The sequence below is a fragment of the Prionailurus bengalensis genome, chromosome B2 (genome assembly GCF_016509475.1).
Source record: "Prionailurus bengalensis isolate Pbe53 chromosome B2, Fcat_Pben_1.1_paternal_pri, whole genome shotgun sequence".
NCBI classification, from domain to species: domain Eukaryota; kingdom Metazoa; phylum Chordata; class Mammalia; order Carnivora; family Felidae; genus Prionailurus; species Prionailurus bengalensis.
This window is the reverse complement of record NC_057349.1, coordinates 86,607,995-86,716,395: the sequence shown is the minus strand read 5'-3', so window position 1 is coordinate 86,716,395 and position 108,401 is coordinate 86,607,995. Positions and strand designations below refer to the sequence as shown.

General features: G+C 36.3%; 1 protein-coding gene and 1 long non-coding RNA gene across 3 annotated transcripts; one reads left to right on the top strand and one right to left on the bottom strand.

Moving 5' to 3' along the window:
* Positions 1-2,632: 2,632 nt before the first annotated feature.
* On the bottom strand, positions 2,633-36,211 carry UFL1 (UFM1 specific ligase 1). Its single transcript, XM_043591965.1, has 19 exons — positions 35,992-36,211; positions 34,555-34,700; positions 33,455-33,483; positions 32,487-32,584; positions 31,673-31,787; positions 29,748-29,878; positions 23,114-23,172; positions 20,918-21,064; positions 19,421-19,596; positions 17,808-17,987; positions 15,487-15,607; positions 13,168-13,284; positions 9,811-9,928; positions 8,248-8,414; positions 8,036-8,166; positions 6,375-6,455; positions 6,001-6,086; positions 5,283-5,463; positions 2,633-4,654 (listed from the first exon to the last, which is right to left on the bottom strand). The coding sequence occupies exons 1-19, from the start codon at positions 36,066-36,068 to the stop codon at positions 4,436-4,438; spliced, it is 2,379 nt and encodes a 792-aa protein (XP_043447900.1). The 5' UTR covers positions 36,069-36,211; the 3' UTR covers positions 2,633-4,435.
* A 92-nt stretch (positions 36,212-36,303) lies between these two features.
* On the top strand, positions 36,304-62,702 carry LOC122489778. Of its 2 annotated transcripts, none has more exons than XR_006299001.1 (3): positions 36,304-36,607; positions 36,722-36,838; positions 62,619-62,702. It is a non-coding gene; the product is annotated as an uncharacterized LOC122489778 (long non-coding RNA). The 2 variants fall into 2 exon arrangements; XR_006299000.1 differs by lacking the exon at positions 62,619-62,702 and adding an exon at positions 38,637-39,428.
* Positions 62,703-108,401: the final 45,699 nt, after the last annotated feature.

The window sequence follows — 108,401 nt, the reverse complement described above, 5'->3', positions numbered from 1 at the left end:
GTACATATCAAGTCCACATTTTACTTTTCAGACAGGAGAGACATTGATTTCATAAATAATAGTAATTTTAAAGGATTTTGATATGTTCTCAAACTACTCAGACTGCCTTTCAGAATGGGCAGTCTTTCTAAAAGACAAATCTAATTACCTTATTTTCCTAGTTAACCTTGTAAAACTCCCCGTTTTCAGGATGATGGCTAAACTTTTTCACTTAGTGTACATATAAGGTAGTTCATGATCTCCCTCTGGTCTCTCCAGCTTCAGCTTACAATGCTTCCCCAGACCATTTTTCACATTTCTCATACTTAGGGTTTCCCAAATGTCTCATTATTTCATATTAGTTCATGTCTTAGTGCTTCCCGATTTCCTCCTCTCTCTCAGAAATGCCTGATTTCACTGGGCTTGTCCTACTTTTCTGTCAGGACTCAGTTCTGTCAGGACTTTTCTGTCAGGACTCAGGAGGTCATCTCCAGTCTGTTCAGTTCCCCTCCCCGCTGTGCAAGACAGTGGACTTTCATTTCTTCCCCCATAGCATCCTCTGCTCGTTGATTCTTGCCATCTCCTTGAAACAAGGTGTATTTATTTTTCATACAAAAGAAGGAAATGTTGCCATTTGCAACAACGTGGATGTAACTAGAGTGTATTATGCTAAGTCAGAGTGTATTTTTAAGATTTACATTTGTATTCCTAGTTCTTCGTAGTCATACAGGATCCAGGAGATTGTTGAGCTCAGGATTGAAATTCACCATGTCTCCCCTTTCTTCATCGCACCACAACACAATCTCTTTCCTCCTGCTCTGTAAACACACATCCACGATGTGGATTAGTTGTAGTACTAATCACTGAAGAGAAATAGAGGTGCAAATAGAGGCAAACCTGGTAAAACAAATAATAAAACACTGGGAACTTATAAAAATTTAATACATATTCAAAGTAGTTATTCCTTCTTTTTTGGTGATGTAAATTGAATAAACACTTTTTATTTCTGTGTTTCTGTGTATTCTGTTTCTGAAAGCCTGAAAGTCAAGGTTTCTTTGTTAGATGGTTTGGAACAAATTTTTCCCAGGTTCTATTTAATTTTTTGTTCAGTGTTGTCTTCAAAGTAGAGCAACTTGTGTGAATCTAGGCGATTTTAATGGCCACTTTAATGTGGTCCTAGATTTCTGTTGAAAATGTGCATCTGAGTTTATGTATGTTTTTCCTTCATCTCCCATATATACTGGGGTAAAGGCTTCATTGGTCTTAAAGAAAGCAAACCTTCCATGGTCTCCAACCTCTACCCAACTAACATGTTAATTCTTGATAGAAAAAAAGGTCCCATTGGCCCTGGGATGAGTAGCATTTCTGGGGGAAGCAATGAACTCTTTGTTCTCAATCCATACACTGCAGGGATGAAGTTTTGGTGTGATGGTGGGGTGGTCTGGAGCCAAAGGCCAAAGAAAGACATCTTTGTGCAAAGGTGATTAATTAAAGCACAGGGCAGGACCCGTAGGCAGAAAGAGCTGCATGGAGTCATGATGGGTAACTCCTTATATACCCTCAGGTTGCGAGAGGATCAAGGATATAGTATGTCTCTAAGGAATTTTGGAAGCAAGGTTTCCAGTACCTTGAGGGGCTAGCTGTTGCTAAGGAAACATTTATTACCATTTAATAAAACCTTAGTTATAAGAGCCTTTAGATGTATACTGAAGGGCCATAAGCTTGGAGTATGATTGCCAGCATATATCTTGGGGCAGTTAAGATAAAGGAAGTAAACTTACAGGATCCTGGGGGTTGGGATAATGTTAAGCTAAGGTTCTCCTTTTGCCCTAAAGTGTCATCCTTGAGACAGCTGAGCTCCTAGAAGGAGGTCACTCTGCCTGTTTTAAGGACTTGTCAATTGGTTGTAGGCAGTAAGGGGATTTAATTTTTCATTTGCCTTAGATTCCCACATTACCATGGCAAGCACTTAAACTCTTTTCCTTTGTTCTTGGGTAGCCAGAAGTGTCCAAGGAATATCACTCATATTCAACCGGGGGGGGGGGGGCGGTGCCAGCTTGCATTTTGCCCTACGCTTGCCCCATGCTCCCTTTTCACGAACACTGTTGCACTCTGACCTCATCTTTGGTGCTTTATGGGCTGACTAAAACACACTCCCTAAAAAGTTCAAGATGGTTCTATATTCAAATTAAGCAACTTATACATTTATTCTGATTTCATATCAGTATCTTTTCTGAAAATTCACTGATTTTGATAAGATAGGCCATGGTTCACTGAATCATTCTGATGGCTAGAAGTGGGTTTCCCTTGACTCTTCAGAAACATGTGGTCTGGAGAATGGGGCACACGAACACATTATTCAGAAAGCTCTATTGTATCTGCAATAGTAGGAAGTGGCAGATAAGAGTGTAGCTGTACATTTGCTGACATGTAGCTAACCGAAGATGATTTACTCAGGTAAAATGGTTCATGACTGGCAAACTTTCATGGAATGAGACACTGAGGACTATCGAACTATTTTTGTGCAAGAAAATATAATAAAATCTTTAAATATATTCAGAAAAAGAATTTTAAAATGTGAATACGTTACATGTAACATATGCATTAATCCTAGTAGTAATTAAAATAATGGAAGCTCCAAAGTACCACAAAATTTAACAGAAATAGGCAACTTTATTTTTAATAACACTCTTAAATCTTCCCATCAAGATCATAGTAGATAACCATTTAAGAATTTTTATTTATCAGTGAGATTAGATTTTTACATACAAAATCAGCTATACCACTTTGTTTTCAAAAACAATAAAAATTGTTCTTATTTACTGTGAAAAATACGAACCATTTTGATAAATGAAAAAAAATTAATGTGATCAAGACAATCGTTTTCTTTTTATTTGCTTGGTCGTCTCTCCTATTTTTATTCCTACAAATTAGGAAGGCCAGAATGATTTTATTTGCTTCATTGTTTATGACCTAGTTTGAATCAAATGTGGATTACTCTGGTATCTGCTGAAACATAAATGATAAGTTCTTAAAGACTGGATAAAACCTTAAGTTTGGTTTTTAACATTTTGAAAGCTGAATAAAAAAAACTACCTGGAGTTTGTGGTCACAGAGGATTTGTCATTTTCTTCCTTTGCCCATATGAAAATACATTAATAGAAAATTACCAGTGGAAAAACATTTTTAAATTTAGGTTACATTCCTATCAACTTTAATAAGAATGTTTAGTTAGCAATTGTATCAATTTCTTTCACTCAATATTAACACTCTGTCTGAATTAGAGTAGAGGTAGACTGATATTTGTATTCAAACATTTTGAAACAGGAAGTTTTAAATGCCATATGAGGAATTATATAAAATAGTACTTTTTTAATATTTGAAATTTAACTTACTATTATATTCAAAATAAGTTTCTTTTTGATAATAATAAATTGTTGCTTAAGACTCATTTGCTTGAAATTATTACACCAAGGAACTATTTTAGTTACTTTTTAACTACTACTAGTCTTTAGAAAACAAGAATACCTATTTTCTTACATGGATTTCCATTTTTGGAAAAAAAAAAGTTTCAATGATTTCAATGCACTTATAGATCCTCCTACAACAAAGCATTAGGAGTCAGAGTGACTACTGATATAAAAAATAACACTTAGAAATGCAAATTGGGTTAAAGAAAAAATACTTGTATTACATTTTTAGTTATTCTAATGTGATTTATATCTATTAAGAAGTAATTTTTATTTTTTCTCTCACTCTTGTTAGCATCTTGTTTTAGAATAGAATAGCCCATAGCAATAAATGGGCCCCTCTGGTGTTTTTCTGCAGCTGTAAAGGCATCCCTGAAACTGTCAACCACATAAAAGTTCACTCCTGTGGGGGCAATGGGAGGCCCTCTATCTGCCAGAAATAAAAGCAGGGGCTTAGTAATAAAAAGTTCTTCTGCAAATTTCTGTATTTTAGGTTTGAAGCATTGTCTATTAATTTTAAAATACACGATTTTTATTGTTGACACCAAGGGTTTTTTTTTTTTTTTCCTTTTTAAAAAACACATGGCCACATTTTAAGTTTCCACCTAATATGGGTATATATATAATAATGTCACTTGAAATCTAACAACACAACGAATGAGTCCTTTTCTAGAGATGAAAGATATCAAAATTTATTCATTTAGCATCTGAAAATAAAATAAAACTGAAATGGTTAATTTTTAGAATTATATTGTGAAAAAGAAATCTTCCATGGTTGAACCCAATTTATAAAAATTCACATTTTTATAAGGTTTACATTGAATACAACACTATTGTTTAGACTGAATTGCGTGTGTGTGGGTGTATGCATGGGGGCATTACTGGGAGGAACTGAGGACTGTGAAATGAACACTTTGTGGTTAACCACTCACCATATTAAACTTTGGGAAAAATGTATACTATATGATAAAAGTAAATTAAGATCATTACTCTTCTGTCATAGATGACTTCCTGGATTTGAGAACAAGGTCTTTAATGGATGAAGAAAGTTCTTGAAGCTCTTTACGAGTAGTATTGGTGATATCTTCTTGTTCTTTGTCTAATTCATCACTCAAAGGATCATCTCCCTGGCCAGTCTTCTTATTTTGACTAACTAAATGCTTTACAACTAAACCTTGATACTTTACCAAAAGAGTATGCTGATCCTGTGAAAAGAGAAAGGAGAAGAAAAGTTAACAAACATTAATTTTCTGTGGAACAAGCATGATTTGTTCAACAACACCCATCTTTATAAATCAGTATAATGATCTTAAGTAGAAAACTGAATCAAGCAAGGTCCTTGCTGGCAAGTTGACAGGTTAGGGGTGATAAAACATGAATACAGATCATTTTAATGTAAACCGACTTGGCTAGGTTCTATCACCAGACATTTAGTCAAAGTTACGTGGAAGTTCAAAGAAGCCCAATTACTTTTAGCTGAGAAGTTTCTCAGAAGAATCTGTGCAGGGTAAGACTTTTTGAACTGGTCCTTGAACAACAGGTTAAATTTACATAAGCTGAATTGGAAGACTGGACATTATTACATCTTTTTTGAAAGCTTAAATTTCCAAATTCAGAATATTTTTTTTAACTATAGATCCTGTAGGATCCCAAAAGATTCTTGAGCTATGCTGAGTTTTTAAAATCAATCTTCTATCACTGTTCACATTCTTGAACGGGAAATCATATTAACATGTTTTGTGTCTTACTGTTTATGATGTTTCAAACCTATCCATTCAAAACCTTCAGAATCTAAAAGCTTTAAAAGTTTCGAGTGCACTGACAAGATGATACCTCTGGAATTTTACTACTGAGAAAGGCGATGATCTGTGGGACACATCTTCCAGGTGCATGGAGCATGCTGTGGGTTGAGAACTGAAACAGAAGGACTGATGTGAGGTGCAGAATAAGAGCAGGGTCTTCTGTGACTTTTAGCTGTTCAGCCAGTGCTTGTCGATGCTGGAACAATATCTGCCTAAACAAAAATAAAATCACAAAACACATTATCATATTTTCACCAGCTCTCACCAATTTCACTTCTTCCCTTCTGTATTCATTTTTAGCTTCTCTAGTTTAGTAATCTACCTCCATAAACATCTTAAGGGATATTTTAAATAGGAAATATAGACACACTTGACCCTAAATGGTATGGATAAACTAATATGCTAGAGAATGATACAGAAAACTAGATAGCAGGGATACTCAAGGTATACTTTTTATTTTAAGTTGTTGGGAATCAGACAGAAGTGCACTAATGCACATAAGCTTTCTATAGCAGGTCTCGAAGCCAACATAAAGTTCTCAGGCTTGATCTACTAGGGGATTAGGGAACCTTGCTACCCTATCAAAATGGGTCAGAGAGGGAGACCTATGTATTGAATACACTTAAAGGTATGCAGCCATTTGGATACAAGAGTTCTCTGTGCAAGATCCACATAGTCACCAACTTCAGACATGAAATATCACACATCTAAGAATCTGTTAATAAAGTAGATTAATTGAATGTTGTTACCTTTCCCTTTTTTTGTCTCCCCTTTTCACCATAATATCACAAGCCTCTGCTGCAGAATCCAGACAAGAAAGAAAGTCTTCTATGCTCTGAAAAGGTATTTAATGCCATAATTTACTTTTATTAACAGGTTTCCTAAAGAAATACAGTCATTTAATACTGTTCTATAATATTACACCCTAAATACAATTTTTAAAAAGGTCATTTTGTTATTAAACTTGACATTGTGATTTAGGACTAATGAGGATAAAATGTCCCCAGCCTGTTCTCCCCCTTCACCTCCCAAAGAGATTTAGTTTACAATTATTCTTATAAAAATGTACTCAAAGGTCATAAATTCTAGCCCCATTATCTAAACAGAATCCAACTTTACTTACTTTTTCATTCAGAGAGCTATGTAGTTTTGTGAGAGCTACTTTGGTTTCTTCTGATAATTTACTTAAAATTTTTTTTCTTACCTATAAGGGGAAAAAAATTCTTTTGGGATTGTGGCTTTAACATGTGGTGGATATAAGATCAAACAAAACAAAACAAAGTATATTTGTTGCTATAATAGAATACTGAATAGAATTTATCTTTGTTTTTGAGTTTTAGCTCTCGAACTAGGGATAAAAACATGCCAAAAGCATTCTAGTATCTGAAAGCTAGCTAACAACCAGTCAGCCAATGAAGCTAGATATAGCTCTGCTCCTCCCTTCTGGCCCAGCAATGTAAGAGGAAGATGGGGCAGGGGAGTGGCAGGGGGTGGGCCGAGGGAGGAGGGAGAGAGAACCATTTACCTTGTGGGTAAAAGAGAATTTGGGGCAAGGGGCTACTCCCTCTCTTTTTCATTGGGGTGGGAAGAATGTTCTTCCTAATGCCAAGTGAAGGGGGTCTCTCTCTTGAATAAAGTTTAAGAATGCCTATAAACTAGAGAACTTGCTCTATGGATGGACAGTTGTTATGCTATTTGGTGTGTGGTCTTTTCAGCACCCCGTCCACACAGATGTGTCTCAAGGAATCTGGTGGCATTCTTGACCCATCTGATGGCCCTACCTAGTATGAAATTTCTGGTGGAGGCCTACTGGAATGGCTTGGCCAGTAGGCCTCGAAAGTTACAGTGAGTCTTGGAAGACTAGGGCAACCTACTGACTCCCCGTCACATGGCACACTAAATCCTTCCATAGCCCCCAAAGGGCACAGGACAGGACCCCATGTATTTCTCACAGCAGAAGTTGGCACAGAGGCTACCTGAACTGCCCAAACATCTGGAGATTCACTGTCAAGCCAAAGGAGGAAGGGGGACAGTACTTTGCTGGGGTAGACAGGAGAAATAACCTGTTTGGAAGTTTAGGGGGTGGTCCTTGCCATGAGAGGGAGTCACATGCTAAAAAAACATCCCCCAAACAACCTATGCCATCTATGTGGCAATGGCCACATCACGAGAGACCACAGCATTGGACCTAGGTCATAATCAGTGATATGCAGTCATTCTTATGAGGCACTTTTTGCCTCTTTCATTTTTTCTAAATCTCAAACATTAAGTGGCTCAGAGAAGAAGGACAGAGAAGAAGTAGAGGAGGAGAGTTAGGGACAGATCACACTTCCTTCTCTAGGCAACTAGGAGCCACTGCCCTACCTTACATTTCAAGAAGGGAAGAAAATAACTTTGAATTTAGTTTGAGATTAGAATTTTAACAAATAAATTACAATTTATTTAAATATTGAACAGAGATGGTGCCAGTAAGTGAAAATGACTGCAGAGTATGCAATCAGGCCATAGCACTGTTAAGGGATTTGCAACTCAGCAGGAGAAAGGGATGTGACACCATAATAATTAGGAAAAAATAAAAGTGTTGATTCTAAAGTAATTAACCATCATTACTTTCAAAAGACCGGTTATATTACCAATTTGAACTAAAAATCTGATGGATGTTTTCCCCAAAAACCCTTTCTTATATTTTACTCTCCTTTAGACTATTCCTGGTGTGAGAAAATAAAGCATGCTTTTATTTCAAAACTAAACACATCAAGGATGGCAAACAAATCACTATCATACTTCATTTGTGATGGTTGCAGGATCGTCTACTGCCATCATTAAATCCGAAGCTAAGAAGTTGAAAATGAGGTTAGTGATATCAGTACACACTGTCTTCAGCAAATGCTTTGTAAGAGTAGCTTGCGTATCATCTGGAAAATAAAGGTATTTTATTAAAATGAATGTCCAAGAACAATTATGAGAATCAATGAAAAAAACAGCACCAAGTATACCTGTGAAGAACTTCACCCCCTTTTCAAAAAGGCGAATGTTATTATACAGGTTTGAAACCTCTTCTTGCAAGTCCTTGATAGTGCGCTTTCGACCAGTTCCAGAGGCAGAAGAAGTTGAAGACATGAACACTGAACGCACCACCTCGAGGTAAGTTTTATTAAGAGGTCTGTGCACAAGATAAATATATTTAGTTTATTAAAAAGTACTGGATTTATGCATGTAATAAATTTTGCTTCTATGGAAATAGGCCTTAAGGGAAGACCTCTATATTTTTTAAACAAACAAGATTAATTTGGAGACTAGTTCCCAAGAATTTGTCCTCTAAGCCTAGGACTTATCACTTAAATGCATTTACTTTTCTCAGTCTTACAGTACTCAAAATTATTGCACTAAAGACAGTAAGAATAGCAGTAACAGAAGTTTCAATTCAAATTCAAATTCAATTCAAAGTAGTTTTTAAAAGTTAATTTGGAGAATAGACTATAAATCTGTTTCCCATCCTTGGGAATAATAAATTCTCAATTTCTAAAGTACTATAAAAGATAACACATTAAAAACTTTATGCTCAACAACTCAGAATAGATTATTTTATTTTTATAAAAAAATTTTTTTAATGGTTATTTTTGAGAGAGAGACAGAATATGAGCAGGGGAGGGGCAGAGAGAAGGAGAGGAAGGCACAGAATCTGAAGCAGGTTCCAGGCTCTGAGCTGTCAGCACAGAGCCTGACATGGAGCTTGAACTCATGAACCATGAGTTCAATTCATGAGTTCATGAGTTGGACGCTCAACTGACTGAGCCACTCAGGCACCCCCAGAAAAGATTTTTTAAAAAGTAATGGCAAATGATTAGAAGTAACTACTCCATCTTTTTACATATGAAAAATATGATTATTTAATATATTCATGTACAAAAACATTCAGTGAAATGAAAAAATCTCACTACAAAAGCTATATTCTAAATTCAATGTTAGATGCACTGGGCTCCTGGACTGCATTTATAGCTTACACACTGGAACTACCTTGAGGGAAAATCACGTTAGTTAGTAATGGTCAAGTTATACACAATGTTTTTCACTTCCGTAAAATAAATTTAGCTTGGCTCAATTACAAGCTAGTGCTGTCTAAATTTATTCTCTTTGAAGACAGTTTGTTACTTTATTTCTCCCCTTTTTTAAAAGTGCACTGTTTACTCTCTGTCTAGTCCAGATAGAAAATGGTCTTTTCTTTCTTTTAGATGTTCCTTTTCACGCTATGTTAGAGAGCAGCCAGCTATTATGTTGGTGTTTTTCTCCCAACTAGTACTGTAACATCAGTGAATGAGGATGCCTCCACACTCTCGCCTTTTCTTTCCTATATTGCCTTCCCCAGAGCACTTACATGTTTGTTGAATTGAACAGCCTCTACAGGCAAACAAAATCTGCAATTTGGTGGCTAGATTAAATTCTAAGCTTTGAAAAGAAAAGACCTAGAGTATATGTTTTCTATGATCTTGGTAAAAATTTTATTTAAAACCTCTGAATATCTATCATAAAACAGAAAAAAAATATGTTTTTATACTTACTTTATTAAGTACTCGGCAAGTTCAGAAATAAACTCCTCAGGGGCATCTTGTACGTGTTTTCTTAAAAAATCTTCAATCTCATCCTGGAACATAAAAGTGATCTCTGGCTTCTTCTTTCCTATAGTAGAAATGAGGAATGTGAAAAACAACAAAACCATAAAGCAACCTAAAAGCAAATAAGGTTCAACATATTTAATAAGATGGTAATTCATTCACTTCATACCACAAAGACTGATATTGCCAATGTCAAATAGCAATAACCAATGAAAATAATTTTAAAAATAAGGGATAGTGGCATCTCTTTTGAGTAATAATTTCCTAACTTCATTTTGTGACTGTTTTCTGAGTCAATCAGAAAATCATAAAGATGTTTTCTCCCCAGTCTAACTTGGATGGTACAAATAGTTGAAAATCAAGGAAAAAAATCTTTTAAGAAAAGATAACTTCGCTGTTGAACAATATATAATGAGCAGAATTTCTGTCTTTATAAAAATGAATAGGCACTAAAAATCAAACATCCTTGTAAGTTACACAGGATCTTCAGGAAAAGTCTTTATAATCATGTGAACTACAACTCTGGTAGAATTAAGCTAAAAATTGTCTTTGGGAAAGGCACAGATGAAAAGAATCCTTGTAATTTTACACTCATAATTTATTCTTCTTCTTACAAAAATAATTCCATACCAAGGAAAGCTTGTATGCAGCTAGTGTAATGGAAATAATTGTTAACTGTGCATGCCTACTCACCGACTTGGAGAAGTACAGGTTGCAGACAAAAGAAAGCTAACAATATTTCCGTTATTAATTGTAAAAATATAAAAGTGATTATTTCCAGCTAAATTTGGTTATTGTAAAATCTTAGAAATAAAAATAAAAAATAATAAAATAAATAAATAATAGCTCAAAAATCAATCTTCACTATGCATCAAGATCTAAGTAGTTGACATTATAGCTTTAGAACAGATACACCCATTAGAAGAGATAGACTATCCTTTCTTTTTGTGATTTGCTATCCACTCCTGATCTTCCACATCAAATAGTTTCTGCTTTGTTTGCTTTCTGCATGCATGTTATAAGTTATTACATTATATTTCCATATAGTAATCTTTCACACTGAGTTGATGCTGTATTTTAGCTGAGAACCTGATTCCATCCCCCATTGCGAGATTATAACACAACCCCTTTTCAAAAGCACTGAAATTATATTTTTTTAGGTAGAATGGTTTTTCTACCTTTATAGCCCCTCTCTATAACCTGTGCACAAAAGAAGTAACACATGCCTCACTTAATAATTACTTAAGGCTACAGATAATAGAAAAATATTTTATTAAATATCCCTTCTCTCCCACCCCTAGTACATCTGGGGAATAGAGAAATTCATTTACTAATGAAAAATTAAAACCCACATAGGTCAGTCTTAATACTACTTAAAATAGGAACAGGCTACTAGTTTCTATGAAGATAGGTTTTTTAAAAAGTCTTTTAAATGTTTATATTAGAGAGAGAGAGAGAGAGAGAGAGAGAGAACAAATACAAGTTGGGCAAGGGCAGAGAGAGAGACGGAGACAGAATCTGAAGCAGGCTCCAGGCTCTGAGCTGTGAGCACAGAGCATGATGCGGGGCTCGAACCCACGAGCCATGAGATCATGACCTGAGCTGAGGTCGGATGCTTAACCGACCGAGCCACCCAGGCGCTCCTTTATGAAGACAGTTTTAATTAATATTGTTTTATGCATGCTGAGAACAGTAGCTATTTTTATCTATCTTAGAATACTTTAAAGATAGATCTTAAGCAAATACATTATCACTAGTAGTGGCACACTAATAACTGAAGCCCATGTCAACTGATTTCTATGCCTCCTGGCTCTAGCCCATACAAAATGAGCTCTGTGGAAGAAGTAAAATAAAAATTTCAGATTATTATCATTTCAATGTTTTTTCTGTGTTTACTGGGGAAAAGGAAGAGGGAGGTATCACAGTTGCATTAAGTAAATTTATTTACAACACAAACATAGAAGAATCATAACTTTACTTAGAAAAACTAACATGTCTCTTGCTAACTTAACAATACTGAATAATAACAAGTCTTGGAAAAGGAAGATGCATATACTAATTCTCTTCCTTAAATAGAAGCAACCAATCACTTAAGTGTTACCATAAAACTTAAACATCATAATATTAGTGTTTCCTACTTGAATATGCAGAAATCCACTTTTGTAAAATATTATAATTTGTTTTTCATGGCAGCGGGAAACCATAAAAGTGACTATGCAAGCCGCAACTGTGCAAGGTGTTCTTAATAAACAATGGGAAAATTTGATTGTTCTGTGACCCTTTAAAAAATGTTTGTGAAAACATTAGAAGTTCTGCTGGTTATGAATATAAAGGGAAATGAAAAAGAAAACTAATAATTTAGCATACTATAATTTAGCTCATTAGAAACCCTGAGCATGAAAGTGTTTGATTTCTTTGTAAAAAACTTATCAAAAATAATCTCAATGGTGCTTGCTTCTTCTCATCCTGTGACTTATATTCCAGAGCAAGCATTTTTCTGTGGCTTGGCAAGTTGTCATACTCCTTTTTTAACTCCGGATCAGCTTACGGCATTTTATCCTTTGCCCTTTCAATGTTGTGAAACATCTCGTGAGAATTCCTTTATTGGAGGTTTTCTGCCAACCTCACCCCCTCTAAAACATTTTCATCCTTTTTGTCATGATCACTTTCCCCATTTACGTCATTTAAGTGCGCTTCTACCAAGCTCCTCAGGCTGCATACTTGGTTCTTGAACAGGGCAATACCAACGTTCCCACAGTCAGCTACTTCTTCCCTAACTCCATTTATTCCTGATTCATATTTTATTTCCAATGTTATCACTTTTTATTTCTTTGCTGCATTTTTGTCTGTGTTGGCCGGTTCCCTTTTGATTATCCATTTTTTAAAATGTATGGATTCATCACTGGGAGACAAGGAAGCAACACAACTACGTGGGGTGTTGTCTGAGCATAAAGTGAGGAAGAGAGGCACAGAGATCCATCACTGATAAACTCTGAAATCAGTGATGTGACTATCACAGCTCATGATGTACCTGGGTTATTTATGTGCTCATCTGTGGACTGAGGAGCCAGCAGCAAATTCGTACTTTATGCGATTACTCACAGCTGATACACGCTGGTAACTCAAAACATGAACCATGTTGCTGGGGGGCTGGTGTCATCAACTAAACTGTGTAACTGAAATCTGTGTCCACAGAAACTATGCAAAGCGAGGACTTCTTGTATAAGCGTATACATGTAACAGTACGCATCGTAAGAAAATGTTTAAAATCATGCACAAAGGAAGAGTAATAAAGCTACATACCAGTATGAGATGACTCATCATCACTATCCTCTTCTTTTCTTCCTTTCTTCTTGATTTTTTTAATTTTGTACTCTCTGGCATTGCCACCACCACCTCCTCTCACACTTCCACTGCCCTCTGGTGGAAGAGGATACTCATTAGTCTTCCCTAACTGAATTACCATTTTTAGAATGATGACACTACATTGTCATATTTAACTTTACAGCAGAACAAGAAAAGCCAAGTAATTAACTTTTAGGTGCTACTTAAGGTTGGAGTTTCTTTATTATGAAGTTTTGTAATTCAGTCAATAAAAAATTAATAAAGTACGAAATCTGTTGAACTTGAGCAATTCAGAGAGCTTACCTGCTCTAAATACAGTCTCTTCTTCCTTCTCCAAAGACATCTTTTTCTGTAATTTGTCTGGCTTTTTCTTGACCAAACCCATTCTTTTACCTCTTCTTCTACCTTCCCCAAAAGAAATGTGCCCTCATTTGTTCATTTCTGTTACCACAGCCTCATTAATATCTCCATTACAGTATTTCACAAATTTAATTACCCTTGGTTTTTTCTTCTTGGTTGAAAGATTATTACTCATGTTTATAGGAGACATCCTGAGTCTTCCACCACTGAACGAGACAATGAACTCCTTCAGATAGGAAGCATGTCTCACTAATGTTTGTATCCTTGGGGTTAAAGCAATGCTTGACACATTAACAGGTGCTTGATAAATTTTGACCATGAATATTAAATTGGGTAAGTGGAAAAACAGAGTTATCCATCACCCATTGGCCAATACAAATTATGAGACAAACCAAAACACTGTAAATAAAAGTAATCTTAGTGAGGTATTTCTCTACCATTACATATTTACGTTTAATGTATTTATTCAACAAAATAGAATACTTTCTAATAATGGGATTGAAATACTGAAAAATATTTAAAATGTTTCTTCATAAAAGATTCATTTTTCAATAAAGTAAAATGACATATAAACTACAGATCTTTTTCTAAATCCTAAGTACAATTCCTTTAAATTTCATCAAGTCCTCTAATTGTAAGTTCTATTATTTTCCCTTGCTTTTGGGATAGAAAAATATAATTTTCGAAACACAAGTCTAAGGTGAATGTAATTTTTACATTTGGTAATAAATTTCTTATTAGGGAAGACTTATATATTTGACATTGTTCCATGCACTATACCTAAACCATTACAACAGGATAGTACTATCACTGAGATGAAGATCAGATAACTCTGAATTTTTAGAAGGAAATAAAACAGACTAGCTATTCTGACATAAGTACAATTAACTGATTAAGGTAAATTTATAAGTATATCTTCAAATAATATGATAAAATATGCATGGCTGTGATACTACTATGATTTATGGGAGTAATTTACTTGTCTATTTCCCCCAGAAGAATACAGAGAAATTTCAAAGTATCAAATTGAAAGATTTTGTAGTAAAAGGTTTTTGAAAAGAAACAATCTCAAAGAAATAGAAGTGAGTTCTCACAAATAAAAATTGAAGTTTTTATAACACATCTTCATTATAGTTGGTATTTATTAATGAAACATGTTGAATACCTAATTTCATTAACCTTGATACAGTGCTAGTAAAATTATTTCTACTATATAAAGTATAGAAAATACATGTGCACCTAGAATAATTTCCATTGGCTTTTAATTAAAAAAAATGAAAGAAATAGTATCTCCTTGGGAAATTTATTCATTCAATATTTTATGAGCACCAAAAATACACCAACAAGTGTTCTAAAGACTAGGGAAACAACAATATATGAGATGGACAAGGCTTCCAAACAATAAAACGCATTACAGTGATAAAAGTGATGCAAAAAAACCAGGAGATAATATGATGGAGAGTGACCATGTCTACTATTCCAGGTGGTTAGGGAGGCCTCTCTGAGGAACTGACATTTGAAGTGGAGTTCTGAATGATGAGAAATCAGTTCCCTGATTAGGGAGAGAACATTCAGGTGGAAGGAAGAGCTAGTGGTAACCACAAACTTGCCAAATTTTGAGATTCAAGAAAAAAGGCTACCGGGGTAGAACATAAAGGGTGAGGGAGTGAACAATGGAAGATGGCCAGGTCATGAAAATCATTTAGTTCTGACAAAATAAGAAAGAATAAGTAATCACTAATATTTCCATTTTCATCATCAAAATTTAATTCATTAGCAAAAGATTTGGTTAATATTAGCAGTTAAAGGTAAATCAACCAAATAAAAGAGCTTTCAAAGGGTCTAATAAATGCAGAGTTCACTGTAACTTGTAAAAAACTCATCTTTGAATCTTCTTGATTAATAATAATTTATTACCTGTTGCTTTTCTCCTTCGTTCATCTTTTTTATCCTTTTTACTTGTGTTAATGCTTTCTAAAATGGAGACTTGTTTCAGATCTTCTTCAGTGATTAAATGAACAGGATTATTTTTCATTTCCTGAAATAAAACATGCTTTTCTTGGTAAGCAAAAATATATGGTATTACCAAAAACATAAAAGTTATTTATATAGTCAATCATTATTACTCATCCTGATTATTCTTGTTTGATTTCATTGCTAAGAACTATAGAGCTCTGTCCAACAGCTGACACTCTGAGGTGGTCCCTCCTTGCCAAAGATCAGTCTCTTCCCTTGCAGTTCCTGGCTCTTTGAATGTGTCATCAGCTAATGAGAAATCCTATCTGGTTACTGAAGAATTGATCTCATAACATCAGATGCAATTTGGCTTGTTCAGCCGATTTGGCTTTTTAATTTTTATTTATTAAAAAAAAATTTTTTTTACATTTATTTATTTTTGAGAAACAGAGTGAGACAAAGCACGAGTGGGGGAGGGGCAGAGAGAGGAGGAGACACAGAATCCAAAGCAGTCCAGGCTATCAGCACAGAGCCTGATGCGGGGCTCAAACCCACAAACTGTGAGATCATGACCTGAGCTGAAGTCAGACGCTCAATCGACTGAGCTACCCAGGCACCCCGCTTTTTTATTTTTTTAACCAATGCTTCATAGGTGGCCCTTGCTCTTTTTCTTTTTGAGGCTCCCAACTCCAATGCCACTTGGATACCTAAGTTTACTACAAAGATTAACAAAATCTACACTCCCAACCCTAACATAATGACCATGTATGAGTTGCACATTTAGTCATTTAAACTGTTTTTTCCTCTGGACTCATTCTTTACCTCTGATTTTTTAAAAAATATGTTCAGAATAATGAACTATTTATTTCCAAGTTCAGAAACTGTTTTTCATTATGGGACAGGGCTCTAAATTTGTAGCGACAAAAGTACATTTATTTTCATGTGAAAAATGGTATTTCCCTTTTGGTTTCCTGAAGAAAAATGTTTAGGATGTTACAGTTCAAACAACAGAATCACCTTTTTTTCCTGAAGTTATTTTTGTAGTTGGCAGGAGGAGCAGGAAGAAAGAAAAATTGATGACCATGTTTTTATTTTAATAAAAGATCATAAATAATAATGTAGCCATCTAGCAACTGGTAGCTAATATATACCAGAAATTTTGTATACATCCCTCCTTTATTTACATTTATCTTTAAGAAATGAACCACCATCATCCTTTTTTTTGAAGATATGGAAGCAGAAGGTCTATTTGTCCAAAGTCAAACAGAGAGTAAACAAGTTGAGATTGGAATTCAGGTTTACTGTTGTCAATCCTATGTACTTTTACTCTTCAATGCTGCTTTATTAGCGGGCAAGTCATAGAAAATTATCGTTTTTTTAAAACTACTGGGGTGCCTGGGTGGCTCAGTCGGTTAAATGTCCAACTTCGGCTCAGGTTATGATCTCACGGTTTGTGAGTTCGAGCCCCACGTTGGGCTCTGTGCTGACAGCTCAGAGCCTGCAGCCTGCTTCGGATTCTGTGTCTCCCTCTCTCTCTGCCCTCTCCCACTCATTCTCTCTCTCTCTCTCTCGCAAAAATAAATAAACATTAAAAAAATTAAAACTATTAAAGAGCTTAAAAGGAATACAGATGAATACAAATTATTTATATATTTAATAAGCTCTCATGAATTTATTAACAGTCTAAGATAAATGGGCTTGTTCTACCTGTCCGTGAGCAGGCTTTATAAGTTGATGGTATTGCTAACTAGAAACACGACCTGAATATTCGTTAAAGCAGACCTGGCAGGACCTCTGCTGCTTGACAGCACTTGCTCTGAAGAACTAATCAATTTTGATAGCAACAATTTCTTTCCTCAGTAAGTTACCCCATTTGTGCATCCTGAATAGGTAAAATTAATAAGGCTCTGCTAGATTTAGTAAATATATAGTGTAGTGATTGATGGATACACTGTATACTTGTGCATTTAATCCACAGATAACGTTTTTGTGGATTTTAACGTTGGATCAATACCCTTAGGTGACTTAATTGTGAAGTGTATGATTTAGATGATTTCAATTTATAAAATCAGCTCCCTAAGTTCCAACATACGTGTCCTGATGGGAATGAAGAAGGGGAAAACAAATCGAGGAGAAGAGATAAAAAGGAGTAATACATTAAAGGGAAATGAACAGTGTTCATTCCTGGGTATATACTGCTTACCCCATTTTTCAGAAGATGTCAGATGAGTCTAATGTGAAAGTACCATTAAGATTAGCAGGGGAAAGGAAATCTGGCATACCTTTTCAGCTTTTTGGTGCATCAGTTCACTGAACAGTTCTGTGCAGTTATTTATGAATTTTTCGCTGACTACAACAGTGTCGCTAAAGACTACAGCTGAAGCCTGCTTGCTGAATGCTCTCATCACCTGTTGAAGCAACATTGCAGCATCTTCGACTGATAAAGAACTGGGTAACAGAGGCTAGAAGAAGAAAAAGAATGAAAACAAATATAAATATAATATCATACATATAAACCATTTGTTACTTATATGCTCTCCCTAGGTGACTTCAAGTCCAGTGGCCTTCAGAACCATCTCTATGCTGATAACCTCCCAAATTATATTTCTGCTTTCATCATCCCTCTGAGCTCTGGAGGTCTATGTCCTACAACTTCCCTAACCTCTCCGCTCATAGGTCTAATAGGCATCTCAAATTTCACATATCCAGAACAACACTGATTGCAGCTGCCACCCCTAGACTCCCAGCTCCTATCCACCTTTCTCCATCATCTCCCCCTCTCAATTAATGGTACTGTTCTCCACTCAGGTGATCAGGCCCCAAACTTTTTTTTTTTTAAATTTTTTCAATGTTTATTCATTTTTGGGACAGAGAGAGACAGAGCATGAACAGGGGAGGGGCAGAGAGAGAGGGAGACACAGAATCGGAAACAGGCTCCAGGCTCCGAGCCATCAGCCCAGAGCCTGACGCGGGGCTCGAACTCACGGACCGCGAGATCGTGACCCGGCCGAAGTCGGAGGCTTAACCGACTGCGCCACCCAGGCGCCCCTGGGCCCCAAACTTTCATGTCACACTCAGTTCCTCTCATAAACCCGCAAACAATTCACCATCAAGTCCTGATACCTTTACCTCCAAAACAGGTTTCTTCTTAGCTCTTTGATGGTCTAAAATTATCATTTTCATTAACTATCTCCCTCTAGGAAACTTTTCTGGACACCACATTCCCAGCAGGTAAAATGGTTTCTGGTACATAAATAGTACTTACTAAAATCTTTTGAATGAATAAACAAACACTTATATCTGGAATCTTTGGAAACTTGTATATTCAAAACAAGGAATTTTCTGCTTTATAAAGAGAATCTGGGCGCTGACGAGTAAATAATGGATTGGCCTCATTTCTTTCTCTTCACCCACTCTTATCTTTTCGGCATAATGAAGGCAGGTCAATACTAAACACTGAAGTAAAACAGTATCAGGGCTAAAGCAGCTCATGTTAATACATGAGCAAAGGCTAATGAATGGATAAAGGATACAACAAATGCTACATTAATGCCTGATGCCAGTAAAGCTGTAAATGTTTAGATAAGACTGTGAGAAATCTCAACAATTTCTGTATGGCAAGACTGATATGAGTGTCATATTGTTTGCTTGTTTGTTTTGAGATTTATGGAATTCTGGATGTTGTCTATCCATATATAAAAGGTCATTCTACCTCAAAAGCTATAAAGTCTTTAAGCAAGATTGAGGTAGTTTTTGCTATAACAATGATTGCTAGAATTTGGCTATAAAGCCAAGACTACTATTATGTATCCTAATACTTAAAATGGCCACATACTAGTGAATATCAGTTGTCCCTGGTTTAAAGAAAAATTAACAAGAAAATGATAAAACGTACTGCAATATCAACCCATGTTCCAGAGCTGATGGCTTCCTCTACTGATGCTTCCACTTGATCTACAAGTCCTTGACCAACACAAGCTGCTTTCAAAAACAAGAGCTGTGTAGTCTTGTATCTTTTCTTTATGTAGCTCACAGCATCTGGGATTCCAAGTCTGGACAAAGCATCAAATTCTAGATATAAATCACAAATAGAATTAGAAAAGAATTCATTGGAATATAACTGTCATTCACACCTTTTAGAAATCTTAGAACGAATTAAGTTCTTCCAACACCTATTCTTTGTGAATGCACTATATTCTATTTTTCTTTTTTTTCAAGAATAAAGCATAGAAATGTACCACAGCCTATTCCCTGGTTAGGCTACCTTCCCAAATTTTTATTACTAAATGTATCTGTAGAAAAATTAGTTCAAATACTTCCTCCATCCCAGCTATGTCACTCCCTCTCCAACTGAGGGGTCAAAAGGAAACATGAGAACTACAGAGCAATAAAGTAGAAATGGGGCTTAAGAGAAATGTAATAATTTAAGTTAAGAAACAAAAAAGCAATTTATTTTGCTTATTATAGTAACTAAAGGAATCAGACAATTTAGGACAAAGTAATTCTCTATTCTAAACTAGTAAGGGATTTAGCATATAAAACAAAAGTTAAAAAAAAAAACAACTTCAGTTTACAGCCATTAAAGTTATTGGAGATAGCTACTGTTCTCTTTATCCCCAAATAATCATATTTCAGTAAATTAATTATAACGAAGTTCCAACCCAAGTTCCTGGTTGAAGAAACAAAAGTACATTATAGAAAGCCAAGAAAACATAAGTGCAGCCTAGTATTCTAGCATACATTTAAATCGCTTGAACATTAATGTCATAGGTTTATCACTGAGAAAGGAACTGAACTCTTACATGATTTGAGTTGGACTATGAAACTGATCAAACTAACTGAGCAACACCTATCTATATATAAGTGAGCTACATATTTATGTATGTGTGTGTGTGTATGAGTGTGTGTAATATGTATGTGTATATATATTTGCTAACTGTTTTAATGACTAAATTCAATCTACTTTACCCAAATGACAGAACCCTAGAAACAGAATTAAGAATAATTTCAGGTTTTCTGAAGGAGTGGATGTCTAATAAAAATGAACACTGTAAAGTTGATAGCCAATAAGCCAAGCTGATAGCCAAGATTATGTAATTAAACAACTGGGCAACTTCATAAAATATACTTGAAGGTGTAACAGTATTATATCACTGGAACATTGGGAGCAATCAATACAAGCTTTTGGCCTTTCTATGTTATAACTGTTCAATAACTATGAAATTAAACTCAATTCCAAAATCAACAAAAACCTGCGTGTGACTACTTTTATATTCAAAGAAAAACTTTATAATTTGCTGGAAACAGTAAAGTGTGTACTCCCAGGACTAATACAATACTAAGAATGTATGTAGTATTAGTTTTAGTTTCAAAGGAAAAAAGAAACAGTTACCTAGATAGCCATTCTGCCTGAAAAAGGAATCCACCCAAGTACTCTGTGTTCTGGAGTAAATGTCAGGAACAAACACCGCCTTATCCTGTCTCCCACCAACCACAGTACCTCGTAAACGTCCACTATTAACAAGTTCCTCAAGCACAGCTTAACAAAACCAAACAGATAGAAATAAATCAGAGCAGGTATAAATGTCAACAAGTAAAATACTATTTCACAAGTTAGTTACTCTTACCTTAAAAAAAAGCAACTTAAAGTTTAAATTGCATAAATGAAGACATTATATTTTAGACAAAACTTTCCTGTCATTTATAAGAATATACTGAGGTCATAAATTCAGGACATTCTGGCAGCTAGCTAAAGGTGCTAAACTTGAACTAGTTAATACTAACATTGAATTTTTTAGTTAGAGTAATTTTGGGGAAAAATCATGCTATTATTTATCTTATGATATGTTTGAGAGTGGATGACTAAATGCTTTGAGAATAATTAATATGCAATCACTGGTGTTACTAAGTTTAATTTTCTCATATTTAGAAAACTCAGGATACATGGATCACATTAGAATAAACTCTGTGAAATAAAGTCATGACAATTTTTATAAATTATTACATTTCGACCGTTTAAATTGAAGCAACACCTGTAGAAGTATAATGCCATGGTTAAGAGGATCAATCTGGATCTAAACACCCTAAGTCTAAACCTCAACTGTCACTTACTGACAAAAACCATGCAAGTCATTTAGTTATGCCTCAATTTTCTCAGCCATGAAACAGGGATATAATAACAGGCTCATGGAGTTATTGTATTCAAATTAAGTGTTTAGAACAGTAGCTGGCATATAATAACTACTCAGTAAATGTCAACTAAATATCATCACAAACACCACTGTCATCAATCATCATCATCATCAAAGGACTGATGCCAGTCTGAGAACTGGATAGCACTGCCATTAACATAAAATAGATGCTTTTTATTTAAACGAGAATATTTAACTAAACATGTTGTTAAAATATCAAAATCCCCTGAAAAAAACAAGCAGATAAGGAGTTACTTCTAAGTGAATCAGCAAGCACAGTCAAAAGGTGTCTGGCAAAGAAATGTTTATGAAAATTAGCCTTTCCCAGAAATAAAAATTAGTTTACATATGAATTTCAGGACTGCAATGCTGAGTAAATTAGGGTACATTAGAAAAGTAGATTTTTTCAACAGACTGCACACATAATTTTAAATTCTGTGACTATACAACACAAATGTGTGTTAAAGACCAAAGTCAGCAAGTTAGCAATTATTATTTGAAGAACTATACATGATAATGAAACCCCACCAATCTCCAATTAGTAGATTCCAATATATGTTATATTTTAAATTTCTCTTAAAATATTTAACTCCATATGCTGAAAAATATAGTGAATGAAAATTATGTTTTGGTTTTATATATGAATTTCTTTTCCATTCTTCATTTTAATTCTTCTATTTGCACAGATACCTGAGCTGAAAGATTATGTCATTGTTTTTAAAAATTATTCCAGCAAAGCTTTAAAAACACCCCTTCTGATAAGAGCTTCACAAACACACACATAATACAGGTAATGAACCAAGACTATTTTGGAGATATTACAATGCTGTCTGAATGCTAAAAATATATTTTTATTGGTATTATTGTCTTTGTAAAAATTTTTTACTTTTTATTTTAAAAATCATTCATTCATTCATTCATTCATTCATTTTTTGGTAAGTTCTATGCCCAATGTGGGGCTTGAACTCATGACCCTGAGATCAAGAGTCACATGTTCTAATGACTAAGGCAGCCTGGCACCTCTATAAAAATTTTTTAGACAAATATTATTTACTTTCATGTTAGAAAATATAGTAAAAATCTGTAAGAAACAAAGTGAAAATTATTCTTAATCCTACAATTTTAAATCTCTATGAATGTATATGCGTAGCAGTATTCTACACACACACACACTTTTTTTTTTTCATTTCACTCCTCTGGAGGTAAGCCAACACTAAATGTTTGATGGATATAACAGATAGATAGGTACATGAAAATTGGTATATTTCAACTAGAAATATTTCAGTTATGTAAGTTTTAACATTAGTGGAAGTAAAAATATGAAAAATTAGTTAAGTTTTACAATAATAGTCTAATAAGCAGCTAATTAAGTGACATATAATTTAAAGTAAACTCACAGTAAAGCAGCTGCTCTTGAAATCCATATTTTGAAATGAGAGAATTCACTGCTGTAGGCCTTTACGAAAAGAAAAAGAACTTCTTACTCATTATACAGTTACACATATTTATGAATTAAAAAAATAACTAGGATAACGAGTTTATGAATAACACCAATTAATATAATTTTTTTTTAATGTTTATTTATTTTTGAGACAGAGAGACAGAGGATGAGCAGGGGAGAGGCAGAGAGAGAGGGAGACACAGAATCCAAAGCAGGCTTCAGTTTCCAAGCTGTCAGCACCGAGCCTGACGCAGGACTTGAACTCATGAACCATGAAATCATGACCTAAGCTGAAGTCAGATGCTTAGCCAACTGAGCCACCCAGGCACCCCAAACACCGATTAATGTGAAAGACAAAAATAACACCACATTTTACATCCTTAATCAGAATTACACTACTGAAGTTCCAGGGGGAACTGATCTGTTTCCACAATTCAGGATCAATTTACTTCCTTACCAACTTTCCACCTCTGATTTAGTGATACTTGATCTGCCTTTACTTTGTTTTCTTCATTCTATTCTTTCTCTCTGGGAGGCTCTTTCCCCACCTGGGAATAGTCAAGTGAATGTTACAGGATTCTGCTTTTGAAGAAAAATGAAATCTTGTATGTAATAAAAGGAATTTGGAATGAAATACTCCTAGATTAGGTGGATGACTAGGAGGGATCCACTTAAAATGTTCCTTTTTGCTTATCACTATTTTCTATAATGACTACATATGTCTTTTTAAAGAAAAAAAACATTTAATGAGGTATAATTTACGTATCATAAATCCCATCAATTTTACACAATTAAGTCATTTTAATAAAGTTGAGGAACAATCACTAATAGTTCTCGAGTCTTAAAATGTTTCCATCACCCAAAAAGTTTCATTATAGATATCTGTAGTTAATTACTGCTTTCACCCCTAGTCTTAGAGAAACTGATCTGCTTTTGGCCTCTATAAATTTGCCTCTGTAGAAATTTCACATAGATGGAATCTATATGTGGTCTTTTATGTCTGGTTTCTTTCACTGAGCATGGTTTTGAGGTTTGTACATTATGGAGCATGAATCAGTATTCATTCCTTTTTAATGATGAATAGCATTCCACTGTATGGAGATACCACATTTTGTTTATCCATCCATCAGTTGATGGACATTTGGATTACTTCCAGTTTGGGGCTATTATGAATAATGCCACTATGAACATTTGTGTTCATGTCTTTGTGTGGACATATCTCTTCATTTCTTTTGGGTAGATCCCTGGGAGTCCTTTTCTTTTATAGTAATTATCTTTTAAATAAGGGAAAATATAAAGAAAATGACCTAGACTTTCTTTTTCTGACTTTATATATTTTCCCTGTTTAAGTCAATTAAGCCTGTGTTCTGGTTTGGGTTTAGTCTATGTTTTTATTTTTATGCATATAATTAAGAGACTTTTAAGTTATTCCAAGTAACTCAATCATCTATTGTTGATTATTCAAGATGTTATAAATTTTCTCTATGACAAACTGGGAGAGCAAAAACATTTGTCTGAATATTGAATTGATATTTAAAACCCCTATGCTTGGGAATTTTTGACTAAATCATTATTTTTACCAAATTCTTATGTAGGTTAATTTGTTTTTCATTAAATTGCTTTACCCTACTTTTTCAGCTAAATTATCTAGAATCCCTAAACCAATTAGGTCCATTTAGGTGCTCAGTGAAGTTTGCTCTCCTCTGTTTATAATCATTACAACTTTCTCATGTTTTGTTTTTTTGTGTGTCTTCTGTTCCCTTCCACCTGAACACATCCCTACAAAAATGTAGAGGGCTCCTGGAAGGACTTTATCTTAAAATTTCTGGGCTCATAACATATTGTGGGTGTTCAGTAAATGTTTAATCGAATTTCACATAATTGCTAGCTTTTTTTTGTACACTAAAACTTAGCTGTTGAATTTCTATTTCAATTTGGAATACAATGTAGTTTGGTATACCTACATATCTCGCTCTTATAATTATTTCCTACTCTTCTTTCTGGCTATCTATAACAACAACAAAAACCTTTTTTAAATCAGAGATGGAGGTGTTTTCTCTGAAGTTAGACCAGGAAAGTGGGGTAGTTCCTTATATTTGAGAGACAAATATGACAATATGGTACCTTAAGTGGAACTATCTGGAAGCCACAGAGCCTAGCAACATCTTTTAAGGCTCAGAATTTATTTTTCTCTCATGGTTTGATAATGCCTCTACACAGAGAAACTCAGGGCTAGTATGAGTCAGAAAAAATATTATTTGCTGAACCTGATGATAACTACACTCACCACAATACTTAGCCAAAGAAAAAAGATGTTTGTCAGTAAGAAAATACAATTTTAGTATTTTCAAAAGTGTTTAGTTATTTATTTGAGAGAGAAAGAGAGCATGCACATGCACACAAGCAGGGGAGGGCAGAGAGAGAGAGAGAGAGAGAGAGGGAGAGGGAGAGGGAGGGAGAGAGGGAGAGAGAGAGGGAGAGAGGGAGAGAGAGAGAGAGAGCGCATCCCAAGGAGGCTCTGTGTTGTTAGCATACCTCCCTCCCACAGCTTGGGTCTTGATCTCACAAATCACAAGGTCATGACCCTGAGGTGAAATCAAGAGTCAGATACTTAACCAACTGAGCTACCCAGGTGTCCCTATATTTTTAATTTTTTAATTTTCTGACCAAGTAATATATATAAAGAGCACAAAAGTTACAAAACTGAAGCCCCCTCCATTTTTATCACTCAGCTACCCAGTTCTTTTCCCAGAAACAACTACTGTTACCAGTTTCTTGTATTAGGAGGGTGATTTGGTGCAAGCTGTCATAGCCTGTATGGAGAAAGGAGAGCATCCACATAAGGAAGAGAGGTGTAGCAGCAGTGGGAGCTCAATCACATAAAGAGGAATTAATTAAATAAGTAAACATATCTGACCCTTGAACAATGTGGATTTGATCAGCATGGGTCCATCTTATACATGATTTTATATATATATACACACACACATATATATGACAGTACTATAAGTGTATTTTCTCTTATGATTTTCTTAATATTTTGCTTTCTCTAGCTTACTTCACCATAAGAATATGGTATATAATACATAAAACATACAAAAGATGCATTACTCAACTATTTGTCATTGCATTGGTACGGTTTCTGGTAAACAGTAGGCTGTTAATAGTTAAGTTTTTGGGGGGGGGGTCAAAAGTTATTTGCAGATTTTCAACTGCAATGTGGGTGGGGGGTAGATGCCCCTAACGTCTGCATTGTTCAAGGATCGACTGTATATTAAGAATAATGGGAGCTACATTTCTCATGGTCAAAGAAGGGAGTTGCAAATATGGAAAAGGAGACAACTAGAACAAAACTAATGGAGGTTTGGAAGGGAACTGGGAATATCAGTGTGAACTCATGGTTTTTGATAAACATATAGATATAGAGAGGGGTGTATACACATGTGCATGTGCATCCCTTAACTTGTCTGCTGAGAGGGCTTGGGAGCAGTGACAAACAAACAGCAATAAGCAATTTAGTGTCCAGATCTTGGTCTGTAAATAGTACACTAAAAAGACCTAGGGTTCTTTGGGGAAATGGCTGATTCCAGGGATGGGACAAGGAAAATATGAACTGAGCTTTTCTGTTGTACCAGAAAGAAATGCTCCAAGAATGATGGAGACATATTAAAGGACACAGAGTACAGCCTGAAGCATGGGCCAATAGCTAAATCAGACCCCATTAAAAAATATCTAAGTAATGATAATTATAAATTTTAATCCAATGAATAAAACAGGGAGCCAGGAGTCCATAGTGATTTATAGAAATAAATAAACTGAAAGTTTGATAAAAAAGAGGATCACTTACCTGATCTCAAACTGCCCTCCCCAAAAATACTTAATTATAAGGGAAAAACAACTATTTTTATGAAAAGCCTAACAGATATCTGCTTATTAAGAAGTTATAATGTACATCATCAGTAACTACAAAATCTATACTGTTTACCACCTGATAGGATTCAATGACAAGAACACACAATTACTTCAGTTACACTCCTGTCAAAGATGCATAACCTGAATATCAGAATGAAAAAATAGCAAACAAAACTGAAAATTTTACAAAATAAGTGGCCTGTGGTCTTCAAATTGTCAAGGTCACCAAAGTAAAAAAAAAGACCAAGTAAGTGTTCCAGATTGAAGGTGACTAAGGAGACATGACAATCAAATGCAATGTGTGATTCTGAACTGGATCCTTCACTATAAAGGATATTATTGAAAAACTGGTTAAACATGAATGAGATCCAAGGAGAGGATGGTAGTAATGTACCAATGTCAATATTTTGATGTTTGTATTACAGTTATGCGATTGTACAGGACAATGCCCTTATTTTAGGACACACAGACTAGAGTATTTGTGGTGTTGGGACACTCTGTCAGGAACTTCCTGTCAAACAGGACAGAAAAAAAAGGTTCTCTTGTAATTTTTCTGTAATTGTGAGATGATTAAAAAAAAAATGGTTGCATTAAATTGCAAGCTCTGTCCTCTAACCTAGTCTTTTATACCAGTGCCTTAAATGTATTAAGTACTCAAAAAATGCTGTAATTTGCTGAATGACAAAAATAAATCACTGTGACTGCCATGTAAAAAAAAAATGTGCTGGAAGGTAATGAGAGAAGAAGGGAGACTGATTAGAAAGCTACTAAAATAGTCCAGTTAAAAAAATGGACTAAAGTGGGGGGAATGGTCATAGATAGGAAAGTATATAAATATTTAGAATACAGAATTCAAAAGCCTTTGTGTTCTGAAAAAGGGGGCGATGAACAAAGGATGATGTAAAGGAGGACTCCCAGGTTTGTGGCAAAACCAACTGATAATAACATTTACTAGTAAAATGGAAACAAAAGTGGAAGAATAAATTCAGGTGGTGTGGGGTGGGGTAGCTCAGTGATAGTGAGTTATTTTAAATATGCTGAATTAGAGGGACTTCTAAAATATTTCAATACAGATGTGGGGTGGGTAATAGAAGTCTGAAATTTAAAAGAAAGGTAGGGCACCTGGGTGGCTCTGTAGGTTAAGCATCCAACTCTTGATTTTGACTCAGGTCATGATCTCATGGCTAGTGAGTTCAAGCCCAATGCTACTCTGATAGTGCGGAGCCTGCTTGGGATTCTGTCTCTCCCTTTCTCTCTGCCCCTCCCACACACAGACTCTCTCTCTCTCTCTCTCTCTCTCTCTCAAAATGAATAAATAACTTAAAAACAGAAAGGTAAAGTCACCTAGGAAGACAGTGATGGACTAAGAAGAAAACATGGCCTGAAACAAAACTTTAAAGGGTAGAGAAAGGAGAAAGAGACAGAAAAACATGCCATATAAGGCACAACCAAAGGAGTAAGAAGAAAGCAGTAAAGTGCAGTATTAAAACGACAACAACAAAAGGAATGACAACATTTCAAGAAAGAAAGAAGGAAGAGGTAACTGGAATTAAATGGTGCTGCAAAATCAAGTAAAACAAGGGCAGAAAGTATCCACTAGAGTTCATGACATTGACATTATTGCTTTGTAAGTTGGTAGAAGCCAGATGGACGAGTTGAGAAGTGACAGAGGTAAGAAAATCGAGATAGTAAATGTAGACATCAACTCTTGAGAAGGTTCACTTTATGGAAACAAACAAAACAAGATGGTAGATGAAGTAGAACATGGGGTTGAGAGAGGTTTGACTGTTTTAAAATGGGAGAAATCTGGACATATTTAAATACTGATGGGATCCAAAAACCACTGAGATACAGTTAATGACACAGGAGAGAGGAGATAGTTAAGAATGTAGGTTTTCTTAATTCTATATTAGAGTGTCACTCAGGCTCCAAACATTTCAGAAATTCTCACTTTAGAAAAGTTAAAGTGATTTTGAAATTAACACGGTTATTCATTTGAGTTGTAGAATGTTAAATATTTAGTAAAAAGGGTTCTAAAATCATCTAGCTCCATCTGAGGCTCGAAGGACTTACTTATGTGACTGACTTATCTGCTGCAGCTCACATGGTTATTATGCAATAGAATGAGGACTTCTTACTTTAAACCGCAAGCTCTTTCCGTATCCCAGGATGACTCTATATACTGATTTGGGTATTCTGCAGACCTGCATCTGGGGTCATGAGGATGATTAAGGTAGGGAGTGGGAGGAGATGTGGGTTGAAGAGAGTTTGGCTACATTCTGGGGCTCTGGAATCTTCATTCCCAGAAGCTACCTACCCTTCTATATGTCTAAAATCCTAGAGTCCTGAATGAAATTTTAATTAAAAAAAAAAAAAAAAAGCAAAAAGAAAAGAAAAAAAACCTGATAGAACAGAAAAAGCAAACCATGATCAATGAAATATAAAAATACACATAATTTATTATTATTATTATTTACTTTGAAAGAGAGAATACGAGCAGGGAAGGGGCAGAGAGAGAGAATCCGAAGCAGGTTCCATGCTGTCAGCACAGAGCCCACCGTGGGGTTCAAACTCATGAACCATGAGATCATGATCTGAGCTGAAGTCAAAACTTGGATGCTTAAACCAACTAAGCCACCCGGGTGCCCCAAAATACACATACTTTAAAACAGGCTTACCGGGTAATAGCACTGAACAGTCCACGGATGCGTGCTTTATGTCGAGCTACAAAAGCTTCAGTAAATATTACTCCTCTGTTATCAAGATCAATGTGTCCATTAATAATTCTACCTAGTCGCTGCGTTAGTGCCTGAGGGTAAAATGCGAATTTTTATTAATTTGAAAGAACAAAATTCTAAATATACATTTGTATAGCCTTATTAAAGGTACAATGCATGCTGTTGTTGTATTAACCACATGGTTGAGAAATTTCAACAAGCACAAATTTATAGGATGTATAAGCTAAAATGAAGATTTAGGATCTAGGAAACTTCAAAATCTCACAGCAGGGCAAAGAACCGAATGAGTCAAATAGATATGTTAAAAGGCTTAGCTACATGGTAAGAAGGGCTTTTTCTAATGTAAAATAAAATTGAATGATTAACCAATTTTTCTAGATATAGGCAGCCTGAAACATAGACAGTAAGACATATACAGGGGTCTTGAAGACTCTATCTGGAGCTGAGTAAAATAAATGAGTATTCACTGAGTAAAATAAATGTTATTCCAAGATTCTGAAACCTAGGGAAACGTAATAACTAAAAAGTTACCTTCTCTGACGCAATTATCAATAAGTTACTTGTGCCCAGAGATCTATACTAGCAGACATGATTTCCTGGTAACCCCAAGAGAGTATTTCTCCATAGCTACATTATGACTGGGGTCAGGTACATCTGAAATAAGTCTGGACATATTTTACATCCCAAGATAAGTTAAAACTACTCAAGGCAGCCTGGCTGATAGTTTTTTGGTATAAAAAAATGCATTTCGGGGCGCCTGGGTCCGACTTCAGCCAGGTCACGATCTCGCGGTCCGTGAGTTCGAGCCCCGCGTCAGGCTCTGGGCTGATGGCTCAGAGCCTGGAGCCTGCTTCCGATTCTGTGTCTCCCTCTCTCTCTGCCCCTCCCCCGTTCATGCTGTCTCTGTCTTAAAAAAATAAATAAACGTTGAAAAAAAAATTTAAAAAAAAATGCATTTCAAACCATTTCTTAATGACTTTTTAGAATACTGCCTGTAATATTCAGAAAAACTAGAACTGAAAAATGTTGAGAAACCATATGTATTTCCAAAATGTGTCAACAGCACAGTTTTATATGAAATCATTTGGGGCTGTTCTGATATCTTTAAACAGTGTTCTAAAAATTTATTTTTTGACTTTCTGTGATCAACATATATTTGCTCACTTAAAATAGAACTTACGCTCCTGATATGCTCTGTAAAACAGATCTGTATTCAAATTGTATTTTAGATGCAATTATAGGAAGTCACTCTCTTAAAATGGGTTAGTAAATCTGTTTGTATTATAAATTAATCTCATGCAATTATGATTTGGTAAATTTTTGTAAGTTGGATTTTCTTAAAGAGATATATACCTAAAAAGAGATTTGGCTTTTCCCTTATTTATTCCAGTAAATACAAAACAAAACCATCATTTATTGAGTACCTCCATTGTGCCAGACATCTCACTGATACACCATATATATAACCTTATTGAAGTCTATGAAAAAGACAATTATTCCCATTTTAAAGATACGGAAATTCAAGTACAAAAGAGGTGAAATAATTTTCCTAACATTGAATAACTAAACAGTGGCATAAGCAGAATAAAATCAAAGTCTGTTTAACTCCAAAGCACATGCACTTTCCAGGATACAAAATGAATGTCTATAATTCTAAAATGGCAAACTATTTTAAGAACAAAGAAATAATCATTTCTAAATGGTCTGTCTCATCAGAGCCATCAATTATTGGAAGCATCCCCAAAATATACAACTACATCAATAAACACTTGCAAAAAGTTAATGGTACGAAAGTCTAGTTTTTTTTCTTCCAATTAAAATTCTTTACTTATCTGAAAAGACACTAGGCTATTAAGAAAAAGTACCTGTGTCAGAAAGTTTCCAGGAAGATCATAGGTCTTACATAGTTCTGATATGGTGACCTGACCACTTTCTTGCAATTTATCATTTACCTCTTCTGCTAACCGATCCAAATAGTTGCTAATAGTTAAAGAAAAAAAAATTACAATTATTTTCCTCTTTTATGTGCAATAAGGTATGCTCACAAAATAATGAATAAGGTACGTTTAGGTAAACATAAGTCATTATTCATATTCTGAAAATTATTTTTCTTATCAATGTAATTAATGTAAGGTTAACCAAATGATAAATGCTGGGATTTTTTTAACTATGTAAATTCTGCATTTTTCATTAATATTTTTGGAACAAATTTGCTTTCGGAATTAAGATCATAGAGGAAAGATTGTAAGAATTACATTTATGCTGCTTTAATAGAAAAAAAAAATCAAAGTTTTTATTATTCCCAAGTACTCCATACAATTAAGCACTTACTTTTTTTTCTTTGAGAAAGAGAAAGAGAGTGAGTGGGAGAGGGATAGAGGGAGAGGCAGAGAGAGAATCTTAAGCAGGTTCCATGCTCAGCACGGAGCTGAGGCAAGGCTCAAATTCATGACCTGGATATTGTGACCTGAGCCAAAAATGAAGAGTGGGACGCTTAACCGACTGAGCCACCCTGGTGCCCCAAGCACTTACAATTTAAATATAATGATCCTAAAAATGAAAATCAGCACTTGAGTTCTAAATAAAATGCCAAACTGGTCACAATTGTTCTAAATTTAAACACTATGGAAAAAAAAAAAAAAAGAAACACAAAAAAGTGCTCCTAAATATTGTACTTACTCATCTATCAGTTGTCCCAGAACTAGCTGAACATGCTTTTCTGATTTTACAATGTCACCAATTCTACTTTCAATATGAGTCAGATCCACATTAATTACCTGGAAAAAAAATGAAATTCTATTAGTGATAAGTTCATATTGTTTCTTAAGTTTGAAACTATGTATTAGAACATTTTTTTCTATGACTTTTATTTTTATTTTTTTACTTTATTTATTTTAAGAGATAGTGTGAGGGGGATAGGGGCAAAGAGAGGGAGAGAGAGAATTCCAAGCAGGCTCTGCACTGTCTGCACAGAACCTGACGTGGGGCTCGAACCCATGATTGGTGAGGTCATGACCTGAGCTGAAACCAAGAATCGACAGAGCCACCCAGGTGCCCCAACCTATCTTTTTAAAAACTTACTTTCTCTTAGATGAATTTCAAATTAATTTGAAATACTTTCAAAAGTCTCAGTCAAATAAAAATTAGAGGTTTATTGCTTATTTACTTTCATTTCTGAACAACTACATTTTCACTTGTTAGCAAAGTTTGCATTAAGAAACTGTATTGTCATACAATAGGCAGGATTTGCACAAGATTTTCCAGCTTCTTGGATATAGTGTAACTTGTTGATGACATGTGCTCTTATATTTTATAAAAATATCTTCTTTTTAAAATATTTCTTTACTCCTTCCATATACTAAAGTAAACATGAATATTATTTTTCTCCCTAAATACTTAAACCCTGTTACAATGAAAAATCATAACTATGAGTTTACTTGGTAAAGAAAAAGCAAATAACTAAGAAAGAAGAACTTACTAAATCAATTCAGTATGTCAGAACTTATTAAATTAATTAAATATATTAGTGTGGGATATAAAACTATTTCTTCACAGATATACAAAATAAGATACCAGTATTAGTGAATTCTTAAGTCATAGTATCAAAAAATTGAGAAAGGAAAAAAATTTATAAATTAAAAATGTACCTGTTGTAGATCAACAATGTTTACTCGACCTTTAAAGAAAAGACATTCATTGACTTTAATTCATGTGTAAGTATACACCAGACAAAAACTGTAAATTTCAATAGATTTACATCTTGGACAGTTGAAGTCCCCTGTCTTCAAAGCACATAAAGCTACAATAATTACCGTTTTCAAATGCAAACCACTAGCTGAATACATCCTCATGGCTGAAGGCACAGGCAATAATTTATTTTTGAAGTTTCATTTGTCACATTAGGCCAATAACGAACATCAATTGATTGATACACAATTTGGCCAGATCTATGGATTTAAGATGGACTTCCCTGGCAGAATTTATCTATTGTACCAAAGTGATACTGACAATTAAATTCGGATGAACTCATTTAAAAAAATTTTGGAATGAGTAGATTTCCATGTATTGGCAAAAAAAGTCTGTCAAGTATTCCAAATTATAGCTAATATTTTATTAGCAATATGGAGGAAGATGAACCAACACCAAGGGTATATCTGATAACATCTAATGAAGAGCTGTTTTCATAGTTGCTTATATTTTCATCAAAGTGTTCAAATTTGCTCAGTAGTTTGTTCAAATTAAAAAAAAGAAAAAAAACTTTTTTATATGCTTATAATTGCATTTCCCATGATATATAGGTATAGCACCATATCGTTTCCTAATCTGCAAATACTTAAAGGTAAGTTTTTTTAAAAAAAGTGGCAGTATAGCTCTGATTTTCAACAATCTATAATCCTTCAAAATCTCTGTTCTCATTTCATAATTACCACCTGATAACAGACAGCTAAGTACCCTCCCAGCGTCATGCAATAAATTCATGAACTGTGAATAGGAACAGTTATTAATTCACACACAGAACACATAACTCAAAATAATAAAAGATGCTATTTTGTAAAGTGACGATATTTGACTTCATTTAAATTATATGATCATCTTTACCTGAAGCTATTAAAAACATTAACGCTGATTTCCATATTAACAATTGAGAAGAGTGTCCCACATCCTCCAAATAATTTATTAGTTATGTTTTATAAGTTTTTTCCCTCTTCCAAATAACCAGAAGAAAAAAAACTAAGGAATTACTTACCTCCTCGGACATGTAGCTCATCTCTCATTTCTTTACTAATTTGGGCTGGAGTAATATATTCCTTCCCATCAAGTGTGTGAACTACATCTAGCTGTTTCTGAGCAATCAATTTATTCACAATCTCAATGCAGTTCCTTTCTGACAACCTGAGGAAAACAAGAAGTTTTAAAATGCACTTGATACATTTGGTGCTTAACAAACTTAACAATGTATGAACTTTTAAAAAAAGTTTGGGTAAAGAGTCACTAAGATCTACATTACAAAATCTGTATCTTTGATTAGTATAACCATACTGATTCAATGTGTTAAAACACATACACACACACACACACACACACACACACACACACGCGCGCGCGCGCGCGCGCACACACACCTTTTGGGAGTAAGCAGGTTTACATAAACTTAAATCATGTACCTAACTGGTACAAACCATTCTATTACAGAATTTCAAGTCTGCTCTCTCCTACAGGCCTGCTTGTACCCTTCAAATCTGAATAGAAAAGTTAGCACATATAATTTAGGTAGCACATATAAATTAGGTAGCCCTACTTTTACTTCAATTCCCAGTTTAAGTTCAGTAAAAAAACCAAAACCAAACAAACCGGAATTTTCTTTAAGTGTATAATTGCCTACTACTATTGGTCTGTAGGCAGGGGATATGGCCTAGGAAAACCATGACTGCAACTGTTATCCAAGCTCTTAAGTATGTGCCCTAGTTTGCCCTCAGTACTACAAAATACAGTATTAAGGGATTAAGGTCTTCAAGCCCCATTGGGAACAAAAACATCGAAGTAAGAGATAGTCAATGGATAAAAAAGAATTCTATCAACATTGTTTATGTGTTCTGTAATATTAAAAAGCAGAGTTAGGGTGCCCAGGACACAATCCCGCCGAGGTTGGTGGGTTTGCAAGAAATGTCAGTGTCCGGGAGTTCTTAAAAATGACGGATGGGACCATGGGTCTGGCCTGGCACACTCTCCTGGTGGACAAAAAAGGCAAAATGTTTAAAGGGTCAACACGGCATTTACAAAGTACTGCATTTTGTTGTTGCCTCTCCCTTCCAGCTCATTCTAGGTCAGGAAGTGCATAATAATCAATGATGCCATAGGGGGTTGGGTAAATAAGGATCTGAGGGACACTCTTAAGACAGTGAGAAAACAGCTTCAGCCATCAAGAGGGCGGGGCGCGCCTGCACTTGTGGCTAGGGCATGGCTGGGGGCGGGGGATGGTCCGGGGCGTAGTAGCTTTCGGGTTTCAAAGCTGGAAACTATACTTGGAACTGCAATCCAGGCTCGGGGAGGAAGGTGAGGGCGAAATCGGTGACACACCCTGGGAAGGTGAGGGGTCCAGAGCCAGGGATCTGCGGCCTCAGACCTCGGCGTGACTACCCAGGGGCTATTTTGGATTCTGCAACGAAAAGGGAGGGTCAGGCACCTCTGTGTGGCCTCGGCGAACTGCGCCCGCTGAAAGTCAGCCGCCAACCGCCTGATCTCCTCCCAGGCGTCCGCCATCCCGGCCCTACTCGCAGAGGTTCCGAAGAACTGCCGACACGTCAGCCTAAAGGAAGCGGGAGCCGAGGCGGAACGGGCCGCGCGGAGGGACAAGAGACTCCTCCCCCGACGCAGATACCGAACGCGCGCGCCCCGCTCCGGCAGGGACGGGCCGGAACAGCCTCAGCCCCGCCCACCTCACGTGGCGGGGAACGTCCTGGTTGTTGTGAGGCGGAAGGGCCTTGTTTGGGAGCCAGGTGGCTAGGTTCCTGGAATACTGCAGGCGGGACGCAGTGGGGCTCAAGTTAGTAAAGTGTTACTTTAGGTTTTTGTATTGTCAATAGTGTTTCAGAGCAGTGTTGATCAAATTAACTACTTTTATTTTTCTTGTACCCTTCATTTGTTTTTGGGGGAGGAAAGGGAGAGGAGATGTGCCTGTGCCTGCGATTAGTATCTCTTCGCTCGCTATTAAGGAGCAGTCCGTAGTGAATTATGTTAATTTTTATATGGACACAGAGCAATTGTACCTTTTGGGTGACAAATGGGAGACAGTACTGAAGGTAGGTACTCTATTTTTTTGCACAAAGATGACGAATTTGGGTACCGTTAAAGGTTGGGAATTGTTTCCTGTTATTCTAGATTTAGAACGTCATTCTTTCCCGTTTCTCCTACAGGGAATATTGGCTCTATCAAGTAATGAAATAGGAACATATGATAACATGCATATATAGCTACCGATGAAGCAAAGGGCACCTTTATTTTGCTTTACTCTGCATTGAAATCAGTAAAAGGTGGGTATTTACTCTGAGGTAATTTACTCTGAAGTACTCATTCTCTGTCAGATACCATGGATTACATTGGTTGGTAAGGCAGATATGATCTTGCCATAAACAACTTATAAGTCTAATGAAGCAGATTTTTTTAGTACTTAATATAAACTGTAAAAAGTAGAACAATAGGGAAAATATAGCATACCATGTGATCACTTGGCATCCAAACTTGTTACTTACTATATAGGACTCTGTCAGCCTGGAGTCTACTTTTTGGCAGCATCAGCTGCTGCACACCACATGTGGATTGTGGCCTAGACACACCAAACCCTTTCAGTATCTTTTCTGGAATGCCTGTCCTATTCCTCACTGCACCATGCCCCCATTTATTTTGTAACTTATTTTTCCATGATGTCCCAGATTAAATAAAACTCTTCAATGAAGCCTTTTTTTAATTCCTACAATTATTGTAGGAATTATATATATGGTGTCTAGTAGCTAAATGCTATTATAGTCTCTAATAACAAGCAAAACTACATTGCAATTTTTACTTACTACGTCTCTAAGTCTGAGCTCCTCGGTGCTCCTTAGCATTAGTATGACATCGGGTACATAGTACCCTGGTATACTCCATATAGGTTGAATGAACAAGTCAGTGTAACTTTTTTGGTGCAGCATTTTACTTTGGTATAGTAATAACATTTACATTTATTCGTAAAAAGGAATAATTCCTAAAAAAGGAATAATTACTGATTGTATTTCTTAGATCCTAGAGTAAAATGGTAGCCACTAGGAAGATGAAGCTATTTAAAGTTAATTAAAATTAAATAAAATTATACCAACAATGAACAAGTGGAATTTGAAATTGAAAACACAATACAACTAGCATGCCCAAAATTACATTGGCACCCCCCAAAATGAAATACTTAGGCATAAATTTAGCAAAATATGTACAAGATCTATATGAAGAAAACGACAAACTTTGATGAGTGAAATCAAAGAAGAACTAAATACATGTAAAGGTATTCCATGTTCATGGATAGGAAAACTCCAGGAAATCTTATATTTTCAAGATGTTAGTTCTCTTTAACTTGATCTATGATTCAATACAATCCCAATCAATTTCCCAACAAATTGTTGGGTGGATATTAACAGTCTTATTGTGAAGTTTATATAAAGAAGCAAAATACCCAGAATAGCCAACACAATATGGAAGAACAAAGTTGGAGGACTGACACTACTGGACTTTAAGACTTTCTATGAAACTACACTAATCAAGATAATGTGGTATTTGTCAAAGAATAGACAAATACATCAATGGAATAGAATAGAGAGTCCAGAGATAGACCAATATAAATATAGTCAATTAATTTTTGAGAAAGGAACAAAAGAAATACAATGGAGAAAATACAATCTTTTTGACAAATGTTACTGGAATAATTGGATAGTCACACACACACACACACACACACACACAAATGACTATAGATGCAAAACTTAAAGCCTTCATAAAAATTACATTTGGAGTGGTCTGCCTGCGTGGCTCAGTGGGTTGAGTGTCCAACTTGTGATTTCAGCTCAGGTCATGATCTGAGGGTCATGGGATTGAGCCCCGCATCAGGCTCCACACTGAGCACAGAGCCTGCTTGAAATCCTATCTCTCTCCCTCTGCTCCTCTCCCCTGCTTGTGTTTGCACTCTCTCTCTCAAAAAGAAAATTACATTTGGATCATAAATCTAAAAGTAAAATGCTACTATAAAGCCCATAGAGATAACAGGAGAAAATTTAGATGACTTTGGATATATCACTGACTTTACAGATACGATACCAAAGGCACAACACATGAAAGCAAGAACTGATAAGCTGGACTTGATTAAAATTGAGAACTGGTCTGCTAAAGTCAAAGTCAAGAGAATGGAAGACAAGATATAAACTGGGAGAAAATCTTTGCAAAAGACATTTCTGATAAAGGACTGCTATCAAAATATACGAAGAAGTCTTAAAACTCAAAAGTAAGAAAACAAGGAGCCCAATTAAAAAATGGGCCAAAGACCTTAACAGGCATCTCACCAAAGAAGATGTATAGATGGCAGAGCCACCTATAAAAGGATGCTCTGTATCATGTCATCAAAGAAACACACATTGAAATAAGATATCACTACACAACTATCAGAATGACCAAAATATGGAATATTGACAATACTAAATGCTGATGAAGATGTGAAGCAATAGGAACTCATATTTGTTGCTAGTGGGAATGCAAAAAGGTACAGCCACTTTGAAAGTTTGGTGCTTTCTTACAAAATATAAAAATACTCTTACTCTATAATTGGACACTTGCACTCCTTAGTATTTACCCAAAGAAGTTGAAAACTTATGTCCACATAAAAACCTACACACAGATATTTAAGGCATCATTATTCATAATTGCCAAAACTTGGAAGCAGCTAAGATTTCCTTCAGTAGGTGAATGGATAAATGAACTTAGAAATAAGAGCTTCATTCCTCTAAAAAAAACCTTTCTAACAGCTTGTGTCTACAGACTTAAGTCAAATTTTTGACACGTATATTATGTGGGAAGGACTCATGGTCCTTCACTACACTAGGTACATGATTGAGAAACCATCCTCAGATTCATTTTAAATTCAAAGGCTAATAAAATACATCCAGGCAATGGAATATTATTCAGCACTAAAATGAAATGGGCTATCAAGTCCTGAAAAGACATGGAGGAACCTTAGGTGCATACTGCTAAGTAAAAGAAGCCAATCTGAAAAGGCTACATACTGTGTGGTTCCAACTATATGACATTATGAAAAGGCAAGACTGTAAAGGCACTAAAAAGACCATTGATTGTCAGGGGTTGGGGAAGGTGGAGGGATGAATAGGCAGAGCCTGGAGGATTTTTAGGGCAGGGAAAACACTATGATATAATGATGGACGTGTGTTGTTATCATACATTTGTCCACACCAATAGGATGTAGGACACCAAGAGTGAGCCATAATATAAACAATTAACTTTGAGTTATTATGATGTATTAATGTAAGTTCATCATTTATAACAAATGTTCCACTTTGGTGAGGGGATTTTGATAATGGAGAGGCTACATATGTGTGGGTGCAGAGAATCTAGGGGACATCTTTATACCTTCCTTGCAATTTTCTTATGAACCTAAAACTGCCCTTAAAAAACAGTTTAAAACTTTAAATAAAATATAAAAGTTAGTCCTTCATTCACAATAGCCACTTTTCAAATGTGCAATAGCCATATGTGGCTCATGGCTATCTTATGGAACAGTATAGAAAACCATTTTCATCTTCAACAAGAGCTCTATTGGACAGTCCTGGTTTCAATCTTTGATAAAGGCACACATTTGTTCACTCTGAAATCATGAGACTCAAAACAACTATCTGCACCTAACAACTATACCTTAACTGCAGTATCAGTTATTTTGAATGGGGAATAAGAATGAAAGGGGACTATTTCAATGTTGGCTAACATCATGATAAACAGTAGAGGAGCTTTAAGTAATCTAATGTATGAATAGGATAATAGTAAACAGTACAAGTGGCTACTGAATAAGAGATGAAAGATTCCTCTTAAGAACAAACTGTATGTAGACTTGGAAAATAGAGCTTCATTCCTCTAAAAAAAACCTTTCTAACAGCTTGTGTCTACAGACTTAAGTCAAATTTTTGACACGTATATTATGTGGGAAGGACTCATGGTCCTTCACTACACTAGGTACATGATTGAGAAACCATCCTCAGATTCATTTTAAATTCAAAGGCTAATAAAATATTCTAACATTTGTAATGTGGATTGATGGTTTCTTTGATGATATGAGATGTGATCCTGTAAAATTCCTCCAAGGTAAACCATACTTTTAATAAAATTTGAAGACTTTTTCTTTGTTTACTAGAAAATAAAACAATAAAATGTGAAGTACTTTTTCCAACTCAACTAGGAAAATAAACCCAAGCAACTGCAAAATGTGTATTCTTAACCAAGTCATTGCAGAGAAATTACAAAGACATTGTGTTAATATTGTCACTGATATTACCTTATTGTAGTTAGGGATTTAACAAGCACCTTGATACCACCATCAAAAATGGCAGTTCAATCTTATACATAGAAAGCATCAATACCTTTGGAAGCTACTATGATTTATGGGTGAAAGAAAAGCCAAAAGTTCAGAAAAAAGAATATGAAATTGAAGAACTGGAAATAAGGGAAGCAAAGAAGGTATAGAGGGTGGAATAGTTAACAATACCTCTATGGGGTCAAAGAGAATGAAAATAAATGCAAACCCGTTGACTATTAGAGCAAAGAGGTTATGACTTTTAAGAGGGGATTTTTTTTTCCTGCTATGATAGCAATGGAAGTTAGATTGTAGGATACCTCAGGAACAAATGTGAATAATGGGAGCAAGAAAAAAGAACTGATCAAGTATTAAATGAATAGAAGATAAGTCAGTGAAAAGAGAGATTACAATAATGTTCAAGAGGTAGGCAGCAATTATGCAGGGACCATAGAATCACAGCGTATTAGGGCAGGAAAGCCTCTTCAGATCATTCATGCTAGTATCCACCCACAGTAATAATTTCTCTGCAAGGCCCTGGCAGATTATGTACTTTTTGTGTGACCACTTGAAGTGATAAAGTATTCCCTTCTTTGCAAAGTAGGTTAATTCATTTTGGGACAGATTTAACAGAAATTCCTTCCCTATACTAAAGCAAGATCTATTTCTTTGTAACTTCCGTATTCTTTCCTTGAGTCAGCAGAATGACTGTAATATATCTTTCCCATGACCACTCTCCAGATATTAAGTATGTCCCTCCTGTTTTCTTTCTCCAAGTTTAGCATCTAAGATCCTTCATTAGATCTCCTGAAAGAATTTCCAGACCTCTAGATATCCTGGCCATCTTCTCTTATTGAACTCTAGTTCGCCAGTATTAGCTTTTGAAAGTGATGCCCAGAGGAATTTAGTATTTTACACACAGTCTGAATAGAGCAGGTGACAGATTAATTTCCCTAGATATTATACTTCTGTTAATTGGACTCTTGGCTTAAATTGAGCTGGTAATGAACTGTATCTAAATTGCTATCAAACTAGGTTTAGTCAACTCTGTATCTGAAAAAATTGAATTTAATTTGATAAATTTCACCTTGTTAGCTTTGACCCATTCATTCATTTATTATTTCAACAAATAGTATTTGAGATCTACTATATGCCAGTGTTTTACCATGGGTGTACCAAGAAGAGCAAACTGTTCTAACTAGTTGAAATTCTTTCCAAAATTAAATGTCCTTCAACATTGTTATTTCTGCCATCACCTGCCATCTATAAGTTTTTAAAATATAATTAAGTTTTTTCATTCTAGTTAATAGCAAAATTGATTAAGAGAGAAACAAGGATATAGTCTGTGATAAGTTGGTGACACTGGTATGTTAGGATTCTAGATTCAAAAAATTTTAGAGCTAGAGGGAACTTTAGGGACATCTGAAAGTCTGATTCATTAGTTTTATAGAGTTAACACATACCTTTGAATATGATTGTCTTAAATACCATATTTCCCCTTTTGTTTAGGGGAAGATGGTGGAATGCCAACTTGTTTATGGAATTCCAGAATTGAAATTTATCAGTCTTGGAAAAACTTTTCAAGACTTACTCTTAAAGAACTCTTGCTGTTCCATTAGTAATCACCATTTTCTTTATCAAAATCCTACAAAGCTATTTAATAACTTATTTTAGAATATTTTTTTGCTTTCCTATATTTTTCTTTTTATTCTCCTTCCAAAATGAGATTTAAAATTCTTTTTGATATTTGTAGGTTTTGTTGGATGGGGGAGCAAGTTTTTGTTCATTGTGACCCTTCATCTTTATCAGTAAAGCAATAACTGGCATCCCTTCTGCTTCACATCACTTTATCATTGGTACATAACCTTTGTAGTCTGGCCTATGGAGTCAAATGCATGTACTTTATAAACTATGAAATTACTTATCTATTTATGCTCCCCTTACTCCTCGCTAGTGTTGTGACTATATTGTCAGAATTTCATTTTAGAGCCACATTTTTGTGAAAGTTGTTCTGCAAATATATATATTTATTCCCAAAAACACTAAGTAGTCTTTTGTTTCCAAGGGAACAAATTCTATATTAGTCTTTTCTGGTTTTGTTCCCCCCCTCTCCCACCATTTCTTCACAGTGCTCTATTTAGAGCCAGACGTATTAGCTCCAGGCATCAGTTGCTTTCCTGAGTACACTTCTCCACGGTATAACTGCCAGGCAAAATGACAAAAAGTCCAATTTGGAAAGGAACAAGTTAGTGTTCTTGTCAGTGCTTGGACATTGTTCTCAAAGAAGCTAAAATTCTTCTATTTTATCAACAAAATATTATGTAAAGGACTATATTGGCAGTTTGTATCACTGCTAAGGTACTGGTGTGTAGAATGGTATGTAGAGTTAATAGTCATAGGGACACATTCTAAAGAAATGCATAGTATCTGTGTTTCCTCCCAAACAAAAAGTCACACTGGCTCAAATCTCCAGGAATGATTTGTGTCTTTCTTCTTCTTCTTGGTACCTTTTCACCACTTTCACCTACTTCACCCACGTCTAACACCTAACCTCTGGCAACTGACAAGTGTGTTGTCTGTATCTATGAGTTTGTTTTATTTTAGATTCCACATGTATGTGAAATAACATAGGATGTGTCTTTCTCTGTCTGATATCTTTCTTCTTTATCTCTTGCTCCTTCTCCTCTCTCAATTTTCTCCTCCTCCTCTTCTTCCTCCATGTATTAATTATTAGTTATACCAACAAGATATATGTTGTAAAGAGATTGAAGACTTTATAGTAGCAGCAGTGATAACATCTGGAAGTTGTGAAGAGCCACAGCTGGTATACCTAATATTCACCCTTTTAAATTCCATTCTGAGATTGTTTCAGAAAGTAAGTTCTGGTCAAGCTCCTAAAGGTACTCCAATCAAGAGTAGTTGGTAAAAATGTCTTCAGATATATAGATGCACAGTGTATGTTATTACAAATCTTTACGGCAATTCTTGTGTTCTCTTAAATTGATTTGTTTCTTTGAATCTTAAAATCTGTGCTCATGTTTTAAGCAGATTGACTGTGTTTATGAGACAAATACTATTGCTGATATCTGTTATTAATCATCATAGTAACTATATCCCTGTGTAAGTTTTACATGGATTAAACACTTAATGTCTTCCTTATATCTGTTTGACCGTAGCAATTCCAGTTGATTTCATTTGGTCAGCAAATACACAGCACATAAGCTAACACTCTTCCTTTTAGGACCTAGAGTAGACCACTAATCAATTACAGCATTTGTCTTGCTAAGCCTGGAAATGCCTCAGAATCCTTCTCAAACAATGTTCCAGCCAACTGCTAACAATATATTAAAGTTGGCACTTGCTATGAAATATATTCCCCATTCCAGAGCAAGGCCATACTTCTGAGAAATATCCTAATGTAAAAAGACCTCTGGGCAGTAGCATCAGAAATATAAGGATCACCAGTGAAGTATGTCAGATACTTCTCTGAATGAGGAATTGTACCAGGAGAATCAGATATAGATCCTAATTTCTCAAGAGCCAGGAATTGACAGAAGAGAATTCTGTTTTAGACTTAGAGTAAATGTTGCATGGAAACAAAAACAGAAAACATACTTTGGGGGTATATCTATAGATCTCTAAATTGTCTATCTGTGTGGCCACCACTCAGATTCCCCTTATTCTACTGAGTAGTTTTTTGTATTGCACAATGGTGCTTAATTGTGATGTCATACATGTTTCCTGGAGCTAATGATCCAGGAGGTAGTGAAAGGGGACACATATGTTTTTAGTTTTATTTTTCCACAACATACAGGAAGGAGCTTCTTAAAAGTGGGAGTTCATTCTTTCCCTAGTGGTTCTTACTGTTTGGTTTCAGGAAACTTTTGTGGTCTTAAACATTTTGAGGATCTCTCAAAGAGCTTATGTATATGGCTTATATCTATTTATTGTGTTAAAATGGAAATAAATTAAAATAGTTATGAACAATGACTGCAGTAAAATGAGTGTTAATGTAAATAATATATATTTTTTGTGAAATTAATCTTGTAGAACAAAAAATTTAGTGAGACGAGTGGATTTGCTTTAGGTTTTCCCAAGTCTTTTTAACATTTGGCTTGTCAAAAGAAATTTCAGAGAATTTCACTTGATATATTTTATTGAGAGAGAAACAAACTATTCATAAGCTGGGAGACTTCAAAACTAAAACTGGTGGAAGCATGGCTTTCAGTAGTTACAGCTCAGTTTATAAAGCATGAATGAGGAAGTGCATTGTTTTGTGATTTGTTACTAGAAGCTTACATTCCTTTTATGGTAGTAGCACTCTATATGCTGATTTGTTTGCATATCTTCTTACTTGGTTGGCTAGGAAGCTGTAAAGTCATGCTTATTTGAAGGAAATGTAAGTTTTATTTAAGGTTAGAGTTGGCATTTCAGGGAAATCAGGGCAGTTTTAAACTTTGGTTATGTGACTATAAATGTTTGGTCGCAGGGGTATATTCAGATTGTGCCCTTCATTTTGGATTCTTTTTAACAGGGTCAATAGAAACTTTTTCCGTGTGTTACGATATCACACATCATGTAATTGCTGGAAAACTTCACTGTATGCCAATGAAAAAAAATAAGCGTGAAAAAGACAAATAATGATGTAATACCACTTTGACAATAGTTTGACATCATAACCTCTGAAAGATTTTAGGGACACCAGAAGTTCCTTACTGACACTTTCAGAACTGATGCTTCAACCTTTTCTGTGATGACTGCTGACTTGATGTAGAATGAATGTATCAAGTCTCCTGCTAGGGCTGTCCTTGGCATTGCATCATTTAAAAGAATCAGGCCTGTGGAAACACTATAATCAGCCAAGATAATTCATTCAACTTAATATTTATTAAAGACATTTTCACAACTTTTACAATATTTGCATTCATAATTTAGAGAAAGTGTACCCCTAAATACAAGCAAAAATAGAGAGTTAAGATCTGGGGAAAAATAATGGGGTTTTCAGGCTACATAGCTCTGTAAAGTTGGCTCATTCATTTATTCAATGCTTATTTATTGAACACCTATTCTGGGCAGAGGGGATACATAAATGGCTAAGACAGCTCTAGTTGTTACCTTCATCTGAGCTCATAGTCTGGTTGTATAACTTGCACCCCAAATATGGCTTTTAAGCAAAACAAAAACAAAAATGAAACAAACAAATATGTCAATTACAGGATTATCACCAAAAGGTAAAGAGGGACCCTCAGGGAAACCAAAGATTTTTGGAGATGTACTAAATAGTTTGCCTACAGTAAATGCCACAATGGACTTTTTAAAGCTGTTTGTTCATAGCCTCCATTGACGAAAGCTGAGGACGAGAACAACATGCAACTCAGAGTATCACAGAAACTGCTTTCTTTGAAACAAGCATTATCATCCATTTGTTGTCAGTCTTATAAGATGGTGACTCTAAAATGAAATTACTTTTAGGGGCTCCTGGGTGGCTCAGTCAGTTGGGCGTCCGACTTCGGCTCAGGTCATGATCTCGCGGTCCGTGATTTCGAGTCCCGCATCGGGCTCTGGGCTGACAGCTCAGAGCCTGGAGCCTGTTTTGGATTCTGTGTCTCCCTCTCTCTTTGACCCTCCCCTGCTCATGCTCTGTCTCTCTCTGTCTCAAAAATAAATAAATGTTTAAAAAAAATTAAAAAAACATAAAATGAAATTAGTTTTGTTTTTTAGATCCATATTTTCATAGTACAGCCTCTACTGGTCCATTAGACCTGTAGTAGTGCTGCCTACCAAAAATTAGTCCCAAGGTTCTACCTTATAGCAAGGGGACCAAGAAATGTGGAGAAACCCAGACTATTTGATGGGAAGTAAATGTCTGATAGAGCTGGAACTGTATTATACAGCTGAGGGAGTATTTCTTTAGATGGAAGGTTTTTTGTTTTTGTTTTTTCTAGAATGGGAAAGAATGGTCTGTGTTATGGAGTGAATTGTATTCCACCCCCCCCCCCCCACCAATTTATATGTGGAAGTCCTAATCCCAGAACCTCAGAATGTGACTGTATTTGGAGATAGAGTTTTAAAAGAGGTAACTACAGTACAGTGAATTCATTAGGGTGGGCCTTAATCCAATATGACTGGAGTCCTTATAAGGAAGAAAATTAGGACACAGAAATGTATGGAGGGAAGATCATATGAGAAGAGAGAGAAGACAACCATCTACAAGCCAAGGAGAGAAGCCTTAGAAACCAAGTGTGCCCATACTTTGATCTTAGATTTCTGGCTTCTGGAATTGTGGGAAAGTAAATTTCTGTTGTTGAAGCCACCCATTCTGTGGTACTTTGTTATGGCAGCTCTAGAAAACTAACAGTATGAGTATATGATGAAGAGAAGAACTATTGAAGGAGAAGTAATTAAAGATAGGAGAGTAAGGGAGAAGGAGGCAGAAGGATTTTCTGGAGAAAATCCCCAGAGTGACAGAAAACTATGTGGTAAAATCCAGATAGATGGTATGTAGTGATTTGAAAAATAGCACCAAAGATATCCATGTCAATTTCCTGGAAACTATGATAATTACTTTATATGACAAAAGATGTGATAAAGTTAAGTCTCTCTCTCTCTTTTTCTTTTTTAATTGGCAGGGGAGGGACAGAAATACATCAGGGGAGAGAGACATTCTCTTCATTGAGTATGGAGCCCGATGCTGGGCTCGATCCCATGACCCTGGGATCCCATGACCCTGGGCTCCCATGACCCTAGGATCATTGAGTCAAAATCAAGAGTTAGATGCTTAACTGACTGAGTCACCCAGGCACCTCTAAAGTTAAGTCTCTTGAGAGGAACAGTTTATCTTGAATTATCTGAGTGTGTCCTACCATAATCATGTGTGTCCTTATAAGAGAGGCAGAGAGAATTTTGAGACACATACACAGAAAGGGAGAAGGTAATGGGATATAACCTCAAGCTCAAGAATGCCTTAGCCACCAGAAGCTGGATGAGGAAAGAATACATTTCTTATGTTTTAAGCCACCAAGTTTGTGGTAATTTCTTACAGCAGCCAGAGAAAACTAATAAAGATGGGCTAAGGAAAATGTCTTCCTTTTAGACATGAAGTATAAAAGTAGGGATGTTTATACATTAATTATCTTGGAGGTGGTGAAGTAATTAAGACTATCCATTTTTAAAAATTTTTTAAGTTTATTTATTTATTTTGAGAGAGAGAGAGAGAGAGAGAGAGAGAGAGAGAGAGAGAGAGAGAGAGAATGCAAACAGGGAAGGAGCAGAGGGAGAGGGAGAGAGGGAGAATCCTGAGCAGGCTCTGCACCATCAGCCGAGAGCCCAACACGAAGCTTGAACTCACCAATTGAGGGATCATGACCTAAGCTGAAATCAAGAGTCAGATGTTTAATTGACTGAGCCACGCAGGCATCCTAAGACTGCCCATTTTGTAAGCAATAATGCCTCACAAGATTTTATGATGTTTTTATTTGGTAGAGACCCCAGACTTTAGACTGAACCCCAAATATAATAGAAAGCATTCAGATGTTTAAAAATCTTTTACCAACAAACAGTAAAGCTTATTTTGCTTCATGAAGTACTTATAGATTAAAAAAATCAGACAGTAAATACAGGTTCAGTAATGAAATACCCACCTCCTCAAGATATGCATGTTTCATAAGTAAGAAATTTCCAATTGCTTTTCTTGAGGTCAAAACAACATTCATAGCAAGATTGCTTCTTTGAAATTCTATAATAGTACAGTGTTCTAGGTTGTGATATACTGCAACATAGCAAAGTCTAATGGATTTTCCTCACGAAAATCTATAAAAATTGCTATGATTGAACACTGCTTCAGAACTTGGTAAATACATTGTTTATCTAAAATCTCGTATGTGTTATCATACTTATTCTGGCAGGTGGGGGGAAATTTGGGTGAATGTTTGTTGTTAGCAGAAGGATGAATTAGTTTTGCACCTATGAGTTGGCATCCCACAAAACCCATTCACAAAATAGTTGCTTACTGGAGTTTTTTATCATTATGGCTGAGAAAGAGAGGCACATCTGTGCTCCTTGCAATATGAGACATTCATCTTTCAAGCAAATATACGTGCCAGAAGAGATTAGGATATGAGCAAAAAGATTCAGTAAGTGGTTCTATTTGAGACCATGATTCCAACATTAGAGGCAAAATTGAGATTCAACCCTATAGCTGTATCGTGAAAAGCCACAATAACCATATGGAGGCTTCACACATTTTACTTCTGTTTGAGTAATTTGGTAGAGAAAACAACATGAAAAAGAAACATGTTTAGAAGTCCTTAAAGTATTACTAATTATTTATTTAGCTTGTTTCAGAAATTTGATATGTTACCTTAAACAAATATGAAATTCTCTAAGCATACAGCATAAAGTCATGTTCTAAACCCAAGTGTTTTTTCTTCCTAAGGACATTTGTTCAACAACACACAAATGAAACAATGGAAAGGGACACTGTGTGTGTGTGCGCACATGCTGGGGAGAGGCTAGAAGGTGCAGAAAACCCAACCACTGGGGGCATCTTCTAGCATTTCTTGAACCCCAGAGATTTTTTTTTTTGAGTTGAAGTTTTCTTTCTTTTTTTAAATTTAAATTCAAGTTAGTTAACATAGAGTACAGTCTTGGCTTCAGGAGTAGGACCTAGTAATTCATCTCTTACATATGACACTCAGTGCTCATCCCAAAAAGTGCCCTTCTTAATGCCCATCACCCATTTAACCCATAACTTCCCTTCCCTCCAGCAACCATCCATTTACTCTCTGTATTTAAGCGTCTCTTATGGTTTGTCTCCCTCTCTGTTTTTATCTTATTTTTCCTTCCCTTCCCCTATGTTCATCTGTTGTGTTTCTCAAATTCCACAAATGAATGAACTCTAAAGATTCTTGGCCTCTAATCTCTGACTCTAATCCTTCACCTGTTTCAATTCTCTTTACGAACAACAGCAACCTGTTTTATAAGTTTCCTGGGTTTAGTGACAAAGTCATTCATTTTTGTACCCACATATGTATATAGCACGGTGCCTTGAGGTAAAATACTAAATTGTCCTATGTTGATTATTACAATAGTCACTTATCTGTTTTGCTGATTTCAGTTTACATTTCTACAACATATTTATATTAAAAACATAATTATATTAAAAGTGTAGTTCAGGCCACACGTGCTTTTAAAAACACTTAATGGCTCTGATTTCATCAAAGTAATGAAGTACATACAGACGCCTAAAAATCTCCTGAAATAACCCTACACAATCTGTCCCAACTTACTGTCCCAGCGGTATCCTGATATCCTCAGCACCCTTAATGAAGGCTGGGATTCACCAACATGCCACATTGTTGTCCTTCTCAAAACCCACAGGATTACTGCAGATCTCTGAATATTTGCACCCAATAGTTTGTCTTTTTGAAAGATCCTTTCCTCTCTTTATCCCTGGCAATGTAATTTTCTCCTTCCTCTCTTCTCTAATATCCTTGATCTGCCCTCTTCTTGAATAATATAAGTACCTTAGAAAGCTTTAATTTTTTCCACATATAATTTTTAAACTTTATTCCATTATTTTATTCTTCACATTAGTCAAAGGTATAACACTTGGTTTTCTTCTGAGTTTCACCTTTCATATGTTCCTTCTTTCTTGTTTCAAATTCCTTCATTATGAAGTAGATCCATTTGTAATACTTTCTGCAAATAGCTATTGGTAGTAAAACTGTTATAGTCTTTATTTGTTCATCAGAAAATCCCATTAGATCTTCAAAATGGCTGCAGAATCTGACCACTTTTACAACTTGGACCACCATCATTCTAGTCTTCTTCAAACAGGTGATGGGAACAGCTTGCTACCTGATCACACTGCTTCTGCTCCTCCTCTCAGTAAATATTGCTAATTACCTCCCAAAGATCCATTCTCTTCTCTTTTGTTAAAACTCGTATCCTATTATAGTAGAATGACATAGTAATGAGCTAAAAATGACAATTCCTCACCTCTCTTGCAAATGAAGTGGTTGAGGGGATGTCAGAATTGTCTCTGGGTAAAGCCTTGAGGAAAGCTCTCTTTTGAAGGAGCTGATAAATCTGGGAAGAACACTCATTTCCTATTGCCTCTTCCTGCATTTTAATGCTTGTCATGTGAAAGTGGTAGCAAGAATTTCAGCAGCCACTGAGTCTAAAGTAAATCCAGGAGGATTACTGAGACTTTGGTACTGATATCTTTGAGGAATAGAGTCTATACTAGCAATCTCCTAATTGATACAATTTAAGACTAATGCCCACATAGCAGCTAGAGGAATATTTTGAAAATGTTGGTTTGTAAGAGAAAACATAAAGAAATGTTTTGCATTTTTGGAGTAGCCAAAATTTTTTTTATACATTACCCCTAAAAATACTAACTAAAAAGGAAAAACGTGACATGAAATATATTAAAAACTTTCACCAAAAGATCACAATAGATATTAAAGATGCAGAGTGGTAGAAAATATTTTTTGACATATATATCTGACACAGACTTTATATGCAAGAAATATAAAGGACTTCTACAAACAAGTAAGAAAAATACTACAATCTAACAGGAAAATGAGCAAAAGGCCTGATAGGTGCCTCACAAAAGAAAGTATCTAAATTACCATTAAACATTTGAAATGTGCAACTTCATTAATTAGAAGGGAAATTAAATGAAAACTAAATATAATTAAAACTAAGATAATGAAATAACAATATACATCCCCCAGAACAGCTAAAACTAAGAAGAATGACAGTATCAAGTATTGAAACATAGCTGGTGGATGTGTAAGTAGATACAATTTAGAAGAGCTGATTGGCTTATCTACTAATCCTTATCATACTTAATAGCTTATACACCAACAATTTCGCTCCAAGGTAAAATCCAGGAGACATTAATATATATTGTGGTAAGCTGAATAGTGCCCCCATAATGATGGCCACATCTTAATCCTCAGAACATGTGTTACCTTGTATGATAAAGGCAGGTGTGATTAAGTTAAGGCTATTGAGATGAAGAGACTATCCTTGATTACCTGAGTAGGCCTGATGTAATTGCAAGGGTCCTTATAAAAGGGTTGCAGGAGGACTTAGGGAGAGAGAGAGCAAGGAGTGGAGTGATGATGTTATAAGTCAATGAATGCCAGCAGCCTCCGAAAGCTAAAGGGGCAAGGCATAGAATTCCCCTTGAGACTCCAGAAGGAACTAGACCTGCTGACATCTTTATTTTTTCCCATGCACTTCATTTCAGACTTCTGAAGTATGAGAGCAGGGACTTTATTTTCATTAATACTACGTTGCCATGTCTAGATAATGTAAGTGCCCAATAACAATTGTTGGAAAAAAATATGTGAATGAATGAATGCAAATGTTTTTATTTCATTCTTTTTGATAGATAAATTATCATGGTATATAATTGTAGGTTGACCGTTATTTCCTTCAGCATGTTGAAGAGGCTTCTGGCTTCTCCTTATTTTTCAGTTCTTTCCTTTGTAACTTCAACTGGATGTTCTATCCTCTCTGTCTCTAAACTTCATTGTATCCATCTCTTTGTTTCCTTATGCTGTTCTCTGGGTAGTTTGCTTAATTCTATATCAAGTTGGTGAATCCTTTCTGTTTAACTCGTCTATGTAAAGTGCATACGTTGTAAGGCTAAATCTCAATGAATCATTACAAAATAAACATACCAAACATACCCTGTAACTACCACGTAGGTCAGTAAGTTTTGTCAGTACCCAGAAGCCTCCTGTCCTGATCAGGGTTACATTCTTTTAATTTTTCCATTATAGAATTTTAGGATGACAGTTAGTTTCTTTTGGCCCTTTAAAAAATACAATTTATTCTGCCCCTCCCCCGTTCATGCTCTGTCTCTCTCTATCCCAAAAATAAATAAACATTGAAAAAAAATTAAAAAAAAAAAACAATTTATTGTGTTCTGGCTGCTATTGCTTTTATTGAGAAGTCAATGATGAGTTTTATTATGGATCCCATCAACCTAGTCTGTTTGCCTTTCTTGTAACCAATTTTATGATTTTGTTGTTTTTCTTTGTTTTTCATTGATTTTACTATGATGTGCTTATGTGTAGCTTTCTTTGTATTTATCACTTTTGGGTTTTCTAATGCTACCTGAATCTATGGCTTGATCTCTTTTGTAAGTTTTTAAAAATCCATAGCCATACTCTCTTCAACTATTTTTCTGTCCCATTTTTCTCTCTTCTTTTTCTGAGACTTCGGTTACACATCTGTTCAAACTTTTGCTGTATCCCTTTTGAATCTCCTTTGTAATTTTCTTTATTTTCCTTCCTTTTGTTTCTTTACTTAATTCTGTACATTTTCTTCTACATATTTTCCAGGTGACTTATTCTTTTTTTATCTGTGACTAATTTACTATAAGCCCATATATTGAGTTATTAATATTCAGTCATTACATTTTTCATATCTAGAATTTTCATTTGATTCTTTTTTTCATTATTATTTATTTTTATTTTTAAATCTACATCCAAGTTAGTTAGCATATAGTGCAATAAAGATTTCAGGAGTAGAATTGAGTGATTCATCCCTATGTATAACACCCAGTGCTCATTTCAACAAGTGTCTGTTCATCTGTTTTGTATCTTAAATTCCACATATGAGTGAAGTCATATGATATTTTTATTTCTCTGACTTATTTTGCTTAGTATAATATCCTCTAGTTTCATCCACATTGTTGCAAATGGCAAGATTTCATTCTTTTTGATTACCAAGTAATACTCCATTGTATGTATGTGTATATACACATACATACATATATACATACCACATCTTCTTTATCTATTTATCTGTCAATGGACATTTGGGTTATTTCCATACTTTGGCTATTGTTGATATTGCTACTATAAACATTGGGGTGAATGTATCCCTTTGTCACAGCATACCAGTATCCTTTGGATAGATACCTAGTAGTGCAATTGCTGGGTCCTAGGGTAATTCTAGTTTTCATCTTTTGGGGACCCTCCATACTATTTTCCAGAGTGGCTGTACCAGTTTGCATTCCCACCAGCAATGCAAAAGAGTTCCCCTTTCTCTGCATCCTCGCCAACATCTGTTGATGCCTGAGTTGTTAATGTTAGCCATTCTGACTGGTGTGAGGTGGTATCTCATGGTGGTTTTGATTTGTATTTCCCTGATGATGAGTGATGTTGAGCATTTTTTCATTTGTCTGTTAGCCATCTGGATGTCTTCTTTGCAAAAGCATCTATTCATGCTTTTGCCCATTTCTTCACTGGATTATTTGCTTTTTGGGTGTTGGGTTTGATAAGTTCTTTATACATTTTGGAAACTAACCCTTTACCTGATATGTCACTTGAAAATATCTTCTCCCATTCCATTGGTTGTCTTTTAGTTTTGCTGATGGTTTCCTTCACTGTGCAGAAGCTTTTTATCTTGATGTCCCAATAGTTAATTTTTGCTTTTGTTTCCCTTGCCCCTGGAGACCTGTTGAGTAAGAAGTTGCTGTGGCTGAGGTCAAAGAGGTTTTTGTGTACTTTCTTCTCTAGGATTTTGATGGCTTCCTGTATTTAATTTTAGGTCCTTTATCCATTTTTTAACTTTAATTTTATTTTTTTGTTTTTTACTTTTGACAGAGAGAGACAGAAGTGTGAATGGGGGAGGGGACGAGAGAGAGGGAGACAGAGAATCTGAAGCAGGCTCCAGGCTCTGAGCTGTCAGTACAGACACAGGGCTTGAACTCATTGACTATAAGATCATGACCTAAGCCGAAGTCGGGCGCTTAACCTACTGAGCCACCCAGGCACCCCCTATTCATTTTGAGTTTATTTTTGTGTATGGTGTAAGAAAGTGGTCCAGGTTCATTCTCCTGCATGTCGCTGTCCAGTTTCCCCAACACCATTTGCTGAAGATACTGTTTTTATTCCATTGGATATTCTTTTTTTTTTAATTTTTTTAAATGTTTATTGATTTTTGAGACAGAGAGAGAGCATGAACAGGGGAGGGTCAGAGAGAGAGGGAGACGCAGAATCTGAAACAGTCTCCAGGCTCTGAGCTGTCAGCACAGAGCCTGATGTGGGGCTTGAACCCACGAACCGCGAGATCATGACCTGAGCCGAAGTCGGACGCTTAACCGACTGAGCCACCCAGGTTTCCCCCCATTGTATATTCTTTTTTGCTTTGTCAAAGATTAGTTGGCCATACGTTTGTGTGTCCATTTCTGTGTTCTCTATGGTGTTACATTGATCTGACTGTGTGTTCTTGTGCCAGTACCATACTGTCGTGACGATTACAGCTTTGTAATACATCTTGAAGGCCAGGATTTTCATGGCTTCAGCTTTGCTTTTCTTTATTTATTTTTTAGATTTTTTTTAATGTTTATTTATTTTTGAGACAGAGAGAGACAGAGCATGAGTGGGGGAAGGGCAGAGAAAGAGGGAGACACAGAATCTAAAGCAGGCTCCAGGCTGAGCTGTGAGATCATGACCTGAGCCGAAGTTGGACACTTAACCAACTGAGCCACCCAGGCGCCCCTGGTTTTCTTTTTCAGAATTGCTTTTACTATTGGAGATATTTTCTGGTTCCATACAAGTTAGAGGATAGTTTCTTCTAGCTCTGTGAAGAATGCTGGTGTTATCTTGATAGGGATTGCATTAAATACGTAGATTGCTTTGGGTAGCATTGACATTTTAACAATATTTGTTCTTCTAATCCATGAGCATGGAATCTTTTTCCATTTTTTGGTGTCTTCTTCAATTTCTTTCATAAGCTTTCTATAGTTTTCAGTGTATAGATTTTTCACCTCTTTGGTTAGATTTATTCCTAGGTATTTTATGGTTTTTGATACATTTATAAATGGGATAGATTCCTTGATTTCTCTTTCTGTTGCTTCATTATTGGTGTATAAGAATGCAACCTATTTCTGTGCATTGATTTTATATGCTGTGACTTTGCTGAATTCCTGGATCAGTTCTAGCAGTATTTTGGTGGGATATTTTGGGTTTTCCATATAGAGTATCATGTTGTCTACGAAGAGTGAAAGTTTGACTTCTTCCTTGCTGATTTGAATGCCTTTTATTTCTTTGTGTTTTCTGAGTGCTAAGGCTAAGACTTCCAATACTATCAGTATTGGATTGAATATCAGTGAATATTCACTTGAATATTAGTGTCAAGAGTAGACATCCCTGCCATGTTCCTGAACTTAGGGGGAAAACACTCAATTTTCCCTATTGATGATGATATTAGCAGTGGATTACTCATATATGGCTTTTATGATCTTGAGGTATGATCTTTCTATCCCTACTTTCTTGAGTGTTTTTATCAAGAAAGGATGCTGTATTTTGTTGGATGCTTTCTTTGCATCCATTGAGAAGATCATATAGTTCTTGTCCTTCCTTTAACTAATGTGACGTATCACATTGATTGATTTGCGGATATTGAACCAGCCCTGCATCCCAGGTGTAAATCCCAATTGGTCATGGTGAATAATTTTTTTAATGTGTTGTTGGATCTGGTTGGCTAATATCTTGTTGAGGATTTTTGCATCCATGTTTATAAGGGAATTTGGTCTGTAGTTTTCCTTTTTAGTGGGGTCTTTGGTTTTGGAATCAAGATAACACTGGCCTCATAGAATGAGTTTGGAAGTTTTCCTTCCATTTCTATGTTTTGAAATAGCTTCAAAAGAATAGGTGTTAACTATTCTTTAGACATTTGATAGAATTCCTGTGGAAAGCTATCCTGCCCTGGACTCCTGTTTTTGGGGGAGGTTTTTTATTATTAATTCAATTGCTTTACTTGTTATGGATCTGTTCAAATATTCTATTTCTTCCTGTTTCAGTTTTGATAGTGTATATGTTTCTAGGAATTTGTCCATTTCTTCCAGATTGCCCAATTTATTGGCATACAATTGCTCATAATATTCCCTTATTGTTGTTTGTATTTCTGCTGTGTTGGTTGTGATCTCTCCTCTTTCATTCTTGATTTTATTTATTTGGGTCCTTTCCTTTTTCTTTTTGATCAAACTGGCTAGTGGTTTATTGATTTTGTTAATTCTTTCAAAGAAGCAGCTTTTGGTTTCATTGATCTGTTCTACTATTTTTTTTCCTTCAGTAGCATTGATTTCCACTCTAATCTTTATTATTTTCTGTCTTCTGCTGTTTTTGGGTTTTATTTGTTGTTCTTTTTCCAGTTCTTGAAGGTGTAAGGTTAGGTTGTATATCTGAGACCTTTCTTCCTTCTATAGGAAAGCCTGGATTGCTATATACTTCCCTCTTATGACCACCTTTACTGCATCCCAGAGGTTTTGGGCTGTGATATTCTCATTTTCATTGGTGTCCATGTGCTTTTTAATTTCCTCTTCAACTTCTTAGTTAACCTATCCATTCTTTAGTAGGATGTTCTTTAGTCTCCAAGTATTTGTTGCCTTTCCAGATTTTTCTTGTGGTTGATTTTGAGTTTCGTAGCATTGTGGTCTGAAAATATGCATGGTGTGATCTCGATCTTTTTGTACTTGCTGAGGGCTGATTTGTGTCCCAGTATGTAATCTATTCTGGAGAATGTTCCACATACACTTGAGAAGAATGTGCAGTCTGCTGCTTTAGGATGAAATGTCCTGAATGTATCTGTTAAGTCCTTCCAGTCCAGTGTGTCATTTAAAGCCATTGTTTCCTTGTTGATATTCTGTTTAGATGATCTGTCCATTGCTGGAGGTGAGATTCTTTATGTTTGTGATTAATTGATTTATATATTTAGGTTCTTTCATGTTGGGGGCATAAACGTTTACAATTGTTACATCTTCTTGGTGGATAGACCCCTTAATTATGATATAATGCTCTTCTTCATCTCTTGTTACAGTCTTTACTTTAAAATCTAGATTGTCTCATATATGTATGGCTACTCCATCTTTCTTTTCTTGACCATTAGCATGATAGATTGTTCTCCATCCCCTTACTTTCAATCTGAAGTTGTCTTTAGGTCTAAAATGGATTTCTTGCAAACAGCATATAGATGGATCTTGTTTTCTTATCCATTTTGTTACCCTATGTATTTTGATTGGACAGTTTAGTCCATTGACATTGTCATTTAGAACAAGAACTGAAAGATATGAATTTTTTTGCCATTATGTTGCCTGTAGAGCTGGAGTTTCTGGTGATGTTTCTCTGGTCCTTCCTAATTTTTGTTGCTTTTGTTCTTTTTTTGTTTTGTTTCATCTTTTCTCCCCTCAGAGAGTCCCCCTTAAAATTTCTTGCAGGGCTGATTTAGTGATTATGAACTCCTTTAATTTTGTTTGTCTGGGAAACTTTTAATCTCTCCTTCTATTTTGAATGACAGCCTTGCTGGATAAAGAATTCTTGGCTGCATATTTTTCTGATTCAACACATTGAATATCCTGCCACTCCTTTCTGGTGTGCCAAGTTTCTGTGGATGGGTCTGCTGTGAACCTGATCTTTCTTCCCTCATAAGTTAAGGACTTTTTTTCCCTTGCTGCTTTCATAATTCTTTCCTTGTCTGTGTATTTTGTGAATTTGACTGTGATATGCCTTGTTGATGATCAGTTTTTGTTGAATCTGACTGGTGTTCTCTGTGCTTCCTGGATTTTGATGTTTGTGTCTTTCCCCAGGTTAGTAAAGTTTTCTGCTATGATTTGCTCACGTAACCTTCTACCCCTTTTTCTCTCTCTTCATCTTTTGGTACCCTTATGATTCAGATGTTGTTCCTTTTGAATGAGTCACTGAGTTCTCTAATTCTTATGTCATGCTCTGTTGCCTTAGTTTCCCTCTTTTTTTTCCTGCTTCATTATTCTCCCTAAGTTTGTTTTCTATATTGTTGATTCGCTGCTATGCTTCATCCATCCTTGTTGCTGTGGCATCCATTAGAGATTGCTTCTCAGTTACTGCATTTTTAATTTCATCCTGACTAGATTTTACTTCTTTTATGTCCACAGATTTTACTTCTTTTATGTCCATAGCTTTTTTTAAACCCCAGCTATGATTCTTGTTGTCATGACTCTAAATTCTGGTTCAGACATCTTGCTTATATCTGTGTTGATTAAGTCCCTGGCTGTCATTTCTTTCTGTTCTTTCTTTTTGGGTGAATTTGTGCCAAGTTCTGTGTTTCAGCTTATGCAGATTGTTTTGTTAGTCCTCACATCAATTTTCTTGGTGTGCAAAATGCTTTGGTGCTGATCTAGCTGCATTTCAGGGATGAAAGAAGCGGAGAATTTCCATGCTGCTCTGCCATCTTGACCCTGCCCTGTTAATCCTCTCTATAGTTCTAGTTTAATGTGATTTCATTTGATTCTTTTTTATAATTTCTACTTATCTGCCAATATTATCAATTTTATATTTTATTTCCTTAAAAATATTAAAATCCGTTTCCAATAATTCTGTTATTTGGATTTTGGGTTTGTTGGTTTCTGTTACCTGTTTTTATCTTTGTTGTGATCATGTTGTCTTGTCTCCCTGTATCTTGTTTATTTTTTTAATGTAAACAGCACATTTAACCCGATGCAATACGGCTAATTTAGGGTATGATGATGTTATTTTCCATCAGAGAGGATTCATATTTTCTTCTGGTATATGGCTACAAATTCCAGATCATCTTTTTTTTTTTTTCAGATCATCTTAATTCAATAACAGTTTGTGATGATTCTTATCTGGGAGCCAGTGCTTATTAAAAGCCTGTCTTTTAATGATGGACTCACATTCCTAGGGTGTATTTCTGTGTGGACCCAAACCCAAGTCCAGGGTGTTTGCCATGACCCGTATTTTGAGTATGCAGTGAACTCCAGTTCTTGTCCCTTGATACCATGAATCTGTTCAAAATCCTACTAAGTTCCTGATTTTTTCAGATGCTTCTTCTGGTATAAGCATGTACGTTAAGCAAAAGTGACCCCAGATACAAAGCTCTTCTGTCTTCTTAATTTTATCCCCTAGATCTTGGTCTTCTAATTTATCCTTGCCTCTTTAAATTTCAAATGGAATCAAGTAGATTAAAAAAATATTTTGCCAGCTTTAATAGTTATTCTTAGCATGAGGGTTGATCTGTTTTAATTTGCTATAATTACCAGAAATGAAAGTCAGGAGGAATTACTAGCCTTTTCAATTATATAAGTTCTATTTTATTCTTTCTAAAGTTTGCCTGTCCTTTTCTTTTTTTTTTTTCTTTTTTTTTTTTTCTTTTTTTTTTTTCCTTTTTTTTTTTTTTTTTTTTTTAACGTTTTATTTTTGGGACAGAGAGAGACAGAGCATGAACGGGGGAGGGGCAGAGAGAGAGGGAGACACAGAATCGGAAACAGGCTCCAGGCTCTGAGCCATCAGCCCAGAGCCTGACGTGGGGCTCGAACTCACGGACCGCGAGATCGTGACCTGGCTGAAGTCGGACGCTTAACCGACTGCGCCACCCAGGCGCCCCTGCCTGTCCTTTTCTATAGAGACTTCTTTTGGTATGCCGTAGATTCCTTTTATATATCTTTTATTTTTATTCTAAATACAGTTATCTTATAGTGTCTACTCAGTAACTACATTATTGGAGGATATAATTTGTTCTTTATTGTGGGTTTTTAAAAAAGAGAGCTCTGGGTTTGCCTGCTAGATTTATCTCTTAATGGCTGTATGACCTTAGGCAGTTTGCCTAAATTTTTAAGGCTAATTTTCTTTCATCTTTTTGAAATGGAAATTGTGTTAAATATAATTCTCATAGTTGGTTCTGCAAGGTCGATTTTTGTTTTTGTCTGTTTGGTTAATATAAAGGGAATAAAATTGGGACTAAATTAAAGTTATAAGTTATAAATAAGTTATAAATGTTTTATTTTGTAGGTATAGAAAACTTGTTACTTTGGATCTTCCTGTAATCACAGTGATTCAGTCTGACATTACCTTGATGGATAGGACTTTAATCTTACTGCTAGAGAAACTTGGGAATTTTTGCTTCTAGAGCTATGGAGAGCTCTACTACAAAATGTGCTAGATGTAGTTTAAAACCTTTTAAGGTTTATAAGGGAATTCCTCATTGTCCAAAAATAAAGAAAAAGCAGGAATCTAGTGGGGTAAGCCAATACTGGATTTGTGGCCTCATAAAGGTATTTTCTGATAAAAGAGGCTTGTGTTTTCGTGGCTAATACCTTGTTCCTGTGCAGTGATTCCAGTAGTCAGTTCCTTCAAATGGATATTTTCTTGGTAAAAAAGACAATCTAGAAAAAAAAAATCTTACCATCAGCAAAGATATGTGACAAGGTCATTTGTTCATTCTTGGTTCCGGCAAGGGAGGGCAAAAGAGAACAAATTTCTTAAGAATTCCTGAATACAACACTGACCTCTTGTGGAATTGTTACTCAGATTTATGTAATCCCAATCCTAGAAATTAGAATAATGTGGTCATGGGTATCTGGCAGAAACAAATAAAACTATTCTCCAGAAAAGTCTGCATTTAATTCTGATCCCATCATTATTTCCATAGATTTAGACTAACTGAATTTACAGTTCAGAATTAGAAAACATTTAAGAAACAAGCCATTGTGAGTGAGAATCCATATGAACAACAACAGAATCTGAAATTGGGTAGAGCATCAGTGGGAGTTTTTGTTTTGTTTCATTTCATTTTTTTGTTAAGATGGGCTAGACTTAATTATGTTTATAGGTCAATATCAAAAACAGATTTAGATGGAAGAGTCAGGGTAAATAAACCAGAAGAATAGAGAAAAGTTGGAGGAAGAGGGCCCATTCATCCCCTGAGGAAAGGAAGCTGAGGTTGAAATATGAATTAAGCAGGGAGAAGACCTTGACTGATTTGTGTCTCAATTTTATCAATGTAATAGGAAAGCTGAAAGAGGTGAGATTGAGTATGGGAATTGGAAACTTGAGGACATGGGTAAAAGTTTAGATTTTGCAAAGAGGAGAGGAAGATGAACAAGAGGACTAATAATGATCAGTGTTGAGTGCCTGGATGTGCACATAAGAATTTGAGCTATTTTCATCTTATGAAGTGTGGCATTTTCTGTCAGGTATGGGAAGATGGAGAAGCTGTAAAAAACAGTTACAACCAAAGGCATATTAAGAACAAGGGCAAATGACTAATTCTTGCATCAAGAAAAATATGAAATTCTATTTAATATTTTTATTTTAAGAAGAAAGGGATTATGTTTAGGAGCTTTGAGAGATTTTGTTGCAGTTGAAGTGATTACAAATTTTAAAGTTTTTATGCTAGAAAGAGTAAACATTAGCTATTCAGAAAATTTATTTACACGAACAAATACTGGACAAATAACTCTTACTGAATTTCTTTACTTTTTACCTGATTATATTGGTTGCCAAACATTCTAAATAGTGTTTTCTCTTTCTCTAAATGTGTATTGCAAAGCATGGAACAAAAAAGTCAACCTTAAAACTTTTAAACTATATTCAGAAACCGGTTAGACACTATGCATGTTAAATTTGAAACCTTGACAGCCAAAGAACAAGTGCATGTATGAATTTTAAGTGATTTCCTACATCATTATTTCAATGCTACTGGAATCATTCACTGTGTTAGGTGTTCTAATCATTTATTGATTTTCTGGTAACTAGCATGGCAGCAGCAACAAAACCTCATACACTTCTGTCTAGAATTACTGCTGTACCATAGCACCTGCTGTGAGGAAAATTAAGTATAGATGAGAGATCCTTGTTGATTTAACTCCCAGCAGGTTCCACATGAAAAAAAAAAAACCCAAAACTTTGTTCCAGGACATCCTGAAATAAGAGAAGAATAAGGAGAAATGAGGGGATCTGAAACAATAAAAGGTAAAACGAATTGAAAAAGTAAACAAGGTAAGACATAATTTTTAAGAATTGTGAAATTCAGGGGCTCCTGGGTGGCTCAATCAGTTAAGCATCTGACTCTTGGTTTCGGCTCAGGTCATGATGTCACAGTTCGTGAATTGCATTCCTGCTCTGTGCTGTCAGTGCTGTGCCTGCTTGGGATTCTCCCTCTCTCTCCCTCTCTGTCTGGCCCTCCCCTGCTTGTACTCTCTCTCTCTCTCTCTCTCAAAATAAATAGTAAATAAACTTAAAAAAATAAAAATGAAATTCAGAGGCCAAGAAGAAAGGGCATCCCCAATAATGGTTTGGTGAGAGAGCTAGGCTTGGGAACTGCCCATTGTCAAAGGAAGTTGGAGTTGGTCTGATTCCAGTGCTCTTGGCATCTCACACAGCTCTTTGGCAAGAGAGTCTCCTCTGGAGGCTGCTAACCACTTAGTATCCCTCAGAGGGAGTTTATGAAGAACATTAGGTAAGATAGAGCCTTGTTTAACTTAGTTTCTATATTCAGTTTTGCTACTAAGAATTTCATAAATTGCCAATATTTTCTTTTTGTTATTTTAACATCGTGATGTTTGTTCAGAAAGACAGTGAGAATTAGAATGAGATATATTTTAGGCCTGACTAAAATATGATCAGGGCCTAGAAACATCTCTCCAGACATCTCATTATTTTGACTTAGCCTAGGAAGCTCAAGAAAACTGTTTCCACACCACCCAGTTGTTATATGCTACTCCCTTGATAGCACGCTGCTTCAGTCCATCTAACTCCCTGATTCTGTTTCTGCCTTGAGAAAAGAAGGCATCTAATGTGGAGTAACCGAAAATCAAAAGAAACACGCTCACAGAACATATGGCTAAAAGAAGTAAGTTTTTTATTTATGGATGTGACAAAAGTAATAGCATCTGTAAAATAATACAAATAAAATTTATTATTTGTATTAATACAAATTTATGAAATATAAAAATTATTTTTTTGTAATAATACAATAAAATAGTGGTATAAAATAAAACTAGAGAGTCCAAGAGAAATCCTATCAGTGTTTAAACTTCAAATCATAAGGCCCTAATGCTTTATTTTATAGGAAATCCCCTCAGATCTTCATCCAGAGGCTACCTGATTATCTACTTTTTTCCATTTGCAAATGGTATATGGAATAGGTTGGTCTAGATAATCCTGAGAAATCCACTAACCTGCAAACTCCATGAGGGCAGAAACCATATTTACCTTATTCAATTTTGGATTTCTAGTGCCTAGCATATGCCTACCACATAGTAGCAGCACGATAAATATTTGTTGAATTAATGAATAAATGAAAATTAGTTAGGGTGATCAAGAAATCTAGATCTTTTGTATTACCCAGATGTGTGATATATCCTGAGAGACATGAAAAATCTCAATTGTGATGCTAACAGTTTTGTCTTTTGGAAATAATTGTAATGGAAAATATTTCACCTTTTTTTCCCCAATCTGTTAACTTTGTGTTGAATGACCTAAAATGTGGAATTTATAACTGAGAATATTGGCAACTAGTTAGATTGGAAACAAACTATATTCAAAATAGTCACCTCCATGTGGAAAACTGATACCATTTTTTAAGCTTCTATATATGTATATTTTTAATGTGTCTTACTTGTCTAAAACAGACTTTATCAAATTTAACTCTAAGTTTTGATGCATACAACCTAAATATTGTCTCAGCTAAGAAACTTTTGACCAAAGTAACAAGCTACTTCTTGCCTTAATTCAGCATAAGGAAGCTGGTGTTTCTGAACTCCAGACTAATCCCATGATAGCAATAGTCCTTGAGTAGTGTAGATTCCTTTTGCTTCTATTTCTGAAAAAAGATAATGAATAGAAAGACAGCTGTAAACAATAGAAATCTATTCTCTTACAGTGTGGTTTAAAATGAATTCTAAAACTTGTCAGAATATTATTATTTGTATGTGTTATAATCAAGGATGTGTGCCAGGGAATAATCCTTTCACCTAGAATGAGAGAGCTAACCATAAAATATGTTGATTAAGAGCACAGACCCTGGAGCCGGACTAAGGTGCTTAAACCCTGCTATACCACTTAGCAGCTATGTGAATTTAAAATGGTGGTAGTAATATTACCTATGTAAGAGGGTTTTTGGGAAAATCAAGAGTTAATATGAAGTTCCTAGAAAGTATCTGGAATATCATTAGTGCTAGATAAGTGTTTAGTCTCCTATCCTTTCTGATAAAGTAACATGGAGAACTTTAATCATCCTTTGGAGAAACCTATGTGAAAGGGAAGAATGACATGTAACCAGGTTAACATTAATTACATCAACAGGTTGGCTGTATTCTTTGTGCGTTTGGGCAGTCATTTTACTACTGGTTCTGTCCTAAGCTGACTTTGTTTTGGTGGACCTGGAAGAGATTTAGGGAATTCTTTGGAGATCAAATTCCTCAGCGTGGCTCTCGCTCTTGGCTTAGACTAATGTACTATATTTGATCAGTAACCCCCTTAAATAGAGCAGTCAGTCCCCAGGAGCTTAGATGTCCATCTCCAACTTCTTTGCTGAGGCCTGTTTTTCCTTGTAGGTGACAATTTTGGACAGGACCAAAGACAACTCCCAAGCTTGTTCTCTCTAATAGGTGGACACATCTTCCCACATGCACCTTTTATGCACACTAACCCCAAAGTGGTAAGCAGCACCTCTTCTTCTCTCCAAAGCATCCTGCCAGTGTGCTCTTGCCCTCTATAGTTCCTGGGCAGGAGTCAGTAACCAGTCCACATGGTCCTCCTAATGCTGGAGTACATATCAAGTTCTCTGACTGCTCTTCCTGAAGATCCTCTGTAGCCCTCTTTGCTCACAGCATCCCAGTGGCTCTCCCCACAAGAACCCTAAATCTTTTCTCCGATCTCACTGTTTAACCCTTAATACTCTCAGTGTAGGCTTTAGAATTGTCTAATTTTTGACAACGTCACTTTGAAATGTTTAAGTTCTACTGGATGCAGTCCTTCATCTCATTTTAATAGCTAGTGTTCATCCTATCTTGGTATTTCAGTTAAAATTTCCCATTTTGTCCCTTTTTAGAAGCAAAACTTGGTTCTTTGAGGACATTAATGGTAGAGATTTTTTTAAAAGTTTTTTTTTTTTAATCTAAATTTTGTTCCCTGGAAGTTTCTTCTTGCCAGGTGTGTTGTTCTCTGTCCTTCATCCTGGGACCTTTCCTCAATAGACTGGTGGTCCCTGACTGCTCACATTTCAGAGTGAGATACAGAGAGGTGACAGAAAGCCCTCTCCACATGTGTGTAGTTTGAAGTATCAACTGGTGGGTTTCTCTGTAGCATAATCCAGCTGGACAGTTTCATTGAAGAGTACAAGTCATAAAGGATCTGTTAGGTCTTTCCTTTAGGGATGGTCACCCCAAGGAGGAAATCCTCCAATCTCTTGCTTTTGAGTTGTGGATTATTGAACCTGGATTTCCAGTTTTCTCCAAGCCAAGAAGTGAAGGGTATTAGGGTTTCACCCTTTATAATGTAGTACTTGACTAACACAATCTGTGGAATCAGCTCTATCATCTTTGTGGAAATGACATTTAGGTGAGAACCTGAAGGTTAAGTCAGGTGATTTATACGGGGAGTAGAAAAATTACTGGTTTAGTAGTGGTTGTAGCATATCTGAAATCCCTGAGCAGGTGTTTAAAGATTTGAGGTGTTACCAAAACCCAATGGGCAAATAGAGCAGGTAAGATGGAGTAGAAGAGATAGACAGAGGGGCAGATTGTATAAATTGTTAAAGGACATAGTTATAATTCTGGATTGATTCTAGGTGTAATGAGAAGCCATACAAAGATGTTAAAGAGAGTGGCATGATTGATTTTAGGTTTCTAATAAAATAACTCTGGCTGCTGCCAGGAGAATATATTTGAACAGTACAAAATTGTGAGTCAAAGAAGAGTTAAAGGCCCTTGGGAACTAGAGGCTCTTGCTGTAATTCAGACTGATGACTTGAAAATGAATGCCAAGAGGGAATTCTAATCCCAGGAGTTGCAGAGGACTGGACTGATCCTTCCACAGATAATAATTATAATACACATACATGTGTCTATGCATACGTGTGTTTGTGTATATAGAATTTAAAAGCATTGAAAAATGACCAGAAGCAGGCAGAACTTAGGACTTAACCCTAAAAGGAGACATCCATACACACTGGGCAAAATTCACATTTATATAATTTATTTTTAACACAAGCTACACTGAAACAGAAAGCCAGAATTCTACTGGTTTGAGAAATGCGAGGTTGGAGTTCCAGGATGTCAGAGTGACTGAAAATGTAGAAGAACCTCCTGCAAAGAAGGAATTTATAGAGAGGGAGACCAAAAATATGAAGATGAACTCTCTTCAAATCCTTGGCTAACTTCTGAACTATGTATGCATGGGGGAGAGGCCATGAAGTCCATTAAAAGTAATAGCTGAAAGGATGGAAAACTGAATAGAAATTTTAGATGCTTTTCAAAGCAGAGAAGTCAGAATTTGGAATTTAGTCCTTTCAAATTAGGGAACTTGGTAAACTCTATGCGTTTTCCACCCACCCACCCACCCTCACAAAGCATAACACTAAGCCTCCACAAATTTTAGGTGATCATCCAGGAATTTAACTCCTTTCCAGAACAAAACCCAACATTTTTCTAGAGAAGCTAATAGATTCCAGCATTTCTACAATGAAACACAATATCTGATATACAATACAAATTTCCAGACATGCTGAGAAACAACAAAAAAAGTTACCCATAATCAAGACAAAAAAAGCAAATGAATCAGATATGAAAATTAGCATACAAAGACTTTAAACTTGATTTTATAAATATGTTAAATGACCTGAGGGAAACAATAGTTCTAAAGAGTGAACAGATCAGAAATCTCGGTAAATATTAGTTCACAACCTAGGGAGTTCCCAGGGTAAAATTCAAAACTGGCCCTCATACACATAAGGCAAGGAGAGACCAAATAAAAAGGCAGACCACTGCCGGTTGGTAGATGGCAGTTTTAATAAGCAAAGGAACTTGGATATGAGGCTTGTCTTGGGTGTCCGCAGGATGAGTAGATCTGCATATACACCCACCAGAATCTAAAGCTTACATAGAAGGCTTAATGGAGTTCAATTGTATCAGCTTTTTACATGAGGGTAAAAAAAATTCAGATAAATGAAAGCTGAGAGAACTAGTTTTCATTAGGTCTGTACTTCTTAAAAAAGTTTATTTATTATATATTTATTTATTCATTCATTCATTCATTCATTCATTTACTTATTTATTTTGAGAGAGTGTGAGCAGAGAGAGAAAGAGAGTCCCAGATAGTTTCAACAATGCATTTATCTTCATGCCTGTGTCCTTGAAAGAACTCCTAGAATAGGAACAGTGGGTAGAATGTACATTTCAAGTAAGGGAAGGGAATAACCAGCCTCTGATTGCCTGGGTCCAGCTCACAAGTCAATCATAGGTTATGTCCTTTTGATGACTTCCTGTAATAGTAAAGAATGAAAATCTATAAAAAAAGCTAGAAATTTTAGAATTGAAAAGTACAGTTTCTGAAATGATCAAAATCATGGGATGGGCTTAACAGCAAATTAGAGGCAGCAGAAGAGAGACAGTAACTAGAGGACAGGTCAATAAAAATTATCCGATCTGGAGAAGAGAAGGAAAACCAAGACTGGAGAAAGAATTAACACAGCTCCAGTGGCCTATTGGATGATATCAAGTGATCTAACATATGACTAATTTGAATTTCAGAAAAAAAAGGAAACAATGAGGAAGAAAAATATTTCAAGAAACAACAGCTCAAATTAAGTGAAAAAACATCATCTGACATGTCCAGAAAGCTCAGCATATTCTAAAAAGGATAACTACAAAGAGGAACCACACTTTAGGCACATCATAGTCAAAGTGTTGGAGATAAAACATGGATTTTAATCACATATCATACATAGGAACTCTGAGATATGAATGTTAGCTGCCTTTTCCTTAGAAATATCGGAAGATAATAGAATGGCATCTTCAAGATATTGAAAGAAAAATAAAATAATTGTTGAGCTAGGTTCTATATCCAGTGAAAATGCCCTTAAAACATGAGGGTAAAAAAAATTCAGATAAAGGAAAGCTGAGAGAAATAGTTTTCATTAGGCCTATACTTTTTTAAAAAGTTTATTTATTTATTATTAATTAATTAATTAATTAATTCATTCATTCATTTACTTATTTATTTTGAGAGACAGCATGTGAACACAGAGAGAAAGAGAGAGTCCCAAGCCTGACACAGGACTCAAACTGTGAGCTGAAATCAAGAGTTGGATGCTTAGCCAACTGAGCCACCCAGGTACCGCAGGCCTGTACTTTCAAGAAATATAAAAGGTTGTTCTTCATGCCAGAAAGAAGTAATACCTGATGAAAATCAGATGTACTGTAAAGAAGGGCACAACAAATGGCAAATATGTAGTAAAAATAAAATATTGCTTTTTTTTCTACTCCTATTTTCTGCATAAGATTACTGATGGAGGTTAAGGCATTTATAACACAAGTAAGCTATATAAAAACAATAACAAAAGGATAGGAAGTAGTTAAATAGAATTTTACTGTCACAAGATTGTTAATTGTACATGAGTTAATATATACCATTAAGTCTAAGTAATCTCTAGGATAACCACCCAAAATTATACAAACAGGTATAGCTAAAAAGTTGATAGACAAATTAAAACAAAATCCTGAAAATTATTTGGTTCACCCCTCCTTTCCCCCAAGAAAATCAGGAAAGGAGGAGCTGAGAATCAAAAAACAAGACAAATAGAAACCAAGCAGCAAAGCAGTATACTTAAAACAACCACATCATAACAGCATTAAATTTAAATGGTCCAGCAGACCAATCCAAAGGCGGAGTTGATGACAGGAGAGATGGAATTGAAGGATGAAACAGTGATATGCTGGTAGTAGATTCTATCTAATGTTGTTCAGTAGAAGGTGTGTATTGTGAAAACTATCTGATATAAAGTGATATTGCTTTATTTTATATGTTAAAACTTTTACAGATTTATCGAGCCTAACTTTAGAGCCACAAACAGAATTCACTATAGTTAATGGTTTACCTCCTTCCTTCCCTGCATCCGCTGGAGACAAAAGTACCCACCCAGGTACTAAATTATCTCTTTCTTTTGGATGTTTACAGTCTGGAAGGCATTGAAATACCTAAAGAATAATAAAACAGGAGAACTGGGGCTGATACACCCGTGGTTATTTCTTTCCAGAGTTATTACTTTCCTTTATATGATCCAGCACAATGTAGTATGTATCTATTTTTAATGATACCCAGGGGATAAGATTCCTCTTGGCAACTTAGAGCAATGCTTAGCAGGTTTCTCTGGAAAGGAATGTTTTATATGTACCATGAATCCCTTGTGTTTCTCTTTGAGTTTATTTGAATAAATTAAGAATTTGTTGAACACCTGCTATGTGCAGTACAGTGAGGAATGACAATTAAAGGCAAAATCAATATTAAAAAGTGTCTTGATTCTTACTAAATTTAAATATATGTGTGGAGAGAGATACATAAATATTCAAGTAGTTAATTAAAATCTAAACATTAATGCCAAACATTAATTGAATGGCAAAGACAATAAATGCAATACAAGTCCCTAGGAAGTATAGACAACTGTGAGATGGGCTGGTTAGGAACAGCTTCAGGGAGAACCTGAGACTTTCTATGGCTCTGAAATCAAATGTAGGGTTCAGACTGATAGGGAAAAGGATGAGAGCTCATTTTAGGAGAAGAAAATTGAAAGATGCTGTGCGCTAGTGGATCTGCATGTTGTGCTTGAAAACAAAGAGCCAGCAAGCCCAGCTACAGCAGAGGGTTTGAGTGGCCATGCACCACGGTCTAAGATGGCAAAGGCAGGCTGGGCAGAACTCATGGGAGGCAGTGGATGCAGGTTAAGTTATTTTGACCATCACCAGGAAGTCACTGGCTGTGGTTGAGAAGAAATGTAACATGGTGGAAACAGTATGAAACTTAACCTTGTAAAGAGTTGCCTGGATTAGTGGCAAGAAGATTCCTCTTATTTTGACTTTAGTATAGTCTGAGAAAGATTTGAGTAAAGCAGAGTTAGATGTGAGAAAACAATAAGCACGTTTACTATAGTGCACCTTTATAAAGCAAATACGAAAATGCTAATATTGTTAGTTGTGGAATCGTTTCAATGAGAACATTACATATTGTTGAGTGTCTGTGAATTTTTGCCAAAGAAAATTTGTGTGACCTTAGTTATGATCTTTTAGTGATCATATAGTGATCTTCTAATAGCCTAGAACTCAATTTAGACGAACTGCCCTGGGTCCCCAGGAGAAGGGCTCAGAATTTAAAAGTCTGTCACTGGTGTGACTTTATTAGCTCTCCTTTGTTCACGGGGCATAAGCTTTCTACAGAGATGTAATTTTTTTTTACTAATAAGAATGAATTAATAATTCCTCCATAGAGGCTTTCATTCTGCATTTCATTTTGGTTTCAGGCTTATTTCAACCTTCTTTGTGATAAAGTGGAGGCACATTTTTATCTTTACTTGTTTGCTATGAAATAACATAGGTACCAAAATATCTACAGCACCTGTATAGAATATGAAAACTTTGGAGTGCTAATTGGCAATATGGTACATCACCAGATAAGCACTTCAGGTGGAACTCTTAAAAAGAAATAGCAAAAGCTCTTTTCCTCTACTTTTCTTGATAAAAGCTTTATTTATTACAAAAAGCTGGAGCTTGGGGTTGTAGGCTGAATTGGGAAGGAATTGGAGAAGATAGTTTAAAGTGAAAAAAACACTTTAGAGAAAAATTTATTCTTTTGAGCTTTTCTTGTGATATTGTATCATCTGCACCCATGAGTCTAGTAGGCATCATAGTTGGTGAATTTTTCTAGGAATTATCCTCTGCCTGCTTATGTCACCTTTGTGTATCAAGAAAGCTATAGATATCAAAGGAGGCCCTGGCAACAGTATGGAATAGGACTCTGCAATTTGATGACATAACGATACTACCTGTTAGATCATTTCAGGGAAAAATTTGATAATAATTAGGCTGGATATGATTTATATAGTGCTATTATGGGTGAAAACATTAGAAACCATTTAATTCTGATTTCTTTTCATTTTTGGCTTTTATATATTGTTTTGGATTATATGTGTTATTAAATTTGGTAAATGCAGAGATCATTTAATGTTATCCAGAATTCTACAAACTTGATGCAATTTGGGTTCATTATAGATGGTCAGAATTACTGAATTAAATGAATGAATCATTGTGTGCTTCAAAATAATTTTATATGTAGAACAAAGCTTAGTAATTTTTAAGACATAGCTTTTGAATTCTTCTGGTCTTAACATAAAACCTAGCTTTAGATGAACCATTGAAAAAAATCAGGGAAAATTTTCTTGCAAAAAGTATCCTGCTTGTTAGAATCTGGACAAATCCTTGGCCAGGCCATTTCCACCATGGTTAAATTCTAGGATAATTATTCTCAACAAACCTTTAGGGAGTGTGGAGAGGATAGCCATTCAGAGATGAAATAGGGTTATTTTGTCCTCAATCCTCTTGTTCTGGGATTTCACATGAATAAATTTTAAATTTCCATGAAATAGAAGCTTCCCACTTATAGATATGAAGGATGGATATGCAATTATTCACATATTGGCTTTTATCTGCATCTCTCAAAGGTTTAGAGATGTCTTACCTTAGCATGACTCTATTTCTGACTATTTTTGCTTGCATTTGTGAATGTTTGTGTGTGTGTAGGTTTCTGATCTCAGGAATGCTTTGCTGTGCTCCTTTATTTTTTCTTTTTTGCAATTTCACATGGCTTATGAATCCTTTTCTAACATATTTTGTCTATTTATTTGAAGTAGAATTTTAACAAAAGGCATTCAAAGGCATTACTTATAAAAGATATTATAAAGTAGCTTCAAATACTCAATTTAGTATGGAGTTTGCTAAGGAACCAAAACCTGCTTTGTATTCTCTTCAAAAGAGTAGAGTTGCCTTGGGGCACCTGGTTGGCTCAGTAGGTTGAGCGGCTGACTTTGGCTCAGGTCATGATCTCACGGTTTGTGAGTTCAAGCCCCACAAGGGGCTCTGTGCTGACAGTTCAGAGCCTGGAGCCTGCTTCAGATTCTGTCTCATTCTCTCTCTGCCCCTCTCCCACTTGTGCTCTCTCAAAAATAAATAAATGCAAAAAACCAAAACAAAACAGGAGTGGAGTAGTCCCCAGTTTGCCTGCAGCAGAGCAAAATAATGATAAGGTAGGGAGGAAAAATTAGAGGCATATCTCAGTACTTACATTTTTCTTGTCCTTGATCTAGCCTTCCAGAGCAAATGTGATACAGTATTATTATGATGCCTGTTCCTAATTGAAATCTATAGCTTTATTGTGATTGCATTTAGACACATGCAGTCAAGTCCTATCCTATAAACTGATGGTTACCAGAGGAGAGGTGGGGGGGGGGGTGTGAAAAAGATGATAGGGTTCAAGGAGTGCACTTTTGATGAGCTCTGGGTGATGTATGGAATTATTGAATCACTCTAGTGTATGCTTGAAACTAATATAACACTGAATGTTAACTAACTAGAATTAAAATAAAAACTTAAAAAAATCCTATCCTATTATAACATGGAGATCCAAGTTTATATTTCATCTCTGAATGCATTACATACTGTATGAGAGTTCAGCCACTAAATAATTGGGGGGGGTGGTAGCAATCATGCCATTTCTTGAGGATAATTGGGAGATTGGATTGCCACTTGGTCCACTGTCTAAGGAAAGGAATGCCAACTTTGATTCATTTTAGATTTCCAGATATCTGTTGGACTGTAGCTAGAACACTGTTTGAGAGTTAAAATTCTTTATATTTTTTCCTAAATTTGACACCTTTCTATCAAATGACCTGAAAATATCTCTGGTATCTCCATGACTTTGCTTCATTCCATTCTCATTGCTGGCTGGACAGTTGCAGGTGATTGTGGAATGATTCTACTCCTGAAGTTTGTAGATGAATGCAAAGAGGATCAATGTAGGGGCACCTGGGTGGCTCAGTCGGTTAAGCATCTGACTTTGTCTCAGGTCAGGATCTCACAGTTTGTGAATTCAAGCCCCACATAGGGCTCTGTGCCGACAGCTCAGCCTAGGGCTCTGTGCCGACAGCTCAGCCTGGAGTCTGCTTCAGATTCTGTGTCTCCCTCTCTCTCTGCTCCTCTCCTGCTCATGCTCTGTCTCTCTCTCTTAAAAAGAAATGAAGATTAAAATAAAATAAAAAAAAAACAGATGAAAGTATAGGGAGGGGTTAATGATGAAAACCGTAAAAAAAAAAAAAAATGAAAAGAAACAAAAGAACAAAAAGTTGGCCCAACAAGAATCAAAGATGGTGACAGTTTATGGAAGTGTCATGTCAGCGAGAGAGATTTGAAGACTGGAAAGGAGGCATTGGTTACGTATTAATGGAGGATGTGGGGAACTTCCGTATATTTATGGCTGGACTTTTTCCCTTTTGCATAATGGATAGTATTAGCAAAACATTCTTTCTTGTGGGATGGAAGTAACAATTTTCTTTGATTTTCTTCTGATCCTCATGAAATTTCTAATTATAACGGCAAAACTTAACTAGCTGCTTATGTCCTATGCTGTAATGTGTAATTTTAATCCCTGAACTCTAAAAATGGTTTACCCAAAGGTGTGTGCACATATATAGAGAGAGACAGCCTTGCAGAGAGGTACAGAAAAGCCTGTAGCTGAGGCTTTAGGAAATACCTGCTGCATACGCCCTCTGGTCGCCGTTCTCCTGAAGTGTACGGTTTATCAGGGCACAGCAGGTGGGACTGGGAGACCCACACGTGGGTGGTAGGCCAGGAAGGAAGAAGTTCTAACTCTTGTATATTCCTCCTCTGTTCTAAGAGACTATTCCCGTCACGAAAATAAAGGTAGTATATTGCCTGTGAGGGACAACTGGTTTAAAAATATTACTTATAAAGGATGCTATTTATTTCTAATTTAAATTACTTTCCCCCTTTTCTTGATCCTACTTAAATAAAATAGGTAAGTAATCAACTTACACTATAGAGTTTTTAAATGGCTTTTAGAATGCATGGCCAAGTTCTATTTTCGTGGCCTTTCAAGATCACTGCCTTGGTTATCATTATGAAATAGCTGTCTCTAGATGGCAGCATTTCAAGCCTTTATAGTACATATTTTAAAATGTACAAAAGAGGTGGCTAGTGATGATTTGGGGGAACTGCCTAGTTTGCTGAGAAAAATCAAGGACTTGTTCAAATTTTAGGACATGTTTGACATTAATTGAAAGCAAACTGGTAGGAAAATAACTGCCCATGGAATAAAATAAGACTGTGTTTTTGTTCACAGCTGGGCTTCCTAAGGATCCTCAGTGTGATTCTCCCTCCACCACACTGTCTAGAGCTTTGGTGGAAAGAGGACCCTCTCCAGCCATCCTTCTCAGAGTGTGTGAGTACAAAGAGAATATTCTGCTGCGCCATCTGTATGGCTCCCTCACCAGTTTAGCAAAGGGGAGGAACTAGGACCTGACCCTGGTTGCGTGCCCAGGACACTATCAGATTGGATGTCTATTATTACAGCTAACATTTATTGTCTGTCTATTGTGTGCCAGCTTCAATCTATTTACTTTATGTATGCTTGTAGATTTATTCCTCATAATAGCTCCAACAGGTAGGCACTGCTCTATTCCACTTTGCAAACGAATACTAAGGCACAGAGAGAGTAAGTGACCTTGTCTAAGGTATCACAGCTAGAAAAATGGCAGAACAGAGGTTTGAACTCAGCCATCACGCTCCAGAGATTTTGCATGGATCTACCATGCTTGACTGTATAGTTCTAGCTGGGGAAAAGGCCTGGGGAGAGTGAGAAAAGCACAGCAGCAGGTATGGTGTCACTTTTATTGAGCTTAAGGAAGAAATATCACTTCTTTATGCTCAAGGCTCTGCAGGGTATTCTTCTGAAGGTTTTGCATCTACTTTCTGACCTGGTACTTCAATTCAATTCAGCATACATTTATCGAGTGCCTCTTTATGATCTAGGAATCATGTAAGGTGCTAGGGACAGGAAAGCAGATAAGATATAGACAAAATTATACATTAAATCTTAGAAAGGTATTCTTTATTTTATAAATGTCTTCTAATGGCAGTTCTTTGCTGATGTCCTTGAAGTAGTGGAATGACACAGTGAGAATGCAAAGCTCCAGATACATGCTTGTTTCTTAGTAGAAATCAACCTCCCTTTTTGTTCACCTCTCAAATTATTCCGTGAAGTACCACGGAAGATGTCCATATCAGATGAATCTGATTAATAGTGTCCTGTCTGGCTATCAGTAGCAAGCCATGGTTGCCTGAAGCTGTCTATTAACCTGATGGCTCCAGGTGAGTGTCTCAGACCACAAACATGCAATGACTTTAATGGAAGAAAATGAATCAACTCTTTTTTTCCATCTCTGTGTTTTCGATCATTTTTGTTTTGACTCCTGACTTCCCCTTGATCTCTAAAATAGCAAATAGCATGTAGGAAAATCTATCATCTGTTAAACAATCATGCAAAGAATGACATGGCAATACTGCCTCTTTTACATGAAGGGCATCATCTGACATACTTACTACCACCCAAACTCATGAATTACTTAAAATAAATGTATGGAAACCTCATCCTTAACCTTAAGCAATTGAACTTCTTGATTCTGATTATTTTCTACAAGTGACTTTGAGAGTTAATTACAAATTATAAAATGTGAAAAGAAGATGCTGAGCTTCACAAATACGTTTACAAGAAGGACATCAAAATACTTTTTGTCTCTAGTATCTATGGGGTAAGTAGCAAATTTAGAGGTAGAGATGACTTGGGACCATACTATTGGTATCACTCCACTTATTTCATGATAATAAGAGCAATAATCCATAGTTATTGCACCAGGCCCTATGCTGGGTACTTAAAGTGTATCATCTCATTTAATACTCCCAAACGTCCGTTTTCACATAAGAAAACAGGCTCACAGAGGTTACTTTTCCAAGGTCACATAGCTACTTGTGGCAGAGTGGGGCTACCAACCTGGGAGATTTGTCTAAGTCTATTCTTAGAGTTACCTTTCCATACTCTCTAACAAAGTCATTTTAGTTATTGACTTTAGTGAGTGCCCACTTGTTCAGCATATCAGAGCTGAAAGCCATTCCTGACTCCCTGAATTTTTGCAGATTTATTGTGAGAAATACATTCATCCCCTAATTATATATGCTTACTGCTTTAGACACCTTCATTTTACAACTTGTCATAGTCATTATTTTACCTTCACTGGTGTTGTGGGTTTCATCAGTGCCAGTATTAGTTACCTATCGATGAAACAAATGACTCCAAAACTTTGTGGCTCAATGCAACAATCATCACTTATTATTTCTCATGGCTTCTGAGGGTCAGGAATTCAGATAGAGTACGACAGGGATGAATTGTTTCTGCTCCATAATGTCTGAAGCCTAAGCTGGGGCTGGAATCATCTGGAGGCTTGCTCACTCTAGAGTCTGACAGTTGATGCTGGCTGTCAGCCAAGGGCCCAGCAGGGGCTTTTGTTGGAGCATCCATACATAGCCTTTCCATCAGTCCTGGGCTTTCTCACGTGATGGCTGGCTTCAAGAGAAATGATCTCAAGACAACACCAATGTAAAAGCTGAATTACCTTTGTTTTTTCTTTTTGAGTGTGTGTGTGTGTGTGTGTGTGTGTGTGTGTGTGTGTGTATGTTTGTATGTGTGCAGTTTTTTAAGGTGTAATTCACATACTATACAGTTCACTCATTGCAAGTGTATTGAATATTTTTTCAGAGTCTGTACAATTGGCATTTATATAAATGGCTACATAGTTAAATACATACTAATGCTAGGGTTATTGATAAAGTGAAGACAATTAGGTATCCTTGAAGCATTCCATAAATCATCTCAACATCTTGGACTATGCTTGCCTTATTTAAAAAATGGGGTCCTTGATTGGAGAAAAAGCATGATGAGTGCCTGGGCATTATACATACATGCTCTGTATCTTTATCAGGAACTTTCTGTACACATGTGACTATCCCAAGAGTCATCACACAAGATAACTGATAAATGTGACTTCTGTTGGGGTAGAGCAAAGAGGTCCAGGTGTAGATACTACTGCCTGGCTGTCCTGTATTTGTTCCTCCATTGCAAACAAATCTCTGATTTTGTCCAGGTATATGATGAGATGTGAGCAGAGAAGGTGGAATTGCACTCATGCCCCCTAGCTTTAGGTAATAAACAGTGAAGGGAAGCCCACACTCTTCTTTAATGCCTTGGGAGATGTAGTGTGACGGCAAGACACTTGGAGGTGTGACAGCCATTTTGTGACCGTGAGGGGAGAGCCAATGAAGTAGCAGAGAAGACAGTTCAAAGCCCTGACAGTTTTGAGCAGCTATAGTAATGAACTGTGAAACTTCTACTTCAAAGAGTCTTGATTAGTGAGCTACTAAAATGTCCATAATGTTCAAACCACTTTAATTCACATATTTTGTTCCTTGAAGCAGAACTCCTCCTAAGTGACAAACCCCTGTGAAAAATACAAGTCATATTCATCCCTATTGGGAACAGAACAAAAGTATATGACTACTTGCTCTCATTAACAGCACTGCTATAAACTGTGAGTTAAGATTATTATAGTTTACAATTTTTCTTTTGGGAAGTCAATGTCAGTGATGGTGGTTGTATTTTCTAGGCACCTGAGGCCATAGTGACTGTGTGTTCAAGAAATATTTAAGATTAAAGCAAAAAATAGTTTACCCAAGGTTTGAACTTTATGCTTAAAGACATTATAGGAGATAAGGAGAAAGCTCTAAAGATCTGAGAAAATGATTTAGAAAATAAAAAAGTTGGGAATTGGAAACTATAAAATATCTTTATGGAAAGGGCATAGACTGCTAGGCTAGGGATCATTTTGTACTACCAAATTGTGTGCAGGACTCCCACTGGAGTCAATCAGAGTCATATGCAAAAATCAATGTCAGGATCTTTCCTTGAAACCATAAACTGAAAGCTGAAAAATCAGAACTATTTCTTGATAGATGTCTGGGAGAGCGCCAAATGTCAGGGAGGCCAGGTGTTTGATGGAAATGAATGTGCTTGATACTCTAATATTGCTGGATAAATTAGCAAGAAAGAGAATTCCATCACTGTATTTCCCAAAACTTGATTTTTTTAAAGCCCTCAGAACTTCTTCAATTATTTTTTCCAGATGGTTGAGAATTTTAATGAATAATATTCACTCTTTAAAGAAACGGTATGAATAGACTTTTTCTTTCCAATAATCTTAGGAAAAAAATCCTTTACGTTTAGACCTGTACTTAATCTGTGGGTCAGAGGTTAACTTCTGTGCAGTCTTGTTTCTGGAGTAGAAGGTATTAGTTTAACATGCAATGCACCAACCACTCTATTATGAGTCTCCTAAACTATTAGAAAGAGGGTGAGGAAGGGAGGGTGCAGCATTTGGGAACGTCAAGTCTCTGAAAACCAACTTTTTGAATAATTTGTCATGGAGGTTCAAGAGAATAATTAAAAATCATCTTCTAATGATTAAAAATCATCCATATATGGTTATGTAATTTAAACAGAAGGTGTGATTTATTAAAATATATAATGCTTTAATTGAGTAGGAATTTGAAGAGCTAGTACATAGAATTTTGCTTAATATCAGTATTGATTAGAATTTTTTCTTATCAGTTTTAATAACAAAAGGAATTTTTTAAAAATATTTGATTTTAATCTTCAGTTATGAAAATTTTCTCAGGCTTTCCCAGGCCAGTTCTGTAATTTATAAGTTCATCATTCATGGGGATAAGTGCTTATTGTATTTTTGTTGCTGTCTCCTTCTTGTGAGACCCAGTTCATCATTTTTATTAGAATGTTATCATTCTATAGTATTTATTAAGTTGGTAACAGAGATTTATACTGTGCATCACTTTAGGACCTGCTATATGAGATCTAAGGCAATTTTGATAAAGAAGTAATAGTATTGATATATTGATTGAATGATCTAATTTTTTTGTTTATTTGAGAATCTTGTTTATTTGAGTTTCTTGATGGATAAGACCAAAGGTGTAGGAAGTCTAGTGTTAGTAGACAGAGTCCTCAAGAAATTTGCAATGTGCAGGAAATGTGATTTTCATTATATTGTGTGGAATTTAGGCTTTACAGATCATGTATTCAGCTCTTTCTTACATTCAAAGGACTGGAGGAGCACCTAAGAGGTCCCTTGACTTTTCAAGGACCATACAGTGGGTCAGTGGAATAGGAAGGGAGGCCATATCTTCTGACCCTTGTCCAAAGGTCTTTAGGCTATGTCATAATGTCAATCTCAAATTTTCTAATAATCTACTGGAGTCTATCATTTTACAGTTCTCTTAACCCTTGTTTTTCAATGATGTTTGCAGAGTTACAAGTTCAATTAAGTTAAAGTGTCAGTACACAAAAATTGCATTTATTATTTTTGTCTTATAGCAATCTTTAAAATTTCAAGTTTACTTCTGGCTCCAGTGTTTCAGGATTTAATAAACTATTGCACAATCTACTTCTACTCTTCATAACGTACCTTCTCTGGGTTGCAATGGACTCATCATAAAGTAAGGATGTTGCTATAATTGATCTCGGAAGTCCAGCCCTACAATTCTATTAATCTATATACAATTTCCACTTACTCTTTGGATGAAGTCTTCCTGGTATTAGTATTTTATTGTGTTTCTTTCATTGGGCAATGAAGATTTCTTTGAGTACGTAAAATAATCTTAGGCATGAATGGTTAGAAACATTTTTTTTTTTTTTTGGCACAGTAGCCTCTTTCTTCTTGGATTAAATTGGGTTTAAGGCTGACTCTGAAAGTAAAACCACTGTTGGCCTTTAAATGCCCTGGAGTCTGGATTAGAAGGAAAGTTCCTGGTGGGTAAGGAAGGCACTTGAGATGAGCACTGGGTATTATAGGTAAGTGATGAATCACTAAATTCTACTCTTGAAGCCAATATTACACTGTATGTTAACTAACTAGAAAAAAGAAGTAAAGTCCCTGGCTAGCTCCTGTCTTCTGTATTCATTAACTCAAGTCTCTTTTCTGATCTCTCAGTCCTTAAATTCTCAAGTGCCAGAAATGCAGAATCATTACTCATTCTTTTTTCTCTTGCCACCTGCAACTGCCCACACTTACTGAACAGACACTCTGGGTAAGCTATGGCCTCATTCTCTACTATTCCTAGGGCCTTCAAGCCCTCTATTACCCGAAACTCCTGGGCATGTCAGGGGGTGGCCTGGTTACTAACTCCTTGAAGATTTCTGATTGTAGTGATGGGTCTGGGAGAACACTGAGGGGGTATAAACCCATATAATGTCAATACCAGGGTGTGAGGTGGGAGTCAGTGGCGCTGGAACTCCAGGTTCTGGTTTTTCTGATGTGTCAGTGCAGTGTCAGTGTGAAATTATACTGATGATGATGGGGAGGAACTAACTAGTAAGTGCCATGGGGGAAAACTGGAAATCTGTGCTCATAATAGATCCAACATAAGGAGGGAAAATTCAAAATTTAGTTTGGTTATGAAAAAAAAGTTATAGTACTCTGGTGACTTGATCTTAACTTAGGTTTACTTTTTGAGCAACAACAAAACAACAGCTATATATACAGCTAAATACATCACATGGGTCTTATTGCTTCACTGTTCAATTTTATTCATGTACTTTCGGTGTTCATATAATCTAGTCCTGTGCTCATGCAATGGGATTATTGTTTTAGATCTTACAGGAAAATTAGATTGCATCCTGACCAAGGTAATTTTGAGCTTAAAGGATTTGTGTGAATGCTAATGAATGCCCACTCGAGAACTCTCAGGTACATACAGGCAGATCTTGAGAAGCATTTTGATACAGTGAGCTTTTTATCACACATCAGTTCTTTGAACAAATTTTTTAAAGCAACATCTCTTTTTTGTTTCTACATGTTCAATGGAAAAATAATGGAAATAGAGACAAACGATATGTGAAATGATTATTTACCCACATACCCCACAGATAAATGAACACCAGTAACACTTTGGCATAAACTTTTATAATTCTTTTGTACACACACACACACATTTTTTGTTTTGGACACCAAATTGCTCCCAAACTATTTCTTTTGTTTCTACTTTAAAATATTAACTTTTCTGGGTTTCACTAGATTTATCAAAAAATGAGGGTGTTGCTGTAATTGATCTCTGAGGTCTAGTCCCACCAATTCTATGGACTTTTAAAATTTTCACATATTCATTGGGTAAAATCACTTGCACACCAATATGAAAATTCTTTTAAATTTCATACCTAGCAATGTTTTGTGAACATTTCAATGTCATTGAATATTATTTAATAATATCATTTTAATGACTTTATATTATTCTATTATGATTATAGTGTAGTGTTATTACCAACCTTTTGTTAAACATTAAGGATTTTTTTCTAATTTTCTAGTTATATTTTATGCTCAATTATCATCCTTAAAAATAAACTCTTATACTTGTGTCAGATGATTTGTGTATAATAAATTCCTAAATGTGTAATTTGTAGAAATCAAGATTCCCAAAGTTTAAATGTTTTATAAATGTGGTGAAAATTACCTCCAGAAATGATGTGCCAGTTTATATACTCCCGAATTTTAGTTCAGCATATTATTATTCAAAACTATTAATTGATGAAGTTTAATATGATGACAAATTGTTTTATGTTTGTTCCTTTGCCAAATTTTTAATATATTTATTAATCACTTGTATTCCTTTGCACATTAAAAAAATTTTTTTTATTACATTTCTTTCTTTTGGAGAGGCAGAGCGTGAGTGGGAGAGGGGTAGAGACAGAGAGGGAGACACAGAATCCAAAGCAGGCTCCAGGCTCTGAGGTGTCAGAACAGAGCCCGATGTGGGGCTCGAACTCACGAACCGTGAGATCATTACTGGAGCTGAAGGCAGACGCTCAACCGATTGAGCCACCTAGGTGCCCGCTTTGCACATTTTTTGTACTTACCTACTTTATTCCTTCACATATTAACACCTTGTCAGAAGTGTTGCCAAATGTAGTTCCCTGGTTTAGTCCATGACGCACTAGCTATATGATTTTTGGAATGCCGTTTATCTTGTCTGTGCTTCGGTTTCTTTAAAGCTGGAGTGATGAAGTCCATCTCTTTAGTTAATGTGTTCTGGATCTGAAAACTGGCTCAGGTTTGGGGTCTGAGTGGGATTGTGACTTTTTATTGGACTGAGCACCCTCACCTTCCTGCTCTTCCATTCTCACCTTTGTACCTGGTTATAGAAGTTAAGTAGTACCATTGTTGGCTGCAAGTCTGTTTTGTCCCTAGAGGTGAGAAGCTCTTTTAACAATTCCCTGCAGGTCAAAGCCCCTAGGTTGTCCCTCTGGCCTTGCTAGTTGTTCAGCTGATGGTGGCTTCCTGGCTTCTAGTACCAAGCACCACCCTGTGGACTCTCATCTCCACAGATATTAACAAACCTAGCTCTGGGTCTGCCTCTCCTTTAGTCAGCCCTGGCCTGCAGAGAGGGCCATCTACCCTCTCTGTACCCATACAGCTTCTCAGTCATGCTGGCATTCTTCTCACCAGTGCGTTCCTTATGGCCTTGCTGAGTGCTATGTTATTTGGTGTCCTGTCCTTCCAGTGGAACGTAATCCTCTGATGAGTATTCTAGCCTTACCTAAGAATTTCATTCCAGCTCACCCACCCCTCAGCCTCTTTAATCTTTACTAGCTGTCAGGCAAGTCAGACATTACCACCTCATTCAGCAAGGCCCATCATTTTCCTTAGACTTCCAGGAGCCACTCTGGCAACAAATGGAGTATACTCCCTGAAGTTCCTGCCAGCTTGTTAGCTTTCATGCTCTGAAAAAGTGCCCCAAGTAAATAAATCCTTTTTTTTTTATCCAGTCTTATATTCCAGCCCCACCTATTAAGCTCCCTCTGGATTTAATACCAGATTCACTTTCCTGGCTCCTGCTGGTGTAAGGCAGATAATTCTTGCAGCTCCTTGGGTGTATAGTCTGTTTCCTTTGTCATGCCCAGAGTGGACCCACACAGGTTATGCCAGGATGTAATCCTAGCCCTCAGTCTGGCAACCAGGAGAGGAAGTGCAGGCAGTTTCTGAGAGGGGTACTTGCTGCTTTGCTGCGGAGAGGCCTCTGCAGCGTTTTCTGGCACAGGGACCTGCAGGTCAAAGTCCCATGTTGTTCTACCCCGGGCCCTGACCTTAGGACAACAGACCTTCCTTGACTGACTATTTAATCATCTGTGGAGCTCTGAGACTTTAACTTTCAGAGCTTTGATTTGCTGTTCAGATGTGTCTTTTCTTGCACATTGTAAGCTATTAAACAGGCCAGTGATTCTCACACTTAACACTTAGCCTTTAACTGCTTTCTCACAGCACTTAGTTTCTTGTTATTCCTTTGTAGTTAGCAATACAATTTACCTGTAATCAACCAACTCTGCTGTGTTTGTAAGTATTTTTCCTCTTTATCTTCCAAATGCTTTTCAGGTCACTATTGATGACTGTTAGCAGTTGGGATGGCTTGTGCCAGGGACTATCCATGTCCCATATACTATGCAGGATGGCATCATCTTTGAGTTGCTGAGCAGTGAGAGACCTCGTTCCCCAAACCCACCGTATTGCCTCTTTTCTTGGATCACAAGTGGCACCAACCATGTTTGTTCAGGTCCTCAAGAAGCAGGTTCCAGGACAGAATTAGAGATGTGTATTAATTCCCTCTGGCTGTTCTAACAAATTACCATAAATTTAGTAGTTTTAAAAGCGCACATTTATTCTTTCACAGTTCTGGAAGCCAGAAGTTCTGAGATCCAGTTTTGTTGGGCTGAAATCAAGCTGTCAGCAGAACCACAATCCCTCCAGAGGCTCTGGGGGAGCATCTGTTCTTTGCCTCTTCCAGCTTCTGGGTTCTGCCATACCTTTGCATCACCAACATATTCAGATCTCTCTCACTGCTAATCTTCACATTGCGTTCTCCTCTGCTTGTGTTTATGTCAAATCTTGCTCATCCTTTCTCTTATAAGGGCATGTGTAATAGCATTTGGGCTCACCAAGGTAATCAATCAATAATCTCCAAATTCTTAACTAATCATAGTTGCAAAGACCCTTTTTCCAAATAAGGTACATTTACAGATTTCAGGGATTACGAACTGATATCTTGAATATCAAAACATTAAAATATAGCCTCCTACAATATGCAAGAGATTTATTGGGGAAATATATCCATGAAGGAAAAAGAGGAGGGGACTAGAGACAGTTAAGGCCTGATGTCTCTGAAAGAGAGTCACAAGGAAGAGGCAATGTGTATAAAGTGCTTCAGATTGAAATGTAATTGCAGAAAATTTGGGCAGACTGGTGGAGAGTCCTTGAGCCAAAGTATTCCACTGAAAAGGTTCTGTCTCCAGGAACAGGTCTGTATCCGTAAGCCCATTTGAAAAGTCCTTGGTTCAGTGCTGCTCATGGGAACTGTGGCCTGGGCAGGAATGTGGTGGTAGATCCAGAAAAGTAATAGCTTGAGCCATCAGTCAATTATGCTTCCTAAAGAGGAGAGCTAAGCATGTATTTTCATGGCCACCGCATCCATTGATGTACCTTTTTCTCAGATCTTGTCATCAATCTTCACCTTTTTAAAGGTCCCTGACTAGCTAGGCAACCTATAGCCATTACCCTGTAGCTGTTAGTGATTCACTGATTCGTGCAATTTACTTTGCTATGAAGACCATCTTGAACCTAATCTTGAGTGTTCCATTTAAAGAATAGAATGCTGCTGTACATGTCCAACTTCGTAATTTAGCACAACAAATAAGGCCTAATTCATGATGGGCAGCCCTGGTCACAGAATCACATGGTATCTTGTATCTCTGCCAGACTCGGTTCCAAGCCAAGACCTGCTTTTCAAATGAGGGCTGGTGTTGGAAAGAGCATAGCCATACACCCAAATTCTAAAATCTGTGTTGTGATTCTCCTATTTGGTATTCTGTCTGCCAAAGTCACTTCAAATACCATTGAATCTATTTGGTCATAAAGCCTAAATGGCTGTGCCACTTATACCACAGCTTGTACCCAATGTTGAGGCCTGTCTTACTCTGGAACCTACTTGGAACTGGCAGCTTTATATATTAGCTTGAAATGGGTTGGGGCAGCACATCCAAATATGGTATACATTCTCTCAAAAATCTGAAAAAAATCTACCAAGCACTGTGCCTCTTTCTTCATGGTGTGAGTGCCAAGTGGAGATCTGTCACAGACCACTGCTCATCCAGAAACGTTATCTATGTGGTTAGATCTCTGAACTTTCAGGGGGTTTGGCTCACCTCTCTTTGGGCATGCATGTGCATTTCAAAAGTATCTTTTACTACTTCCTGATTACCAGGTCTGATTACCATATTGCCATCAATGTAATGAACCAGGATGGTGTTCTGTGGAATATCAAAGCAATCAAGTTTCCTCTAGGACATAAAACTGACAGCCAAGAGCTCATATAGCCTTGAGGTAAAAGAGTGAAGGTGAATCACTTCTAATTTTCTCTATTACCTGGTGTAAGAAAGAAAATGTTTGCTGGGTCAGTGACTGCATAAAAGGTGCCAAGGGCCGTGATGATTTGCTCCAGTGATGTGCCACATTGGGAACAGCAGCTGCAATTGGTGTCACAATCTAATTAATTTTATGATAATGCATTGGTATCCCTGAGCATACATCTGGCTTTTGCACTAGCTAAATAGGTGCATACAAAGAGAATAAGATAGAATCGGCACTTCTGCATTTTTCATGTGTCTGATGGCCGCACTAATCTCTGCACCATTCAGAGATATAGTTACTGTTTTCAATAATGGGGGGAATGTAAAGGGGATTTTACCATAATGACCCTTACAACAAGGGTTACAGAACCAATGTTTAGACACTCCATATTGGAGGAAAATAACCACAAAATGGGTCTTCAATCCCAGTGGGATCAATCGTGAGATGGACTCAGCCCAAACCTCCATCTATTATCTTACCTCCAGAAGCCCTTCTGACGGTCTGACCGTAGTGGAATTCTAGGCTTTAGGTGTAAACAATGAGTTCAGAGTAGTATCTGTTAATTCCTGAATGAGTATTTCCCTTTCTCCAGTGCACAGTCACCCTGGTGAATGGCCACATGTCCCTCTGAGGAAGGCTTGGAGGAAAAGTTTTAGTAAATATGTGTGGCCATGTGCAGGGTCTAACTCAAGACCCTAATCAAGGGACTCTGGGTCTGAGAACTTAAGTGGTCTTTTATCCCTACTATAGTGACTCACATCAAGTTTCTGCCACTAGATCTGGAATTTTTTTCACTTTTATGTGTCAAACAGTATTTTAATGGACACCCATTTTTTTATTCCTCAGGATTTTCATGCTCAATTACCCACCACCAGAGATCATTTTAGGTTAAAAGACTTTGATTACTGCTCCACCCCATTGGCTTATTATAGTAATTGCACACAGCAAGTCTCCAGTGATTAAACAGTGCCACCTGGTCTCTATCCATCTGGAAATGAAACTAGGGAGCCCAGTTTTATGATGGCATCTGCAACTGTCATCTCTAGCTTATAGAGAACAGCCACCATAAAGCTTTTTGAGGATGTTGGTCTTCTCCACAGCAATGCATTTGTTAATACCTTGGTGAAGGCAATGCTCTCTAGGGTCTACCAAGAGGAATGGCTAGAGATGGCTAAACAATTTGCACATAGTAGCTTTATTTGAATATTATCTCCTTAAGTCATCATACTTCTTTTAAAATTCTATACCAGGGTCTGTCATCTTGTCCTCACTGTCTATAGGCCACTAATGAGCTTCTACTTTAAATTTTATCCATTATTTCTAGGTGTTTTGTACTTAGAATTTTTTTCTGCTTATATAGTCTGTCAGATTGCAAGGACTGTGTTATTCTATGGTTTAAAATTAATGTTCATATTAGTTAGAATGCCATCTACATTTATTCATTATTTCATATTTCTCTTTACTACAAGGACCTTGTTATGGTTTAATTTTCTGTTTAAAATTCCTTACCATATGATTAATATTGTTTAAAGTTTTTAAGTAAACCCTCTATTATCAACTCATAAGTAAGTTTTAATCTTAATCTTTTGTGTTTTTATAAGTATCTGTGATTATGCTCTGCATTCTAGTGAGTTTCTCAATTTGTGTACACAGTGAAGTTTATCTCTTCTCATTCCAGTTGCTATATTTTCTATTTCCAACATCTTAATTTAAACGGTTACATGTACCTCCATCCCAAAATATTCTATAATACATATGTAATGAGCAGAATTCTAAGACAACCCTCAAGATTTTCATCCCTTGGTGCATATGCCCTGTATAATCCTCTCCCCTTGAATGTAGGAAGGTTTTTTTTCTCTTATTTGTTATTCATCTCTGAGGAGTGGTTTTGGTTTTGCCTTCAGTCAACCCATTTGTCCCAATATAGAACCAGGTCATATAATTTTTTTAATGATGATGGTGGGGATGGTGAATGCAGAGTTGGGGTGGTGAGGGGGAGAGGAAGTTTCCTGGTTTTAGGTCCTGGTTTAGAAGCTGTTCAAAATCCTCTGCCTCCCTAATTTGGACTATAATCCCAGGCAGCTTTCTACAATAATATATATTTATTATTTTTAAGCTTTCTTTCAGGACTTGGTATAGCCAAAACATAGACCCTGGCTTCAAAAAGTGAGACTGTCATTAGTTTTATGTGGAATTTTTGAGCTTCCTTTGTCCTCACTGTCAGCTTCTGGCCCAAAGGCCAGCCATTGTGTGGATTCAGTCCCCACACACTATTTGCTTTTCTACCCATTTCTAGTCTGTCAGTTTAAGTGTTAGGTTGTTTGATTTTCTCTTTATATATGACTTTTCTTTCATTTATCTCTGAAACAGAGACATTAAAAAAATCTTTTTAATGTTTATCTATTTTGAGAGAGAGAGAGAGTGCGAGCAGGAGAGGGAGAGAGGGAGACACAGAATCCAAAGCAGGCTCCAGGCTTGGAGCTGTCAGCACAGAGTGTGATGTGGGGCTCGAACTCATGAACTGTGAGATCATGACCTGAGCCGAAGTTGGACCCTCAACCGACTGGGCCACCCAGACACCCTGAGACAGTTTTCAAAGTATGAAATCATTATGTCATTTTCATCCAGAAGTCCCTCAATATGGTTATATTCCTTATAAGATGTATTTAGTTTGTTATTGTTTCTTCTCCCAAATCAAGCATTTTTGTGATTGAATGAGGGAATTTAATCCATTTACACTTATTTCTTTACAGACAGATTTGATCTTTCTGTTATATTGGCCGTGCCTGGTAGTCCTATTAGTGTGCATAAGATGATTGTGAGAGATCTCATTCATGACTGAAACCTGGTGAATAGGGCTTATCCTTCTGGATTATTGTGTTGATTTTGCCCCTTAAGGATATTTGTATGTTAAAAAAAGTCACAGTCTCCATTACTAGAAGAAGGTTGATTAATTTAATAAAACAAAATAGAATAAATGTCTACATGAAATTTAAGTGTAGACTAAGTCTGGGTCTTCCTCAGAAGAACCTGACTGAAGAGTGGCCACTACTGCTGGCTGCCATCTTTCCTCCAAAGACTTTGGTTATTATATATAAGGCAGTGGCTTATTTTAGCTGTTTTCTACAGTTGCCCTCCAGGGCTCCAAATCCCTACTCCTTGGACCTGGTGAGTAAAGAGGTTTTTTAAAAATAAGCTTTTAATTTGGAATAATCTTAGATTTACTGAAAAGTGAAAGACAAAGATAATACAGAGAGCTCTTATATATCCCTTACCCAATTTCCTCTAAAGTTAACTGCTGATAATTCATGGTACATTTATCAAAAAACTAATGATACTTCACTTTAACTGCATCCTAGACTTCATTCAGATTTCACCAGCTTTTTCACTAATGTTCTTTTTCTGCTTCAGGATCCAGTCCAGAATGCCAAATTGCATTTAGTTATGATGAATAGATCTTAAAACTTAAATAACATAGATTCAAAAACATTTGATTTTTGACAACTCCAGAGCAAACTGTAGCTGTGTCTAGGATATATGATTTGAAACTGTGATTTGTAGAGACCAATGATGTTGCCTGTTGTGGAGAGCCTTATATAGAGACAACATCACATAAGTATGCATTCTCTATTGGTTTCCTTGACATTGTGGAGGCCAATAAAAGTGAAGAAAAATTAAAACATCAAGGCCTTAGCATCATGTTTAGTTGTGTCTTCTTATGGATAGAGATTTGTTGCTAATACAGAAAAGAAGTATCTGGAATTCAGGACAGGTCAAGCTGACCCAAAGGAGCCTTTTAAGATGGATGGCAGACCATTTAACATCCCAAAGAGCTGGACTCTCTAAGCTGGTTTCCCTGGCTACTGGAAGACTCTCTACTCACTGGAGTTGAATGACCAATTGTTGAACATTTGAAAAAGAGGTCAGGGGACTATGTGTTAGTATTGGGGGTACATAGTTACTAAGAAGGCAAACTGTCTCCAGAGCACTGTAGGTAACTGAAAGAAGATATTCTCCACAAAGGTACATCCTAATTTATCAGAAAAATGTTACATTTGTGTATTTTTGAGACTCTTGTGCCCTTTCTAGTAGCTAGAAGGGGTGTAACTTTTAAATATTAAATGCTTTTACTCTTAGCTGACCAAATGCTCATAGGATTCAGAGTAATGCATGGAGTAGCACTTCTGTCTTGAGTCATACACTCCAACCTACAGAGTCCATGGGAATCTAGGGATGGATCCCCTACCCTATTCATCTCATGCCTCCAGGTCTTCAGGTTCAGCTATGGAGCTGCCTTATGAGGCTTCCTGTCTCATAGTTACAGGGAAATTCAAAACCTTTGTTTCTTTTGACCTCTGCTTTCTCTTCATACTTCCCAGCTACCACTAGCCCTGGTTTTCCACCCAGTTTCAGAGGAATTATTATTCAGTTCTGTCTGTTTCTATTTTAGTTAGGGTTGGGATTCTGTGGGTGGGGGCAACTGCACTTTGGATTGTGTGGGAGAGGAAGCTACAACGCAATCGAACATTACTCAGACATATTATAGTACATATGTCCCATACACTATTATGCTAGGAACACCCTGGTTTCTTTCTCTAGTTTTAGTTGCAACACCAAATGTCTGCTTTTCTTCTCCTTGCTTACATATGTAACAGGAAGCCAGAAGGGACTTGGCATTTTCTAGAAGTCAAGAATGGAACATAGGGTGGGGGGAGTGGAACGGAGATGAGGAAAATACCTTGTAGTGACTTACTTGTTTTATGCTTTTATGTTCTTCAGACTTGCTAGTCTCTCTCTTTTTTTCTTTCCTGTATTCCAATTTGGACTCCGTGTGTTGGCTTGTTTTTCTCTTCTGGTGAATTGGGAAGTCTACTTTCTATTTTTATTATGCTAATGGTTATTTTTGACTTTTATGCCATATTTGAAGCTCCTTTTCTCTAATGAACAATGTCAAAATGAGACAAAGTTTACTGCAGAACTGAAATTCAAACCTAAGCAGTTTTCATTCCAGCCTTGTTGTGCTTAGTTATTATGCTCTTAAACCTACACAATGATGTTTCAAACTTCCTCTCATTTAGGCTTTATTTTTAGTATTATTTCCTAGCCTTTCTAATACAAAATTAAATACTTTATTTACAGTGAGATTTCTTGAATTAGGGTTATATTCTCCTAGAGTATTCCTTGCCTAAGTTTATTTTAGTCAGTAAATGATGGTTTGTTTTACTGGAATGCCATTTCTCTGAAGACTTGGGAAAATATTGCTGAATCTTTGTTGTCATATATATTTACAAAGGAATCAGCAGAATCCCCGTTCTGTATATATCTTTGTACATTGTGTGTATGTGTGTTGGGGTGGGGGGAGAAGGAGAGATATCACCTAGAAAAAAGAACATATGCAAAGAGTATATGGAAAATTTGGTGTTTTATGGATTCTAGGAAATAACTGTTATTAGATTGGTATGGTGGATGAAGCAAAGTGGAGTATGCCATGGTGTTAAAAACATATGCTCACGCCATGTACTCCCATAGCTTTTGCAAGTCTGTCAGACAGGATTAGGGCTGTGTGATAGTTTACTATTTTTATGGGGGTCCATATAGCTGTTTTTTAAAAAATAACATTTACCACCTCATAAACCATTTCTTCATTCCTCCACTTTAATTAATTGCCAACCAACCAAACTCAGCTCCATCAATTAAAATTTTTGCTGAAATTGGGCTTTAATGCATGTTAATTTATAAACATAGGACTTTTCTTTTTTTTTATTTTTAATGAAGTTTATTTTTAAATAAGTTCTTTTGTGTAAGTTGTATCATTATGAATCTTCTTTTTTGATTTCCAATTTAAAGCAGGAATATTAGTATAAGGTTCAACAAACATTTCATGTAATTGTCAAGATAGTAAATATTTTTGGCTTTGTGGGCCATGCAGTCTCTATCACAACAAAATTCTGACATTGTAGTGCAAAAACACTATAAACAATGTGTAAACACGTGGTTGTGTTTGTTTTATTTTTTTTTATAAATTTCAGAAAATAAATAAATAAATAAATAAATGCAAAAAAAAAAATAAAAAAAAGGACTTTTCTTTTTTAATTACCAATCAAAATGAGTTCCCTTTTCAAAAAAGTGTCCTCAGTTGTTACCTTTTATTATTTTACGTGTTCTTCTTTATCTTACTGAAGTGTCCTCATTTATCTTTAAAAATTTTTTTAAAGTATATTTCTCTTTGCAACCTGGGTGTGTGAAGCACAATCATAACAGAATGTAAGTACATGGCATTGTAAGGAAATTGAGAACAATATGAAATCATCATATATTGTGGCGGATGAAGCCATTATCCCTAAACTTCCCACAATGAACTTAACAAAGAAGTTGATAGCTCTTTCCAAACACAACCACTAAGTTGATACCAATCAATCATAAGAAATTTTGGATGTACGTAGATGCCAATTTAAAAGTATAGGCTTTTATTATTGTAGAGATGCAAATGAACCTAAATTTTGGTGTCTTTTATGTAAGGAAACAATGAGTGATAACTTCATGAAATATAATCATTCTTCCCATGCCATTAACAAAGATTCACTCTCTTTGTGCATATAAGGTTTTTCTTTTTTCTTTTTTCCCAGTCTCCAAGTTCAGACATTTTATCAGAATACATCTAAATATACATTTTTCTCATTGATTTTGCTAGAACTGAGCTTTTTAATATTTTGATTTGTAGACTCAGTTTTTCTTTGGTGAAGAAGACTGTTCCTTGATTAACTTCATGCTTTTTAACAGTTCCTTCTCCTCTATTGATCTTATCTTGGAATTCTTGTTTTTATAAGTTCAGTATTTCATATTTGTTTTTTAGGGATCATCATTTGCATCTCTTAAACTTCTATTCTTCTTCTATAAGATTTCTCTAACTTTTTGTCTCCTACTTAACATATCTAAGTTTCCTTAGACAATACTTTCTGATACTCTTTTCAGTTTCCAGAACATTTTTTGCCTTATTAGCTTTTAATAATATGCTATTTGAAAGAGTTTTGCTTCCAGAAATGGTGAGCTAGCTTATTCAGACAAATGAAGAACAACTAAACAGATTTGTAAAACATATACAAGAGTTATAAAAATAAGAACCAAAAACCTGATTGCAGGCACTGCACAGCTACCTTGGTAGAGAGGACTTGACAGTTTAAGACACGTAGAAAAGGAAAGAACAGGGAGGTGTGTGTCAGACAATTTGGCCTTGCTTTTTTCCCTCAATGCACTTGCCAACTTGAAAGCAGTGACTGAAAGCCTAGGAAACTCAGCAGAACTTCTGTCAACCTCACAGTATTAGCAGAACAAACATTGGAATTGGGGCAACAAGGAAGTGTACCCACAAACAAACTAGGCTTTCAGTTGAAGCCCTGAAGGACTATACCTTAGGAGTAAGGGTAAAAATAGCATAGACTAGCTCTTGGAAGGCCTGACCTCAACTTCAAAATCATTTTTTTTTTAATTTGTTTATTCATTTTGAGAGAGAGAGAGAGAGAGAGACCACGCTGGGGAGGGGCAGAGAGGGAGAGAGAGAGAACCCCAAGCAGGCTCTGCACTGTCCACACTGTCAGTGTGGATGCCCATGTGAGGCTCGAACCCGCGAACCATCATGAGGTCATGACCTGAGCCAAAACCAAGAGTCGGAAGTTTAACTGACTAAACCACGCAGATGCTCCTTAAATCGATTTCATCTGTGATTGGTTTAAGAGGATATCCTCCTAGACTTATTCTTGGCTGAGAAAATGCAAATCAATTTTGGATGAAGAAAAAATTATTATTATCTTCAAATGACCTCTAGATATTTCTACATATAGTTTTCAACACTCAGTAAAAAATAACAAAACATAAAAATAAAAGTAACTAATTAAAAACCAATAAAAACCTAAACATGTCCAAAAGAAATGCCGATATTAAAGTTGGCAGACACAGATTTTAAAATCACTGTGATATGGGGCGCCTGGGTGGCGCAGTCGGTTAAGCGTCCGACTTCAGCCAGGTCACGATCTTGCGGTCCGTGAGTTCGAGCCCCGCGTCAGGCTCTGGGCTGATGGCTCAGAGCCTGGAGCCTGTTTCCGATTCTGTGTCTCTCTCTCTCTCTGCCCTTCCCCCGTTCATGCTCTGTCTCTCTCTGTCCCAAAAATAAATAAACGTTGAAAAAAAAATTTTAAAATCACTGTGATAATATTTTAAGGTATTCAATGACAAGTTGACATATTTAACTAGAGGACTAGAAATTATGAAAGACCTGAATGGAAATTTAAAATTGAAAACCAAAATAAATAAAATTAATTATGAGGGGCTTGGCTTTAACAGCAAATTGGATGCGTTTACAAAAAATTGAACTGGAAGATAGGTTAGAAGAAATATCTAGAGTGAAACAAAGAGAAACAAGATGTAAAAGATGCAACAATGGAAAAGAGAATACTATGCATGTGACATGCAGTCAAGATGTATGCAATTGAAGTTTTTGGCAGAGAGGACAGAGAGAATGGGGCAGAAACAATCTGGGAAGACATACGAGTGAATATTTTCTAAAATTTATGAAAGATATCAAACCATATATGCAAAAGTATAGGTTTTCAAACATATGAGTACAAAGAAAATCCCACACAGTCAAAGACAAAGGTAAAATCTTAGGGAAACCAGAGGAGAAACCAGAGAAAAAGATATTCTATCAAAGGAACAACACTGAACTGACAGTTGGCTTCTCAGAAGACAAGGGAATAATAATATCTTTACAGTATTGCAAAAAAATAATTACCAACACAGATTCTGTACCCAAAGGAAATATTATTCAGAAGGGAGGACAAAAAAAGACTTCATCATAGAAACAGAAACTGAAAATTCATCAGCAATAAACCTACATGAAGGAAATTCCAGAGGGAGATTATAAGGCAAAAGGTAGATGACTACAGATGGAATGTTGGAAGTGAAGAAGAAATGAAATGTATCAGAAGGAATAAATGTTAGGTAAATATTAATTAATATTGTATTTGAAACAATAATAACGTTTTATGAGGTCATAAATATATGTAGAATTAAAATACGCAAAAATGACCACATAAAAAATTCATTGGGAAATGTGAAAGAAAGGTAATATACATAATAAGTATTTAGTAAATCGAGTAGTAAGACTGTGATGACAGATAACAGTTCACTAGCACAATAGTAAAAGAATACATAAACCACAAACAGTTATGGGGGAAAATGAATTAGACACATTTAGTTAATCCAAAAGAAGATAAAAGAGAAAAACAAATACAGAACAAGTAGAATAAACATTAATTGACTAGCATTTATACATGAGGCACTGGACTAGGGGTATGAAATATATTTAACAACATATTCTTTGCCTTTAAGGATCTTAGAGTCTAGGTATTAGGGAATGTAATAGAGCTAGTAGGAATGTTTGGATTCCCCAGAAGCAGACCTGAAAAGGATTTGAGTGAGTGCAGTTTGTTTGCAACTTGCAGAAAACACTGGTAGGGAATGAGGAAATGAGACAGTAGGAAATACAGCAATAATAAGTGTGCTATCAACCAGGTATTACTATGAGCTCACTGAGCTTTATTTCAAACTTTTTTTAATGTTTATTTATTTTTTTATTATTTTTTTAAATATATGAAACTTATTGTCAAATTGGTTTCCATACAACACCCAGTGCTCATCCCAAAAGATGCCCTCTTCAATACCCGTCACCCACCCACCCCTCCCTCCCATCCCCCATCAACCTTCAGTTTGTTCTCAGTTTTTAAGAGTCTCTTATGCTTTGGCTCTCTCCCACCCCTCTCTTTTTTTTTTCCTTCCCCTCCCCCATGGGTTTCTGTTAAGTTTCTCAGGATCCACATAAGAGTGAAAACATATGGTATCTGTCTTTCTTTGTATGGCTTATTTCACTTAGCATCACACTCTCCAGTTCCATCCACATTACTACAAAAGGCCATATTTCATTCTTTCTCATTGCCACGTAGTATCCATTGTGTATATAAACCACAATTTCTTTATTCTTCAGTTGATGGACATTTAGGCTCTTTCCATAATTTGGCTATTGTTGAGAGTGCTGCTATAAACATTGGGGTACAAGTGCCCCTATGCATCAGTACTCCTGTATCCCTTGGGTAAATTCCTAGCAGTGCTACTGCTGGGTCATAGGGTAGATATATTTTTAATTTTTTGAGGAACCTCCACACTGTTTTCCAGAGCGGCTGCACCAGTTTGCATTCCCAGCAGCAGTGCAAGAGGGTTCCCGTTTCTCCACATCCTCTCCAGCATCTATAGTCTCCTGATTTGTTCATTTTGGCCATTCTGACTGGTATGAGGTGATATCTGAGTGTGGTTTTGATTTGTATTTCCCTGATGAGGAGTGATGTTGAGCATCTTTTCATGTGCCTGTTGGTCATCCAGATGTCTTCTTTAGAGAAGTGCCTATTCATGTTTTCTGCCAATGTTTATTTATTTTTGAGAGACAGAGACAGAGCGTGAATGGGGGAGGGGCAGAGAGAGAGGGAGAGACAAAATCTGAAGCAGGCTCCAGGCTCTGAGCTGTCAGCACAGAGCCCGACGCAGGGCTTGAACTCACGAACTGTGAGCTCATGACCTGAGCTGAAGTCGGACGCCCAACCAACTGAGCCACCCAGGCTCCCCTAACTGAGCTTTATTTTATTATTTTTCTCATTTTTATATTAAATGTAATTTATTGTCCAATTGGTTTCCATACAACACCCAGTGCTCATCCCAATAGGTGCCCTCCTCAATGCCCATCACCCTCTTTCCCCTCTCCCCCACCCCCCCATCAACCCTCAGTTTGTTCTCAGTATTCAAAAATCTCTTATGGTTTGCCTTCTTCCCTCTCTGTAACTTTTGTTTTCCTCCTTCCCCTCCGCCATGGACTTCTGTTAAGTTTCTCAGGATCCACATAAGAGTGAAAACATGATATCTGTCTTTCTCTGCCTGACTTATTTCACTTAGCATAATAGTCTCCAGTTCCATCCACGTTGCTACAAATGGCCAGATTTCATTCTTTCTCATTGCATTGTAGTATTCCATTGTATATATAAACCACATCTTCTTTAGCCATTTGTCAGTTGATGCACATTTAGGCTCTTTCCATAATTTGGCTATTGTTGAAAGTGCTGCTATAAACATTGGGGTACAAGTGCCCCTATGCACCAGCACTCCTATATCCTTGGGGTAAATTCCTAGCAGTGCTATTGCTGGGTCATAGGGTAGATCTAGTTTTAATTTTTTGAGAAACCTCCACACTGTCTTCTGGAGTGGCTGCACCAGTTTGCATTCCCAGCAGCAGTGCAAGAGGGTTCCCATTTCTCCACATCCTCTCCAGGATCTATAGTCTCCTGATTTGTTCATTTTAGCCACTCTGACTGGCATGAGGTGGTATTCTCAGTATGGTTTTGATTTGTATTTCCCTGATGAGCAGTGACATTGAGCATCTTTTCATGTGTCTGTTGGCCATCTGGATGTCTTCTTTAGAAAGGTGTCTATTCATGTCTTCTATCCATTTCTTCACTGGATTATTGGTTTTTTGGATGTGGAGTTTGGTGAGTTCTTTATAGATTTTGGATACTAGCCATTTGTCTGATATGTCATTTGCAAATATCTTTTCCCATTCCGTCGGTTGCCTTTTAGTTGTGTTGATTGTTTCCTTTTCAGTGCAGAAGCTTTTTATCTTCATGAGGACCCAATAGTTCATTTTTGCTTTTAATTCCCTTGCCTTTGGAGATGTGTCAAGTAAGAAATTGCTGCAGCTGAGGTCAGAGAGGTTTTTTCTTGCTTTCTTCTCTAGGGTTTTGATAGTTACCTGTCTCACATTCAGGTCCTTCGTCCATTTTGAGTTTATTTTTGTGAATGGTGTAAGAAAGTGGTCTAGTTTCATTCTTCTGCATGTTGCTGTCCAGTTCTCCCAGAACCATTTGTTAAAGAGACTATCTTTTTTCCATTGGATATTCTTTCCTGCTTTGTCAAAGATTAGTTGGCCATATTTTTGTGGGTCCAATTCTGGAGTCTCTATTCTATTCCATTGGTCTAGTTGTCTGTTTTTGTGCCAATACCATACTGTCTTGATGATTACAGCTTTGTAGAAGAAATGGACAAATTCCTAAACACCCACACACTTCCAAAACTCAAACAGAAAGAAATAGAAAACCTGAACAGACCCATAACTAGAGAAGAAATTGAATCAGTTACCAAAAATCTCCCAACAAATAAGAGCAGGACCAGATGGCTTCCCTGGGGAATCCTACCAGACATTTAAAGCAGAGATAAGACCTATCCTTCTCAAGATGTTCCAAAAAATAGAAAGGGAAGGAAAACTTCCAGATTTCTTCTATGAAGCCAGCATTACTTTTATTCTCAAACCAGACAGAGACCCAGCAAAAAAAGAGAACTACAGGCCAATATCCCTGATGAATATGCATGCAAAAATTCTCAATAAGATACTAGCAAATTGAATACAACAGCATATAAAAATAATTATTCACCATGATCAAGTGGGATTCACTCGTGGGCTGCAGGGCTCGTTCAATATTCACAAATCAATCAATGTGATATATCACATTAATAAAAGAAAAGATAAGAACCATATGATCCTGTCAATTGATGCAGAAAAAGCATTTGACAAAATACAACATACTTTCTTAATAAAAGCCCTTGAGAAAGTCAGGATAGAAGGAACATACTTCAACATCATAAAAGCCATTTATGAAAACCGCACAGCCAATATCATCCTCAATGGGGAAAAGCTGAGAGCTTTCCCATGAGAGCAGGAACACGACAGGGGTTTCTACTCTTACTGCTATTGTTTAACATAGTGTTGGAAGTTCTAGCATCAGCAATCAGGCAACAAAAGGAAATCAAAATTAACAAAGATGAAGTCAGACTTTCACTTTTTGCAGATGACATGATACTACACATGGAAAACCTGATAGACTCCACGAAAAGTCTGCTAGAACTGATACATGAATTCATCAAAGTCTCAGGATACAAAATTAATGTACAGAAATCAGTTGCATTTTTATACACCAATAATGAAGCAACAGAAAGAGAAATAAAAAAACTGGTCCCATTCACAATTGCACCAAGAATCATTAAATCCCTAGGAATAAACCTAACCAAAGATTTAAAAGATCTGTATGCTGAAAACTATAGAAAGCTTATGAAGGAAATTGAAGAAGATACAAAGAAGTGGAAAAAAACCTTCCGCGCTCATGGGTTGGAAGAATAAATATTGTTAAAATGTCAATACTACCCAAAGCTATCTGCACATTCAATGCAATCCAAATCAAAATTGCACCAGCATTCTTCTCGAAGCTAGAACAAGCAATCCTAAAATTTGTATGGAACCACAAAAGACCCTGAATAGCCAAAGTAATATTGAAGAAGAAGACCAAAGCGGGAGGCATCACAATCCCAAACTTTAGCCTCTACAACTGAGCTTTATTTCAAGGGAAAACTCTGTGATATGGTGTAGAAGAAGCACTTCAAAATATATCCCACAAGGCACAAAGAGTCTAGATAGAAGTCAATCATTGTTGGACAGCTGTTCCCAGAGTATGGATTCCTTGGTGCTTCCAGCCAGCTGCTGTGTAACAGCGGAGCAGCCTCTCAAGGCTTTGGAGAAAGCCATTAGACAGATACAGATACTGGTGTTTGGAAGTCAGGAACACGAGGTATCAACAGCTTTGGCTACATTGCATCCCTTCATCATTTAGAGCCACTCTTCCTTCTATTAAGTTTCACTCCATCCTGTGATAGCTTCTTCAGGCTGGTAAACACTCAAAATTTCTATCAAACATGCTTTACATGGAAAGGTTTGTAGGACAAACTATACTCTCTGATGCTAAGGCCACAATTCATACTAATCACATACTTTATTTACCACCTGTTTGAGATTTTCTTTACCCTCAGCCAGCATTTCTATTGATCTAGGATGCGTAATGAGTGGGGCAACCCAGAATTTTATGCCTGAGGGATCTGAGACCATGGTTCTTGTACTCCTGTAAGGCAGTGGTTGCTACAACTGTTCACCAAGAGCTGTCATGCATGTGGAAGTAATCAGAGGTAAGTCAGTGACTTTGTCAAGTCCCAGACTTTCTGCTCATGATCAAAGAGCAATTCTATCTCCTCATGATAATCAGGGATTAACTGATTATCAATGACTCGTGTTCATATAGCATAGCAACTCTTTGTTTTTGCCTTGTGGTCTTTAGGCATGATGAGCTTAAAATTGCCAGGTATAAGATATAAATTTAGAATTAGTGGAATCTTTGCTGTGCCCCTGATAGAAGTACCTCCTCATCCACTCCCAGGAACCAGAAACTAAATCAGCAGAGCCAAAAGTTGTGGGAACAGAAAGCATAAATTCTTCAAGTGGATTACTGGGAGTGACATTTAGAAAAACTTTCCCTATATCCACATTTTGGTTCCCAGACCAGGGACATAACACTGTAAAATAGACATTGGTTCAGTGTCTATACTTCACTTTGAAGGATAGCACCACACCCACAAGCTGGAATCTCAGGTGCACTATGAAGGGGCCCCTGCAGTGTTGAATTAGGGGGGCAACTTCTGAGTGATGAACTTTGTGATAGGCACCAGGAGAGTGTGTGTATGTTCACCATCACACCGTCTTTCCTGTGAAGTGGGTCCCTTGGCCTGTAGTGATGTTACATACGAATCCCATGATAATAAACACTGTTAGTCCTTACAGAGTGATGCTGGTAACGGGACTTCACAAAAGGAAAGCAAACCTATACCCAGAATATGTGCTGATTTTGTGAAAGGGTAAATTTCTGCACTTCTGGAGTAGAAAATATGTGAAGTAACCAATTTGCTATCCAAGTGGCTGTTTGGTCTCCTAGAGGGGTGGTATTATACTGAGGACATAGTGTCAGTCTCCACAGCCTATCAGCTAGACCCACAGCAAGCTCAGTAGAGGTGAGAGGAAGCCTGTGCTTTTGACCACGTGCAGCCTCTGGAACAGATGGTATCATGGTTGGGTTGGCCTTCCTGGGTTGATTAGATGTGAGACAGTAAACTTCTCACATACCAGCTCAAACTGAATTCCTCTGACCATTCCCTCATAACTGAATATTAATCCTAGTACTCCAGTCAAATTCGTGTTCCTGGTATTTATTTGAAACAGATACATTTTAACCTTGAATATATTGCTCCAAGTTTTTTATTTTTAGGTGCCTTATTTTCAGATTGTATTTTGCCTTACTTAGTGTTGATTATAACATCTGAGAGCACATTTTTCTCAGTTATTCTTTTTGAATTAAACCTACTAAATATATTATTATAATATTGAAAATAGTTATTATTGAACAGTAGCAGGCAATATTCTTGAATTATAAGCATCACAAGGGCAGAGATCTTTGCTATGTTCATAATATATTCCAGAAACCTATAAAAGTGCCTAGCACATAGTACATGTCAAAAAAATTATTGATCAAATAGATTTTCCATAATACTCTTGCAGGGTATTGTTATCCTTATCTTACTGATGCAAAAGTTAAGGCTCAAAGTGGTTAAATGACTTTCTAAAAGTAACACAGTCAGTGAATGGCAGAGGGAAAATTTGGACTTAATTCAATCTGACTTCACAGGTGTCACTTTCCCACAACTCAATAGAGATTACAGGGTGACCCTGATTGTCAGACAACTCATTGTCACACAATTGATTTTTGTTTCCCAGTATTTGGAAAACTCAATGGGGGCAGGAAACTTTGTCAGATTTTGTAGCCATAGGAATTAACAAGTAGCTTGACACAAAATAGGCCTTCCATAAATATTTGTTAAATAAATGGATCTGATTTACTCAAATAGCTCAGGTGAGTTTATGGCCATAGGGAGTCTGACTTTAAACCTGCTGTGTCTATTTATTGATCATGAGTATCATCATTCTGCCAGACTTTTCAGGTTCAGTTACACAAGACTTAGTTATGTAGCCTCAGACACAAAAAATGGGAGGCTACTGCTAGGTTTAGCTACTAACCTTGGAAATAAGAAGGTATGGGGGAGAGCAAAAGATAGGTTCACATTCTGCCAGTACTTGAAAGCCACTTTAACAGAAACACAACTTATAATCCTTGGTTACAGAATTATCTCTGACATTATTACTATTATTTATGATTATGATTCTTATCACTGACTCAGTTATTATTTTGGATTGATTTGTTTTAATGGTACTCAAATGGTTCCCAATGACTATGGAGTTTTTCCCCATAAAAATTAACTCACATGGAATTGGATTCACTATAGAACTTAGAAAAATGGAACAGAAAAGTGCTCCTTGAACTTAAGTGATTATACATTTCTAAACTAACATATTCAGAGAAAAGATCTTCCATGCTTGTACTTGTTTTCCATAGATCCTATATGTTTTGAGTTTTTTATTTAATGTGGGAATTAGCATTTAGTTCCCAGAAGGCATTAGTGAAAACATTTTCCTTTTCACGGAATTCACGGGCATATTTTGTTTTGAAATATGAAAATAACTTGTACAGATGTAACAAAAGTGCAGAAAAAGAACAAAAAAATTAACAAATGCATATTTATGGGATCAAAGAAAATAAGAGGTAATGGTCCCTGTCACAAGCGTAAAAAAGAATTAAGCAAAATTACCAATATAATTCACGTTTTCATTCCATAATTCAACATAAACCCCTATTTTCCCTAATAAAAATGTAGCCTAAAATTTACTTTATCAATCAACAATAATATTCTCAATATAATTATCAGTGTAAGAATGGCTAACACAATGAGAACAGCTTTTACTAGTTACAGTTAGGCCAGTGTGACAGACAGACAGACAGACAGACGGCCTTGGAACACTGCTCTGGTGCTTTGACAACTGGCATTTAAAACTTCCTCAAATACCAGCAAAGAGGCAAGGAGAAATTTTACCATATTTCTTTTACCTGAGAATTTTGACTGTCAAAAATGAGATAAAAAGGGAAAAATATCACCAGGAAACTTAGATTGTTTTAGAAATTTAGAATTCCTAAATTTAGAAATTTTAGTTTCTAGGAAGAAAAAGAGAAACTTTAGTTTCATTGGCATTCAGTCCTCTGATTTTATACCTGAGAATAGATCATTTAAATATGTATTTTAATATTTCGTGTGTGTGTGTGTGTGTGTGTGTGTGTGTGTAGGTGGGTGTATTGCTGGTTAAATCTATCATATGTCACTTTTGCTAGAAAAACTTTTGATAGGTTTAGTCTGAGTAACATCACTGCTATTATCATTTTTTCAACAGTAGGGGTGAAAATACGAATACGTAACATTAGATTATATCCCAGTGGAAAAGAACTAAAAGAGTTTCTGAAGCAGAGTAGGGAGGTTTGCAACATTCTGTTATAATTAATGCTTTTCCTGGTCTTTGGATAAGGAGGCGTTTATTGCCCTCTGCTCTAAGCTGACATATTCTATGATGAATTCTCTTTGAACTATAAAACAAAGAGCTTTTTCAAAGTATAGACTATAAAGAGATGATAGTTTCTAAAAGAGTGACCAGTATGATGAGAGAAATATTTCCATTCATTATGTAGGTTTATATTTTACCGTACAAGATTAGGAAAGTTACTCTTTTTATACAAGGATCGGTGAAATAAATCTCAGTAACAAATGCAAAGTTGAATTTTATAATTCAAAATTAATATTGATAATAAAAAGTAGCTCAAAATCAATATTGATCAAACATTTAAAGTATTTTAAAACCAAGAATAATGTCAGTACCATCACGGATATTGCCATAATTATATGAGGTCTGGTAGACCAGGTAACAGAGCAGGAAATCCATGAGGTTCTTGTAAGAGATTACACCCAATAGCAACCATGCCAAAGGACCCCTTTTTATGAGGTTCCTCAATCTGATGGTTTCATTTGACATTACCTGAAGAGATCTTTTAACTTGGAACTTTTAGAGAGCCACTGTGCTACAATATGGCATGAAACATATAGAGTTCACCAAAAGTTAAGTGAAACTTAAAGCACCAGTATTGCCAAGGCTTAGCTAGAAAACCTTTCTCTTATTGAGGTGCCCATAGTGGCATAAGGCATAAAATTCTTAAATCATGGAAATGTAGGGAAGACAGAGAAGCCAGGTAGCAAATCAGATACAGTATTTGAGACCTAGGGTACGTATGTGTGGGAAGGAGCCAAGGCTGGATGCCAGCAGTGAATGTTTAGCAGAGAGATGAGCCAGAGCAGTACTGAAGATTTTGCCAAAACACAAATGTGGAAAGCAGGTGAGATGGCAGGAGGTGAGGACACTGGGTCATCTAAGTTAATTAAGTAAACTGCATCTCTTCCTGGCCTGGGGCTATTTATAATAGGCTGCTGGATGTGTGGCACAGGAAAGTGCTGACTAGTACCTGAATAATAGAATACTGCTGAGACCATAAGTAGGATTGAATCCAGCAGTGCCTCTGAGGCAATTCTTTCTGCATTTATCTTCTGGTTTACCTTGTTCTCTGCTGGTGCCTCTTCTTTGAAGGTCCATGTGCCATGCTCATCTGGTTGCTTCCTGATGTCTGCACAAACTGGTACAGGTGTGTGTATATATATATATATATATATATATATATATATACACACACGTGTATATGTGTTTGTGTGTGTGTATATATATATAGTCTTGTTAGTAAGTGTCTTATGGGAACAATAGTATTCTCTGTTCCTTAGTTTTCCTCAGCACACCACTGTTCAATAGTCCTTTTTATCATATGACAGAGTGCAAAAAGTATATCAAAGATAAATTATAATCTAGAAATGTTTCCCATTACTGGGACTTACAAGTTTATAGTTTTGGGCTAAGAAATAGCAATTTTATTCACTTAGTATGTATATTAAGATCAAGAGAAGGAGAGAGGGAAGGAGGGGAGGACAAAGAGAGAGAAGAAAGAAGGAAAGGAAGGAAAGGAAGGAAGGACAGGAGGGAGGGAGGGAGGGAGGAAGGAAGGAGACTTCAGAGAGAGAACAATGACAGAAGAACCCAGCCAAGTCAGATGAGACTTCCAACAAGGAGTGACCTGAGCAGAGTCCTGAACACTGAGTGGGAGTTATCCAGGGAGAAGTGGGGGTGGGTAGAGATTTCTGGAGAGCAATTTCCAAGCAGAGGGAAAAGCTGGAGATGAGAGGTTGGGGCACATGACAGGAACGACAGGTAGTTAGATGTGGTGCCAAGTGAGAGGAGGGTGATGATGAGGGATGAAGTTTGAGGCATAGGAAAAGGGGAGAGCGCAAGGGGCTTTTGCTGTGCTAGGGGATTTGGACTTTATACTTATGACTATGGGGAGTCCAAAAAGATTTTAATTGGTACGTTGTCATGATCAGATGTGTGTCTAGAGAGTCATTCCAATGGCAGTGTGAAGCGGTGGTCAGAGGTGGGTAAGGCTGAGAGAGGAAGGCCAGGTAGAAGGTAGTTGCAGGAGTCTAGGGGAGACTTGATGGTTACCAAGACTATGGTAGTGAGGGTGGAGCTCAATATAAGGGGGTATATTGAAGAGGTTAAGGACGTAGAGTCAGCTTTTTGACTGCTCTGCTTATTATTTCTTTTTTTAAAATGTTTTAATTTTTAAACTTTTTTTCAGCTTTACGGATGTATAATTGACAAAATCATAAGCTATGTAAAGTGTATAACTTTATGACTTGATACACATATACATCGTGAAAAGATCCCTGCTATGGAGTTAATGAATTAATTAACACATGCATCACCTTACATATTTACTTTTGTTTTTGGTGAAAACATTTAGGTTCTATTCTGTCAGCAAATTTCAGTTATATAATATAGTGTTATCATCGTGTTGTAGATTAGATCCTGAGAAAATTTTCATTTTATAATTGAGATTTATGCACTTCTACCAACTTCTCCTTATTCCTCTTCCACCTCCCAAGTCCCTGACAAGCATTTTGCTGCTCTCTGTTTCTATGAGTTTGACTTTCTGTTTATTTATTTTAAAAAGATTCCAGGTATCAGTGATACCATGTGGTGTTTGCGTATCTCCGCCTGGCTTATTTCACTTAGTATAATGATCTCTAGATTCATCCATGCTGTTGCCAGTGGTAGGATTTCCTTATTTCTTAAGGCAAAATTATATTCCATTATATTTATACCACAATATCTTCATCCGTTTATCTGTTGATGGACACTTAGGTTGTTTCTATATCTTGGCTACTGTGAATAATGTTGCAATGAACAGGAGAGTACTGGTATGTCTTCAAGATAATGGATTCATTTCCTTTGCATATATACTTGGACGTGGGATTGCTGGATCATATGGTATTTCTATATTTAAGTTTTTGAGAACCATCCATACTGTTTTCCACAGTGACTGTACCAATTTACATTTCCACCAACAGTATACAGTGGTTCCCTTTTCCCACAACTTCACCTTGCTATGTCTTGTCTGTTTGGTAATAGCCATTCTAACACGTGGGATGTGATATATCATTGCGGTTTTGATTTGTATTTCTCTGATGATTAGTAATGTTAAGCACCTTTTCATGTACCTGTTGGCCATTTGTATGTCTTATTTCTTACCTATTTGCTACTGCCTAGGTCTGTGTAATGCTGAAAAAAATAGGGATCTGACTTTCTTTGTTTTCTTCTCAATATAAACATCTCTGCTAGTGCCTCCTGCTGAAGGCCTCCTATAGAACAATGCCTTTTGTGACTACGGGGGGTAGATTTCATGTACTTGCCTGAATTTGGGTGCAAAAAATAGCTTTCTTTTTTTAATGTTTATTTATTTGGAGAGAGAGAAGGAGAAAGTGTGTGAAAGCTCATGAGTCAGGGAGGGGTAGAGAGGGAAAGAGAAAATTCCAAGCAGGCCCCATTACTGTTAGTGTGGAGCCTGACTTGGGGCTGGATCTCAGGTCATGAGATCATGACCTGAGCCGAAATCAAGATTCGGACACTTAGCCAACTGAACTACCAGGCACCCCAGAAAAATATTTTTCAAACACAGTGTTCAATAGAAGGATTCCATTCTTCAGATGATTTTGTTTGGTGATATTTGCTGTCTCACCCTCCTGTTACTACATGGGTTTCAAGCTTTTTGCCCGTAGCATTAAGGAGGTCATTCTGGTTGTCTGTTTCATACTCAGTCATGCTGAAAAATCTTTTTTCAGGAGACTGAGCTAGTGTCTCTGATGACACTTTGACAACAAGATCAATGATTAGCAAACATTTGGGTTCATCAGAATCCCCTGGGGAGCTTGTTAAATAAAAGATTCCTGGGCCCTGCCTTCAGGTACTCCAATTCAGTATGTGTGGAATGGGGGCCAGAATCTCCATTTTTAATAAGTGCCCTAGGTGATTCAGAAACAAATGATCAGGTCATTATGCTACCTACTCCTCACCCCCCAAATCCCTATGATTTAATTGTTTATATTTTATCTTATTTTTGAAGTGGAACTTGAAATAAATACATTACAATAAATAATGAATAAAGACCATGATTTTTGTATTATGTTAATTTCACTATTTATTTTGTGGGCTATAGTCAGTTTAAAATAATGAAGGTATGGAGCTTATTAGGTGAATGGCAAGGTATTCCAGGATGTTAAAAGTGGCTTTGCCTGACATTTAGAAATTAGAATATCCTGATGCCAGGGCAAGGAGCAGCTGTGTCATGCTGTGGGACATACAGAATATGCATATGTTGGAGGTGGAGGTGTATTCTGGGGCAGTGACACCTGGGGTGTGTGTTCCGCAGTCAGGCAACACTGGCATCACTTGGGAGGCTGTTAGAAATGTAAATTCTCAGACCCACCATGACCTACTGAATCAGATCTTCTGGGGTTTTAGGGTTTCTGTGTTTTAACAAGCTCTCCAGGTGATTCTGATATACATGCAAGTTGAGAATAACTGGTCTAGTGCACTTCTGTCTCTCCATGGAGACTGTATGTTTGGGTTTTTAAAGTTTAGCAGTGTATCTTAAATGGTAGAGATATTGCCTGATTTGTTTCTCTAGAATAAATCCACATCTTAGAGTGTATTTAGTTAGGATTTGGTCCAC

Excerpts from the sequence above, each read along its gene's own strand:
- UFL1 (XM_043591965.1), bottom strand. The coding sequence starts at position 36,068 with ATGGCGGACGCCTGGGAGGAGATCAGGCGGTTGGCGGCTGACTTTCAG. Across the intron at positions 6,456-8,035 it reads CTGCAACCATCACAAATGAA|GTAAGAAAAAAAATTTTAAG; the intron begins GTATGATAGTGA and ends TTCCCCTTATAG. Across the intron at positions 5,464-6,000 it reads GGAGACAAAAAAAGGGAAAG|GCAGATATTGTTCCAGCATC; the intron begins GTAACAACATTC and ends ATTTTTGTTTAG.